At 43.1% G+C, this 144179-nt stretch overlaps 3 protein-coding genes across 12 annotated transcripts; 1 reads left to right on the forward strand and 2 right to left on the reverse strand.

Moving 5' to 3' along the window:
• Window positions 1–9798: 9798 nt before the first annotated feature.
• wdr91 (WD repeat domain 91) lies at window positions 9799–67168 on the reverse strand. Of its 2 annotated transcripts, XM_034120236.1 has the most exons (18): window positions 66970–67167; window positions 51829–51965; window positions 51535–51714; window positions 51241–51448; window positions 50985–51067; window positions 50198–50307; window positions 45310–45481; window positions 31186–31371; window positions 23749–23942; window positions 22305–22359; window positions 22099–22194; window positions 16219–16313; window positions 15628–15769; window positions 11186–11294; window positions 10695–10807; window positions 10481–10588; window positions 10277–10366; window positions 9799–10117 (listed from the first exon to the last, which is right to left on the reverse strand). In XM_034120236.1, the coding sequence occupies exons 2-18, from the start codon at window positions 51949–51951 to the stop codon at window positions 9953–9955; spliced, it is 2229 nt and encodes a 742-aa protein (XP_033976127.1). In that variant the 5' UTR covers window positions 51952–51965; window positions 66970–67167; the 3' UTR covers window positions 9799–9952. The 2 variants fall into 2 exon arrangements, with proteins under 2 accessions (XP_033976127.1, XP_033976128.1); XM_034120237.1 differs by lacking the exon at window positions 31186–31371 and having other exon boundaries at window positions 66970–67168.
• A 445-nt stretch (window positions 67169–67613) lies between these two features.
• LOC117474458 (sperm-associated antigen 16 protein) lies at window positions 67614–84279 on the forward strand. Its single transcript, XM_034120255.1, has 3 exons — window positions 67614–68543; window positions 80332–80436; window positions 83536–84279. Exons 1-3 carry the CDS (start codon window positions 67614–67616, stop codon window positions 84181–84183), a joined length of 1683 nt encoding a protein of 560 aa, XP_033976146.1. The 3' UTR covers window positions 84184–84279.
• Window positions 84280–88851: 4572 nt separating this feature from the next.
• cunh18orf54 (chromosome unknown C18orf54 homolog) lies at window positions 88852–112178 on the reverse strand. Of its 9 annotated transcripts, none has more exons than XM_034120243.1 (16): window positions 111934–112170; window positions 107835–107958; window positions 107262–107415; window positions 107007–107174; window positions 104976–105099; window positions 102834–102897; window positions 102559–102745; window positions 102234–102298; window positions 102054–102177; window positions 97729–97797; window positions 97104–97182; window positions 96962–97016; window positions 95062–95241; window positions 92555–92622; window positions 92065–92120; window positions 88852–89973 (listed from the first exon to the last, which is right to left on the reverse strand). In XM_034120243.1, the coding sequence occupies exons 2-16, from the start codon at window positions 107955–107957 to the stop codon at window positions 89957–89959; spliced, it is 1533 nt and encodes a 510-aa protein (XP_033976134.1). In that variant the 5' UTR covers window position 107958; window positions 111934–112170; the 3' UTR covers window positions 88852–89956. The 9 variants fall into 9 exon arrangements, 8 of the variants coding, with proteins under 8 accessions (XP_033976134.1, XP_033976133.1, XP_033976130.1 ...); XR_004555100.1 differs by having other exon boundaries at window positions 89827–89973; window positions 92065–92148; window positions 111934–112171; XM_034120242.1 differs by lacking the exon at window positions 92555–92622 and having other exon boundaries at window positions 95062–95199; window positions 111934–112160.
• Between the last annotated feature and the right edge of the window lie 32001 nt (window positions 112179–144179).

The following is a 144179-nucleotide window of genomic DNA, read 5'->3' on the forward strand; positions in this document are numbered from 1 at the left end:
GTTCTAAATGTACCTTAGAGGGATATCTTTCAAGTTTTTAATACTCTTATCAACATATGAGTGGACAAATATGCTTTATATGTTTGTTTATTATCATTTGAACAATGACAAATATTCTCATGAATATTAAACACAACAACCTCTGAACATTACAAATATTCGCCTCAATTCAACCTGGAACCTCTCTCATACAATAATACTGTGTGTGTGTGTGTGTGTGTGTGTGTGTGTGTGTGTGTGTGTGTGTGTGTGTGTGTGTGTGTGTGTGTGTGTGTGTGTGTGTGTGGAGACACTGTGATGGATCTTTGGAGCTATGTGCAGCTCAAGGCATATATGCTCGAATGGGAGCTGCCTGGACGCTGCAATCATGTTGCGCGTACTATCCGTGCTGAGTGTGCTGACTTTTCGTACAATGTCCCACTGTCTGGCTACCTGCATAAAGTCAAGTGCTCGGCGCAGTTGTCGGCGAAATGTCATTGAAACAGCTCCTTATATCCGTTAGCGCAGCTAGCTAGCCCCAGATGCTAACAACAACACGTAAGGTGTGCCTCGCTCGCGCGAGTCGCGCCACACATACACACTCCCTCCCGGTCCTCCCGATGGCCAGTCCGGGCCTGCCAGTGAGCGTGGAAGTGTGGTCTGCCACAAGCGGGCAGCAGGAGCGGGGCTGTCAGCATCAGCTTGTCGATGGTATTTTATACTCGATGCACTCTGAAACTACGGCGGCCGAGGACAAAAAATACACATGCGTTAATCGCGTTAAAATAATTAGTGGCGTTAATTTTTTTTATTAACGCGTTAACTTGACAGCCCTAGTTTTTATAGATATCTGTTTATTACAAGCAAAAAGAGTGATTGCCTTAACATGGAAAAAGTTGGGCAAACCTAGTATTGCAGTGATTTAGGGAACTTTCTTTATGTCTGCCCTTAGAAAAAATCACTTACATTCTCAAAGACAAACAAGAACTGTTCCAGAAGGTCTGGGGACGTTTTATACAGTATACCAAGAACAACGACCTATCTCAATTTCTGAACGAACCTGGGGCAGGATAATATGTTATAATATGTTAAAATGTAAATTACTGTGATATCCTCTGCAGAAATACGGTCCTATTGCTGGAAAACTGGATGGTTGCCGATGTATTAGAGTGCCCTTGTTGTATGTATGTATGTACCAATTTAATTTAGTGTTGTTATTTTTCTTTAAAGGGGACCTATCATGCAAAATGCACTTTTGTACGTCTTTTATACATGAATATGTGTCCCCGGTGTTCCAGGGAACTCACCAAGTGTCAGAAAACACAACCCTCTCTATTTTCCTCCATACCCAAATCTCTAAAAAAGGGGCTGCAACGGATCTGATAAAAACTGATCCAGATTTGAACACTGTCCTGACGTCAGGACAGTGGCGCTACGGCTATTGGGCCAACTCCACCAATCAGGAGGAGACAGCCACGGCCATTGCCGTTCGAAAGCGCTGGAGACGCTGTAGTACATATGCCAGGCCTGTAGATGGTGCTGTTCTCACTGAATCAGCCCTTGCAAAAACAGGGGTAAAAAAGTGCAAATTGAGCAAAATGAGGCATGGCTAAAATGCATGATCTGTTTGGTATTTTGAAAAAAAAAAAGTATAAATATGCCTTATATAGGTATGGTCCTACACTATATTATTATAATATAGCATGATAAGACACAAGTTGTTTACTCACAGCCCGAATGCAGCATCGAGATCCGTGGCAAGCTGTGATCCTCTCCGATTAAGTTGTGACAGGACTTCTGTAGCTATTCTCCAGCGAGCAAGGTTTTTATTAAATACCTCCATCCCTCTCATCACAACAAGACTCTACACTGTGCAGAAAAAAAACAACATAAATGAAAATAACCTTGCTGGATAGCTTAGAATGAAACAAACAAACTATCTTCCATGGCTGATACTGATGTCACAGTAAAGGGTAAACCACAGAAAAGTCCAGCATGTATATACTAGGGCTGTCAAGTTAACGCGTTAATAATAATAATAATAATAAATAAATAAAAATTAACGCCACTAATTATTTTAACGCGATTAACGCATGTGTATTTTTTGTCCTCGGCCGCCCCGTAGTTTCAGAGTGCATCGAGTTTAAAATACCATCTACAAGCTGATGCTGACAGCCCCGCTCCTGCCGCCCGCTTGTGGCAGACCACACTTCCACGCTCACCGGCAGGCCCGGACTGGCCATCGGGAGGACCGGGAGGGTGTGTGTATGTGTGGCGCGAGCGAGGCACACCTTACGTGTTATTGTTGTTGTTAGCATCTGGTGCTAGCTAGCTGCGCTAACGGATATAAGGAGCTGTTTCAATGAAAACAGAGGAGCGACATTTCGCCGACAACTGCGCAGAGCACTTGACTTTATGCAGGTAACCAGACAGTGGGACATTGTACGAAAAGTCAGCACACTCAGCACGGATAGTGTGCGCAACATGATTGCAGCGTCCAGGCAGCTCCCGATCGAGCATATAGCCTTGAGCTGCACATAGCTCCAACGATCCATCACAGTGTCTCCACATTCACACACACACACACACACACACACACACACACACACACACACACACACACACACACACACACACACACACACACACACACACACACACACACACACACACACACACACACACACACACACACACACACACACACACACACACACACACACACACACACACACACACACACACACACACACACACACACACACACACAGTATTATTGTATGAGAGAGGTTCCAGGTTGAAATGAGGCGAATATTTGTAATGTTCAGAGGTTGTTGTGTTTAATATTCATGAGAATATTTGTCATTGTTCAAATGATATTAAACAAACATATAAAGCATATTTGTCCACTCATATGTTGATAAGAGTATTAAAAACTTGAAAAATATCCCTCTAAGGTACATTTAGAACAGATACAAAATGTGCGTTTAATTTGCGATTAATCGCGATTAATTTGCGATTAATCGCGATTAAATATTTTAATCGACTGACAGCCCTACTTAAAACATTCAAATGTATCAAGCGTAACAGTGCCAGATTTAGAAATTTCTGTTTAAAGCAGCTTTGCTAGATGTTTATTATGTCAAGAAATGTCCTTAACTTGTGTTATGTTGCAAAACGTGCATTTTTTCAAATCCATATCTTCAGCATGTGAAGAATGCATGTTATCAACGTCTAGCAAAGCTGCTTTAAACAGAAAATGATGATGGCATGGGGTCTGCGAGACAGCGAGACACAGGAACTCAGCCTGAACACGCCTGTGTGTGTGTGTAAATCCATTATGTCACTGTACTCAGGAAGATGGAAATGGAAAATGAGAAATCTCCAACGTGTTCTGGGGCAGCATAGACAGGTCTTCTCTGTGTTAGAGTTTTACTCACTACAGGGTGTACTTTGAGGGTTTGTGACTCTGCAGACCGTTTACATGCAGAAAAACCTTCATAACACACAAGGGGACAGGTAATAACCAGAAAAGCATGTCATGGGCCCTTTAAAAGAGAGAATGTTTTGTGTGCTAAAGTGGACAAAAGATGTACAAAATGTTCATATAATTGAATTAAATCGTAATAATTAACTGAATAAATAATGGCTCTTTTTTTGTTTGTTCATTTTAGTTCATTTTCAATGTCTATTTTCAGCGTGACATTATCTCAATGTTGATTCAAAAACGTTTTGCTATCTGATAATAACATTGTTTCAATGTATAATGCAACGCATAATATAGTTGAATCAATGTTGTTGCAATTCTACATTCTTTCAATGTTGATCATATCGTAATTGAATCACGCTGCGCCCTGCCAACGGAGCCCCGCGCCCCGCCTGAAATTAAAGGTGTTTTTTTTAATCAAAAAAAAAAATATATATAGTACCAAATTGCAACTGAAGTAATCTATCTACGGTCACTTTTCACATTGAACATGTGCTCTTTTATTAAATAAACTAAACGCCTATGTTATTTATCCAATGTATGCGCATGTTTCAGTGTCCACTGCTTTGCGTATTCACATTCTCCCTCCGCTGTTTCTGAAGGGCGGGGCTCCGCTCCCCCCACACACACACACACACACACACACACGAATGCACACACTCACAATCAGAGACAAGAGCGGAGGAAAGGAGAACAACAAAGTGTAAAAAAGTCAAACAAATCTGCATTATTGCCCCGAGCTCTGCTGTCCGGCCCGTTTGTGTCCCCCCCCCAGTTTCAAATTCGTTTATTATTATTTTTTAACCTCAAGCCGTTATCGTCACGGAGGAGAAGGGGAAAAAACGGCCCGAAGCCCCAAACAGTTGAGCCCCTTCTCCGTTGGCACTCTGTCATTTTTTTGACAATTTTTCAAAACTTCATTTTTGATTATTTTAAGATATAATTAACCGTTTTCTTCACTTTTTTTTGCTTTCCACGGGTGGGGGCGCATGGCATGAGCACCCAAATTCGGCCTGGATCATCCAGGATTTGTGGGCTAAGCTCCATAAACTGACTAAATCACCCAGAGAGGTCACCTTTCTAGCCCAAAAATATATAATACAAATACATTTAAATAGTAAAAGGTGCAATTGTGCTCTGCATTACCCGGAATTTGATTTTCATAACCCCATGATAGTGATTAAAAATCATTTTCATGGGAAAAAGTGTTAAAACGCCTGATTAAAGCATATGCAGGACCCCAGTGAGCTCCAGACTATGTGCATTGTGTTGGGGAACCATATAAATGATAGAATAAATGCATTGGAATGCAAAAATAATTATTTAAAATCATTTTAGGGGGACAATTGTGGAGAGGAGCCTGAAAATGACTCTCCAGCACCCCAGATAACTACCAGTTCATCTGGTTTAAATGTGATGGTGATAGTGGCATTAACTAGTACCCAGTACTGGGAGAGAACCAGGTTACAGCACATGTCTTTTCAACTCAGGAATAAGTGCTCAAAACGTGGGTAAAAGTGTGTTAAAAAGTCGGGGAACATGTTTCAAATGACAGCAGACTGCTGCTTGTTGGCAGGCTGATTCAGTTCACTTGTCTCACACACACCCAGGGGGGAAAAGATAACAGATTTAGCCAGGAATAAGTGTCTGAATCATGGGCACATTAGTGTTTAAAGTCGGGGGAACTGTTTTAATTCAGGACCAGGGTGAAGAGATGACACATTGACCCAGGAATAAGTGCTCAAAACATGGGTAAAAGTGTGTTAAAAAGTCGGGGAACATGTTTAAAATGACAGTAGACTGCTGGTTGTTGGCAGGCTGACTCAGTTCACTTGTCTCACACACACACACACCCAGGGGGAAAAGATAACAGATTTACCCAGGAATAGGTGCAGAGAGAAGCCTGAAAATGACTCTCCAGCACCCCGGAGAGCTCCAGGGAGAATTGTGAAATATTGCTACTAATTCATAACTTTTGATAACAAGCTCTGTTCGGTTCAGGCTTTTCTGTACCCCCCCATTTCCACGTACCCCGCATCCAACGGTACCATGGCCGAATCTCTAGGACCTCGGCTTCACTTTTAGCACACACCCAGGGGGAAAAGATAACACTTGTACCCAGGAATAAGTGTTTGAAAGGCGGGGAAAAGTTGTTTGAAATAGTATAATACCTCCAGGGTGCATAACTGCACTTTACAAGCCAGAAATAATGTTTAAATGGTCGGGGAAAGTATTTTTAAATGTCTGGAAGAGAGTTTTAGCCAGTCATTTTGCACGATATCATTTAACATTGACGCTCTTGAGAGCTAAAACCCAGGAATAAGTGTTTGAAAGGCGGGGAAAAGTTGTTTAAAATAGTCTGATACCTCCAGGGTGCATCACCAAAAATGTACAAGCCAGGGAAGGTGCCTGAATCCCGGATACTTTAGGTCTGTCACTTAGGGTAACCGCACCACTCCGATGCTTCCGAGAGCGGACGTCCATTATTTGTAAGGCACCTAATACGGAGAAGGACACACACAGCCTGCCCAGGTGGACGCGCGCAAACAGATGGTGAGCAGGCACCGCGGTTTTGAACTACAGTATTGAATTTGACAGAAAACAACAATGAAACGCCAGCAGAAGAATAGTCTAATGAGTTGGGTGAAAAAAAAGACAGGAGATGTGAGTTGGTTTATTCAGTAAATTAGCTCAGGATAATTGGATGTACTGTCTACACCTGTTGATGTGAGGCTAATGCAGGATTTGCTAGCTTGATGCTACCGGCATTTAGTGGCAGTGACTCAACAAATTGCCTCTTAAAATGTATCGTCAGCAATGTATGACAAGCAGACTGCTTGTTTAATGTTAGACTCACACCAATAGCTCAATATGATCATAACACGATTGCTTTCATATCAGAGATCAGATGAGGTGGAGCTGCCTCCAGCAATAGAGGATGAGGCAGAGAGAAGCAGCAGCACAGGGTTGCAGCAGCCAGCAGGTATGTTATATGCTGTAGTCAGGTGATTTAAATGTATCAATGAAAGGAAGAAGTGTAGGCTACATGATAAGAAGGGAATACAGTTTGAATAAAAGTAATACAGTACAGTGTAACACTGTACTTTATTACTTTTTAATGTACAAATACTTTGTTACTGTACGATAACAATAACTTTGTTACTGTATGATAACAATAACAACTAGAGAATGCAATTCCTGAAGAAATTGCTAGTGGGAATGCTTTATGCTGAAAAGCTGACGCTAAACTGCTATGCTGAAATGTAATGTGTAAGAAGAAAGTGAAGAATTTTGATTGAAATGAGACATGAACACTGGGGGCTTGAATGTGTGATGAGAAGAAAAGAAAGTAAAAAGGCTTGGAAAAGCAGCAGAATATTTGAACTGCAAACTTTTGAACTAACTTGATGGTGAATCATCTGTCGCCATGCCAACGGCATTTGATGACATCCCATAATACGCTTAGATGTGTGGATGGCTGCATCGTTACCAAACCTGTGAAGTTTTGGGCCGTTTGGAGCATTTTCACTGAAGTTATGAGAAAACCGTGTTTCATGGCGAGCATTGTGTTGCCATGGCAACAGTATTTGAAGAAACCCCATAATTGACGTAGAGCTGTTGAGGGCTGGACCGGTGATATACAAGCGAGGTTTGGGGGACGATCGGACCGTGTCCATTGGACTTACAGCAACATCGTGCTTCATGGCGAGTGGTCTGTCGCCATGGCAACGGCATTTAATGACACCCCATAATACGGTTAGATGCGTTGATGGCTGCATCGTTACCAAACCTGTGAAGTTTTGGGCCGTTTGAAGCATTTTCACTGAAGTTATGAGAAAACCGTGTTTCATGGCGAGCATTGTGTTGCCATGGCAACTGCATTTGAAGAAATCTCAAAACTGTCTCGTAGATGTCTTCACGGCTGGACTGTTAGCACACATGTGAATTTTGAGCACTTTTTGAACATTTTCATAGGAGTTAAAGGGACATCGTGTTTTATGGCGAGGGATGCGTTTCCATGGAAACGGCATATGGTGAGATTTCAGATTTGGCGTAGAGCTGTTGAGGCATGGACCGGTGATATACAAGTGAAGATTGGGGGACGATTGGACCGTGTCCATTGGACTTACAGCGACATCGTGTTTCACGGCGAGTGGTCTGTCGCCATGGCAACGGCATTTGATGACACCCCATACTACGCTTAGATGCGTTGATGGCTGCATCGTTACCAAACCTGTGAAGTTTTGGGCCGTTTGGAACATTGTGTGTGAGAGAGAGAGAGAGAGAGAGTGAGTGTGTGTGTCTGTGTGTGGCAGAGAGCGAGAGAGAGAGAGAGAGAATGAAATGAACAGTTAGAACTGACTGCTGTCATGTGAACGTTTTGTGGAAGAACGATAACAGATATCTGTGAAATTTCAAAACGTGAAGCATGTCAAGGAAGTTGAGTATCTGAAGTGTAATTTTTGTGTACTTTCGGGTTAATAATGTTGCCTTTTTGGCAGTTTAACTAAAGGTGTGCGGCTGCTGCTGTGAGGAAATATCTGCCTGAAATTACAATGGGCTTTAATGGAGACATGTTGAACGTTTATGTCACTTCATGCCCTCAAGAGGCATTTTGTTTAATTATTTTTGCTTAATTATTTGTCATTTTTCAAGCTACGAGATTATAAAATGATGTCTCAAGAATGTAGGGTTTGGGAATTATGGCAGTTTTAAAAAAATATATGAAGGCACATTTCAAGAATTCCCACACTCTAGCTGTGACATCACGCACTCTAGTTAATGTTCAAATCTGAAGAAAACCTCTTTAACAAGGTCTGAACAATGTTTAATATCTCTAAAAGTAAGAATCAGATTTAAAAGTTGTGTTCCACGAATAATGTCAGAAAGATGTGTAACATTTTAAAGTTGGAATGAGGTTTCTGAGTGAAAGTATGAATGAACAGTTAGCAGTTGAAGTCGCATGAAGATTTGTTGAAGTCTGAAGAGTATCTCCATTGACTTCCATGTTAAAAATTGGATGAATTATGGGATGTATCTCTGGAATTATGAAAGTTATGAATGATAAAAGTAATAGCCTGCGATTCCCGACCGAGCTGAACGTTTTGATGTTTGAACGGAGTTTCTGCGATGTTGAATGTGGGAGGAGAAGAGGGCCAAAATAAGTGGCCGGAATAATAATAATCATTTTGTCTGTAGCATAACATATAGTTGGAATGCTGTATCAGCATTCCCACTAAATAATCCACAGCTCCTCTCTGCTCCAGAGGATAAAAAAGAAAAATTCAAAAAAATTCAAATGTTCAAGGCAGTAAACCTAGGGGAAACACTGAAGGTTGATTCATTGTTGGGATTGATTGAAAATTCAATGTTCTTTCAATGCTGATCATAGCAAGCACATTCACTGTTCTTTCAATGTCTGACATCAATGTTGATTTCAATCTTCAGCGTGACCATATCTCAATGTTGATTCAATTACTTTTTGCTATCTGGGTAGCCTCTTTGCTAGCTCTTTGCTCCATGCTATGTGCCCTGTAGTTAGTTCACTTCGCTTGCGTTGGTGTTTTCCCCCTTTCTCTGTGTAATGGCAACTTTGTTGTTCCAATGTCCTACTCTTTTATTGCCATTACTTCACAGGAGATGGAGTGATCCAGACGCAGACACAAACAGATGATTTCCGGTCCTTTGGTGCAGTTTAGAAGGATGTTTATTGAGCGTTTACATTACCAGGGTTTAATTATTCAGTCAATGGTTGTGGTATGAGCATCTGCCGGGCTGGTGGAATCGGTATGCTCTTTCCTCCTGTGTTCTCGCTCTTCCAGTCACCTATGACCCCTTTTATACAACCGATGCATCTAAACCCCGCCACCAAGTGTTCAAAAATAGTATTAAAATATAAATTAAATAAACTGACATGCCAACACCACCCATAAAATGGCTCCTACACTCTGCTTGACTTTCCAAGATTTGGCATTGCTGCCTCGATACCAAAAGTTACCTACACCTTTTGGGAACAGTTCTGTAGTTTTGAATCAAGATTTGTCAAGGATTGTAGTGGAGCAGGTTTAAGTGTGGCTCACTCGCTTGCGGTCATACCGGAACGCCATTATATGTATTTTCTATTGTTAATTTGTATATACTCGCCAATTTTTATCATTTGTATCTTATTTTAAATATATATATCTTTAAGTTGTGTAATGCTTGACATCACTGCTCTGCCTGCCTGCCTGTCTGTCTTTTTGTCTGTCTGTCTGTCAATGAGAATAGAAACCCTGACAACATAACACGTATGTCAGGGCAGCGGTCAGAAAGAGCAACAAAGACACCTGCTGTCAGCTGGAACTCTAAGTGAATTTTTTATTTTAATATGACTTAATAAAGGGTTGGTGAGTTTTTCATTGACGTGTGAGATACATTCATCAAACAAGCCAATTAAATCAGTTCATCATAGATTCTGATGACCTTCGACCCCAATCAGGTGGTCGGTCAGGACTTCTGAGCCAGGAGCGTGCTCAGTTTGATCTTCCCGTCCATGGAGGCTGTCAGGCAGGTGCCGCAGTCCACGGCCGAGCACCAATCAACTGTCACCACCGGCGCTTTGTGCCCGCCCAGTGAGAGCACACTCTCCAGAGCTGGCTCCCTATCGGTCAGCTGAAATGAGGATGGGGGGGACATGTTACAAACTTAGAACATAAAACCAAATATAAATTTTGATCCAGCAAGGGGATCATAGAAACCCAGAAAAAGAATACAAAACATATATACACATTTGAAAGAGCATTTCAAGAGGCGATCGCTAAGGGTATTTACTCTGTAGATGAGTCCTCCGCTGCTGGAGCAGGTCAGGATGTGTTGGCCTTCAGAGTCGAAGGCAAACAGCCGACCTCGAGGAACCTGCACCTGAACAATAGGACATTCACACATTCATACATCAACTGGTCATACATTCATTTGATTCAAAGAGATTATAACACATCAATAAATATATGAAGCTGCTGTAGGGTGATGGCTGACCTGTTTGTATCCGCTGTAACCTGACAGGATGAAGGGCCCCGTGGCATCCTGAGCTAACGCCTGCTCCGACTGCTTCACCCCACATCGGTGGATGTTCCACTGGATGAACTGAAAACACATGTTCACTGTGTGCTATAGCAAACATGCTCTGATACATTGAGACATGTCTTTTAAAGTGACTTTAAGAAATACTAGACACCAAGTTAACCTGTACCTTGCCATCTTCTCCGATGCTGAAGACTGTGTTTTCATCGTAGCTGAACTCCACACTGTACACTTCTCCGTCGTGAGCTCTCCAGCTCATCGCACTCTCATACCGCTGCATATCTACAGCAAGGAATCCAGAGACATTTTCTGTATTGCCCGATCAATATTCACACATTTAAGAAGTCTATGAGATTCAAACGTTACAGAAAGTACCCAAAAAAGTAGAACTATGTTTACATCAATTGCTCCTTGATCACCACAAGGGAGGGTGCAGGGCCTTGCAGTAAAAACAGCTAGTAATAGTGGTCAAACAGGAAATAATTTCAACTGTCCAACTCTCCCCAGAGGCCAACTGTGCTGTGTAAAGTACTGACCTGCTTCACAAAGATATTATAACACACAGGACTGATTTAAACTTTTGAAATTGTTGTAAAAAGTGTAAAAAATAAGAAATGATCATGGTTTTTAATGATAGTCAGACAATTGAGTCCGACTGACCGAACAGGCGGATGACTCCGTCAGCGGCTCCGGTCACCAGCAGGTTCCCGTTGTGGTTAAAGGCGGTGCAGTTCACGGCTACTGGGTCAGGTTCTAAAGAGAATTGGAGCTGAGGGACAGAAATATTATACTCAGGCGTGGGCACTGTGCATCATTCTGGTTTAAATATAATCATCAGGGTAAAAAAAAGAAAATGTCCAATACAGTTAAAAAAAATCTAAATAAAATACATTATCAGATTACTGTTCCGTTTATACAAAAAAAAAATGCATTAATAACTAGCAGGATAAGAATGTATCATATTTTAACGAACAATTTATTATGAAGCACATGTGCACATTGAAAGAAGTAACATGAAACGAGAAACCAAGATATTTATCTTGGTTTCTTCTTTTCTAAGGTAAAATTGTTCTGTTGTTTTACAAAAAATTATCTTATTGATATGTATTTTGTCTTGTACTTTCTTGCATTGGATTGATATTAAATAAATCAAAAAGCAATTGGTAGTTATCAGGTTACATTACTGTTATATTGTATTTAGGGATGCACCAATGCTACATTTCTTGGCCGATGCCGATGTTAATTAAAACTATTTGGCCGATGCCGATACCGATGTTTTATGTTTTTTTAATAAGGTTTTCGCGCAAAATGGTTTCAGTTTCAAAGGCTGAGCAAGTTCGTTATTATAACACCATAATACGCTGTTTAGAAAGTACGCAGCGGATCACCTGCAGCTCTGCCCGCTGTGAGGGGACCGGTGAGCGGAGCAAAACATACCTTTAGAGTTAGACCTATCACACTTAGCTATTTTATCTACCTCTGAATCTACCTAAACTAGTTATAAATATATTTATTCTTTACTGTCGGATCACTCATTACTGGATCAGCGAGCTGCATGAGACGGATAGGCCTACGGACGGGCTGTCAGGAGAGGGGAACACTTTTTGCAATCGTGGATCTCTGGGTGAAACTGAAATAGTCCCACACTGCCGACATGTTGTTTTTTGTTTTCTTTAGTTCATGTTTTTTTTATTTATATAAACAAACTACCGGTGCCGCAGGTGTTATGACGGAACGCGGAAAAAAATAACAAAAGCATCGGCGGCTGCCATCGGTGAATGTCACCTCATTTGCCGATGTGCCGATAGCAGTAAATAGGGCGAACATCAAGTTTTAGGTTTTTCTTTGTCCTCACGTTCACTTCTCTCAAGCTCTTTCATTATGGGTTGTTGGACCATTACTAGAAAGGTGCCTCCCTGCAGCCGTTGTCAGCTCCTCTAAGAGACTGTGTTTGTTGTTTGAGAAGATGCTGCTATTTTAGTTAATAAGGATTCTTGTGTTAAACTTTCCTGTCGGCTCCCAGACCGTAGTCGAGGAAAACAGGGGATGACTCTCTGCAGTCTTCCAGGGCCGAAGCAACAAACTTCGGGTTAAATAACCCACTTTTCAATAAGGCAGACAGGCGAGCCGTTGCATTTATTGAGGTCTTTGTTACAGATCTAACTTTGAAGACACTCAACAGACCTATTTTGCTGCTGCTTCGTTCGCTTCAAAACACATACCACCTCACTCTCGCTCGCTCTACCATGTACACACACAAATGCACGCGCCACACCCATCTCTCTCCCTTACGGCCCGTCCACACAGCGGCGTGCGTTGAAGCTTGCTCCATTTTTTGGAATATGAGTTTACTGGCAGGCCGCAAACCACTTCACGGCGTATACTGCCACCCGGAGTCCCCGGAATTGGGGACTGGCTTCAGTAGAAGCTGCTGGGACTCCCAGCAGCTTCTACTGAAGCCTTCCGAGTAAATCGCCAGAACGCCGACACCTCCTCATCTCCACCGCTCCCATGTTTTCTTTTGTGTTGCCATAAGTTAGTCTCTCTGCGTTTGTGCGCTGGGCTAATGCTAATGCTAATAATGCTAATGCGAGGATAATAAAATGGCGGCTTCACAAAACTTTTTGGGAGTTTTACGGGAAGTGGTTTTTCTCCCACGAAAGTCCCTGCTCTCTAGCAGGGACTGAAAAGGGGGTAAAAATGGTTCTGATGAATAATTTAGTTCAGGGGGCTTTTTGGTGTGAACGCAAATATATCTGAGTTCTGATGAACTAATGTGGGAAAAGTACTCCGGTGTGAACGCGCCAATTGTAAATTCAGCCTCATCTTTCATCACAGCACCAGCTGCACACCTTTAGTTAATCTGCTAAAAAAGCCACATTATTGACCCGAAAGTACACAAAAAGCACACTGAGACGCTCCTCACGGTACTGACATGCTGCACACGTTGACATTTTACCGATAGCTGCTACGGTTATTCAACAAAAGTTAGAAATGTAAGAGCAGGGTTCATACACTTTTTCACCAATGATTTTCAATGACTTTTCCATGACTTCTCCATGACCTTTACCTAATTTTCCATGACCAAAAAAATTACTCTTTCTCAGCGGTACCACTGAAAATGGTTTATTTTAACATGGAACAGGAAAATAAGGTCTGCATATGAAACATGTTGTGCCTATCTAAAACAAATCAAATAGTAGGCTTACTAGCTTCTACACGCTAAAGCAACTAAAATCTCTCACCAGCAAAATACCTCGTCAGTTAAATGCCATTTTACGTTTCATTACTATACGATACAGTATTTATTATCATTATAGTATTACTATTTCGGCGATTAGATAAAATATAAATTATATTTGATGCAACTTTAGTTACATTTCCATGACTTTTCCAAAACTTTGGGAAAAATATTGTTTTCCATAACTTTTCCAGGGCCTGGAATTAGCATTTTGAATTTCCATGACTTTTCCAGGTTTTTAATGACCGTAAGAACCCTGTAAGAGGTTTATCTCTCATTCAGATCAATGGAAAGGCTCTCCTTTCCCTGATCACTGCACATCTCCATAGAAACCTTTGATTTCTGGGCACACAGGTGTTATGATTAGGTGCTCAGCACAGAAAAAAAACCCGACAAACAGACTGGAGTTTAATAGATTGTCTCAGCCTATACTGTCTGATGGAAACTCCAAACACACTTCAACATCTTCCACATATTTTATACATTATTGGTGACACATGGTTTTAGTTCAAAAGTTTGCAGTTAAAATATTCTGCTGCTTTTCCAAGCCTTTTTACTTTCCAAATATTCCTGCTTCTTCACTTTCTTCTTACACATTACATTTCAGCATAGCTGTTCAGCCTCAGCTTTTCAGCATAAAGCACTCCCACTCGCAATTTCTTCAGGAATTGCATTCTCTAGTTGTTTTTCTCCCCCTCTCAACCACACACACCTTCAAAATAAAAGCCCAATAGTTTTCCTGGGAAAGCGCTGGAAGAGGGATGTTTTTCAAAATAAAAGCCCTAGAATATCACTGTATCCAAAAAAGAAGCTCAGGATGAGGATTTTTGCTAAATAAAATATAACTAAAAATACAACTAGTACTACTACTACTACTAATACAACTACTAATACTACTACTAATACAACTACTACTATTACTACAACTACTTATGCAACTACTACTACTACTCCTCCAACTACTAATACTAACATTACTACTACTCATACAACAACTACTATAACTACTGCAACTACTTATACTATAGCTACTACTACTTCTACTACTATTACTAGTATAGCTACTACTTCTATTTCAGGACATTGAGGCTATACAATTGGTTGTTTATACCTTTTTTTAAACCTTTTCTTTTAAATATTAAGCTTCTTCACTATTTTTCCTACTCTTCCAGTTTAACATTTCAAGTTTTCAACAAAGTCATTGCAATGCATTTGAGCTGTAACAATTTTGATTCAAATCATTTCACTGTTCTGCATTTCTCCGCTAAGTTCAGCAACACACTTACTTGTTTTTTGTAGCTAAAAGCAGCTACAGAGACCATTCAAATCATCATTAAAAACACACCTGTTCACCCTGGCCTTCGGGCCCTAGCCCTTTCTTGGTCCCCCGGCTTCCTTTATTTTTTGTTTGCCCTTTGATTGTCTGTTTGTTTTGTTTGTCCACCATGTACAGCGACCTTGGGTCCCTTGAAAGGCGCTATATAAATATAATTTATTATTATTATTATTATTATTCAACTAATAACATATTCAGCTTTTCAGCTAAATTCAGCAACAACTGTAAACACAGTTTACAGCATTCACACGCATTTTCTAGTTTTATTTATTGTTCTCATTGTTCATAAGTTTGTGTTATGACTGAAACATTTTTCCAGGTTTTAAATAAAGCACAATAATTACATTTAAGACGGGTTCCCCTTTTTTAAGAAAAGTATCGAAATCGCAATTCTTGACTTGGTATCGGTATCGAAACAAAAATGTTGGTATCGTGACACTAGTCAGCTCTACAGGGCCCTAAAGCCTGGGGCCCCAAGCCCTAGCTTATTAGCTGAAAAACTGTTTCTAATGAGCTGGTTGTTACCTGTTGTTTGACCGTCTTTGTGTCCCAGAGCAGCAGCTGGCCAGGGACAGGGACAGGAAGTCGAGGAGCGGAGTCTCCGCTGAGAGCTGCAGCAGAGCAGACGAAAGACGAGCCGCTGGGACTGCAGGCTAGAGACAGGATGCTGAAGGACAGAGGACACATGCTTTATCACCATCAAACAGTTATATTATTGCTACATGAAAAAATGCAGTGTCTCACTTTTATTTGTTTTGCACAACCACTCCAGAATGATCAGTGCTCTGGTAAAACTTGACATATCAAAGTGGCTAAATGAGACTACTAAAGGTCATCACGCCGAAGAAGAGTTGGCCAGACCATCAAAACTCTGTTTACAATCTACACCTAAGTTTGCAAAATCTACAAAGAAGTAGAGCCCGTTTTTTTGTTTGAATTAAATCCTGCATTATGCTTAGTGCCGAATAATTAAATATAAACACAACTTCAAAAACATGAGACATTTGAATGCTACCAGTGGTTTGTGTGTCTTTGGTCATGGTGTCACAGAAGTGAGATATGATGGTTCCTGAGCTGAATGTCAGTGAACAGGGAACTGATGAAGGGACAGTTTACCGTGGGTGGGTTTCATCAATGTTCATCTCATAAAGATTCTTCTTGGCATCCGTGTCATACAGCCGCACTGTGCCAACTCCACTGCCTAGTAACAACTGAACACACACACACACACACACACACACACACACACACACACACACACACACACACACACACACACACACACACACACACACACACACACACACACACACACACACACACACACACACACACACACACACACACACACACACACACACACACACACACACACACACACACACACACACACACACACACACACACACACACACACACACACACACACACACACACACACACACACACACACACACACACACACACACACACACACACACACACACACGTACGTTACCTTTGACATGCTTTGTGCTGTATTGAATGTGTCAGTCTTTGTTTTTCTTCTTTTTAGTTGTTTGTATTGTGTATATTTAGGAGTGTGTTGCGTGATTAATTAACAGCACTTTAGTGATCAGATTAATTCCTGAGCAGTTTATCTAAGACTGAACCCTGAGGAATGCTGACTGTTCTACATCGTATAGGCTTCGCCCTCTAAGGCTATCGCTATTGGGTAATCCCCTGTGCATGCGCAGCACTGAAAGACTTGTAATCCACGCCCACCTATGACGTGGGCCCCACCTACGGACTCACTTCCGTATAAATAGGAAGTAGGCCCGACAATCTGCTCCCATTTTTCTTCAGCACTCCATTGCAGAAGCACTGTCAGGCACACTAAAAAGCAAAGATTCCTCTTCTAAAAAGCTTTGTTCCAATTATTAAGGTAAGTCAGGGCTGTGTTCGGGATTGCCCTTCATGCCAAACAGGATACATTATGAGTTACGACCGGCACTCAAGGTGTGAATTCTGCCTGGGATTGGAGCATGCAAACGCGGCTCTCACTCCCCAGGTGTCGTGCACTCATTGTGTCCGTCTCCCTCTGGCCCACAGACAGCGGAGAGCGGACGCTCTTGCTGCTGCGGCCGAGGATGATTGGACAGTCCAGGAGTCTTACTCCGTGGACGAAGCCCTTGACTTATTGGATCCGAGTGGCGGACAGCAGTCAGGCGACTCCTTCCCCTCCATTCACGGATCACCATGTGGTTCCCCCATCCTCCCTCTCCTCCGGATGGAGGAGACAGGGCAGGGACCTGGTGTCAGCCCAGGTTCGGCTGCCGGGCTGACACCGGGTCCCGGGTCCCTCTCTCCGCCATCACGGCTCTGCCATCGATAGGCGGTATTCTCCAGGAACTCCTGGAGATCATCGGAAAGGCAGCCGCCTGGAGAGATCTCCCCGTTCCCCCGGTTCAGGAGAGCTCTCCTCGTTCCCCCGGTTCAGGAGAGCTCTCCTCCGGATGACATAAAAAATGCCGGCTGCCTCATAACCGGTCGGTTAATTAGACAGCACGGGTTTTTTCCTCTGTCCCAGATGTGCCTCCTACATAGGCCTGTCACGATAATTAATTTTGTTGGACGATACATTTTTCTGGAAATTATTGCGATAAACTATAATATTGTCGGCACCGTTGTAAGACCATTTTAGACCACTGACATAATGATAATATATAATAATAATTCAAGTACATCCTTTCAAACATAACTTTTTATTGAACATTCAACATTGCAAATGAAATGTGAAATAATATTAAAATATATAAATGATATTTAATAAATAAAACAAATTAATTAAATTATAATAAATTCATTAAATCACACACAACCAAAACAATACATTAAATACTCAGGCTGGAAAACAGAGATCTCTCTCTATCTATATATATATATATATATATATATATATATATATATATATATATATATATAAATAAATAAACACATGAGCACACATTGTCTCACAAGCAAACAGTCAGTGTACAGTCCACGGTCCATACAAAGACCCAGATGCCTCAACAGGCCATATCCAAATCTGTTTTTCAAAGTTCTCGAGCAAGGAACACCAACATGTTTGCATTGTCGGGCAAATCATGCATCTTTGATTGTAAACTGTCGGGAAGGTGGGGGCTCTCCATCTCCAGCTGCCGTGTTTGCTCCCAGCTGGGACAACGGAATGGGTAGGTTGTGTTTCAGCTGTAGTTTAAAATGCGTGGTATTGCCTGCTTTTGTCGCTACCTTTTTCAAACAAATGCGACACACCGCCCGGCTCATTCAAGGCCGTAGGTTCGCCTCGTTGATTTGGCTTGAATCCAAAATACTGCCACACCGGAGAATCGAGATGTGTAGTTAGGTTTTGTAACCAATTCCATTTCACTTTAAATTCCCCGCGAGTAAGTCACACGTTGTCTCCCGCTTGTCGCTATATTATTAATTTGGCTGCTACGCTGCTGCACGTGCACGCGGAGTGTCCTGACCTGGCTGTGTGTCAGCCCCGCCCCTCACAGCGCACGTGGCCGGCAGCCACAGCGCTCCTGGCTAAAATGCTGGTCACATCCTTATGTAAACGGCAATTTATCGAGCTCAGAAAAGTTATCGAGTCCATTTTTATTTATCGTACGATAAGTCAATTTATCGATTATCGCGACAGGCCTACTCCTACACACACCTCCGCTCATTCCTCAGCGGGTTTGAGCGTGAACGTGCCTCAATGTCCGGTTTACGAGCCTTCTCCTAAACGGCGACATGATGAGAGCCGCTGTGCAATACAGCGTGTGGAGGCCCCCTCGCAGCCTTTTCGGTCCGGGCCCCCCTTGGGTTGCTTCACGGGCAACGGCGGCGAGGGCTCTGGCGTGGCTCGTCACCATGACAACCACAGCACATCCAGAGCATGTACACCCGCTATCAGAGTATTACTCAGAGTATTACTCAGAGTGGCGGCGCGTGTGTTCGATGGACAGATGGATGATAATAAGCAGCAACGCTCACCGGTTCAGCCGGCTGCCCCTAAACCTGTCGGTTAGTAGGCAGCATGGCTCGCTGCATAAACCGGCTGTCTTTAAAACCTATTGGTTATTAGGCAGCTCGGATTTTTCCTCTGTCCCAGACGTACGACACACGGTCGTAATGAGCCCACGAGTGCCATTATTACACCTCGTGTGGACAGCACTGCACACACCTCCGCTCATCCCTCAGGGGCGTTGAGCGTGAACGCGCCTCAATGTCTGGTTTACGAGCCTTCTCCTAAACTGCGACATAATGAGAGCCTGTGTGAAATGCAGCGTGTGGAGGGCTCTGGCGTGGTTTGTCATCATGACAACCACAGCACACCCAGAGCATGTACGCCCGCGATATATCAGAGTATTACTCAGATTGGCGGCGCGTGTTCCTCAAGGGGAAGAAAATCAGGGGTTTTTACTCCCGCTATATTCTTGTCCCGAAAGAGACGGGGCGGGGGGAATGAGACCCATCCTCGATCTGTCAGTGTCCAACAAGGAAATGGCATTTTCACATGCAGACAATCAAACAGGTGCTGGAGTGTGTTCACCAGGGAGACTGGTTCATTTCCATAGACCTTAAGGATGCATGCTGTGGCTGGCTCGCTCCAGGGAGGAAGTCGCTTTACAGACGGTACAGCTCGTATCTCATCTATCAAGCCTGGGTTTCATTTATAAACTGAAAGAAGAGCTGTCCTCTTCCCTCCCAGATTGGGAGCAGAGTGGAGTACAACTCGGCCACCATGAGAGCGCGGCTCTCACGGCAGAGAGTGGAGAGCTCAGAGCTCACAGCTCCTCATATCTGTTCAGAAACTTGACAAAAGTTAAACAAGTACAAACCACAGAATGTGTGTGTCATGGAGAATACAGTCGCTGGTTTATTTATGTCTGTAGGCCGTTGTTGTGAGTGTGGACGGAGCATATACAACGTTAGCTTAGCCTAATCGATCCGATCTCCATTCAGAAAACATGCATTTTAAAAGGTTTTTCGCCTGCCGTCTTGTCGGCAGACCGGTATCAGTATGTTGTTACTTCGGCATCATGTTGAAACGTGTATTACAATTAAATCACGGTAAAATATGTTCCTTTTGTTGTAGTTGTAGCCCCCTTGCCAGCGATTCTCTCTGACCATTCAGCAGTCGAGAGTGTTTACGTCACTAGTTTAGCATATTCAGCCCGGTTGTTGGCCCGGTAAGAACCTCGATTTTGGAGGGCCAGAAAATAGGTGAAAAGGTAGCCCTGAGCCGGAACTACCCCTAGTGGAAAAGCAAAAAAAAGCATGCTGCGTGCTACGTGCTGCAGTGGAAAAGTGCCATTAGAGGGGCTTGGCCTCTCTCAAGATGTTGTACGTACCATCCAGGGAGCCAGGGCCGCGTCCACCAGGGCATCTTACACAGCCAAATGGACAGCGTTCCAGCGTTGGTGAATAGGGAAAAGCCTGGACCCCGCTACGTGCCCCCTGCCTCACGTGCTGTCATTCCTCCAGCTGTTGTTTGACAGGAATTTGGCTTATAGCACGGTCAAAACATATGCTGCTGCCATTTCATCTGGCCACGTAGGTTTCTGTGTCAGCACGGTGTTTAGTCACCCTCTGACAAAACGCTTTCTACGAGGAGTACAGAGACTCAGACCTGTGTCACGCACTTTAGCGCCTCAATGGGATTTGGCTTTGGTGTTAAGCCCCATTTGAATCTTTAGATCAGGTTCCCCTGACGTTTTTGTCAGCCAAAGTAGCTCTGCTCTTGGCTCTGACATCAGCTAAAAGGGTGAGTGACTGGTCTGCTCTCTCTCTGTGGCTCCGTCATGTCTCCAGATCCAAGCAGATGGCAGCTCAACTGTTTTGCGCCCTAACCCGGCTTTTATGCCAAAGGTTATCACAAGCTCTTTTAGATCGAGAGTGATACATTTGGATGGCTTCTTTCCTCCTCCTCACACATCAGAGGAAGAAGCCACATCTCATCTCCTCTGCCCCGTGCGCGCGCTGTCCTGCTATATTGCACGCACGGCTGCTTTGCGCCGTTCCCAGCGCCTGTTTGTGCATTACAGAGAGCGCTCAATAGGGCAGCCTCTGTCTGCACAATGCCTGTCACACTGGCTGTGTGAGGCTGTGTCACAGGCGTATGTCTCCTCTGGGTTGGATCCCCTGGAGAACATCAGTGCGCACTCCACCAGAGGAATTTCATCCTCTACGGCTTTGCATGGAGGAATGACAGTGGAAGACATTTGCATTGCTGCATCTTGGTCTTCCCCCTGTTCTCTTATGAGAGGGATGTTCCCTTTTTCCTCTCTGACACACTCTGTACCGAGTGTGTTAGATAAAGTGATGTCGGGCCCTCTCTCCTGCCTGTCGGCACGCAGAGAGCGGCCCTTTTCTTCCCCCCTCTTTTATCCTGTGTGACATTCGTCTCTACTTTTCACAACGACAGGTTTGTACCTTCGTCCCCTCATGGAGAATATTCTTATTTTTTTTTTAAAATGCTATATTTCCAGGGACTGTGATGCACCATTATGCACAGTGTAATGAACATGGGTTATTAATTGAGTAGATGTGTTTTTGTGCTTATGGTAACGGTCGGACCAGTGGGGCGTAAACTACATCCTGCTTCGCCCTTAACCCAATAGCGATAGCCTTAGAGAGCGAAGCCTATACGATGTAGAACTGGGGTTACGTACTGTAACCCAGATTCTATGAGTATAGGCGCAGCCCTCTAAGGTTCGGGCCCCACTTGCTCCGCGAATAGCTGAAGAAAAGCTGTTTGTGTGGGAGCAGATTGTCGAGCCTACTTCCTATTTATACGGAAGTGAGTCCGTAGGTGGGGCCCGCGTCATAGGTGGGCATGGATTACAAGTCTTTCAGTGCTGCGCATGCGCAGGGGATTACCCAATAGCGATAGCCTTAGAGGGCTGCGCCTACACTCATAGAATCTGGGTTACCGTACGTAACCCCAGTCCTCCGCTCTGCTCCTACCAGTCGGTCCGGCTTGGTGGCCCACTCCAGAGACAGCAGAGGAGACTTGGACATGATGGTGGCTTTGGTCTGCATGATGGGGTTGAATGACCACACCTGGGGAAGAGGACAATGAAAACATTATTATGGGCTCAATAAGTTATGAATGGTAATATGTGTTTTTATCTTTGCTGGGTTTGCCAAATCCCAAAAGATAAAAGATTCACCTTTATGACTCCGTCTACATCCAAACTGGCAACCCGGCGACCAGAACAGTCAACCCTGGAAAATAGGAAGAGAAATACATGAAGGAGATATCAACGAACATTTTTGGTACAGTTTTTCTCTTCTATGTAACTTTAAAAGCTTTAAAAGCCAGTGATAGTCTAGTTGCCAACATAGTGAACCCGGAAATGTTGAGTATCCCAAAGTTTTATGTTAGAAATGTATTGTAGGGTCCCCAGCACATATAAAATGCCAGATGCTAACCTGGATATGTTGGGCAATTTGTACAATTAGCATAAGTTGCATGAATTACCATTGTAGCTTATGTTGACAATAGTTAAAGGTAGGGTAGGTAAGTTTGAGAAACCGGCTCGAGATACACTTTTTGTTATATTCCATGGAATGCTCTTAACATCCCGATAGCAATAATATCTTAAGTGCTTTGACAAAAAATCCATAAAAAAATGTCATCTGTGGAAGCCGTAGTACTGTAAAAAGCACGACCAATCATTTTAGCCGGCCCGGCTAAAATAACTGGATGGCCTACCTGCCTGTCAGCCTTCCATCTGTGCACAAGCTTATCTCGTGCCCTCATTGGTCATGTGCGCGTTCATGTGTGTTGGAGGAGGGGCTCTATAAGGAAGTGGCAGATTTTCTCCGGTTGTGTATTTTGAAATTCTAGCGATCTCGAGCCGGTTTCTCAAACTTACCTACCCTACCTTTAAGTTTGGAAAATTGTTGAGTGATTCTTTTTTTTTTTTTTAGGATTCTGAATCCAATTCTGACCTTTCCAGGAACCGAAACGGCAGTTTTAACCAGAAAATGCCAGTATTTGTACTCTCTGTGGACTGATTTTGATACATTTTGGGTCGATTTGGAAGATTTATGGGACTCTGGATCATTTGGATTGGAAAGATTGCCTATTTATTTGAAAAAATAATTGTCCACAGTAGAGATAATCATTTTCATCTTGTGCTCCCTATATCCAATGGTTGCAACACTACTCATGGTAGTCAAAAACAGCCCACAGAGAGTACAAACATGGCCACTTTCTGGTCAAAAGTACAGTTTATGAGCCCAAAAAATGTCAGAAATGGAATCATCATTCTCAATAACCCCCAAAACACCACCAATATTGTACAAATTTGCCAAGTAATTTTGTTTTACTATATTCAGCATAGGCTATATTGCCATTCATTTGAATTAACGCAACTTATGCTAATTGTGCAAATTGCCCAACATATGCAAGTTAGCATCCTGCAGTTTCTATGTGCTGGGGACCGTACTATACATTTCAAATCATAAAACTTTGGGTAGTTAACATTTCTGGGTTCCCTATGCTGGCAACTAGACTATAACCTGCAGTTAAAGCTGAATTTCCTGTTCCTTCTGTTATTCAGACACAGATTGAGATGTGAGATACTGCGAGAGGAGGAGAGGGCCCACCTGCAATGCATGATGGAGGAGTGGTGTTCTCCGTACTCCTCCTGGCTCAGTTTGATGAAAGGCTGCTCCGCTGAGAGACCCCCCCTCTCCCTTCCTGATTGGCAGCCCCTGCTGTCTGAGCAGGACTCGGGGGGGTCACTGGAGGTGTCGGGAGGAGGCTCTACCTCCCCCCCCTCCCCTCTCTTCTCTGCTGTCTGAATGTATAAAAAGGAAGGAGGTGGTCAGTAGTGGCGGATGAAGTACTCAAATCTTGTAATATATATGATATGTTTTATAATTATTGATCATTAAAGGAGAGGTGTCATGGCCATTTCCACTGATCATAATTCCATTGTTGAGGTATACTAAAATAGATTTATATTGTGCAATTTTCCAAACTCACATTGGTTTCTCATACAGCATCTCTGTAAACTACGTGTATTCACTGAATTTCACTCTCTGCCTTTAACGGCTCGTTGTAGCTCCAATAGCTCCAGCCCCCACCCTCCCTGTGAGCACAGTGTGCTCTGATTGGTCGGGACGTTGTGAATCGCGCTGAGCTCCGTGGAGGTGTTTCCTTGTTTAGGATACAAAGCGAAACACAGCCAAACTCATCCTGAACACACACAAACTCACAGCCGAAGTAAAAACAATAAGTGTGGCTTGATATTGAGTAAGAAAAAGGTTGATAAACGCTGTGAGAATGGGTCTGCAGAGAGAATTTCGCCACGATCCCAACTGTCTGTTATCAGCCTGCAGCCAGGGAGGAGAAATCAGCAGAGCTGCCTGTGTGTGAGGAAGTCCGTGGATTGGTCAATTTGGACCAATCAGCGGGGGCTTAACGTAACAGCTCCGCGGACGTAACGTAACGGCTCCACGGATTGGTCCATTTGGTTCCGGGTACCGCATGACCGTATCACGTCATAGCTCTGGGCGTGGCTACTGGGTATCCCTACGTAGCGATACCCAGGAAGTAAACAATGGACAATGACGTATCTCCAACGAGGCGTTTTGGGGAGGTATTTTCTGTGTTAGAGTTTTACTTGCTACAGGGTGTACTTTGAGGGTTTTGACTCTGCACACCGTTTACATGCATAAAAACCTTCATAACACACAAGGGGACGGGTAATAACCGGAAAAGCATGACACCTCTCCTTTAACCTGTTAAGCCCTGAGCCTGTTTTTCAGGTCTCAGGCTCGAAAATGACATTCCCAGAACAAATGACCATATCTTCCCTTCTAAAAGGCTTAAATTAATAATATTTTTTCTCAAAGTAATGATAAACCTGTGAGTTGGATGTAGAAAAGTCAGAATCAATATAGATGTTTTTTATTTTAAAGAAAATTCAGATTTTACATAGTAAAAAACTGTAAATTATAGTGTCCGTCCAAAAATTATGTTTTACTTATAGTGAAAACTACCCTTGGATGATGGGTTAGTAGACTAAAAGCTTTAGTAATCCAAAGTACAACATATAATAAGTACCCTGTATCAAGATTGATGCAAAACAAGTGACATGTGACCTTTTTAGAGAGATTTAGCAAAAAGAAACCACTTCTGGGGTCATTTGGGTGGATTTTCCATATCTCTGGCCCCCCTTGCTCGATTTTGATGGTTGACACCTCTTTCTGACCGTTAGAGCCAATAGAATCGAATGGGGAGTCCCTCACACACACTCATTGTGAAAAGAAAAGGTGGGGGCTTCGCGCATGCAGTTTTGCATCAGAGCGAACCTATCTCTAGCTTTGACATCTGGAAACGGAAAAGCAGTTTTATTGCCTATGGATTATCAGAAATCATTTCAAAGGGACACAGACACATTGGATTAACCTATGGATTAACTTCAGCAGCGTTTCTATCATTTTATTGCCATTGAAGACCACTTTGGAGAGACTACAGAGCCAAGGTAAACATTTTAGCATTACTAGCTACCTAGCGTCACCTGTTTTGATGTCCGTTTTTGCTTATAACGTCACCATTTCATATAATTCAGTGATAATGAGTGTACCCATCGATTCTGTGTCACCTCACGATGTGAAACGATGTCATGGATGTAGAGAAAAGATAAATAAGGTTTTGTGAGTGCTTTTCGGTGCAGTAAGGTGTTAGCATTTTTCGCTCGTTGCTAATTCAGAGGCTCAGTGTTAGCATTGTGGGTTTTCTTTTGAAAAAAAAAAAAAAATGATCAGTTAGATGAGTTTCTTCCCGTTACATGGATATAAAACATTCATAGTTTTATTAAATGAACATGCCCTCAGACACTGTTTCCTGCAAGATGTTGCGGCAGTGCCCCGGTACCGGGGTCTCTCGGGCTTAACAGGTTAAAGTGTTATCAAAGCTGGTAACTATAACTTGAATTTATATAGCGCCTTTCATAACCTCAAGGTCGCTTTACAAAGAAACGTACAAGGACAAGACATAAAACATAAAAACATAAACATAAAACAGGGGGCAGAAATGGAAGTGTAAGTGGGGGGGAGATTGAGTTATTGTTGGAAGGCGATGTTGAACGTATGAGTTTTAAGGGTTGATTTGAAGATGTTGAGAGAAGGGGCGTTGCGGATTTCTGCAGCGAGGGAGTTCCAGAGGGTGGGGGCAGCGACACTGAAGGCACGGTCCCTGAAGGTGCTGAGGCGTGAAGGTGGAATGGAGAGCAGGCCAGAGTCTGAGGATCGAAGGGTGCGGGACGGGATGTATGGGTGGAGGAGATCTGTGAGGTACTGAGGGGAGAGGGCATGGAGGGATTTGTCGGTGAGGAGGAGGAGTTTGTAAGTGATGCGGGACTTGACCGGGAGCCAGTGGAGGTTGAGGAGAGTGGGGGTGATGTGCTGCCAGCGCTTGGTGCGTGTGAGAACCCTGGCAGCTGAGTTCTGGATGTACTGGAGCCTGTCCAGGGTTTTGCTGGGAACCCCGGACAGGAGTCCGTTACAATAGTCCAGGCGTGAGGTAATAAAACAATGTATCAGCTTCTCTGCAACGGACAGTGATGGCCGGAGTCTTGATATATTTCTGAGGTGGAAGAAGGCTGATGTAGAAACGGATTTGATGTGGTTTTTAAATGAGAGGGTTGAATCCAAGACAACACCAAGGTTGCGGACCTGAGGGGATGGGGAGATGATGGAACCGTCGATGTTGAGGAGCAGATCTCCAACCTTCCCGAGCAGTGCCTTGGGGGCCACAACCATGAGCTCAGTTTTATCACTGTTTAGTTTAAGTAGGTTGGTGGTCATCCAGGTTTTAATTTCGTGTAGGCAGTTGATTAGTGACTGAGGGGGAGATGGGCAGAAGGTTTTGTGCTGATGTACAGTTGGGTGTCGTCGGCGTAGGAGTGGAAACAGAGACCATGGCTGCGGATGATATCACCAATCGGAAGGATGTATATTGTGAATATGAATGACTTTGTATACTGCAGGCTAGCTTGTGAATTTACTCCAGGTGTAACTAAAGTCTGATTTAAGACTTGATTATATTTCACATCATTAATCCAAATCTGTAAAGTAACTAAGGGTACAAAATAAATGTAGTTGAAAAGTAAAAGAAGGCTACTCCAAGTATTTCAAAATTGTACTTAAATACAGTACCTGAGTAAATGTACTTAGGTACTTCCCACCTCTGTCCTACTGAGACACAAGCTTTTTATGTATGACCTCATGATAAAGGAAGTTCCTAGTGTTGCTGGAGTGCTTCTCTAAAAAAATTACTGTTTCTCAGCGGTACCACTGACAATTGTTAATTTTAACATGGAACAGGAAAATAAGGTCTGCAAATTAAACATGTTGTGCCTTTCTAAAACAAATCAAATAGTAGGCTTACTAGCTTCTGGCTAAAGCAACTGTAGACTAGAGGGCATGATTGTAAAAGTCTCTCACCAGTAAAATACCTCGACAGTTAAATGCCATTCTACGTTTCATTACTATACGATACAGTATTTATTATCATTATTCATAAATTCATAAACTCAAGTACTATACTTGGGTAAAATGTTGAGATACTTGTACTTTACTTAAGTATTTCAATGTTTTGCTACTTTGTACTTCTACTCCTCTACAATTCAGAGGTAAATGGTATGTAATACCTTTAGTTACTTTATAGATGTGGATGAATGATGTGAAATATAATCAAGTGTTAAATCAGACTGTAGTTCCACCTGGAGTAAATTCACAAGCTACCCTGCAGTATACAAAGTCATTCAAACTAGCTGCGCCTTTACCAGCTTTGATAACACTTTAATGATCAATCATTATAAAACATATCATATATATTATTCTGAAATGGACCAATCTGCACAATGACTACTTTTACTGTAGCTACTTTAAGTATATTTTGATGATAATACTTTTGTACTTTTACTTGAGTAACATTTTGAATGAAGAACTCTTACTGTAACAGAGTATTCCTACACTCTGGTACTTTAAAGTGGACCTATCATGCTATATTTAAATGATATATTGTAGGGCCATACCTATATAAGGTATATTTATACGTTTCTGTTTTCAAAATACCAAACAGATCATGCATTTTAGCCATGCCTCATTTCGCTCTATGTGCTGTTTGCTGTCTACGGGTCTGATTCTGCTGACCACGCCCCCCTGCAGGAGAGGGGAGACGTGCTCTGATCAGCTGCTGGGCTGTCAGAAGAGGGGGAGAAAAAGAGATCTCCGTCCTCCGTGTTTTATTATATAGAGTCGTTATTCATTTGTTTTAAAGCTGAATAAATAACAAAGAAGACCTTTGACCGGCACTTTTCTAATTTTGTCCGGAAGATTTAAACTTTAAACTTGACCGGTGAAAGTAACTGAAACTGAAACTCTGCCGCACGGTCCCCTCGTTCCTTGGAAGAGGCGGAGAGGTGGGTGTTTGTCATCTGCTGGTGGACTAACCGGAGAGAATTACAGTGCTTGCCTCGACGGGGAGGGATTGCATTGCAGCGGGAGCAAACGCTTGCCTCGGGGAGGGAGAAAAAAAGCCACAGCGGAGAATAAACAGAAGGGTAACCATGGTAACTATGGGCGGGAAGTCTTCTTTGCTGCTTTTGTGGCAGACTACAGCGCCACTTACAGGCCTGGCATATGTACTACAGCGTCTCCAGCGCTTTCGAGCGGCAATGGCCGGCCGTGGCCTAACCCCACATTCCCCTGATAGGTGGAGAGTTGGCCCAATAGCCGTAGCGCCACCGTCCTGACGTCAGTAACGTGTTCAAATCTGGATCAGTTTTATCAGATCCGTTGCAGCCCCTTTTTTAGAGATTTGGGTATGGAGGAAAATAGAGAGGGTTGTGTGTGCATTTTGCATGATAGGTCCCCTTTAAAGGGGACCTATCATGCAAAATGCACTTTTGTACGTCTTTTATACATGAATATGTGTCCCCGGTGTTCCAGGGAACTCACCAAGTACCATACCCAAATCTCTAAAAACGGGGCTGCAACGGATCTGATACAGACTGATACAGATTTGAAATTCCTCTGACGTCAGGAACGAGGAGCTCCGCCTATATGGCCAACTCTCCACCTATCAGGGGAATGTGGGGTTGGGCCACGGCCGGCCATTGCCGCTCGATAGCGCTGGATACGCTGTAGTACATATGCCAGGCCTGTAAGTGGCGCTGTAGTCTGCCACAAAAGCAGCGAAGAAGACTTCCCGCACATGGTTGCCATGGTTACCCTTCTGTTTATTCTCCGCTGTGGCTCTTTTTCTCCCTCCCCGAGGCAAGCGTTTGCTCCCGCTGCTGTAATTCAATGCAATCCCTCCCCGTCGAGGCAAGCACTGTAATTCTCTCCGGTTAGTCCACCAGCAGATGACAAACACCCACCTCTCCGCCTCTTCCAAGGAACGAGGGGACCGTGCGGCAGAGTTTCGGTTAGATTTTCTTTCGCCGGTCAACATGTCCGTTAAAATTTAAATCTTCCGGACAAAATTAGAAAAGTGCCGGTCAAAGGTCTTCTTTGTTATTTATTGAGCTTTAAAACAAATGAATAATGACTCTATATAATCATATAAGAATAAAACACGGAGGACGGAGATCTCTTTTTCTCCCCCTCTTCTGACAGCCCAGCAGCTGATCTCAAAGCACACTCCCCTCTCCTGCAGGGGGGCGTGGTCAGCTGCAGCTCACAGAATCAGCCCCCTGCAAAAACAGTGCTGGAAAGAGCAAATAGAGCGAAATGAGGCATGGCTAAAATGCAGGATCTGTTTGGTATTTTGAAAAAAAAACTATATTTATATACTTTATATAGGTATGGCCCTACAATATATTGTTCAAATATAGCATGATAGGTCCACTTTAACTCAAGTACAAGATCTGAGTACTTCTACTTTTACTCTAGTACAATATCTATACTTATACGACCTCTGTTTATAGCCTATGAAAAAAACTATTAGAAAACGAAGGCTAAAGCTAACGTTAGCAGATAGTGACAATGTATGTTAGTTAGCTAGCTCAACGATTCCTTAAAGTGGACCTATCATGCTATATTTGACTAATATAGTGTAGGACCATACCTATATAAGGCATATTTATACTTTTTTTTTTGCAAAATACCAAACAGATCATGCATTTTAGCCATGCCTCATTTTGCTCAATTTGAATTTGTTTAGCTCTGTGTTTGTAAGGGCAGATAAGGGCAGAACAGCACCATCTACAGGCCTGGCATATGTACTACAGCGTCTCCAGCGCTTTCGAACAGCAATGGCCGTGGCTGTCTACTCCTGATTGGTGGAGTTGGCCCAATAGCCGTAGCGCCACTGTCCTGACGTCAGGACAGTGTTCAAATCTGGATCAGTTTTTATCAGATCCGTTGCAGCCCCTTTTTTAGAGATTTGGGTATGGAGGAAAATAGACAGGGTTGTGTTTTCTGACACTTGGTGAGTTCCCTGGAACACCGGGGACAAATATTCATGTATAAAAGATGTACAAAAGTGCATTTTGCATGATAGGTCCCTTTTAAATAATATTGCGACAGAAAAACTTTTCAGTGCACATCACGCTCTGCCGCTCCGACAGGGAGCTCTGCTCTGAACACCTGAACTGTTCCAACAGCTGTCCAGTCCAGTCTGTGCCACAGTAACTCCGCACAGTTACTGTTAACGAACGCACCGTAGGTAATGAACTAGCCAAGGTAACCCGCCCCCACCTTATCACCTGAATCTCCTCCTAGAGCGCCATTGTGTTCTTTTTAACCAAATATCTCGCAGAGGGGCGTGGGGAGTGGCTCCTTATTTTCATCTAAAGTAACAGACAGAGAATCAGCACTTTTGAAACAGGGCTGGAACAGAGGGATTTATGGGATGCTACAATGGGTGATCTGTTTGGTATTTGGTGCCAAACACTTTAGAGACATGTTTTGTTTTGTATATATCTGAGACCTATAATATATTGATTAAAAACAGTATAATAGGGGAGCTTAAATAAAGATTGACTGGACAGGGAAACTGAATTTTGTAAAGACACCACAAGGTACCTGTGCTGGTGGTTTGGAGAAAAGCTCCCGTCTCTCCTTCTCGTGGTCCTGGACCCTCTTGTGTCGGGGATGTGAGGAGGGGTGTGTTGCCTGTTGGGGCTGTGAGCTTGCAGCTTCACTGAGGGAGGCCTGGCTGGAAACTGGCTTTACCTCCTTAGCTTGGAAACCATCCTTTGACTTTGCAGGCTGGAAACATAAACTCATTTTATACAGAGAAGATATCAGGTCAGAATTCCATCAGCCACTCACAATGTTTAAGACCTCCAATATGGCAGCCAGAGACGATAGACAATTCCCATACAGGGTTCTTACACCTTTTCCAAAGTCAAATTCAAGCACTTGTCAAGCATTTTCAAGGTGCATTTTCAAGCATCTTACAGCTGTTGTAAATTACATATTTATATACACATACTTATACTCAAATGATTATTTCCCTACCTCACATTAAATCAGATGTTCTTTATGCTATAAACAACCAAATGTGTGTTTCATGATAGCATTCTACATGAGGATGAAAAATGTTAGAAAAGAAAACTAAGTTTAATATTTCAAAATGAGTGACCCATCTGTACGTAGACTGGGCCTCCCATATAACTCTGGCTGAGCCAATATAAAACAATCAGCCAAATACATTTTCAATACATTATTGATTACTATTTTTGAGGTACTTTTAGGTTGGCAGTAAATATAAGTCAGAGGTAAATGGTGCACTTTTACTCCACTACATGTATTTAATACCTTTAGTTACTTCACAGATGTGGATGAATGATGTGAAATATAATCAAGTGTTAAATCAGACTTTAGTTCCACCTGGAGTAAATTCACAAGCTACCCTGCAGTATACAAAGTCATTCAAACTAGCTGCACCTTTACCAGCTTTGAGAACACTTTCATGATCAATCATTATAAAACATATCATATATATTATTCTGAAATGGACCAATCTGCACAATGACTACTTTTACTGTCGCTACTTTCACTATATTTTGATGATAATACTTTTCTACTTTTACTTGAGGAACATTTTGAATGCAGGACTTTTACTGCAACAGAGTATTCCTACACTCTGGTACTTCTACTTTTACTCAAGTACAAGATCTGAGTACTTCTACTCAAGTACAACATCTGAGTACATCTACTTTCACTACAAGATCTGAGTACTTCTACTTTTACTCAAGTACAATATCTGATCACTTATTCCACCTCTGGTAGTGTGTTAGCCTGAATTGTAGCCACAAAATCACGCAGAGCTGCATAAAAATAGACTCACAATGGTAACAAGTGGAAAATAATATTTACAAATGTGTACAATGATTTGTAGGTAATTTTGACTAGTCAAGACACCATCTTCAAAGGAAGACTGTGTTCATTCTACAATTACATGGGATTAAAGCAAAATGTAGTTTTACTTGTATAATACTTCAAGATTTTATATCAAAGCCTGTTTCTAAAAGTATCAACCATAGCGACGCGGTCAAATCCTCAGTTTATAATTTATAACAACATACTAACAAGCTACGGTCTAATTACGCAACCAAGTAGTATGTTTCGTGCCTGCGTCTTTTTGTCTGGTCGGGTCTTGGAAGACCGGAAGCTGTGGGGTTCATAAAAACATGTTCTTACTCAATATCAAGCCACGATTATTGTTTTTATTTTAAATCGTATAATGTCTGGCTTTTTTTGCCGTCTGTTAGGAAAAGAAATGGGGCTCAGAGCCTCAGAATACTGAAATCTGTATTTATTTTTTTCTTTCCAATTGGTTATTATTTGTGACCCACTCTATCGAAATCAGTCAAAAGTCGCAACGATAGTTACGTATGTAACTACGGTTCTATGAATACTGGATGACCGCCAGAGGCGGTGCTTTAGCACTGGATATCTTCTGTCTCGCGCATGCGTAGGTCGAATATTTATATCAACAAAGTCACGTGTGACCCCGTATGACACCGGAAGATATAAGTTCCGGTGCTGTCAACGGGCTCAGTCCTATGGAATCTTCTCGCAGAAACACGAAATTCCGAGTGACCAAGAACTCTGGCGGTCATCCAGTATTCATAGAACCGTAGTTACATACGTAACTATCGTTCTATTTCATACTTACTGACCGCCAGAGGCGGTGCTTTAGCACTGGATGACCTATATCAACAGAGTCACGAGGAAGTCTGAATACTCACCTATAAGGATGGCCTAGACGGACTCTGCAGGAGGACCACACCCAGCGGGTGAGGGGCGGCAACATTCACCCTGTAATATCTGGCGAATGTGCTCGGATATGCCCATGTGGCCGCAGCACATATGTCCTCCAGGGGCACACCTCTCCAGGTCGCCCATGATGTGGAGACACTTCTGGTAGAGTGGCACTTTACTCTAGGTGGCAAGGGACGGTCATTCGCCTTGTATGCCTGGGCAATGACGTCCACGATCCAGTGGGACAAGCGCTGTTTTGAGAGCGCACAGCCCCTTCTAGGACCACCGTAACACACAAAGAGCTGCTCAGACTGACGCATGTCAGCGGTAGTCTGGACATAAGCTCTAAGGGCCCGCACCGGGCATAGGAGTCTCGACCTCTCTTCCCCCTCTCCTGATGGGGGGTCAAACCGTGCCAGCTGGATAGGCCGATTAAAATGAGAGCGTGCCAGCACCTTAGGGAGGAACGCTGTGTTCGGCCATAAGGTGACACCTGAGCCATCTGAGTTCCACCTCAGACACGAGCTGTTCACAGACAAGGCCTGAAGCTCGCTTACACGTTTTGCTGAGGTGATGGCAAGAGGGAAAGCAGTCTTAGCTGAGAGCCACTTCAGTTCTGCCTGTAACAAAGGTTCAACAGGAGGCAAGCATAGGGCATCCAGCACCAAGGGCAGGTCCCATGTAGGGGCCCTTGGGATATTCGGGGGGCGAAGCCTCAGAGCTCCCCTTTAAAAAGAGGGATACCAGCCTATGGCTCCCCACTGTGCTGTTGTCAGCCCTTGCGTGTTGAGCTGATATAGCAGCCACATACACCCTGACGGTAGCGGGACACCGGCCGTCGTCCAGGAGGGACTGAAGGAACTCAAGGGTCGTAGGTACCGAGCAATATGCTGGGTCCTCATTTCGCCCTTGGCACCAGTCAAAAAACAGTTTCCACCTGTTTTCGTACTGCCTACGAGTAGGTTGTGCCCTAGCATTTGAGAATAGTCTTCCTGACAGACTCTATGCAGTCGCTCAGCAGTGGGTCGGGCCCAGTGGCCAGACCCACAGCTGGAGGTGGCAGGGGTCGGGGTGCCACATCCGACCCTCCAACTGAGACAAGAGGTCCTTCCTGTTGGGGAGACGCCAAGGCGTCCCACAGCAGAGTCTGTGCAGCAGATGGACAGGTCCGCACCTAGCTGGGTTAAACAAGGAAGTTTAACAGGACAGCCTAGCCAGGCAGCTGCTGCTATAATGAAGCAGCGCGTCTATCAGGAGCGGGGGCGAGAACACCGCCCTCACTGGTTGAGTTAATAACGAATGCCAGATGCAGCGTAGGCGGGAGCGGAGTGCGACAACACAGCCTTCACCAGCTACCTGCTGAACGGAAAGAGTAGAGCAACGCTCCTACTCGCCGAACACAAAAGGGATGTAACTACACCCATGTTACCAGCAGAGGGAGCGGGAGCGAGAGCACTGCCTTCACCTAGCTGGAAAAAACAAGAAGTTTTAGCAGGACGGTTTATCCAGTCGGCTGCTGCTAGAATAAAGCATCACGTCTACCAGGAGTGGGGGCGAGAACACTGTTTTCGCTGGTTGAGTGACTGTGTCCAGAGCCACCCCAATGAAGGTTAGGCTCTGAGAGGGGTTCCGACAACTCCTCTCCATGTTCACCTTGAGGCCTAGCCGGGCGACATGAGAGAGAAGGAGAGCCGTGTCCTGGATCGTCTGTAACCGGGATGGTGCACAGATTAACCAGTCGTCCAAGAGAGGGAGAGTCCAAATGGGAGCACCCTGAACTGGAAATGATGATCTCTGAAGGCAAAGCGAAGAAACTGCCTGTGATGAGGCACAATAGGCACATGACAATAAGCGTCCTTCAAGTCGACGGACGTGAACCATTCCCCCCTGGCCACGGTACGAAGAACGTCCGCTGTGCTCAGCACATGGAAAGGTCAAATCCTTAGGAACTTGTTGAGACTCCTCAGATCGAGGATTGGGCGAAGTCCACCGCCTTTCTTCCTTACCAGGAAGTAGGTCGCGTAGAAGCCCGGACTGTGAGATGGGGTCCACAGGCTTGATTGCACCCTTGGCAAGGAGGACTGACAGCTCCTGGTTTAGGGCGATTTATTTTGCCGGGTCGCTTATGGTGGTCATTTTGACCCGGCTGAAGACTGGGGCCAGCGTCGGAACTGAAGCTTGTACCCTTGATTTAAGGAAGCGCTAAGAGCATCCTGCTGCAGGGAAGCTGAGAGGGCGAGCATGAGGTGCCTACACGGCCCATGCGCGCCGCTGCATCGTAAACCTTAGTGAGCAGGTCATCAGTGACCCGACATTGGAGTCGAGGGCACCTGGCCTCCGACCTCAGGGCTTCGTCAGGGGAAACTATGAGGGAAGCAATGGTAGGCTCAACAGCCGGCGTGTGGTCAAGGCCAACTCTTGCCGCATCCTGCATGGCTACCAAGGCTCGGCCATCGGACGTAAGACTGTAAAGAGCCTTAGTGTCCCTCCAGCATGCATGTAACTCCCTCAGATACTCACAAGAGGGAGGAACAGTGCGGGTGGCGGGTGCCGGAGTGCGCCTAAAGAACGCACTGGCAGGCGCTGTTTCGGGAATGGAGAGCCAAGAGGAGTGACCTCATCTGGGCTAGCTCAGTCGTGAGTAGGTCTACCCTGGAGGACAGCCTATCAGGCTTAGTCCTCTTCTTGGGCGGTGCACCCGCAGCCTCTGCGGCCCAACGCCTAGGATGGGTAGGTTGGGCTGGAGTCGACTGTGCGGGGGGAAGGCCACCCTCAGTCAGTAGTTCAACCTCGGCAGCTCTTACCGCACGAGGCATGATGGTGCAATTCATGCACGGGTCCTCCGAAAGGCCCTCCCTCAGATGCTCGAGGCCAAGACAAGAGGGGCAAAGGTCATGGCCATCCTCTGGTTAAAGAGGAGCCATACAGGTGTTAGAGCCGTTAGACCTAGCGATAGCTAGAGCACTCAGCTGCCTGTAAATAACTGGCCAGGAAACAAATATGCCGTGGAGGGGAGTGAGCACAATAGTAGTTAGCTTGAGCGTGAGCACTCTAACTGGAGTGAGAAAAAATGAAGTCAGTTAATGGGTTTATGCCGTGAGAGGAGAGCGGAATACTCTCTCCACTAGCGCCGCAGCGAGTTAGCCTAAGCGAGAGCACTCTGCTAACTGAAGGCTGGAACGGGCATTCAACTGTGTGCAGGGAGAGGGGAGCGGATTCACTCTCTTCACTAGCGCTGTAGCAAGTTAACTTTGAGCGAGAGCACTCAGTTAACTGGAGGATGGAACAGGAACCAACTGTGTGCAGTGAAAAGGGGAGCGAAGACACTCTCTTCACTTGCCCTATAGCAAGTTAGCTTTGAGCGAGAGCACTCAGCTAACTGGAGGATAGAACAGGAACTAATTGTGAGCTGTGAGAGGGGAGTGAAGACACTCTCTTCACTAGCTCTGTAGCAAGTTAGCTTTGAGCGAGAGCACTCCGCTAACTAGAGGATAGTACAGGAATTAATTGTGAGCTGTGAGAGGGGAGTGAAGACACTCTTCACTAGCGCTGTAGCAAGTTAACTTTGAGCGAGAGCACTCAGTTAACTGGAGGATGGAACACTTTATGTGTCGTTGCCACTCTTTGCATATCATGTATATATATATATATATATATATATATATTTTTTTTTTTTTTTTTTTTTTTACCCTGTTTGTAAAAAGTAATTTCCTTAATGTTTTATGTGAGGGAATGGAAAATAGCTCAAAGCTAAATCTGGCACTGTTACGTTTGACACCTTTAAATGTTTTAAGTGTTCATTACAGTGCATTGTCCCTGTCAAATAAACGATTAAATAAAATAACCAATTGTGCGCCGTGAGAGGGGAGCGAAGACACTCCCTCACTAGCACTGTAGCAAGTTAGCTTTGAGCGAGAGTACTCAGCTAACTGGAGGATAGAACAGGAACTAATTGTGAGCTGTGAGAGGGGGGCGGAGACGCTCCCTTCACTAGCACCGTAACAGTTAGCTTGAATGAAACCACTCAGCTTAACTGGACGATAGAATAGGTAAAGAAACAATGTAAGAGGGGGGCGGAGACGCTCCCTTCACTTGCGCCGTAACAGTTAACTTGAACGAAAACACTCAGCTTAACTGGACGATAGAACAGGTAAAGAAACAATTGTATGTAGTGAGAGGGGGGGGCGGAGACGCTCCCTTCACTAACGCCGTAACAGTTAGTTTGAACGAAAACACTCAGCTAACTGGACGATAGAACAGGCAAGGAACCAATGTATGCAGTGAAAGGGGGGGCGGAGACGCTCCCTTCACTAGTGCAGTAGAAAGTTAGCTTTCAGCGGGAGCACTCAGCTAACTGGATGATAGTATAGGTAAAGAACCAAAAGTATGTAGTGAGGAGGAGGGCGGAGACGCTCCCTTCACTAGTGCAGTAGAAAGTTAGCTTTCACCGGGAGCACTCAGCTAACTGGATGATAGTACAGGTAAAGAACCAAAAGTATGTAGTGAGGAGGAGGGCGGAGACGCTCCCTTCACTAGTACAGTAGAAAGTTAGCTTTCACCGGGAGCACTCAGCTAACTGGATGATAGTACAGGTAAAGAACCAAAAGTATGTAGTGAGGAGGAGGGCGGAGACGCTCTCTTCACTAGCGCAGTAGAAAGTTAGCTTTCAGCGGGAGCACTCAGCTAACTGGATGATAGTACAGGTAACAGTAACAAATTAGCGAGAGCCCTCGGTTAATTTGTACACAATTATCTCATTAGTTTGAGAGTATATAGATATAGCACAATCAGCAATAATTGGTAGCGATCTCACCGGCTGTGTGCAGGAGCGTCCGCTCTTTACCGGTCCGGAGCTCCTGGGGTCCGGGCGGTGAACACCGCGGTCCCCTCCCTTGGGAGGACGGACAGCTCGTCGCAGCCTTTGGAGGGCGAGCGTTTTTCCTAGCCCGCAGCTCCGATCAAACGATCGCAAGGCTACAGGTAGCGATGAGCTAGAATCCCAATTTTCAGTAAGCTTAGCTTGGCTTCTACTCATAAGTAGTAACCTACGCAGCGAGAAGATGAAAAAGGACTGAGCCCGTTGACAGCACCGGAACTTATACCTTCTGGTGTCATACGGGGTCACACGTGACTTTGTTGATATAAATATTCGACCTACGCATGCGCGAGACAGAAGATATCCAGTGCTAAAGCACCGCCTCTGGCGGTCAGTAAGTATGAAATAGAACGGCTCATTTAAAAAATAAACGTGGATTTGTGTAAAAAAAAAATAGTTTTTCAGGGTTCGGGTGTTTTGTTTGATTTTAAATAAACAAAGTCTTGGCTTTCAGAACATGAAACTGTTATTGCCAAAATCTCATGATAAAACATTTTTGAAGCTTGTAAAGGGACGAAGAGGCAACTCTCAATTCGCACCCTGCTCTTCTGCAGCGCCGCTCCCCCTCCCTCCGGCTGAAATTATGAAGTAAAGGCGTATAGTAATCATAGATAACATGACAGGGTCCGGGACAGTTTGTTTTCAAATAAACAAAGTATTGGCTTTCAGAATATTAAACTTGTTTCAGCAAATAAATAAATACAACTTTGAAGCTTGTAACGGCATAATTACAAGCGGAAAACGGAGTAATTTAACGTCACAGCAGGCATAACAACAGCCGGTGTTTCTTGTGAGTGTTTCCCCGGTACACAAACACAATACACACAAACGCAAAAATACACAAACACACACACACTTGCGAGCTTCCCCCAGACCAGTAATACAAACGAAAATGTGTCTTCGGGTCAATGCGACTGATTTCGATAGAGCAAGTCACATTTGGTTTAGGCACGAAACATACTACCAGTAGAAATACATTGCTTTTCAAATCGCTCTGTGTCGAATCAATAGATTATATTTCGTGACTACACTATAACACGAAATGCCGTGAGTGGGTTGAATTACAACAGTGAATGCTTCATCCTCTGAACACCACAGGATGGCGACTGTAACGCACATAGGTACGCTCCTCTGAAATGATTGTCCCCTGCAATTATTATTATCCCTCATCGAGTTCGCTATTCAGCTTGCTAACGTTAGCTTAACCCTCCTGTTATATTCGTTTTTTGTAACAGCAATAATATTCGTGGGTCAATTTGACCCACTGCATGTTTAATTATCCAAAAATTGTCAGAAGCCCCAAAATCCATATTTTCTTTTGTACATAGTTTGTACCTTTTATTACTATCAATGAAATGAATATTTAGTGCAATTGTGTTATTCACCTCTCACAGATCATGGTTCCATTAGAATAAGTCACTCGTTTTTCACAAAATATATACATTCAAACACGTTTTTCTATTTTCTTTTTTACATTGGAAAAACCTTGATATAAAATACATTAGTTTTGCATAACATAACATTTTTTAAATTACTTTTAAAATGTTCCAACTTTTTTTCCAATTGGTTGATGTTGATAAATAGAGACGAGACACCTCTTCTGTTCAGGGTCAAATTGACCCGTTCACTTAGAATCAAGCCAAATGAGTCATAACATAAGGATTGGTATTGAAAGTATTTTATTGTAACAGCAATTAAGAACGTGTGTGTGTGTGTGTGTGTGTGTGGGGTAGTGTGTGTGTGTGTGTGTGTGTGGGGTAGTGTGTCCCCTTCTAGCCTCCACTTTCACTTCCAGGTGCGGGGTGTCTGTCTGTCTGTCTGTCTCGCTCTGTCTCGCTCTGTCTCGCTCTGTCTGTCTGTCTGTCTGTCTCTCTCGCTCTGTCTGTCTGTCTGTCTGTCTCTCTGTCTGTCTGTCTCTCTCGCTCTGTCTGTCTGTCTCTCTGTCTGTCTGTCTCTCTCGCGCTGTCTGTCTGTGTGTGTGTGGAAGGTTACGATATATTATATACCGTATATCCCATTTGAGCCCTCTGACCCCTTCTAGCCTCCACTTTCGTGTGTGTGTGTGTGTGTGTGTGTGTGTGTGTGTGTGTGTGTGTGTGTGTGTGTGTGTGTGTGTGTGTGTGTGTGTGTGTGTGTGTGTGTGTGTATTTCTGACCCCTTTTAGCCTCCACTTTCACTGCCGGGTCAGATTGACCCGAATACCATCTCTGTGATATAGACATGTAGGGGGGGGTTCCAAATGCATGACATGAACCATTTTCATTTTTCCTTGTTTATTGCACTAATTAAGGTAAGGAGAAGAAGTTTCATACAAAAAAAATACTTGAAAGTATTTTTCGTAGATTTTCAACCTTTCAAACGGGTCAATTTGACCCTGAATGTAACAGGAGGGTTAAACAAACGTAACATGCAACCTTAGCCTAATCTAAAATGCTCTACCACGGCGTACCTTTCATGTGGCTCATCAGCGCATACTCTCCCATCGTTATTTTTTGCAAACTTTGCAGGAGGCTACTCGTGGGCTTGACCCTCGTCTTAGCCATGGCTTGTATTTGTCTTCTGCTAGCCAACGCTCGTTGAAACTGCAACCTCCTGGCATACTGTCATCTATTACTCTCATCAGAATGCCCAGGTCACACGTAACAAAAACACTTGCAGGTCACGCGCATACATTTACAATTTCAAGCACTTTATCCCAAATTCAAGCACCATTCCCAAAATTCAAGCACTTTTCAAACCTTGAAAACACCTCATACAATTTCAAGCATTTTCAAGGATTTCCAGCACCCGTACGAACCCTGCCCATAGCATGACTGAAACACCTGTGTAACCCATACAGGTCACAAATGCCCCTTTCACACCAACGTGGTTCCAGGGCCGGTTCGGAGCTAGAGCCTGATAAGCACCGGTTTTTCCTGTTCACACCGCAGCGGAGCCGGCTCTTTTCCCCGAAAACCGGTTCTTACCAAGCTCGAAAATATTGTCCGTCTAGAAGCAAGAACCGCATACGTCACAATTAACGTCGGAGGTGGGATTAATCTGATCAACAACAACAAAATGCTGCAAATTCTGTTCAGCAACACACGCAACTAAGAACCAGGATGGATGCCAGTAAATTGGGGCTTTCACACCAACGCGGTTCCAGGGCCGGTTCGGCGCTAGAGCCTGAAAAGCACCGTTTTTTCCTGTTCACACCGCAGCGGAGCCGCCTCTAAGCTCCGGAATCCGGTTTGTTTCAAGCACCAAAGAATTGTCGGTCTAGAAGCAAAAACCGCATACGTCACGCTTACGTCGGAGGGGGGCGAGATTAACCTGAGCTAGCAGTTAAAGGTGAGTACAGCAAATACAAGTTGTAACAAGCAATAGCGCTGAGCAAAGTGACTAGAATGCAACCACACACTTGTAAAAAAAAACACACTTTATAAAGTCAGGCAACACTAACCAGGCTTCGTGTGATTCTGTTTATTTGTACCTTACTTTGACCATCCGTTCGCTGTTATTGATCATTGTGGAGAGCAGGCAGACGTTTTGTTTTGTATTATAGCAGCTATCGGATGGAATCAATACATGGGCTGCACAGGTTGTCATGTCCGACTATCACAAGTAGAATCATAATGAAAAATACGCCGGTAAAATGTGCCTGTAGAAAACGGTTTATGCCACAATAGGATAGCAACAAGTAGTCAAGATAGTCAGTTTAGCTTCGGTTGCTATGCCAACATCACCCATTTTATACCAGAGAAGCGGTCGGTAAATGCCGCTGAAACACATTAATAAACAATGAACCACGGCACTCTGGAGAAAAGTATAAGGTTGGAGAAGTCGTTTTTTAATTTAATCTGGCTTCGTATGATTAAAAGCAACACGATCATCGACCCGACGCAGTCCCCCATTGTTGTTGTAGTGAGCGTCGTAACGCCGTTGGGGAGAAAATCAGCAACGTAAACGGTGACGTCATGACGCAGCAGCGGCAGCACCAGTCGTGCTCTGGGCGGTGTGAACAAAACGGGGGCTGAACCAGAAAAGCTCTAGCATTTCGCCTTTCTTTCATGCTGTGCAAAGAAAAAGCAACCTCTTAATCCAGATATCTTACCATGACTCGCGCATGCATTCACGTGCACGGTTGTGGCATGACCACCAAAACAGAAATATATGGACACAAGATGTGTGCAAATGTATTTCGTTTTCTATCCATGTGGACTTGATTTAAGTGGGGGGGGACCTAACCTCCTCTAGGGGGGTCCCATGCTCCTCCAGGAAGAATTTTTTTTAAATGTTGAAGTTAAAAGCATCAATCTGGTGCACTTTGAGAGCAAAATTAAGAGATCTATGGATACATCTCTCAACACCCATATGAAACAGAACTCTAAGCAGATTTATTTTGCTTTATGGATATTTTACAAATCACTCCCCTTTCAAACTGTATTCTTGTTTATTAATACAGGGTTCCTGCAGGTTTCACCAACTCAAATTTAAGACTTTTTAAGACCTTTTTAAGACCACTTTGAATAGAATTTAAGACCTATTTCACTGCAATAAAGTATGAAGGAAAATTGCTATGAAAGAAGAAATACGTCCCATAATTACTTACAAAGTAAATGTATTCATGTTCAACATAAGAACAATGACTGAACATAACAGCATAACAGTACACAGAACTGTGTTAGCGTGTTAGACAAAAAGTGTGTATGTGTGTGTGTCTCTGTGTGTGCTTGAGTGTGTGTGTGTGTGTGTGTGTGTGTGTGTGTGTGTGTGTGTGTGTGTGTGTGTGTGTGTGTGTGTGTTAGGGCTGTGCAATTAATCGTATTTTAATCGCAATTACGATTTTGGCCTGCCACAATTACGAAAACAACATAATCGAAAAAAACGATTATTTTGCTTTGCTAGGTTGTGACAGTGCACTACAACATATTTGATGTTGGTATTTATTATTTTTGATATTATTTATTTAAATGTATAATTTATTTAATTTATTTTTGTATTGGTTTTTCAGTTGAATTATACGTTCAGGGTAATCAACAGTTAAAAAGATACTGTTCAAATTATTATTTGTTTTAAAGTTCAATAAATGGATGTTTTCAAAGTCAATGAATAATCGTATTTAATAATCATGATATCAATTATTGACCAAAATAATCGTGATTATGATTTTTGTCATAATCGAGCAGCCCTAGTGTGTGTGTGTGTGTGTGTGTGTGTGTGACGTGTGACGTGTGTGTGAGAGAGAGTGACAAGAGCTATATTCAGAGCTCTGCTGCCTTGGCTACAATCTTTCATCGTTGCTGTTGTATGATAGGTGTTTAACTACGGTATTTAGCGTCTACAGCACCTCCGCTTTTACGCCGCCTACACACGGCGGCGTGCGTTGCCGCTTCAACGCTTCTGCCCATTCACTTTGAATGGGGTGACGTCACGCTTCGCCAAACTGCATTGTGGGAGCAAAGCATAGCTTTGTCTGTTTCAAAGTAGAGCAAGTACAAGCGCTGGCCAATCAAACCACGTGTATGTTGGGAGAGCCAGACCGCAGTTAATTTCCTCATATGTCAAAAAAATAATAATCGTGGCGGTAGGGAATCACCCGGTGCTATACGACCAGTCCCTCTTTACCTACCGGGATATAAACCGGAGGAGCCAGGCATGGAGGGAGGTGGCAGAGACAGTGGGTGAAACTGGTAGGTTTTCGCCTGTTTGGGGAGTTTATATCCAGTGTACTTCGTTTGAATGGACAGCTAGCAGGCATAGACAGTATTTAGCCAGCATGGAATGTTGCGTAAAATAGCACCATAGACATTAATGTCATAAATGTTCATCATATAAAGTGTGACATGTAAAACCTTTTATGCAATTGACAGGAGAGATTAATTTGATTGGTTGTTGGTCGCGTTGCTCGCGTAAACTCTCCAAGCTCAAGACACGCCCACTGCCAAGCGTCAACGCACGCCGCCGTGTGTAGGGGCCGTTAGGGTTGACGTAGACCCAAACGTCGCCCGGAGGTCCCCCGGTGTTGTTGCGGGAGCTACTGCACTAGCTAACGCTGCACTAGCTAACGCTACATTAGCAAAACAAACGCTAATTTCTTTTGCAAAAGGTGCAGCGGGCTTCAAACACGTTCCCCTCTACTGGTTTCAACCAAGCACTAAATTCGATGTTTTCCAATCAAATACGGTTGAACTTACACTTCCCCATATTAATTTGTAAGTAGATTCGAAGATACATGAGTTTCTGACTGCCGCTAGCTGAAGCTTGGTTGTCCCCTGTCAGACGAGACATATACCACGTGATGACACGTTAGGCTCGTGTTGTGTTCAAGGACCCTCACTCGCTTGTTTAATTTTTTTGCGGCCTAGATTTCTTGAATTTTTTGCGGGTGTATATAAATTACCTCGAGGGCCATACCAAATGGTCTCGCAGGCCGTATACAGCCCGGGGGCCGGAGGTTCCCCACCCCTGATTTAAAGCCTGGCGAGGAAGGGGGGTGGCCTTGTGGAAAGTGTGATGGACTGAAACGCTTGACAAACACAGATAGAGCTGGAAGTATGAATACTACCAAACAAGTATATGCCCTGTTCAGCTCTCTGTGACAGCGGCTTTTTCAATATTTTAGCTTACTGCTGGAAAAGTATCTTACTATATGCCAATAATTCAGAAATCATGTTATAATAAATGAAAAAAAACTCAGATTTCTCTCGCCAGTATGTCGTGCATTTCCTAATTACAACACTACGCATTTGTTTTATCATTCAAATACAAGTGAATACCAGCATTTTACACTTCTGATTAATTGTCATTAATCACAAATGAATATTGTGATTGACGCAATTAAATGTATTCATTCACTAACACATGTCAGTGATCATTTGCCAATTTTCTCTATTGGTGGGAAATAACCTGTACAACTGCAGTTTTTGCCTCTTCTGCATTGGCTTCACTGTTTGGTCTCAATATCTGAAAACACATAGATTTTCAACAACGCAGATTTACAGTGAGCAGGAATTCAGCTGCAGCGCCTGCTCTGAAAGAAAATAAATGTTTAAACAATGAAACTTCTAAGTCTCTCTTACAGGGGGGTTGGTGGAGGGGTCCTTCCTTCCCACTGCTGCCTGGCTGGGCGAGGAACCGCTGGTCTGAGGCAGTTTCCCCGGGGTGCGCCTGCCCTGCGGCAGGAATGTCGAGAAGAAGTTTCTGGAGGGAGTGATGGCGGTGCTGACCGGGCGCTGGCTCGACACTAAGTCACTAAGGAGGGCGACAAAAAAGAACATAAGTAATACGTCGAAATAATGCCACCCTCACATTGATGCCCTTGAAACATTTAGAAAGTTGTTTTTCTTTTGAAATTGATTTAAGTTCTGCTTTTAATAATATTCATCCATATATCGTCCTCTAAAAAAAATCTATTGCAGGTGAATTTCATTTTTTATCAAGTGGTATTATTCTTTTACATTAAACAGGCCACAACAAGTCAAAGTCAAGTCAGGATTCTGTAATACAGCTGTAGGCAACACGGGGGGGGGGGGGGCAGGCTCAGTTTCCTCAGCTCCAGGTTTGTTGTACGGTCAGATGAGCATACTAGTACATAAATGTACGCAAAACTGCAGAAAGTGTGTTTGTTCCCAGATGAAGAGCGAATCATAGTTCTGTGGCCGTACATGGTCAGGACATCACACACTAAAGATATTCAGGGTTCTCAGTGTTTTTACATAAACGTCAGCGCCTCCATTCAGTTACTGCTGCAAAGACTCAGAGCTTATTGTCATCTTTATATAGAGCAACCTAGAGTCTGTTTCAGGTTTTTTACCCGCTGGTTTTGTAAAGCTAAATGTTAAGTTTGAGGCCCAAATATTCAGAGAGGTTGAGATGGCAGGAAAGATTAGCCCTTACACCCCTAGAAATGTTTAAACCGTCAGCTATTCAGCAGGCCAGCAGGACTCTATGTTAAAAAATTAACGCCACTAATTATTTTAACGTGCGATTAATGCATGTGTATTTGTCCTCGGCCCGCCCCGTAGTTTCAGAGCCCAAAGGCTTGACGTTGTTGTTGTTAGTTGGATGGTGGGAGATTCCAGCGAGAGATATGTATACCAAAAAAGGTGTTTTAAACAGCAAGCCAAGCACACAGCTGATGCTGACAGCCCCCGCTCCTGCCGCTCGCTTGCGGCAGACCACGCTTGAAAGTTTGCCGGGGAGACGCCTGGACAACAACAGCGATAGCTAAATGGGTGGCTACAGCTTAACATTGTGGAGGACGAGGGGCTGCGTTAGATAATTCGGATTGCATCCAACGTGTCGACTGCACATCACAGCGCATTATTTTGACCCACAGTGGGAACTTCAGTCTCATGCGAGTAAAACTCTAACACAGAAAATACCTCCCCAAAACGCCTCGTTGGAGATACGTCACTGCCCATTTGATTCTTCCGGGTACCGCATGATGTCATGCGGTACCCGGAACAAAATGGACCAATCCGGAAGAGCTATGGCCACACCCAGCGGCGCTGGCCGCACCCTCTGCCAGCCTAACATTTACTGTTGGAAGCTCTGGTTCAGTTCACAATCGATCCAGTCATGCCACTGCCAAGGACCTGTTTCCTGAAATGTGAGGAGAAATCTGAGCTGTTTGTCCTACCGACGGAAGAACCACCACGAAGTCAGTGGTTGAAATTTCTTTTTAACACTGTTCCTTCAGAGGTTCGAAGAACGTTACTGTGTGCGCGGCATTTCACAGACGAAAGCTTCCAAAACATTGCCCAGTTTGAGGCCGGATATGCACAGCATTTGAAACTGAAGGACGATGCTATTCCTAGTTTGTTTGGACCGTTTGGAGCAGGGGAAGATTCGGGTACACAACCTGTAAGTTTGCATTGTTATTTGTGTATTTATCAAACAAGACTGTTTAAATGTGTAAACGTGTGTCGGACTGCTAAGCCATTGACACAGTGCTAACTGTGCTAACTAAGTTGCTAGCGTTTCCATATATCAACTCTATCAGCAGATGGCCTTACATACATGTATCTCATAGCAGGAGAATGTCTGCATTCACACACGAAATACTCATAGACAGTATACTCCGGGTGATTTGCCGTACGGTCAGTCGCGAAATGTAATTACATTATAGCTGGCGTAGCGTGTATGCTACCGAGCTAACCAACGGAGCTAGACATGGGTTTGCTCGGAAAAACATTTTTGTTATGCCAGCTACAATGAATGTAGCAGACTACCCGTATAAGATTGCAATTGTAAACACATTCTTGCTAGCCTAATATGAATCACTAGCTTTTGTTCATAGTGGTTTTATTACACTAAACAAGCCATTGACACAGTGCTTACTGGGCTAACGACGTTGCTAGCGTTTAAATATATCAACTACAATGTCAGCAGATGGCCTTACATGTTTGTCATGGCAGGAGAATGTCTGCAGTCACACACGGAATACTCATACAGTATACTCCGGGTGATTTACCGTACGGTCAGTACATTACAGTTGGCTTTCCTCCGAGGTACGCTGATAGCATGTATAGCTAACGAGGCTAGCTATACATGCTAGCGGAAAACAATGTATTCATGCCAGTTACAATGAATGACCGAACGTAGCAGACTACCCGTATAAGATTGCAATTATAAACACGTTATTGCTAGCCTAATATGAACCACTAGCTTTTGTTCATAGTAGTTTTATTACACTACATTATAGTTGCCGTTCCTCCGAGCTACCGTTCATATCCTGTTAGCTACCAAGGTAAACAAGAAAGCTAGGTTAGCATATTAGCTGGCAAGCTTACTGATTAGATAGATGGATTAGATAGATCCACACTCCTACCACAACTACTACTAAAGAATCTAAAACAACTAAGTTTCTCTAATATTTTGTGATTTGCATTTGATTTCGTCTAGCCAGATCAGGAAACTACTGGCGTATCTGGCGGACAACACACACACGGGATGACCCACTCTGATGGCTCGTCCTAAAAAGCCCCGGCAGCCGCTTACAAAGCTGCGATAGGCAAGATGCCGAAAACGCCTATAAGGGGAGGAATGGATGATATACCGTGTATATATGTATATTTACGCATGTTCATTTTGTACATTTCTAAAAATAAAGTTTGATGGAAATACTTAGTAGGCCTATCCTTTCTTTCCTGAATTATTTGCTCCTATAACATATCATTCATATATAGCAAACCATGATTTGATTTCTCATCAAACAGTAGTAGTTTATTACAGGTAAAAATAACTTACTCTTCTATAACAACAGTTGTAGGTACAGTTCGGTTAGTTAGCGTATAAAATATACGGCTGTACCAACGCCATTATAAGACTGTTGTTCCGCTGAGAGCGACCCGAAAAAAGCACTGTTAGACATGGGCGGAGCCTCTCTGGTGCTTGACTAATCAGAACAGAGTGGCCGAGCTGACCAATCGGAGCACACTAGGCTCACAGGGAGGGGGGGGGGGGGGGGGGCAAGAGATCCAACGAGCCGTTTAGTGGAGAGAGTGAATACTGCTGAATACACATGCTTGACAGAGATGCTGTATGCGAAACCAATGTGAGTTTGGAAAATTGCACAGTATAAATCTATTTTAGTATACCTCAACAATGGAATTATGATCAGTGGAAATGGCCATGACATGGGCCCTTTAAATCAATTCTTACAACTCATATTTATCTACTGGTATACCAACACATTTGTATTCTTTTTGTCATTGTGTGTCATTATGTTTTTAAAATGAAAACAAAAGATGGATCGTACTGACAAGAAACAACAATTCATCAGGTGAATTGTTTATTTGGCCACATCAACTGCATCACAGCACACGTAAAACAGCATAAATACTGTATCATTTACAATAAGTTAGTTAAATGTTTTCAAATATATCTTTGATATAAATAAACTGAAAATAATATAGCAGTTATGTCTGCTTAAAGGTGACTGGGATAAAGATAGTGGAGGGACTGAACAATTGGTCTTCTACAACGTCTGTGAAAACAAAACCTTTAGAATTAAATCAGAATTCTTATTCAGCTCACATCTGACTCTGGCATCGCTCACCATGTCAGACTCTCCAGAACCGGTACTAATAGTAAAAGTAAAGAACTTTAGCACTCTTTATTACGCAGAAGCATGTTCTGTTCTAAAATTCAGCAACGGTCTTTTTTTATACACTCAACAACTGAGACTACATAGTGAAACCTTTTAGATGAAATTCCAGTAAAACAAATGCAGTCAGTCCATGCACTGAGGTCAGATTAAACAATGAGTAAGGGCAACCACATGGCAACTTTTCTGAGAGCTAAGCCTTTTTTTGCAGCCGCTCCGAGCGCTTTGGGTTGGAAAATATTTGACTTCAGTAAAGAGCTGGTGAAATCCCTGCTGGAAATGGAGGAGAAGCTTGATTTTGTATTTCAGACAGTAACTGTCCTGACAAAGACCTAAGGTGAAGTGTTTTTCTTTAATATGTACAACATGTACGACTGTTGGACACTTATCTCCGTATGCTGGCTGCCGAAGCTCATTCAGACAGAGCATTCTGAGAGCAAAACCCTTCCGGATGATGTTCATGGTGCAAACACACATGTATAGAAGCACAAATCGATAGTTAAAAGCGAAGGGGCAGAGCTATTCTGTCACGTTGTCATAGAGATGTTAAATAAGAGCCCTGCCAGAGAAATGGGCTCTGTGGACACAGGGCCTGAAGTGCTTCCACCAGAAACATGTCATGTGACTGCCCTCTGCTTGATAGAAACAAAAGCACACAAAGCAAAATCAGGGAGGAAAATCGCAAAAGTGCAACGGTAAGAAAGAAATAAGATGGCTGCCTTCTGAAACAAAACATAAGGGGGGAGACCTGCCAAGTATCGCTTCTAGGTGCAATAAAGAACTTTGAACGTGAACAGAGTGACAGATGGCAGCCATCTTAGAGAGTCTTCAGTAATACAGTGGAGTTAAAGTCTCACAGCTCAGTGTCCCCAAGGCGGTCCATGTTCTGGACGTACAGCGGCAGCTTGTGGTGGACCGTCTCCTCGCCCTCCCTCTGCTCCCGGCATTCCGTCTGCAGAGCAAATAGCTGGAACACACACCACACACACAGTCAGCCTCAGGACAATCACACAACACCATCAGAGTTACAAAATAAGAACTCCCCAAATAGGCATTTTACTGTTATTATACTGAAACACACACACATGTTGTATGTGTGTTGCTTTAACATCATTATGAGCCTTGTAATGTAAACCTGATGGGGCCGCACTGTAGCAGGAAGTAACACGTCTGTGTGTTTGTGTGGACCAAAATAGCGTTGCAACTGTGAAAGATGGATGCATGTAACTTTTAGGTAGGAAGTTGAGATCAAAATAAAGGTCAAGTTTGAAGATAAACTGTAGGAGCCAATTAACACTGTGACTATAAAGGTAGGAACCTATGTTTGTGGTTAGAGGTTCCGCCGGAAGTCCATACCGTTTTTGACCACACATACACGATTACAAACATTTGCTAAAGGTATTGTGTGAACCGTTAATATCGTGTATGGTGAATGAGAAAACAAAGCAAGTTAAATGGAAACCAGTGAAAAGGAAATAAATGGACTGTATCGAACTGGAAACTTTGTTTCAGACTTTTATTCACTTAGCAAAATGTGTGTGCTTCAATTATGCCAACATAGCGGATCCTCAGAGGTTTAAAGCGTTGGCTTAGCCTCTACATAAACATTTTCAAAAGTAGTTTTTTTAAATCATGTATTCTCACCATCTGGCGGAGCTGTTCGTTCTCTTCAGTCAGACTCGTGGTCTTCTGGACTTCAGAGTCAAAGCTGAGGAGGACGGGCTGGGGTGAGAGCAGTTAAGAACCAGCAGTTCCAGTTTAAACAGACAGACAGACAGACAGACAGACAGACAGAGTTCAAAGAGAGACACCAGAATTCACTTTTCATCTAATGGAGCAACACACTGGACATTAAACTGCTCATGTGAAACATGGCAGCTTCGATTGAGCTAAAGGATATGCATACACTGGAAGAGGACAGACAGGAAGTTGTGCAGTGAAACCAGGAAGGTGTCAGCCCACTGGCGGGAGAAGTACGGAGAGAAGGCAGGGTTCTGCTCGGGGGTGCCAATAAACGGCAGGATGAACCAATCGCGCCACTCGGTCTGAGTCTGCAGCTCCAGCGCCTGCTTCTGGAAAAACTCCTGAGTCTTCTCCAGGTTTCCTTTCTGGTTGGAGGAAAGGACGGAGTCACGTTCTTTATCTTTATGCGTTAGAACAGAACTGTGTTCTGGGTCTCTATACAGGCTGTTACCTGGATGGTGTTAATGACGTAGAATCTGTACAGGCTGGTTCTCAGTTTGTTCACTGTGGATCTGTACACATCCTCCAGTCTGCAGAACAGACGTCTGTCCAGGTACTGCCAGTACTCCCTCAGACCACACAGGTCAAAGCTCTGCACAAACTGCTGCAGCTGCTCGATGATCTTATCCACCTGAAACAGAACATGTTTCATGAAGACAAACCTAGAAAATAACCCACTCACATTGAGAACAGTTGCACATTACTCAGTCAAACATAAATCCCTCCATATCTCCGTCAGTGGTACCCTGAAGCCTTTCTCCTTGTCGCTCTTCATCTCGGTGTCCATGTGTTTGAGGGTGCTGGTGAAGCCCCGGTAGATCAGATACTCCCGGACATGTTCGTCTGTCCTCTCCACTGCAGAGCCCATGCTGACCTCTGACCCTGCAGGACAACATGTAGTACAGCGAACAGTTCAGCTATTAGATGATCTTCCTGGTCAGTCAACAGCAGTAAGAATGGCTCGGTTGTGATCCCATACTTAAATGTCACCCTCTCAATATCTGTACAAATACAACAGTATTTGAATATCTTAATTTGTTTGTACATTTTCAAATGTCTGAGTTGTTTTGCGGGTGATAGAGGTGTGATATATGTGGTATGGAGTAATCAGGTGTTTTATTTTGCTTTGTAATAAGAAATATAGTACAAATATGAATGTATATTGACCTTTGGACGGTATAATAGACGTATGCAGCTGTTAGGCTGAAGGCAACATGATGTTTAGAAGAATAAGACTACCATGTCCAATCTGATCCAATGTTGGGATATTTGGAAGGGTTCTTTTATTTGATTATTAATCCCATTCAGATTTCTTCATTTAGAACATGTAGGCTGTTAGCACTTCGTTATCAGTGGATCAGTGACACTATGATGGTGGTTTCCACATGTTTTGGTCATTTGAAAGATTTAAATATTTTCTGAGAATATGTTTACATTAAGCTAAATGTTTTATTACTATCTGATAATAGAAAAGGAGTTGGATACTCCAGTTAAACTGCTACTGATTCAGATACAGCACCTCGAGTACACATCTGACAACAGGCTCTGTGTTCACTAGGGGTGTAACGGTATACGTATTCGTACCGAAAATATTCGGTATGGGCCCTTCGGGTCGGTACACGTGTGTACCGAAGTGTACCGAACGAATATAACGTTAAACGTAAAAAATGTAGAACGTGAAAAACTTTTTGGAAGTAATATCAGGTGCTGCGTCGCAGCGTTCAGTGTAATTTGCTCCCATTGGGTTCAACGCGTCATAGACCGATCAAGTCATTTCATTGGACGAGAGGCATACTATGAGAGCTGGTCACAGGGATGCGTTCAAATGTAGTCAGTAATTTGAGGAAATGGCGAACGCAGATACAGTTGAGCTTGAAAATCCTCCAGCATCATTCAAGTCTCCGGTTTGGGAACATTTTGGTTTCGCAGTTACGTACAAGGATGACGGACAAAGACAGGTGGACCGAACCAAAGCTGTATGTCGGCATTGTTCAACTAACATTGGTTACGCGGCTGGCAACACACATCAAACTTGCACACTCATTTCAAAAGGCATCACCCGAACGTGAATATCACCGGTAACAAAAGAAAAATGACTGAAGTGCAAACCCAACTCCCACTAGCATTTAAGCCTCCACCACTCAAAAGTTCAGTGCCATGTTAGCAGAGCGTTACCTGGCTGTATCATGGATGTATAATAAGAACTGTATCTGCTACCTCTGTCCCTAGCGAGAGGGTGTTCGCCACAGCAGGAGACATTGTTAGTGCCAGCAGATCTGCCCTTTCGGAAAGCAATGTGGACAAGTTAATTGTTCTTTAAAAAAACATGAAAATACAATGACAAGCAAGCAAGTCCTAGTGTCAAGCTGGCTGCTTAGGTGAGTACTAGTACAGTACAGTTCAAGTACAGATTATTTCAGTTCATCGAAATGCTGCACCTTAATGTTTATTTTATTACATTTTGTATTTATTTAAGTGAATATTCACAGTTTAATAATAATTAAAAACCCAAAACAAATATTTTATGTTTTGGGAGTACTAGTACAGTACAGTGCAAATACAGATTATTATTATTTCAGTTAAGGCGAGTACGGCAAATAAAAGTTGTAACAAGCAGTAGTGCTGAGCAAAGTGACTAGAACGCAACCACACACTTGTAAAAAAAAAACACGCTTTATAAAGTCAGGCAACACTAACCAGGCTTCGTGTGATTCTGTTTATTTGTACCTTACTTTGACCATCCGTTCGCTGTTATTGATCATTGTGGAGAGCAGGAAGACGTTTTGTTTGTTATTATAGCAGCTATCGGATGGAATCAATACATGGGCTGCACAGGTTGTCATGTCCGACTATCACAAGTAGAATCATAATGAAAAATACGCCGGTAAAATGTGCCTGTAGAAAACGGCTTATGCCACAATAGGATAGCAACAAGTAGTCAAGTTATAGTCAGTTTAACTTCGGTTGCTATGCTAACATCACCCATTTTATATCAGAGACACTTTCATAACAGCGTTGTGATGCCAAACAGCGTCAATTCAGACTCACACATATTCACTTATGGGGAATTGGGGATATGTATCAGCTGCTTGTGTGACAGTCAGACAGTGAATACTTTAGAGCCGTGTGAGCTAACCCGGAGCTAACGGGAGAATAAACTCCCGTGGAAGAGCAGCCAGCACTGCAGTGGTCGCTAAATGCCGCTGAAACACATTAATAAACAATGAACCACGGCACTCTGGAGAAAAGTATAAGGTTGGAGAAGTCGTTATTTAATTTAATCTGGCTTCGTATGATTAAAAGCAACACGATCATCGACCCGACGCAGTCCCCGGCCCGTTGCTGTTGTGAGCTCCGTTGGGGAGAAAATCAGCGACGTAAACTGTGACGTCATGAGTCATGACGCAGCAGCGGCAGCACCAGTCGGGCTCTGAGCGGTGTGAACAGAGCGGGAGCTGAACCGAAGAACCGGTTCTGAACCAGAAAAGCTCTAGCACGGAGCTAGAACGGGAAAAGCCTTGATGTGAAAGGGGTATAATACACTGATATATACGGAGCCCCTAAAGCAGGGGTGTCAAACTCAAGGCCCGGGGGCCAAATCCGGCCCTCGACTTCATTGTATGTCGCCCGCAAGAGCTTGCAAAGAATATAATATAATTATTATGAGGTTACATGCCGCTTTACAGAAGCACGTTGCCCATAAACTACATGTCCCACAATGCATCTCATGGTACCACTTTACAATAAGACTACCCTTATAAAAGGGTTTACGAATAGTTTGTAATTAATTAAGTTGTGAACATTTTATAAATCATTAATAAGCTTTTATAAGACATGAGATAAACAGGGCAATTGTGACCGGTTGCTTGCCAAATAGTGAGCCCACATTTATCTGTACTGCTAAGTCTTATATTGGCTACTAAGCTTACTTCGTCTTCTTCATCAGCCAGCATCCTTGGTATCTGTTGCTCACTGAGTTGATTCTTGCTAAGTAGCCAATATAAGGCTTAGTCATCTTGCCAAATAGAGAGCCTGTGTTGATGTATGAAAACTATGTTAGAACTGGTTTATAAATGGTTCTTAATGATTAATAAAGTGTTTACAACCTAATTCATAACCTAATTATAAACCCTTTATGAATCCTTTATAAAGGGTAGTCTTATTGTAAAGTGGTACCCATCTCATTTTGTGACATTCTTACTGAAGAGACTTGCAATTATTTGCCCTAGACTTCTGCTTTTCAGACGTAGTTAATTATGAAGTTATTACCCTATCCCATAATAATCCAATGCAGAGGCAATAATGTAATATAATTAGGGCTGTCAGTCGATTAAAATATTTAATCGCGATTAATCGCATGATTGTCCATAGTTAATCGCGATTAATCGCAAATTAATCGCACATTTTTTATCTGTTCTAAATGTACCTTAGAGGGATATTTTTCAAGTTTTTAATACTCTTATCAACATATGAGTGGACAAATATGCTTTATATGTTTGTTTATTATCATTTGAACAATGACAAATATTCTCATGAATATTAAACACAACAACCTCTGAACATTACAAATATTCGCCTCAATTCAACCTGGAACCTCTCTCATACAATAATACTGTGTGTGTGTGTGTGTGTGTGTGTGTGTGTGTGTGTGTGTGTGTGTGTGTGTGTGTGTGTGTGTGTGTGTGTGTGTGTGTGTGTGTGTGTGTGTGTGTGATGGATCGATCGTTGGAGCTATGTGCCGCTCAAGGCATATATGCTCGAACGTGTGCTACCTGGACGCTGCAATCATGTTGCGCGTACTATCCGTGCTGAGTGCGCTGACTGGCTACCTGCATAAAGTCAAGTGCTCGGCGCAGTTGTCGGCGAAATGTCATTGAAACAGCTCCAGATCCGTTAGCGCAGCTAGCTAGCACCAGATGCTAACAACAACAACACGTAAGGTGTGCCTCGCTCGCGCGAGTCGAGCCACACATACACACTCCCTCCCGGTCCTCCCGATGGCCAGTCCGGGCCTGCTGGTGAGCGTGGAAGTGTGGTCTGCCACAAGCGGGCGGCAGGAGCGGGGCTGTCAGCATCAGCTTGTAGATGGTATTTTAAACTCGATGCGCTCTGAAACTACGGGGCGGCCGAGGACAAAAAATACACATGCGTTAATCGCGTTAAAATAATTAGTGGCGTTAGCGCGTTATTAACGCGTTAACTTGACAGCCCTAAATATAATACATTATATTATATATATTAAATATTTATATATGTATTTATATATAGTCTTAATACTAGTTGAACATAACATATTGATAGTTGTATGTGTTTTTATATGTTTCTAGTTATTGTGCTTTTTATCTTGTTCTTAATTATTGTTTTATTATTTTACTCCTATTGTGTTATTTTATATTTGTTCCCTGTACAGCGCTTTGGTCACTGAGGTTGTTTTAAATGTGCAATATAAATAAATAAAGATTGAGATTGAAATGTACAACCGGCCCTTTGAGTGCAACCATAATGCTAACCCCTAGATTCCACCGGGTCCGTCTGCGTCGCGTTACGGCCGCGTTACGGCTGCGCCGCCAAGATCGCGGCCACTCAAGTCAATGGGTGCTATTCCACCAGACGTGCCGCATTACGGCTCAGAAGCGTCCCAGAAGCGTCTCGGCGCTGGGCTCGGCTCAAAATAGGATGCAAGTCTATTTTCGACGCGAGGCGTTGCAGAGGCGCCGGGCAGGAAGTGGACCCGTCAGAGAATCCAGTCAATCCCAAAAATAAACTAATTTTGCAGACCCTATCCCTCCGTAGTCTTTCAAGTAGGAGGAGAAATGCCAGCGTTCTCCTCCGGTTTACAGGCACTGTGTAAATTATATATATATATATATAGAATAATTATGATGATGAATGCATTTTTTTACCACTAAAATACAGCAACATATCTTTGATTCATGTCGTTTATAACTGGAATATTACAGTTATTATTAACTTTGTCTGTACAACGTAGCCTGTCCAGGAAATATGCCCAAATCAACAAAAACTGCGAGCCGGCACGCAAGACGCTCCGCTTCTGAAATGCTCCTGAAACGTGCCCGGTAGGGCATGATATCTCGGGCTAGTATCTCATGCTCACGAGAAACTAACCCGTTATCCCGACTTTTTTTTTGTTGAGAAAGTTACCGGTGCGCCAAGTAGGAAGTGGAGCACACAGGAGATAACCATTTCATTGGAGACTGTTATGTTTATGTGGGGAAATTACAGTGCATACATTATTTGAGATATATTTCGAACTCAGACTTCATTTTAAGGACATTTCGGCCAGGGCTGTAGAGCTATTTGTTTAAGCACCGGATTGGCAAAACAGGAGATTCTGTAAGCCAGTCTGCTTTGATCTATGAATTAATGTCCGTGACTCTCAGAGTAGGCTATCTGCTGCCCGCAGCTGTTTTAAAAGGGAAACAAATGGCGCATTTCCATTGCAGGGCCTCGCTCGGCTTAGTACGGTATAGTTAGGCCTTGTTAGGACTGGCTCACTTTATGCTGCGATTCCATTACAGTTTAGTAGCTGGGGCAGTAACTATAGTAACGCAGTGTAGGCGGAGCCGTGATGTCATCTTCAATGCGAACCACAGAAAAACAACATCAGCCGTTAGCTGTTAGCACTCAAGCTCACAGCTCCTCATATCTGTTCAGAAACTAGACAAAAGTTAAACAAGTACAAATCACATACTGTCTGTGTCATGGTGAATACAGTCGCTGCTTTATTTATGTCTGTATAGGCCGTTGTTGTGAATGTGGACGGTCGGAGCATATACTGTGTTAGCTTAGCCGATCTCCATTTAGAAAACACGCATTTTAAAAGGTTTTTCGCCTGCCGTCAGTCTGCAGACTTGTCAAAGCATTAATTCATGGTTTTTACTAACCGGTATCAGTATGTTGTTACTTCGGCATCATTTTGAAACGTGTATTACAATTAAATCACGGTCAAATATGTTCATTTTGTTGTAGTTGTAGCCCCCTTGCCAGCGATTCTCTCTCTAGTTTAGCATACTCAGCCCGACTCAGCCTGGTTATTGGCCCGCTAAGAACCTCGATTTTATGGGGCCAGAAAAACTGTGAAATAGCACCCGCTAGCCGGTACTACGCCAAGTGGAAACGCAACCAAAAACGGGCCGCGCACGGCACGGCACGGCACGCTTAAACTGCGCTGTAGTGGAAATGTGCCAAAACACTCAGAACACACACACACACACAGAGCCAGTGGCGGACTGGCCATCGGGACATTCGGGACGAAAAAAAATTATATCTATAGCCCCTAAACTAACAAACACACATCTTTCTTAAATAACACACTTGCTCTGCAATACGGGACTATGGATGGAAACTAGCTCAAAGCTCAAATCCGGCTCATTTACATTTAAAAGCATTATTTTGTTTAAAATGTTCATTAATGTGCACTGTCCCGGTTCAAATAAACGATTAAATGAAAAAATAATATCTTCAGTTTTTTTATATTTCTGTTAGGAAAGGACAGGCCTGCTTCACCATTTTCTCTTTATGAGCTTCACAACACCTGTGCCTTGTACCGCAGAGTTTGCAACATCACAAATAAATGGTGCCAATCTTCAGTCAGATGTGAATGTGTAATTTAACATTTTCAGTAAGAATAACAGACAAAAGGAGTGCAAATACAAATACAATTTATTGAAATGTGAACTAAAAGTTATCAAGGATGAACCATCACATCAATTCCTTTAAATAAAAACGAAATAATATACATAAGTTACACTAAATGTTAACCTGTTAATTGATTAAGTAAACACATTTTGTCAAATAAAGTGACAGACTAGGCCTGTGCAGGTGGTAACAGCTATGCCCAGCATGGGCTAAATTCTGTAGGTGCAGCTGGTGCAGGTCCTTCTCCCTCAGGCCTGGTCCTCCTCGCAAGGAAAGACCCTCAGTCCTCTCCGGCCAAACCAACAGACTGGACGATCATAAAGCTGAGGTTTCCCCCAAAGTCTCTAATCATCCATTCTGTCAATATGAGAGGGGAAAAAATAGTGTAATAGATGCTTTGGACAATAAGACATATAAAGTTTAAGGTGGGGTAGGTAATTTCGGAGAAACCAGCTCGAGATCGCTAGAATTTGAAAATACACAACCGGAGAAAATCTGCCACTTCCTTACAGAGCCCCTCCCCCAACACACACGAACGTGCACATGACCAATGAGGGCACGAGATAAGTTTGTGCACAGATGGAAGGCTGACAGGCAGGTAGGCCATCCAGTTATTTTAGCCGGGCCGGCTAAAATGATTGGTCGTACTTTTTACAGTACTACGGCTTCCACAGATGACATTTTTTTATGGATTTTTTGTCAAAGCACTTAAGATATTCATTGCTATTGGGATGTTAAGAGCATTCCATGGAATATAACAAGAAGTGTATCTCGAGCCGGTTTCTCAAACTTACCTACCCCACCTTTAACTGTTGAGTTGCTCAGTTTTTTTAGATTGACAATGCTATTACTGTATTACTAATATCTCACATCTGAGAGTTTAATAAAAATTTAAAAAAAGAAGAAGAGGCACCCTAAAATAAAGATTGGTCCTTCAATAAATTGTGTTGATTTTGTCTTTTGAATTGTTTGTCTAAAGTCAAGTAGCTAGAACTGTTACTTATAGTTTGAATGATACAGCCTGGTTATAATGTTTGGAGGAGGCATCACAGGTAAGAGCACCAGTTGTTGTGTTCCATCCACAACAAATGCACACAGATGGATGTGTGTATATTTATTTATTTATCTACTATTTCTTGAATCATTATTGTCAGTCCAAAACAAGAGATTTTGTTTTAGTAACATGTTTTTAAAATCTTATCTCTTTTCCACTACACTATTTTAGTTTTTACATCACTACATTTATCTAACAGCTTTAACATTGTAAAGGTGTCACTTCGGACTTATGACAGCATGTCCTACTATTTTGAAAGTTTGAACAAACCAGACGTTCATCTATTAATGTAGAAAATAATCAGCACATTAAACCATTATGAAAGTAATCATTAGTTAGCTCATTGTTCAAAATGAGCTCCAACTACAACAGTTAAGTCAACTCTTGCATGGGTAATAATAATAATTAAAACTGCGGTCACAGGAGTGTGCGCAGTGATGAGCGGGCCCTTGCGTCCGTGTTTATTCACTAATCACATCTCCCCTGGATGTTAGGCTATTTATTTGTTTAATACAACTGCTTTCATTGTGACGCGATGTTTACAGTGAGAACAGCTGCTGAGGTCAGTGCAGAAAGCAGAACAGTGTGTATAATATATATCGCTCAATAATATATGTAACGGGCCTACATTTCACACTTTATTTGTAGGCTTTAGGAGATATCTACAAATAAACAGTAGGGTTAGGGTTAGGGTTATGGAGTTTATAGGTGTCTGTTGTAATGAATATGCCGCCAGCAAAGGGCGTCGTTGGACAAACAGTAGGTGAGTGAGTGAGTGAGTGAGTGAGTGAGTGAGTGAGTGTGTGTGTGTGTGTGTGTGTCTGTTTGTGTGTATGTGTGAGAGTTGATGTGCCGGGCAGACAGGCGGGTCTCAGTAGCTTAAAGGGCCCATGTCATGGCCATTTCCACTGATCATAATTCCATTGTTGAGGTATACTAGAATAGATTTATACTGTGCATTTTTCCAAACTCACATTGGTTTCTCATACAGCATCTCTGTAAACTACGTGTATTCACTGAATTTCACTCTGCCTTTAACGGCTCGTTGTAGCTCCAATAGCTCCAGCCCCCACCCTCCCTGTGAGCACAGTGTGCTCTGATTGGTCGGGACGTTGTGAATCGCGCTGAGCTCCGTGGAGGTGTTGTTTCCTTGTTAGCGATACACAGCCAAACTCATCCTGAGCACACACAAAGTCACAGCCGAAGTAAAAACAATAAGTGTGGCTTGATATTGAGTAAGAAAAAGTTTGATAAACGCTGTGAGAATGGGTCTGCAGAGAGAATTTTGCCGCGATCCCAACTGTCTGTTATCAGCCTGCAGCCAGGGAGGAGAAATCAGCTGAGCTGCCTTCTCCCTGAACACAGACGTGTGTGTGAGGAAGTCCGTGGATTGGTCAATTTGGACCAATCAGCGGGGGCTTAACGTAACGGCTCCACGGACGTAACGTAACGGCTCCACGGATTGGTCCATTTCGTTCCGGGTACGGCTTGACATCATGCCGTACCCGGAACGAAATGGAAGAATCAAATGGACAATGACGTATCTCCAACGAGGCGTTTTGGGGAGGTATTTTCTGTGTTAGAGTTTTACTCGCTACAGGGTGTACTTTGAGGGTTTGTGACTCTGCACACCGTTTACATGCATGAAAACCTTCATAACACACAAGGGGACGGGTAATAACCGGAAAAGCATGACATGGGCCCTTTAAAGTGGACCAATCATGCTATATTATAATAAGATAGTGTGGGACCATACCTATATAAAAGGCATATTTATACTTTTTTTTTTTCAAAATACCAAACAGATCATGCATTTTAGCCATACCTCATTTCGCTCAATTTGGACTTTTTTACCCCTGTTTTTGCAAGGGCTGATTCTGTGAGAACAGCACCATCTACAGGCCTGGCATATGTACTACAGCGTCTCCAGCGCTTTCGAACTGCAATGGCCGTGGCTGTCTCCTCCTGATTGGTGGAGTTGGCCCAATAGCCGTAGCGCCACTGTCCTGACGTCAGGACAGTGTTCAAATCTGGATCAGTTTTTATCAGATCCGTTGCAGCCCCTTTTTTAGAGATTTGGGTATGGAGGAAAATAGAGAGGGTTGTGTTTTCTGACACTTGGTGAGTTCCCTGGAACACCGGGGACACATATTCATGTATAAAAGACGTACAAAAGTGCATTTTGCATGATAGGTCCCCTTTAAGGTAGTATCTGACATATAAATGGTCAAAAATGGTACATTCTCCGTTAGCTTAAGAGCTCCATGTTCAAGCGATCAACTATTCCTTCGCAATGTAGCATCACATTGGATATGCGCTTAAGTTGCCCTAGATTGGAATTTTTCCGATCATTTCCCTATGACGAATTAGCAAATATGTGCTTAAAATGCATGAAAAACGCACATTTTTCAAAATGGCCAGCTTTCTAATGAAAAGCAATTTGAAATATGTGTGCAATCATAATAGCAATGTGTATACAGCGTTTCGTGAATATCGGAAAAACTATATGCGAGAAGTTTGGAGCAATTTCCGACATGTAAATCGTCAAAAATGGTGTATTCGCTGTTAGCTTACGACCTCCACGAGTGATTTTTCAAAAATGAGCTCCGCAATTAAGTATCATATTGGATAGGGGCTGAACTTGTCTTGGATTAGAATTTTTCCGATCATTCCCCTAGGAGGAGTTCGCAAGAATGTGCTTAAAATGCATGAAAAACGCACATTTTTCAAAATGGCCGACTTCCTGGGGGGCGGGGCTAATGGAAGCTATTTACAAATATGTCCGCAATTCCATGAGGAATGTCTGTGCCAAAATTCGTTAAGTTCTGAGAAACTATATGTGACTACCACACAATAGGGGGCACTAGTGAGCAGTTTTTTTGAAAAATTACGTTTCTTTTTTACATTCTCGAAAAGGTCGTGGGCTCTGACGTGTGTCCCAAGTTTTGCGTCCGAAGCTCATTTTATGCTATCGCAATTAAAAAAAAATGTATAGGCCACGCCCACATTCTGAATTTGTTGCCACACTTTAAATCCGAGTTCGTAGTCACCCCCAGAGTATGTGTAAAAAAAATAATAATAATTCGTCCATCCGTTCTTGAGTTATAAATTGGAGGTGTTTTTGGCACCCCCTATAGTCCAAAATGAAAATGCTTTAGTGTGCCTATTCCCTAAGACAGACTGAACCTATCCACCAAAATCTGTGATATATGGATACATTATTGATGAGTTATGAGCATTTCTTTCTAAGCCCCGCCTTTTTGCGAGTACGTTTTGATTGACAGCGGCAATATTTATCGTCCTAACATGCTCATTTTCTACGGTAATGTGTCTGACCCGCCACCGATGCTGTATACGAAGTTTGGTGTTGAAAAACTGAAATTTAAGTGAATATTTAACTGTTTTGAACATTATGCTAATTTAAATTTAAAATAATGTAGGCGGAGCTTAGGGTTCCAAGAGGATTATTTGTAGAGCAGGTCCACCCGGATATGTGTGCAAAATGTCAGGTCATTCAGAGTTACGGTGCGACTTTGTAAATGTATTCCGAAATGGGATTTTGATAGGTGGCGCTAGTGAGCAGGTTGACAGACTCCAGAATATTGTAGTTTTCACCAGTCCTGGCGTCCGTGCAAAATTATACAACTTTGTAAGCGTCCTAAAGGCCTCAAAAACAGGAAACGCCAGCAGAAAAATAATAATAGGAATACGTAGGAAAACAATAGGTTCCTCGCACTTCGTGCTAGGACGCCGTTGGGTCCTAGCGCTCCGTGCTCGGGCCCTAATAAAAAAACAAATGATATAATATAATAGTATAACTTGTGTCTACTTTAAATACTTTAACAACACTTTCCTGATTATACTAGCATACTTTTACTAAAGTAACATTAACATGTTTAAATGCAGGGCTTTTGTAAGAGAGTATTTGTATAGTGTAGCATGGTCTACTTTTACTGAAGTAAATTATCTGAAAACTACATTAACCACGATTACTTCTAACAACTTATGGATGTTCTTACACCCCCTTTAACCAAGTCAATTTGACTTAACTAACCGAAGTGAGACGTTATGTATCGTAACGTTACTTTGAAAACCGTCAGGCGGGATCATCGCCACGGATGAGCATACAGCCTCTGTGAGCGAGCGAGACAGAGGGAGAGAGAGCGAGCGAGAGAGCTAGGGAGGGAGGGAGAGAGAGAGAGAGAGAGAGCGAGCGAGAGAGCTAGGGAGGGAGGGAGAGAGAGAGAGAGAGCTAGGGAGAGCACACCTTTATCTATTTAATATAGATAAAGTAAGAAATCATTCCAATGTGTATAGGACAGTAAAAAAAACAAAAAACTGTTTGAAAGGGGAGTGATTAGTAAAATAAGCATAAATAAAAAGAAAGAATGCTAACTAGCTAACAAAAGATAAGAATAAACAAGTTTAAATGATTTGTTATTGGTTGTGATCATATTCTAAAGATGTTTGGATTATTGAAAAGTATACAGCTCTCTTTCATCTGAGTGTTGAGAGCTGTTTCCATCAATTCATGTTGTGCTCAAAGTGCACCAGATTGATGCATTTCACTTCAACATTTAAAAACAATCTTCCCGGGGGTGCATGCCCCTAGAGGAGGTGAGGACCCCCCTAGAGGAGGTGAGGACCCCCCTAGAGGAGGTGTGGACCCCCTAGAGGAGGTGAGGTCCACCCCCAAATAAAGCAGGTTAAAATAATTAAATTGCATACATGTTCTTTTAGTAAACACTGAAAGTGGGTCCCACAGACCCAAACAGCACACAAAGGTTAAAGGTCAGCATATCATAATGTTAAAATGTGCTAAATATATACACTGCAAAAGAGTAAAAGTAGCCCCCGACTTGTTTTATTTTTTTAAAGTAGCCCTCACCCTAAAAAAGGTTGGTGACCCCTGTCCTACACTATATTATTATAATATAGCATGATAGGGCCACTTTAAATTAATGATAACTACGGAGCTTACTGACAGAAAGGCACAAGGCTATATCACTCATTTAGCTAGCTAATGTAAGATTCAAATGCTGTCGAGCCCTCACTGCTTGTAAAATAAACAGCACAAACTGACTACTTACCCCGCTGTTCTCCGTCATCTTTCTCCTGGGTTGTTTTGATCACATGACTGACAAAGCCGTGCTCTGATAGGCCAGAAGTCGGTTCGATTGCATTCAGGCTCGATTGCTTATCCTGTCTGGGTAGCCCGGATGATGCTCCCTCGAAATTGTTGACATCGAATTTTAAGCACCGAATTTGACCATTCTAATTTGTTTTAACTTTAATTTTTGGGATCTGAATTTGACCATTCGAATTTTTTTAACTTTAATTTTTAGAACTGAATTTGTGAACACTGAAACAAATACATAGAAATTCAGCTTTTGAAATTGCGTATCAAGATATCTCAGATTTTTATTTCACATCGGTAAATTCGGAGCAAAGAAATTCAGATACATGATTTTCAAATTCGGTGTCTGATCAAATTCAAATCATTCTGGCCGTTTCTCAATCGCGAGGATATTGGCTTCCAAGCCAATATTTCAAGGATGCTACGTCATCGAGTGCCGCCGAAGGACTGTTCCAATCTCCAGCATACTTGGAATTCCACCGAGGCCTTGTCCTTGGTTTGAGGGAAATTTCGAGGCTGCACATGGGTAGACTTCGCGTCCTTAAAATCCCCACAATGCTTTGCGCATGGACCAATTTCCCCAAATCTGTGGCGGAAGATGTAAGGCGGGGCCTCTCATATGACGCACACCTGCACACTTGCTAGCCTGTTCCACTCTTCGTTTTCCGAATGCCAGGAAGTATTCTTGCCTTGCTTCTGAAGCAAGATGCTCGGCTGTGCTACCAAGCCAGCATCCTCGCGATTGAGAAACGGCCTCTGTCTCTTGTTTGCTTCCATAAAACGTCACAGATTACCCATCATGCCTGGCTATCAGAGCAGAAGAACCCGTATGAGCGCTCACAGAGCATGCGCAAAAGTTTGTTGTTGTTTAGTGTCAGTTTTACGTTGCCACTTCCATTCACATTTTTCATCATTGTTCCACAATGTTTATCATCATTAAATGAATATCTATATATTTCATACTATACTTGCACTGCTTACCGTTTTCATACTTCATATATCTTAGCATATTCATACACACTGTTAATACTGTTCATAGCCTACTGCTCATAGGCTACTGTGTAGATCTAGTGTATTCATACCCCTCACTGTTTATGCATCATTCAATTCATTCTATATTTTATTCTGTAGATTGTGTACATTACTTTTCACTTTACTGCTTGTTGCACTCCTGGTTAGAAGCTAAACTGCATTTTGTTGTCTCAGTACCTGTAATCTGTGCAATAACAATAACGTTGAATCTAATCTTGAGCAGGAACAAATGTATTTACTTAGTACATATCTGACATTAAAGGTGGTTTGAGAAACCGGCTCGAGATACACTTTTTGTTATATTCCATGGAATGCTCTTAACATCCCGATAGCAATGAATATCTTAAGTGCTTTGACAAAAAATCCATAAAAAAATGTCATCTGTGGAAGCCGTAGTACTGTAAAAAGCACGACCAATCATTTTAGCCGGCCCGGCTAAAATAACTGGATGGCCTACCTGCCTGTCAGCCTTCCATCTGTGCACAAACTTATCTCGTGCTCTCATTGGTCATGTGCGCGTTCGTGTGTGTTGGAGGAGGGGCTCTGTAAGGAAGTGGCAGATTTTTTCCGGCTGTGTATTTTCAAATTCTAGCACACTCGAGCTGGTTTCTCCAAAATTACCTACCCCACCTTTAACGATTAAACACATTTGTGCATTCTTTATAAATGCAAACCGAGTCAAGCCGACTCCGAGCTGTCCGACTACAGGCGAGCTTTTTGAGACCTCCCCCGGCTGCAATCAGCTATTCTCGTCTACTTTCGAGGCGAGCCGCAGCTCATCTCAAACAAGCCGTTCTGATTATACATCCATGAAACAAGCCTATATTAGTAACGTCGCTAAAAACAGATTTAACCAAACGGAAGTGATCACTCAGAGGAGCAAAGAACGGTTTAAATATAGGCTACTCTGACCAATCTGAATAACACTTAACATATCTGTTGAAACTACTTTTACATAGCATTTATTCAAGAAAGGCCTTAAATAATGTGTTAATGGGTCGTACCTCGGTTAATCCAGATATCTTCTTGGGAGGGGGGGGGGGCTTCTTCCTGGAGAGAACAGCGCGTGCGCCCTGATTCAGGAACGTGACTTCAGGAACACAGAAGCAGCTTTACTGTATAAAGACTAAAGTTACAGGAGAGCGCGTGCTGCTCTTACATCTAATGTAACCAGATGTGAAGTATGTTCACTCTCTTCCTGTTGTGGTTCCCCAGCGGTCATGTGACCAAGTCATGTGACACACAGTTTAGGGTGGCGCAGTGCCCTCAGGCGGCGACATGTGCAAATATCTTTATCTGCTTTGGTTTGGGTTTGCATGCTGAGTGTGTGAATCCCGAATGTCATTAAATATTATATATATATTTAAAACTTTGCTAATAAAACTCAGAAAATCCTGTGAGAGAAAACTGCCGCATAATTAACGCATAATCATGATTACTTACTTGAAATATACTTGCAATTAACAGAGCATAACAATAGAAAGTACATTAATACAATTAATATAATATATACTTAACAACTTTAACTTTAATATAAAACAAAGCAGTTGTAGCAGAGTTTCTATGGTTACAAAGTGGACAACAACACTCACATGTTCTGCATAGTTACTATGGCAACAGGTAAACAAGAAGTTCAGAGACAGAGGAAATGTCTGTGAGAAGAACAGAAAGAGCACCAGAGGTTTTTTCAGAGGAGGCGATGAGGAGTGCTGAGGAGGAGGCCTTTGAAGAGATGCTGATGGAGGCCGCCCCCCCCACTGCTGTGAGCAGAAACCTTAGACCATCTAAACAACAAATCGTCCCCAAAATCCCAGAGGCAGTGGACGACTTCCTGAGAAATGTCCTCCAGAGAGCGGGCCTGGGCCGGACTATGATCAGCTTCGAGGAGGAGTGGTACGGCTCAGCGCAGAAACTCATGACCCAGACCCTGAGGAGGGCAGGAGTCCTCCTCGTGCCTGATGCGCTTACACACAGGCAGCTGATCCAGGCTCAGCTGGACAATGTGCACAGAGACACAGACCTGCTCAGACAGGAAGTGCTGCATGCAGGGGAGCGCCTGCTGAGGACGCAAAGGGAGAGGGATTTCTACCGGCTGCAGTACCAACGTGTCGCCGAACACAAAAGCAGGCTGATGGAGGACCTCCACCAGCTGAAGAAACACCTGCAGTCCTACAGGCCGGCACTGAGGCGGCTCGAGGACACCATTCAGGAGGCTCTCAGGAAGAAAATGCTCCTCAGTTTAAAGAAAGACAGAGTTCAAAACTCCAAAGCACTGAATCAGGACACCGAGGCCCCACACTCAGAGGACACCAGGGCCCCACACTCAGAGGACACCAGGGCCCCACACTCAGAGGACACCAGGGCCCCACACTCAGAGGACACCAGGGTTCCCACCTGCAGCAGGGGGCCGGAAACTGAACATGAAACCATGGAAACCCCTCTCAGCCTGTCCTACTCCATCAGAGCCCACAAGCTTCCTATCAGCTGCATCCACCTCCATCCACGAAAACTTATCGTCGCCTCCGCCAGTGATGACCGCAGCTGGAGGCTATGGCTGCTTCAAGCCCACGGAGAGAAGGTAAGAGAAGGTGTTAATAATAGTAATAGTATATATAAAGCTTTGTATACTATAGCACGTTTCATACCCCTGGTGCAGCTCAAAGTGCTTTCACAACCTCTACACATCACAAACTAAAACAGAGAAGAAGAAATTCCCTTCAGGTCAGACGTTAAAACCTTTTTGCACACATGCAGCATAACAGCATAATATAACAATTCAAGGGACACAAGGGGGTAAAGTAGGTATGATAATAACAATATCATACAACAAAATGAATAATGATCGCTCTCAAAGACAAAAATGAATAAATAAAAGAATGAAACCTATAAAATAAATGAGTAGATAAAACAGAAATATGCTGGGTAGCTTATATCTCTGTCATCAGCCATATGTTCTCCCATCATAACAATGCAACAATCAAACCAAAATGTAGCAACTTGATGAGAGTTCTCTGCTGCTGTATGCCACTGTAGCAATGAGACATGAGATGGGACTAGAAAACTAGATTATTGTTGTGAGGTTAACAAGATTGTATCTGACAGGCTAAGCCTGGCAGGGGTGGCAAACTCATTTCAGTTAAGGGGCCACATACTGCCCACTTTGATCTCAAGTGGGCCGGACCAGTAAAATCATAGCATAATAACCCACAGGCCCTATAACGACAATATTTCTGTTTAAGTGCAAATAAGTAGGCTACAAGTACATTCAGAAAATGTCCACATGTAATGAGACGCAAAACGTTATGAACAAACTGAAATGTATTAAGACAAACAAGTGCAATTTCAAGTGCTACACACATGTTCTTTTCAGCAGATCACAGTTTCCACCTGAACTGACTCACCACAAAATACAAATAAAAACGTGGGAGCTATTAAGTGAGGAGTTTGAGTTACCTCCCTTGCCTTGAAAAAAAAAAAAGTTGGGGCAGTGCAGCCACAGTGTTACATCAAACCAAACTATTTTTTGCCTAATGAAGCTGCTGATTGACATACAATGTTCAGTGACATAATAATACAAAATGTTCAAATATTTCAGTAGGTTCTTATTTTCACAGAACTGAGGCCACAGAACAGTAGGTCAACTCACTGATTAATTTGCTCCTGAAACTTGACATATTTTAGCCCTCTCAAAGGCATCAATATCAGGCTTAAAATCCTGACTAGCAGCCAATTTAATTATTTCATTCAGGCACTTGTGTGTGAGTCTTGAGCGCAGCTTTGTTTTAGTAATGTACATTACAGAGAAAACCTGTTCACAAAGGAAGGTGGTCCCAAACATGCTCAAAACTTTTGCTGCCAGGGCTGTCAATGTGGGGTATCCTGGCAACAGATACCGATAAAATGTGCCCAAGTCCGACGAGGCAAATTTGTACTTTAAATCCTGATCACAAGTCGATTATCTCAAGTTGTATGTCGACGGGCAAATCCGCAGCCTTAACTGCAAATGGCGAGCGAAAAACTGCAAACTCTGTCTCAAGCTCACCAAAGACCTGAAACCGCCGCTCAAACTCCCGCAGCAATTCCGTAATTGTGTCTTTGTACCGACTCATGTCAGCATAACTCCGGTCATATGCACATTTCTTAGATGAGGGAAATGAGCAGGGTCACCACTTGACAGCTGTGTCTCCCACAAAGCCAGCTTCAACTTAAATGTGCGTATGCTGTCATAATATTCTGTGACAACTTTTTTGCGACCTTGCAGTGTTTTGTTCAGATCATTCCCCAAGGGTCAGTCCTTGGGCCACTGCTCTTTTTAATTTACATGTTGCCCCTGGGACAAATACTGAGGAGCCATAACATCAGCTTCCACACATATGCTGATGACACACAGATTTATTTCCAAACTGCCACGGATAAACATCTGGCACTTTCAAATGTCTCAAGATGCCTGGAACACATACACCACTGGATGAGCAACAACTCCCTCCAACTAAATAGCAGCAAATCAGAGGCCATTCTGATTGGAACACCACATCAAACACAACAAACTGATATCCCTCATATCAGCATCAATGGCCACTCCATTCCCCTCTCCCCACTTGTAACGAGCCTAGGTGTGAAACTGGACTCATCCCTTTCATTCCAAGCACACATAAAGACGGTCTGCCAAGCCTCATACTACCACCTAAGAAACATCTCCAAAATGCGACACTCCCTCACCAAACCGGATGCAGAAAAACTGGTCCATGCCTTCATCACCTCCCGCATTGATTACTGCAATTCTCTGCTTGCAGGCATTCCAGCAAAAACCACTCAGAGACTACAATATATACAAAACTGTGCCGCCCGGATACTCACAAAAACACGCAAATCAGAGCACATCACCCCCATCCTTCACTCACTCCACTGGCTCCCTGTAACACACCGGATCAACTACAAAGTGCTCATAATGGTCTTCAACGCCATCAACCACACTGGCCCCACCTACCTACAGGAACTGCTAACCAGAAAACAGTCACATACCTCACGCACACTCAGGTCAGACAGCTCCAATCTCCTGGCTGTCCCGCGGACAAAACTGGTCACCATGGGAAACCGTGCTTTCTCCTCCCTGGGTCCACGTCTGTGGAATCAGCTTCCAGAGAACATACGGACCTCAGCATCACTCTCAGTTTTTAGGAAATGCCTCAAGACCCACCTGTTCCACACCGCATTTTACTGACTGTCCTTTACTTTATTTATTTTTAAATTAAATTTCTATGCTCTTAACCTTTTATTTGTATATTGCCATATTTTATCCAATATGCTCCTTCAGATAACTTTTTACTTATTGTTCCTTATAGCTTTGTGAAGCACCTTGAGATGACGTTGTTTTTAAAGTGTGCTACAGTATATAAATCAAATGTATTATTATTATTCAAGTGCTCTGAAATATCCACCATAAATGCAAGGTCCTGCAGCCATTCTGGGTTTTTTAATTCATGCACTGGCTTACCCTTTTTCTCCATGAACTGTCCAATTTCCTCTCGTAGATCAGAAAAACGCTTCACCTTGGCTCAACCACCTTACTTCAGTGTGATATGGTAGGCTACAGGTGATGTCTTTATCACTGAGGAGGCTGTCGAACTGACGGTGATTCAGCCCTCTGGCTCGGATGAAATTAATAGTTTGGACAACCACTTTCATGACGTGATCCATTTTTAACGACTTGCAACACAATGCCTCCTGGTGCAAAATACAGTGGAATGTCCAAAAACGATCTCCTCCACTTGCTCCCTGAATTTCGTCGCAACACCTGCTTTTTTCCCGATCATTGATGGTGCGCCGTCTGTAGCCAGACTGACAGCACGGGTCCAGTCCACTCAGACCCTGTCCAGTGCTTCAACGAGAGCGCTAAAAATGTCATCCTCTTTAGTGGTGTCTGTCATAGGAACCAACTCAAGGAACTCTTCGGTGACCGTCAAAGTCTCATCAACACCACGAATGAATATGGCCAGTTGAGCAACATCTGTAATGTCAGTGCTCTCATCGATTGCAACTGAAAATGCTACGAATGACTTGACTTTTGTTTTTTTCTGGCTATCCAAATCTGCTGAAAGATCGGCAATCCTATCCTTCACTGTATTCCTTGTTAAACTAATATTGGCAAAAGCCTGTCGCTTCTCAAGGAACACGATTTCTGCAGCCTTCAGCATGCATGTTTTCACGAACTCACCCTCACAGTATGGCTTTGAGGCTGATGCTATTTCGTTAGCGATGAGATAGCTGGCTTTCAATGCTGCGTCACTTATATCTCGGCTCCGGGTAAAACGGCCTGCTGTTTCTTTAGACCTGATAGCAGGTCATTTATCTTCTCTTTTCTCTGTTGTATATAATATATCTGCATTATTTTATCCCACTTTATGCTTTGCTCTTGCTGCTTGTTTTACACTGATTGTATGTCTTAATTCTTACTGATGTAAAGCACTTTGAACTGCAATCCCCTGTATGAAAGGTGTTATACAAATAAAGTTATTATTATTATTCAGATGGATGTCTCTGCCCCTCTGTTCATTCTCCCATTATCCTCCTCAATCTGCCTAGAAGTATTTTAATGTTGTAGCTGTTACTATAACCAATACTAATGCTAGGGCTGCAACTGACAGTTATGTAGGCACATTGTTATTGTTTCTTATCGCTGTGTGATTAAAAGAATAAACACAAATAGCAGGATAGGCAATGCAAAACTTTATTTCGTACCTTCATACACACATAACACAACATTAGAATGAGCTTTTATCAACGCCTACATGATGATAACCTGTCAACATGACAGGAAAATCCACATGACATTAATACAAAGCGGGCAGAACCCAAATCTGCATTCAAAGAATACACTTTACCAAAGCTTGAGGAAAATATCACAACGCCCCATGAGCTTCTCGCTGTAATATCCATGATTTCACCCATTTAGTGCGGTTTCTCCTAATTCTTCGCTTCTGCCTCAAGCAACATGTCCAGGGCCCCACCCACATCAAAGGCCACACGCTGGATCTGGTGTGCTCTACCGGCTCTCCGCCCCCCGACCTACAGCGCCTCGACCTGGCTGTATCTGACCATCACGCCATCCTCTTCACTGTTCCGGTCTCCCTGCCCAGGCAGCATCCTAAACGCTCCATTATGTTTAGGAACATCAAGACTGTGAGTGCACCGGCCCTATCCGACCTGATAGCTACCCACATGGCCTCGGGTCCCTCCGACTCCACCGTGGACGGCCTGGTAGCCCACTACAACACTGCCCTATCCCTCAGTCTCAACTCTCTCGCCCCCATTAAAACCCGAACTGTTTCCTTCACCACCAAACTCCGCCGTTTGAAGGCCTCTGGTCGCCAGCTGGAGAGGCTCTCTAAAAAAAACTGGCCTCACGATCCACCTCCTGGCCTTTCGTGACCATGTCATAACGTATAAGGAAGCTCTCTCCCACGCCAAGACTCACTACTACTCCCGTCTCATCGGTGCCCAGCAAAGCAACCCCAGAACACTGTTCTCCACCATCAACCGCCTACTCCGCCCCCCTGACGCCCCCCTGACGCCCCCCAGCCCTCAGGGGCTCCCGATCTGTGCTCCAAATTCCTCAACTTCTTCCAGGCGAAAGTCGAGGCCCTCCCCCCCTGCCTGCACCTCAGCCACCTGGTAACGCACCCCAAGCGCCGCGCCTCTCCCACTCCAACCTCTCCTCCTTCTCCCCTGTGGATGCTCTCCAAGTGGCCAAACTGGTCAGCTCGGCCAAGACCTCCACCTGCTCCCTGGACCCCATGCCCACAGCCCTGGTCAAGGACTGCCTACCCACCCTCTGTCCCTACATGGTGGTCATCATCAACGCTTCTCTGGCTCCTGGTATAGTCCCCACCAGCTTCAAAATGGCCTCAGTCACCCCCATACTAAAAAAAAACGGCCTGGACCCCGACGACCTCCAGAACCACCGGCCGATCTCCAACCTTCCCTTCCTAAGCAAAACTCTAGAAAGAGTGGTCGTCGGCCAACTCCATCTGTACATGTCCAACCATGAGCTCTATGAGCCCTTCCAATCCGGCTTCAGACAGCAACACAGCACTGAGACTGCCCTCATCAAGATCACTAACAATCTCCTCATTGCTGCTGACTCTGGCCGCCTCAGCATCCTCATCCTCCTGGACCTCTCTGCAGCGTTTGACACCATCAAAACTGTATCTCAGCACCACTCCATCCTCCCAACTCCCCCCTCAGTCCCTGCATGACATCAAAACATGGATGTCTTCCAACTACCTTAAGCTGAACAGCAATAAAACGGAGCTCATGGTTGTGGCACCCAAGGCCCTGCTCCAGAAGGTTGGTGACTTCATCCTCGAGGTCGACGGCTGCTCCATCTCCCCATCTCCTGAAGCCCGCAACCTGGGTGTCATCCTTGACTCCACCCTTTCCTTCCACTCCCACGTCAAATCTGTGACCAAATCGGCCTTTTTCCACCTGAGGAACATTGCCAGACTCCGAGAGTGACCGTCACTCTCGGAGTCGGTGGCCGAAACCCTCGTGCATGCATTTGTCACCACCCGCTTGGACTACTGCAATGGTGTCCTGTTCGGGGTTCCCAACAAAACCCTGGACAGGCTCCAGTATGTCCAAAACTGTGCTGCTAGGGTACTCACACACACAAAGCCGTGGAAGCACATCACTCCCACCCTCATCCACCTACACTGGTTGCCGGTCAAGTCCCGTATATCTTACAAAGTACTCCTCCTCACCTACAAGTCCCTCCATGCCCTTGCCCCCCAGTACCTATCGGACATCCTTCACCCACATGCCCCACCCCGGAACCTGCGGTCCTCAGACCCTGGCCTGCTTACCACGCCCCGCACCAAACTGCGAACCTTCGGGGACAGAGCCTACAGTGTAGCAGCCCCCACCCTCTGGAACGCTCTCCCTGCGGAGATTCGCAACATCCCCACACTCGACGCCTTCAAAAGGGCCCTCAAGTCCCATCTGTTTGCCAAGGCTTTCGGCCCCTAATCGATCTGTTGTTTTGTCTGTCTGACTTTTGTTTTGTTATGTTTGTTTTTGCCCTATTACTGTACAGCGACCTTGGGTCCCTTGAAAGGCGCTATATAAATGCAAGCTATTATTATTATTATTATTGAGCATAGACTGTATATATAAGCAGGGGTGCACATAACTGGTACGCAGGTACGCATGCGCGGCACAAATCTGAATTGCGTAACGTCACTTGTGTCACTACGCGCCTTTGCGTACCTCAAAACATCAAAACAAAACACATATTTCGTCTACACGTGTTTCTTGTCAACACTCAATGGAGTAAACTACTAGGCATGTCAAAAAACCCAAAGACATTAAGCAGCTACGTTGCCGTTTCGCTCCCTGCAAAAAATCTTTCTATGACTGATTGAACTGGAGCTGGGTGAGCCGCGCAGGACATAACCGACGGACCTGTGAAGCTTTCCAGGAGGCAGAGGCTTAGATCACTGGACGACAGAGTTGGTCGCCGTGTGCACAGACAGGGTTAACGTCGGTATAAACAACAGAATTGTGCCAAAAGTCCGCCAACTGGCTGCGGTGGGAGACTCCCCTGTGCACATTCTGTGCCCCGCGCACACACTGGAGAACTGCGCAAAATCATCTGATCACAACGTTCACACTCTGTGGTCAAGCTGCTGCAGTTTTATTTACACCAAAGTGGAGTGAAACACACAGCTGCAAACTTACTCAGGGTGTTATGGAAGAGTTTGAAATCAGACAGAGGTGGAAGAAGTACTCAGATCTTGTGTAGGAATACTCTGTTACAGTAAAAGTCCTGCATTCAAAATGTTACTCAAGTAAAATTAGAAAAGTATTATCAAAATATAGTGAAAGTAGAGACAGTAAAAGTAGTCATTGTGCAGATTGGTCCATTTCAGAATAATATATATGATATGTTTTATAATGATTGATCATGAAAGTGTTCTCAAAGCTGGTAAAGGAGCAGCTAGTTTGAATGACTTTGTATACTGCAGGGTAGCTTGTGAATTTACTCCAGGTGGAACTAAAGTCTGATTTAACACTTGATTAGATTTCACATCATTCATCCACATCTGTAAAGTAACTAAAGGTATTAAATACATGTAGTGGAGTAAAAGTAGAAGTACAAAGTAGCATAAAATAGAAATACTCAAGTCAACTACAAGTATCTCAAAATTGTACTTGAGTAAATAAGTGTGCTTTGTTACTTCCCACATTTGAAATCAGATATGACTTCAAGTCATGTGATCATTTCTTAGTATTTGATCCTTCAACTTGGCCTCAGGAAATGCAAGGACTTCACAGTTTTGGCAACAAGTTTTGGAGAAAGCAAATCGGAGGCTTAAAAAGAGACAGGGAGGTGCATCTTCATCATCTTCATCATCTAGCATGCAAGAAGTGTAAATTGAGGACAGTGAAGGAGACACTGAGGAGGACCACGCTTCGTGTGGGGTGAGTACCAAACGCTGTCTCTTGGTACTCATCTGAGTAACTCACTAAAAAAGTTATGTGCACCCCTGTATATAAGCTCTTGAGAGACTGTTTCTTGAGAATGTCTTGCACAAGCAACACTCCAATGGCTGATAGCTCCGCACGAAACATGTTTTCGATGGACGAGAGTGAAAATGGCACACGCTATTTGTTGTTTGTTTATATCACAGTCTGTTCTTCTTCTCTGTCTTCCGGTTGTTGCCTATTTTGAATGACGAACACACACTGCCGCCGCCTGCTGGTAAGGAGTTATTGCCACTCACGCATGCGCAGTTCGTACGTGCTCGGCTGAAGTCTTTGCGGTGTGTTCCAGTGCAACACATGGCCAAGACGCAGGAGAACACGGCGACGCAACAGTCGGCGTCGGCGAGTTCTCTGGTGACTGCCTGGTGTGTCAGGGCCTTAGGCTTCAAGAGAATGAGACAGATAATATAGATCGCAGGTTGAATTACATGAAATTACAAGACATGAGTAAAGGTAAAATAATACAATGGAAAAAAGAGAAGTGAGAAGATGGGACAATATAAATATTGCACGATTAGATCAGATACAATATGACATACTAAGTTATGAGAAAAGACAATCGATTGTTTGATAGAGAATGATTGTGTGATAAAGGATGAAATGAGACAAAAGAGCTAAAGATAAAGATGAAATGATGCATGAGGAGGTGGGAGGACACACTGGAGATTCTGAATAAGATCCAGTGAGTTAACCTTATATGAGAGGGGGGACAGAAATGTAACAAGGTTAGATTCACAAAGGTCAGGCAGATAAAGTCCCTGAGCGGACCACTTACTGTATGGCGCATTTCCACTACAGCGCGGTTTAAGCGTGCCGTGCCCGGAAGTTTTTGGTTGTGTTTCCACTAGGCGTAGTTCCGGGTACTTTTTCACAGTTTTTCTGGCTCTCCAAAATCGAGGTTCTTTCCGGGCCAACAAGGCTGAGTATGCTAAACTAGTGAGAGAATCGCTGGCAACTACAACAAAATGAACATATTTAACCGTGATTTAATTGTAATACACGTTTCAAAATGATGCCGAAGTAACAACATACTGATACCGGTGAGTAAAAACCATGAATTAATGCTTTGTCAAGTCTGCAGACAGACGGCAGGCGAAAAACCTTTTAAAATGCGTGTTTTCTAAATGGAGATTGGCTAAGCTAACGCAGTATATGCTCCGACCGTCCACACTCACAACAACGGCCTATACAGACATAAATAAACCAGTGACTGTATTCGCCATGACACAGACAGTCTGTGGTTTGTACTTGTTTAACTTTTGTCTAGTTTCTGAACAGATATGAGGAGCTGTGAGCTTGAGTGCTAACAGCTAACGGCTGATGTTGGTTTTGTGTTTCGCATTGAAGATGACGTCACGGCTCCGCCTACACTGCGTTACTATAGTTACTACCCCAGTTCCTAAACTGTTATGGAAACGCATAAAGTGAGCCTGGCCTACCAAGGCCTAACTATACCGTACTAAGCCGTGCGAGGCCCTGCAGTGGAAATGTGGCATTAGTGTGGACTGGTACTTTCAGGAAACCAGTTCCCCTACTGGTACTGGGTCCCTTCGACCAAGGTACTGTATATACATATATAGCTACCCACCAGCGACGTGCAGTCAGTGGAGGCAGAGCCTCACCTGTCATACTCCAATGTAACGGAAAAACAACTAAAGAAAAACGAAATAGTAATAATAATAAAATGTCTCCACTGATCTGTGTTGTAAGTGTGATTTATGTATGATTCCAATCGCTTTTTAGAGTCAAAATCAGCAAATTTGCCGAGCTCCGCTACGGGAGCGATGACAAGTGAGGCAGGGGCGTGCTCTGCCTCTCGTAAGCCCACAGTAACTTGCTGGAGCGCGGGCACTAATGTAGCGCGGGCACTTATTTTGTGAGCGCGCTCAAGCCATTTACCGTGGGCTGAGTTGAGGCACAGATGAGATCTGCCTCACCTCAGAATGCGTCACCCCACAGAAACTGGCTGGAAAGCGGGCCCTAAGCGCATGCCTGTTCCCATCTCACTGTAGGTCACCAATGTAATGTATGTAGATCCCTTTATTACATTTATCCTCGCCATCCATAGTCTCTAAATAACTTATTTCACGTATATATGATATTTAGGCTCGCTGCTAGGGTGACCAGGTCCCAACAAACCAAATGTGGGACAAGGAGTATGTTTGTGTGGGACAATGTGGGACACCCTCTCAACACCCCCCCCCCCCCCCCCCCCACCCCCCCGTTGAAAATGTACTAGCGGTGATTATTTGCGGTACCGAGGTGGGCCGGTCGAAAGTCCCGGGCTGATTTGTAGTCCCAGTCCGCCGCTGCCCACGGGTAAATGTCTTCCCAGTCTTTGTTGTATGTGCATCTTCTTCTTTTCTTAGCTGTAGTTTCAGTTTCCTCCATTTTCCATAACCTGCTGCGTCGCCTGCGTTATTGACTTTCATTGTTGTTGTTTGGCAGGGCCGCGGCGGTGTGTGTGTGAGTGAGTTACTCTCATTGGTTAACACTTGACCAGCACCCGCCGTGTCTTACAGTTTGATTGACAGCAAACACAGCTCCGTGATGATAGCCTTCCCTGCTTTCTCAACAGCCATTGGATAAATCTGATTTTAGAAAAGCGTTTTAGCCAATCAAAATGAAATATGCGGGACATCGTCTCAATTTGCGGGACGCACCAAAAGTCGTGAAAATGCTGTGCAGTCCCGCGCAAAGCGGGACATCTGGTCACCCTACTCGCTGCTCTCAACGGCAATGAAAATGCACCAGGGGAGGCAGCCATAACCTCTGCCGCACTGAAGGGGGCGCACGTGAGCCCACAGGTTCTTGTTGCTACTGTTATTCTACACAGAGACGGTAGACGTAACAACAAACTAGACTTTTGAAACTACAGGAAGATAAGGAGGACTTTTACAAAAAAGTAATAGAGATTGTTGTCCAGAAGGATAGCATGGACTTCATCTTCAAGTCAAGGTAAGACCACATTTGTAATGAAAATGGGATCTTACTAAGAAAGAACAATCCAATATTTAGATTTTGAGTATCCTTTTGTTGAACGGTCTGTTTAAAATGAATCGAAGCATCAGACTAAAAAAGCTTTTGAAAATAACCGAATATTTCGATTAAGGTCAAAATATAATATTTGTAAATCTGACTCAGTGCCTCACCAGCCATGAACCTCACCGCACGTCACTGCTACCCACTGCCCCTAACAATATGTCGGGTTAAAACAGAGTCTACATTCAGTGGGTGTTTCTCAATCGCGAGTAAAGCTGCTTCAGAGCCACTATTTCAAGCATACTACGTCATCGAGTGCCGCCGAAGTACTGTTCCAATCTCCAGCATACTTGGAAATCTACCTAGCCCGGCGTACTCCGTTTGGAGAAATATCGAGGCTGTACCTGAGTAGATTCCGCGGTCTTAAAATCCCCACAATGCTTTGCGCACGGACCAATTTCCCCAAATCTGTGGCAGAAGATGTAAGAGGCGGGGCCTCTCATATGACGCACAGCTGCACACTTGCTAGCGTGTTCCACACTTTGTTTTCCGAATGCCAGGAGGTATTCTTGACTCGCTTCTGAAGCAAGATGCTCGGCAGACATGTGCTACCAAGCAAGCGTACTCGCGATTGAGAAACACCCAGTGTGTGTGTGGTGCTGTGTGTGTGAGGATTAGAAGTCCTCCAATCCCATTTCCTTACATGAAACGAATGGATGGGACAGTGTGAGGCTAAATCAGACCAGAACAAACATCATGTTATAAAAGAGTTGAACAGACGAGACAAGTCAATGGAGTCACTGTGATTGGCTAAAAGTAATGTCATGTGACGTGTGTTGCAGGTGGGTCAGATGGTGCTGACAGGTGAGGGTCACTCTGATTGGTTGTCTGGCTGCAGCTTCCACCCAGATGGAGGGAAATTAGCAACAACGAGTGGAGACAGCACGGTGAGTTCCTCTCCGTCCCGTGCCGTCCCACAGCAGGACGCAGACCTCGTAGAGTCGTACAGATGCAGCGCATCATTGTGGGCGGTTCCACCTTAGCGGGGCCCAGGCCCGGTTCTACAGGGATGCATTATCATGCATTGCACCCCCAATAGAATTGTATGCACCCTCTATTGAAAAAAGAGATGGGAGTGAAAAATATTACAAATATAATAATAATAATAATTTCATTGAAAACAAAACAAATTGTAATTGTAATTAAATGACATTGTCTGCTGCATTCATTTTGTCCACTAACACGGTAAGTCACGTTGTTATGTCAGATGCCTGTACAGCAGTGCAGTGACACTGCATCTGTGGATAATCATGGATATACAAAATGGTTAAAACAACCATCACTACTCGCCAGCAACACTGCATCTACTGCAGACAATAGCAACCAGGTGCAACCAAAGTCTGATTTAAGAGTCGATCATATTTCACATCAATAATCCAAATCTGTAAAGTTACTAAAGGCATTAAATAAATGTAGTGGAGTTAAAGTACACCTTTTACCTCCGAATTGTAGTGTACATAGTAGCATAACATTGAAATACTTAAGTAAAGTACAATTACCTCATAATTGTACTTAAGTACAGTAAATCTACTTAGTTACTTTACACCACTGCCTCAGCAGGTGCAGGTGGGGCCCCTGACTCTGGTGTTTCTAACCCCTAACTCTGGTGTTTCTAACCCCTAACTCTAGTGTTTCTAACCCCTAACTCTAGTGTTTCTAACCCCTAACTCTAGTGTTTCTAACCCCTAACTCTAGTGTTTCTAACCCCTAACTCTAGTGTTTCTAACCGCTAACTCTGCAGGTGTTTCTAACCCCTAACTCTGGTGTTTCTAACCCCTAACTCTGGTGTTTCTAACCCCTAACTCTGGTGTTTCTAACCCCTAACTCTGCAGGTGTTTCTAACCCCTAACTCTGCAGGTGTTTCTAACCCCTAACTCTGGTGTTTCTAACCCCTAACTCTGGTGTTTCTAACCCCTAACTCTGGTGTTTCTAACCCCTAACTCTGCAGGTGTTTCTAACCCCTAACTCTAATGTTTCTAACCCCTAACTCTGGTGTTTCTAACCCCTAACTCTAGTGTTTCTAACCCCTAACTCTAGTGTTTCTAACCCCTAACTCTGGTGTTTCTAACCCCTAACTCTGGTGTTTCTAACCCCTAACTCTAGTGTTTCTAACCCCTAACTCTGGTGTTTCTAACCCCTAACTCTGGTGTTTCTAACCCCTAACTCTGGTGTTTCTAACCCCTAACTCTGGTGTTTCTAACCCCTAACTCTAGTGTTTCTAACCCCTAACTCTGGTGTTTCTAACCCCTAACTCTGGTGTTTCTAACCCCTAACTCTAGTGTTTCTAACCCCTAACTCTAGTGTTTCTAACCCCTAACTCTGGTGTTTCTAACCCCTAACTCTGGTGTTTCTAACCCCTAACTCTGGTGTTTCTAACCCCTAACTCTAGTGTTTCTAACCCCTAACTCTAGTGTTTCTAACCCCTAACTCTAGTGTTTCTAACCCCTAACTCTAGTGTTTCTAACCGCTAACTCTGCAGGTGTTTCTAACCCCTAACTCTGGTGTTTCTAACCCCTAACTCTGGTGTTTCTAACCCCTAACTCTGGTGTTTCTAACCCCTAACTCTGCAGGTGTTTCTAACCCCTAACTCTGGTGTTTCTAACCCCTAACTCTGGTGTTTCTAACCCCTAACTCTGGTGTTTCTAACCCCTAACTCTGGTGTTTCTAACCCCTAACTCTGCAGGTGTTTCTAACCCCTAACTCTGGTGTTTCTAACCCCTAACTCTGGTGTTTCTAACCCCTAACTCTGGTGTTTCTAACCCCTAACTCTGGTGTTTCTAACCCCTAACTCTGGTGTTTCTAACCCCTAACTCTAGTGTTTCTAACCCCTAACTCTAGTGTTTCTAACCCCTAACTCTGGTGTTTCTAACCCCTAACTCTGGTGTTTCTAACCCCTAACTCTGGTGTTTCTAACCCCTAACTCTAGTGTTTCTAACCCCTAACTCTAGTGTTTCTAACCCCTAACTCTAGTGTTTCTAACCGCTAACTCTGCAGGTGTTTCTAACCCCTAACTCTGGTGTTTCTAACCCCTAACTCTGGTGTTTCTAACCCCTAACTCTGGTGTTTCTAACCCCTAACTCTGGTGTTTCTAACCCCTAACTCTGCAGGTGTTTCTAACCCCTAACTCTGCAGGTGTTTCTAACCCCTAACTCTGGTGTTTCTAACCCCTAACTCTGGTGTTTCTAACCCCTAACTCTGGTGTTTCTAACCCCTAACTCTGGTGTTTCTAACCCCTAACTCTAGTGTTTCTAACCACTAACTCTGGTGTTTCTAACCCCTAACTCTGGTGTTTCTAACCCCTAACTCTAGTGTTTCTAACCCCTAACTCTAGTGTTTCTAACCCCTAACTCTGGTGTTTCTAACCCCTAACTCTGGTGTTTCTAACCCCTAACTCTGGTGTTTCTAACCCCTAACTCTAGTGTTTCTAACCCCTAACTCTAGTGTTTCTAACCCCTAACTCTAGTGTTTCTAACCCCTAACTCTAGTGTTTCTAACCGCTAACTCTGCAGGTGTTTCTAACCCCTAACTCTGGTGTTTCTAACCCCTAACTCTGGTGTTTCTAACCCCTAACTCTGGTGTTTCTAACCCCTAACTCTGGTGTTTCTAACCCCTAACTCTGCAGGTGTTTCTAACCCCTAACTCTGCAGGTGTTTCTAACCCCTAACTCTGGTGTTTCTAACCCCTAACTCTGGTGTTTCTAACCCCTAACTCTGGTGTTTCTAACCCCTAACTCTGCAGGTGTTTCTAACCCCTAACTCTGCAGGTGTTTCTAACCCCTAACTCTGCAGGTGTTTCTAACCCCTAACTCTAGTGTTTCTAACCCCTAACTCTGGTGTTTCTAACCCCTAACTCTGGTGTTTCTAACCCCTAACTCTAGTGTTTCTAACCCCTAACTCTAGTGTTTCTAACCCCTAACTCTGGTGTTTCTAACCCCTAACTCTGCAGGTGTTTCTAACCCCTAACTCTGCAGGTGTTTCTTCCTGCAGGTGCGGCTTTGGGACTTCTCTCGTGGCGGCGGCTGTGTGTTGACGCTGAGCCACAGCCGGCCCACTTGGGGTTGCTGCTTCCACTCCTGTGGTCACTTCCTGGCTTCCTGCTATGCTGACAGGACGGCCCGGCTGTGGGACCTGAGCAGCCAGCGCTGCACCCTCACCCTGCGCCGCCACACCGCCTCCGTCAACAGTGTCTGCTTCCTGCCCTTCTCCGACCTCCTTCTCACCTGCTCAGCCGACAAAACCCTGGCCCTGTGGGATGCCAGGCTGGGGGTCTGCACTGCTATCTTCCAGGGACACCAGCACCCCTGCAACCACTCCACCTGCAGCATGGCGGGTCACACCGTGGCATCCTGCGACTCCTGTGGCATCATCAACCTGTGGGACATCAGGAAGCCTGCGGTGTCCATGGCCACAGTGGATGCCGGGCCCCGGGCTGCCAACCAGGTGGCGTTCAGCCCGTCAGGGAGGACGCTGGCTGTGGCCTGCTCCGATGGACTGGTCAGGGTCGTGGAGGTGGACTCTCTGGTGTCCAGCAGCCTGCCGGGACACATGGACAGTGTGCAGAGCGTGGCCTTCGACCACAGGGGGGGGACTGTGCTGTCAGCAGGGAGTGATGGACTGATCAATGTCTGGGCCTGAACCAAGAACTGAACCCTGCTGAGGAAGCTTCAGAGGATCTCAGATTTGGCTGTCAGCAAGGCTCTTCAAATATTTCAGTTCTGAAAAAGTCCTTTTATACTAGTAGATAGAATACCTGAGTCCAGTCTTTTTTTCTTTTTGTTGTAACTTTAAGAAATAAACGTTTTCCTGCAGTCCTTTACGTTGAAGCTGTGTTTTTCTACATAAAATACATTATATAAAACTCAAAATAAAAAATAGGAACTGGTCAAAGAATAAGATTACGAATCTTTTTTTAATCTTTTGCTACCGGATAGTTTTGGATGAACAGAGAAACAAACATGTTTTGATCAATATCCCAAAAAGTTTTGAGATTTGATACCCAGCCACCATTTCTAATGTATGTAACAAGCTTTAGAATAAAATATGTTCACATACTGTATGTACGAGGAAAACAAGGATCACAGGGTTAAATGACTACAGACCCGTCGCCTTGACTTCTGTGGTTATGAAGTCCTTCGCGAGTTCTTTCCCCTCTGCTCTTCTCCCTGTACACCAACAGCTGGACCTCCAGTCACCAGTCTGTCAAGTTCCTGAAGTTCAGACAACACCCTCATCGGACTGATCTCTGGTGGGAACGAGTCTGCCTACAGGGGGGTGGGGGGTCGACCATCTGGTGACCTGGTGCAGGGACAACCACCTGTGGAGATGGTTGTGGACTTCAGAAGAACGCAGCCCCACCGCCCCCATCACTCTGTGTGACTCCCCAGTCACTACTGTGGAGTCTTTCTGCTTCCTGGGCACCATCATCGCCCAGGACCTCAAATGGGAGCAGAACACCGGCTCCCTCATCAAAAAAGCCCAGCAAAGGATGTTCTTCCTGAGGCAGCTGAAGAAATTCCACCTGCCAAAGACGATGATGGTGAACTTCTACACCTCCATCATGGAGTCCATCCTCACCTCCTCCATCACCATCTGGTACGCCGCAGCCACAGCCAAGGATAAGGGCAGGCTGCAGCGTGTCATCCACTCAGCAGAGAAGGTGATCGGCTGCAATCTGCCATCCCTCCATCACCTGCAGGACCCTGAGGCGGGCAGGAAAGATAGTGGCCGACCCCTCCCACCCTGGACACAAACTGTTCAACCCACTCCCCTCTGGCAGGAGGCTGTGCTCCATCAGGACCAAAACCTCTCGCCACCTGAACAGTTTCTTCCCCTCCGCTTCCGGCCTCATCAACAAGGCCCGGCTCCCCCACTGACACTGACTTTTATCCACCCCATAATAACATTATGCATTACATTAATGCACATCATGTGAACAACATCTTGTTCTTTTTAAAAATGCTTAATACTGCACATGTTGCACATTTCTCCTCCACACTACCTCTTTTAAATCAGCACAGCTCTCCACTCTAAATACAGTATATAGTAATGTTCATATGTAAATATTGTTAACTTGTTAAAAAGTCTTAACATTTTTTTTTTATGTAGCTGTTATAACAGTCCTTATTTTATTTTATTTAGTTTTGATGCGTTTTCTTCTTTCTGTGTCTTTGTATGCTGCACATATACCAAAGCGGATTCCTAGTAGGTATCCTACTTGGTAATAAAAACCTTTTCTGATTCTGATGTCTGTTGTATCCAGATTTTTTTGTAAATCTTTAAAAAAAAATGAAGATCTTTTTGGCACAATAGAGTGGTGCAGGGATGGCGTATTTAGCCGGAAGTAAGCTGCGCATGGGTTCCCTCGACAAAAAAGCAATGAGATTTCTCCATAGGATTTTGGAAAATAGCTCGAAATAAGGTCTGTGGAAAACGAACCTGTTTGATAAATGCACGTTTTGTTCAGCAGGTGTTGAGATCTCCATAGTATGTTGAATACTTAAAACGAAAGTTAATTATAATCAAGTATAATCAATTATATTCTTGTATAACCCACAATGAAAATGCATCATATTTTATGATTTTCTATATTTACAGTATAAACAAAGTGGTTTGGTTTGGTGTGTAAGGCCTATAATGGTTTATGGGTGTCACTGATAAAGAGAGGAGGCAGTTTCTTCCCTCTCCCCTCACAGCAGTACGCAGGGAGGGGGGCTCCTGACTTAGTGAAAAATAACTGAGGCCCCAAAAAGGTGGTTATGTCATAGCCGAGAATAATATTTTGCAAGTCCTGCACACTAGAGGTCATGAACTTTTTACACAAACATGGGAAGGTGTGTCTTATGCCATAGCCATAGAATATGTCTGGTCATGTCCAGTTCTGTAAATCAGAGGCCATGCCCAGTTTCCACAAATATGGGTATGGAGGAGGTGTCTTTAGGTTTTTCTATCCTGTTTTCGAGCATAAAGACACTGGCTGATGGGGAGGAACTTCCTTTTTGGAGAGAGTGAGAGAGAAGGGGGGGGTCGACTGGTATACTCTCTCCCGGTAAAGCTCTCTCCCCGGAGAGCTGGGTTTTTGCTCTCGGTAAGGTTCTCTCAAACTTGGTAAATATCTCTCGAATTTCTTTGTTGAAAGTGGAGTGAATTTCTGGGTTGAATGAGTGGAATGAATTGTAGTGTGTTTGTGAGTATTAGTAACCGCCACCTGTGAGGATCTTCCTCCGAATACATGCGGGATATAGGTATGTGTTTGTGAATGTTAGTCCCCGCCATCTGTGTCGGATATAGGAGTGTGTTTGTGAGTATTAGTAACCGCCACCTGTGAGGATCTTCCTCCGAATTCATGCGGATAGGTATGTGTTTGTGAATGTTAGTACCCGCCATCTGTGTCGGAAAAAAGGTATGGAATTGATGTGAATTGATTTGGTGAATGAAAGTTTGAATGTGCTTTTTATTATCACCGGTCTTTTATGAGGAAATGCCTCTAAATTCTATCGGGAGATTTTAAATGTCACAACTGAATTGGGCAGTTGAAGTTACAAATTATGGTAATAAATGTAAAACTGTGAATTAAAGTTTCATATTAGAACATGATCACAGCATGATAGGTTTAGTATGATTATAATGTTGTTAACGAGAGACGGTAAAAACCCTGTATAAGTTTGGACCTATTTTTCTTCAAATAAACTGATCCCACCTTTTGGATTGGGACAACTTAAAAGACATCTGCGCTCTCCTCTCCTGCTTGAAAGGTAAGATTGCACACTGCCACACTCACACTTATGTAGGGCCACACCTCATTTACTGATATCAAAATCCTTCGGGATCGCTTAAACAGAGTTAGGGGGTCGTCTAAATTGAAACAGCAGGTAATTGAACCTGGTTCTTCAGGGAGTTAATAGAGGTGAGATCTTGCTGACGTTGGTGGATCTGAGCCAAGCAGTAAACTTACATAGACTCAATAACTTCGGTTAGGTTAATTAGTAGGTCTGAGTAATTTGCCGGAATAAATTATCAGTCCTCCCGACTCTTAGACAGGATAATCTCCACATGTCTACCCTACTTTTATAATTTTCGAATCATAAATCTAATCGCCAGAAGCAAAATGCTAACGTTATGCTATAAACGAACTACAGTCGAGTACAGCAGGGCTGTCACGACTTCAACGACACGCCAACTTTAGATCCATATTCAAAAATACAGATTCTAAATGGTACAACTTGAAGCGTTTGTTTTAACAGTTTGCAAGAGCGCAGGTACTTGCTTTCAAGCAGAACAGGGGCAAACAAACTTAGCGGGAGTGTTTACGTGTTCGGCAAAATGACGTACACCGTCCTCGACAACTTCTGTAGTCCTATTCAGCCACTTGTTACTCTTCAAAAAGTAGGGGTCACTGCTGATGTATTTAATGCCGTAGAACAAAACGTGATCTGTCTCTTAAATTTGTGTCAACCACAGACCTTATTTCCAGCTATGTTCCAAAATTCTATGGAGAAATCCCATTGACTCTGAGACGAGGGAACCGGTAGTGGTAAAATGCTAACTCACTTCCGGGATTTAGGACTCGTCACTGCACCACTCTATAATGTGCTAATTAAAAATAGAAGTGTGTGTGAACATGGACACAACACCACCACAAATAACTTAAAGGGGCATACAGATTGTATGTGGATTGTTGCAGATGACATCACCGATTCTCTGACAGACAATTAAAGTCTGCACAGCTCTCCACATTACATTATAGTATTTGTTATATTTGTACTGTACACATTTTCTTTATTTTTCATTTGTTATAATATTTTTTATTATTTATTACCTTTTGCTCCTTTTTTACAACGTATTCCTCTTACTGTGTTTATGTGCAACAAAGCTAATTCCTCATATGTATAAACCTTCTTGGCATTAAACCCTGATTCAGTTTTACACCCCCTCTGCTCAAACAGTTATAATATTTCCCCGTTTCAGTTTTGTATCCGTTTCACTTGTTATGTCCTGGGTGCTGTATCTGGGCCATGGGTAGGTGTGTATAGAGCGGTGCAGGAATGAATACAAATATTTAAAAAAAAATGTCTTCTTACACCTGTGTTGAACTAAGAGCTTTCCCAAATAATCAAAGTGTAAAGTTCCAAAGGTCTGATCATATAGATCACCACATTCTTCTTGTTGGGGTTTAGACTTTGGAGTTGAGCATGGCCTCTTCATCAGCATCATATTGTAACTAATGTGTGTTACCATTCATATTGTCAGCAATTGGATGTCCACATTTAGAATGGAGTAATGTTAACAAGTAAAAACATGGAAAAGTTGGCATTTAGACATTTTAATGATAGCATGTTAATATGACTACAGTGACAGTTGACATGTTCACTTGTTAACGTTCATATTTTAAAATGCTCCAGTTAGCATGCTCACATCCATGGTAAACATGCTGATGTATAGCAAAATAAAAAAATATAAAATGAATGGGTTCTGACACATTTCCAAGCTTAGGTTTAGTTTTAGCAGTTTTACTTGACAGAATGCTAACATGTTAATGCATTAATGTATCCAACTAGCAATGTGACACTGCCACCCGGACAGCATCGCTGATAGCTTGGCTATTTATAGAAAGAGTTATCATTGAAGAAAATGTCAGTGCAGTAACAAACAACATTATGTCCTTTATTCATATTGGCTATTTCTGATCTCAATATGACACTTTTAGCACATCTGTTTGGTCATTTCTTCCTTCAGAGAGGGATTGTCTTTAACATCACTGAGACGCTGCAGAACCAGCACAAAACTGGAAGCGGAGGTCTAGCTCCATCAAAAGTAAAACAATCCACCATCCAACAGCTCTTTCCATCTGATATCCCTTTTATTGTATTAGAGCTTTAGGAACCATCATTTCCTGTAACCCCGGTCAAATGTCAAACAAGAGGACTTACAAAACGTTTATTTGGTCTATATTTTTTTGTCCTTTTTCAAGTTTCAAACTTCCACAACTGTGAGCTGTATCCAATGTTTTAAAGCTTTTTTTTTAACACTTTAAACAACTTGAACATATTTAAAAAAATAATTTGATTTAGTCTCTGGCCGAGTAATTTTTTTAGAGGATTGCACCTTTTCATCCAACACACAACTCCAGAACGGAAGTAACCTAAGACCATGTGATGTTGCTGCTGGAGGTGACAGCCAACAGTCCCAGAGGACAGAGAGGACTCTGAGGTCCACATTGCCTGAGGGTTGAGGGCCACACTAACCGAAGGCCCTCGCTCTGGAAGAGGACTTCAGCTTCAGGAGGGTTTCAGCTGGGTGCAGGAGAGTCCGTCAGCAGAGGAAGAGGAGTAACGTCCTTCATCTTCATCCTTCTGCCCTCTTTCCTCTTTGGGTTTCTCTTTGGGTTCTTCCACCAGCACTTTCAGACGGCTCAGGTGATGCATAGCTCTGAGGTTTGAAAATATTCTTCAAAAACATTGCTCTCAACTTACAACTGTGTTGGTGCGAGTTAATGCAAACATTTGAACATGTACATTTGAGGGCTTCACAAGGGCACAGTGCAGCATATGGAGAGTATGCACACAAACACAGAGTTATGGTGTGGTTCATCTGCCGGGAAATTCTACAGATGGCCAGTCCGCCCCTGAAAATGGTCTATGCACACGTTATTATTAATCATAATAAATAAAAAATGGATAGAATTTTTTTCACATATTTTTATTTTGTAATCATCTCGTGACCCCCACTCGGGGTCTCCCCTACTTTTGGAACCCCTGGGCTAGAGGTTGAGCAGCTCTATAATGTTAATCATGTTCATCATCCTATTTTACAGGGTTCATACACTTTTTCACCAATGATTTTCCATGACTTCTCCATGACCTTTACCTAATTTTCCATGACCAAAAAAATTACTCTTTCTCAGCGCTACCACTGAAAATGGTTTATTTTAACATGGAACAGGAAAATAAGGTCTGCATATGAAACATGTTGTGCCTATCTAAAACAAATCAAATAGTAGGCTTAGCTACACGCTGAAGCAACTCAAATCTCTCACCAGCAAAATACCTCGTCAGTTAAATGCCATTTTACGTTTCATTACTATACGATAGGGGTGTAACGGTTCACAAACATTTCGGTTCGGTACGTACCTCGGTTTTTAGGTCACGGTTCGGTACGTTTTCGGTACAGCAGAAAAAATAATCACAAAACATAAAATATATATATTTTTTTATTATTATTAAACTGTGAATAATGTATTCACTCAAATAAATACAAAATATAATAAAATAAACATTAAGGTGCAGCATTTCGATGAACTGAAATAATCTGTATTTGAACTGTACTGTACTAGTATCTAAGCAGCCAGTTTGACATGACTTGCTTGTCATTGTATTTTCATGTTTTTTTAAAGAAAAATTAACTTGTCCACACTGCTTGCCGAAAGGGCAGATCTGCTGGCACTAACAATGTCTCCTGCTGTGGAGAACACCCTCTCACTAGGGACAGAGGTAGCAGATACAGCCAGGTAGCGCTTTGCTAACATGGCAACATAAGGATATTTGGCGTTTGTAATAGCTTTGGCTCGGTCTGAACTTTTTGCGAGTGGTGGAGGCTTAAATGCTAGTGGGAGTTGGGTTTGCACTTCAGTCATTTTTCTTTTGGTACCGGTGATATTCACGTTCGGGTGATGCCTTTTCAAATGAGTGTGCAAGTTTGATGTGTTGCCAGCCGCGTAACCAATTTTAGTTGAACAATGCCGACAAACAGCTTTGGTTCGGTCCATCTGTCTTTGTCCGTCATCCTTGTACGTAACTGCGAAACCAAAATGTTCCCAAACCGGAGACTTCAATGATGCTGGAGGATTTTCGAGCTCAACTTTACCTGCGTTCGCCATTTCGACAGTTCCTCAAATTACTGACTAAATTTGAACGCATCCCTGTAACCAGCTCTCATAGTATGCCTCTCGTCCAATGAAATGACTTGGTCGCTCTATGACGCGTTGAACCCAATGTGAGCAAATTACTCTGAACGCTGCGACGCAGCACCTGAGATTACTTCCAAAAGGTTGTTCACGTTCTCAATCTTTTACGTTTAACGTTATATTCGTTCGGTAAACTTCTGTAAACTTCGGTACACACGTGTACCGAACCGAAGGGCCCGTACCGAATCATTTCGGTACGGGTACGTATACCGTTACACCCCTACTATACGATACAGTATTTATTATCATTATAGTATTACTATTTTGGCGATTAGATAAAATATAAATTATATTTGATGCCACTTTAGTTACATTTCCATGACTTTTCCAAAACTTTGGGAAAAATATTGTTTTCCATAACTTTTCCAGGGCCTGGAATTAGCATTTTGAATTTCCATGACTTTTCCAGGTTTTTAATGATTGTAAGAACCCTGATTTTAGCAGTGCAGCTAAAACAACATTTTAGATATTGAGATGTTTCCCAGGATAAGTGACAACAGCAACAGTACATGTGAACGGGAAACCCTGATGGGCAGAATGTGTTCAGAGCCAATTACCTCTGGAGTGAAGGTCCACCAGGAAAAGTCTCCAGATCTGCCCCACCTTCAGATCTCTGCAACACACACACAACTCCATGTCACCTGGAAAACATTCCCCAGATATAAAAACAGATATAAAAACTAAAGAAAAATACTCTTCCATATTGGGTGGTGTTTTATGATTGGTGTCTGAAAACTGTAGCGGATGAATTGAGGAAATAAGCTGCTCTATGTTCTGATGGTGGCAGCCTGGTGAGCTGGTATCAATGAGGTTCTGAGCAGTTGGTGGTTTTAATCAAGCGCTGCAGAACCCAGTATGGGTCTGCATCCACAATTATTCAGTCAAATGGGGCTCAGACTGGGTCCTGTTCTACACCCACAGGTCTGTTTATTGGTTAATGGACTACATTTATAAGGAGATTATCTCTCAGTAGCTTGGTCAGAGCACTGATGCCCTCGATTTTTTATTTTAAATCTAGACTGCAACAAAATATAACAGGCTCCTCACAGTTTTTCCTGACTCCTGACTGTTTTTCCTGGCCGTCCTTGAACACAACATGGGCGGAACATGGCAGTCTAAATAGATGAATGGATCACAAATGTTGTTAGGTGACATAGTTAACCAAGAAATGATGAGAATATGAGTCAAGTCATGTCAAAAAACTTTAGATCAAACGAAACTGTCTGAGATTTATAAAAAAAATATATATATATATATATATATATTTAGATGAAGAAAGTTGCATGTGGTCCATTTTGTTGTTCAGATGTATTAGCACTTATCTTTAACTAGATGATAAATAATTTGGGAAACAAACAGAATAAACTCAGGAGTGATTCCCCTGAGTTTAATGTGTTATCTGTCTTCACTTTAGCAGAGGTTATAAGTTCAACAATTAGAATGGCCCTTGAAGGATGTTGTAAAAATGTAAATAGCCCTTGATAGGAAAAAGGTTCCTGACCCCTGTTCTAATGATTCTAAAGCACAAAGTGCAGTTGCAGTTATCTTAATTAGGCTCGATGCAACAAAACTGCAAAGCTAAATCTAAACAAGTTGCTTGTGTCACCATGACAGCAAGTGGACATTGAAGCGGTTTCAATCTGCAAACGAGAGGAAAAGCAGAAAACCTGGATGTATAATACTATTTCTCTGGGCAAAGAAGATGGGTTACAAAGGAATAAGATAAGGCTACTAACATTGCACTTTGTCAGACACAAACTTCTGTTCTGACCGCTTTTATTCCTAACTTGTTAGCAATCAGCTGTTAAATAGGTGCTTAGTTTGATTCTCTGAAGAACATTTCCAGAGAGCACGGATTGATGTACCTCCTCTGTAAAAGTTAACATGAACTTGGCGGGTGAATTTGGCCTTCTTAAGTCTCCTCCTATAGACGTCTCAGGTATTTTTCTCTCCACGAGTTAGCTTTGTTCCTCACAGCACAGCTGAATGTTGACAGGAGAGCCCTGGGGGGGGACTTTTGTAAGGAATAGATGAGGTAAACCCTATTTAGCATCACACAGTGTTTCCCCTATATACAAATATGCGCGCCGCTGCTAGGGGGCGCCAGCCAGGTACCCAAAAATAAATAACAAATAAACTTTTTTTTAAAAATTCAAATAATAATAAGTTGCGACCCTTTTTCATTTTTGATTGTTTGTTATGTGAATTTGTAGTATTTGTGTTACTGTATGTTCAATAAAGGTGTATTTTTGCTAAATCTTGAGACATTGCCACTGTATGTACTAGACAGGGCCGATTTTTGGCATAGGAGACATAGGCGGTCGCCTAGGGCGCCAGATCTGGGGGGCGCTGCGCTGGTAGCTCTGGGAGGGGAAAAAACATTTTTGACCGTTGGCGCTCATCCTAATTTTTGGCCTTGATGTAACAACATTCATAATTAAGTAAATGAAACACCCTTTTCACCCCGGTTACACTTTTCATTTGCCCTGTACGATGGGCAATCACGAGTGATGAAAGTGGGAGCGAGAGAGAGAGAGGGCGCACCGGTACCAGCGCTGTTGTTATTAGAATCTGGTGCTAGCTGCGCTAACGGATATAAGAAGTAGATATTTCTACAACCAGGGTGGAGGAGAGCTCTCCTGTCAGACTGAGAGGCTCAGTGAGGTAAAGGACTCTCTGAGGGTTTAGATAGTTCATTTTAGTCTAAGTTATCTCAGTGGGTCTCAAAGGTTTTGACCACAAATTATGTAAACAAATATTTCCAAGGCACTCCTTTATAATTATTAGGATAAATAAAAACAGGTTTGAAATCATTCCAATGTATACTATAGGACAGTAAACCAAAAATATTGTTTAAAGTTGGAGAGATACAAAAATATGTATGAATAAATAAATGTTAACTAGGTAAAATAAGATATGAATGAACAACAAAAATAAAAAAGTTACATTTATTTGTTATTGGCTATGGTAGGTTATTGGTTATGTTCATATACTTATTTGATTATTAAAATGTAAACCGATCTTTTTCATATGGGTGTTTTAGAGTTGTACCCCCTAGATCAGGTCTCTAGTAATTGTGTGCTCAAAGTGCACCAGATTGAAGCATTTTACTTTAAAAAATGACCCCCGGACCCCCCTAGAGGATGTGACGTCCACCCCCCAATTCAAACATGTTCATACAATACTGAATACATTTGAAGCCATTTTGACGTATATTACCTATGTCAATACGTTTCTGTTTTTGTAGTGTCTTTGTCTTTTGTAGAGATTTTTCATTTATTCTTTATATATAAAATCTCGCCTAGGGCAGCAAATTGGCTAGAACCGGCCCTGGTACTAGGCCTCAAGAGCCTTTCTTGTGCTGGCTGACACATAGAAACAAATTGGCGGGGTGCACTTCGCACGTGCACACACTAAAACATTTCACGCGCTCCGCGCTCACATTATGCTGGGCCCACGTGCCTTAGCACCGCTGCTATGACTCCATCCTAGGGGAAACACTGTCACAAGCTATATTATTTCACATGAGCATTGGAAGCACGCTGTGATGTTACCTGCTTCAGTGGAGCCTCCTCTGTGTGCAGCCTGTCAGCAGGTGTTGCAGCAGCTGGAGCCTGTGGTTGTCTCTGAAGCTCCGCCTCCACCGCCTGCAGTCTGAACAGCATCTGTTTCAGAGCCTCCACTGGACCTGGCTGCTTAAACACGCCGGTTCCATGGAGTCCGGAGCACGGCCCCTGGGGAGGCATCAGACATGAGTGGGGCACTTGGGGATATGTCAGAGGGTCATTTGAGCCTCACTTTAACTGCATGGTTTGGCTTCACTTTTGATTTAGCTCTGTTCTCTGTGCTGCTGGACGACTTTCCTGGACTATTGATGAAAGGTCTTCTTTGTTATTTATTGAGCTTTAAAACAAATGAATAACGACTCTATATAATAATATAAGAATAATACACGGAGGACGGAGCCTCTCTTTTCCTCCCCCTCTCCTGACAGCCCGTAAGTATCCGTGGTCTCATGCAGCAGCTGATCCAGTGATGAGTGACCCGACAGTAAAAATAAACATATTTATAACTAGTTTAGGTAGTTTGAGAGGTCATTAAAATAGCTAAGGGTGATGATCTAACTTGAAGTGTGTGTTTTGTTCCGCTCATCGCTCCATCACAGCGGGCGGAGCTGCAGGTTGTCATGCAGAGCTGCAGGTTATCATGCAGAGCTGCGTGTCTCCTCTCCTGTCCGATTAGACTTCACTCGTGTTTATGTCCATATCGATCAAATCTAGCTGGAAGCTCCTGCTGGGTGCACTGTCCTGCGAGATACCGGGACCTGGCTCGAAACACTGGGGCTATTGCATCATCGTTATCAGGAAATGATCGTTATAGGGCACAGAACCGTTTGGCCCCCCAGAGCATTTCGTCCGCAGATCTACCCACCGTTATCGTTATCTGCGTTTCCCTGTCGGCCTCGTGTGGCCGAACCGTCTATATGATAGAGAACTGTAGCGGATACGACCGTTATCGTCCTCGTGTGGCTGCAGCCTAATCTGACGGGAGAGAGATCAGCTGCTGCTGACGAGTCGACACGCAGCTCTGTATGATCACCTGCAGCGGTTAGCGGAGCGAAACACACACTTCAGGTTAGAATATCACACGTAGCTATTTTAATGACCTCTCAAACTACCTAAACTAGTTATAGATATGTTTATTTTTACTGTCGGGTCACTCATTACTGGATCTGCGAGCTGCATGATACTGACGGGCTGTCCGTTTATTATTCCCGTGTTATTATATGTTACTGTACACTTTTGAATAATGTAGTTAATCTACTATAATTAGTTTGTTTAATATCGAATCATATCAATTTGTTTTAAAGCTCAATAAATAACAAAGACCACCTTTGACTGGCACATTTTGTCTGGAAGATTTCAACTTTAACGGACATGTTCACCGGCAAAAAAAAGGTATAACGGAAACTCTGAAGTGGTGGTGTAGAGACAAATTGAATTAAGTTTTGGGGAGGCTAGGTTTGGTTCTTCCTTGTGACTCGCTCCCAATGAGCAGTCCTTACTGAAGGTTGTGTTCCATACAACTTAATAAAGATAAACAAGCATTTACAGCAAGACTACAAAAGGTATCGGAACCAAATCACCCTCTTTGTTCAACCCTCTCAAGCCCGGCACACCACAGGTGGACTAAATACCTTGATGTGAAAATTGCAGGAAGAGACTCATTACAATGGTGTGTGGTGTACACAAGTAATGATACAAATATAAATAATCCACAATGGCTAAACAAGCATGTTGGCTCTCACAAGTGGCATTAAGGCCTATTCCAGCAAAGGGACAACAACATATTGGGACAACAACATGTATTTGGACGCTGCTCAGGATTAGAGTCACAGGTTTGACATCACAGAGAGAGCAGCGGTGTCTGTCTGCATGTGAAGTTAACACCTACCTGAGCCCCTCTGTCAGTCCCAGCCTCTGTGACACCCCCCACTGTCACAGAGTCCCTGCAGGTGACATCACAGAGCACTAAGTAAGTTTGGTTATATGAAATGATCGCAACTAAGATTTTAGGGAGAGTAAATCAGTCCTACCTGATGGGTGGACAACAGTGAGAGGAAGAAAGCAGCTCCTCAGTGTTCGCTGGACTGACAGCTCCATCAGCTCCACCTACTGCTGGAACAACAGATACAATCAGATCAAGGTAGCACTGTGTGGGAAAAATATGTCCATGCAGTGATGCTGTTCTGACAAAGATTTCAGTAGCCCACAGAGAAGTCTTCCTGCTGTTTGACAGTGCTGTGATGTTTGCATTCTTTCATTCACTGTTATTAAGTCAAATGGGAAGTTTTGTATAGGAAATGGCTAGGACTTATCTCTGATAGGATTATCGAGCACTAAGAATACACAAGCAGCTCAAACGGTCAAATCCTTTAGCCATCTCCATGTGGTCTGTCCAGAGCGGTTTGAGGAGTTGCAGTCCGATGAGGAAGCTACGTGAAGAGCAGTGCAACCCCTGACTGTAGAGGTAAATCCTGTTCTGAGCCAGTACACTCTATTCTTCTGATTTAGTTTGCTTGCTAACCTTCCTTGTGCTCTCTTTTTGTATAAAGTATACCATTTACTAAATGTAATAAAAACGCAAAAATAAACATCTGAACAAAGCTTAAATAATAAAGCCACCTGAGGTCAGCTAAAGCTCTGAGGTTTTTACTGGACCTGCAGGATTGTGAGTCAGACAGCTCAGCACCTGATCGGCTTTCTGGATCAGAGACTCCAGCCTGTTGTCTGAGGGAGGGAGAAGCCAAAGAGACAGAACATCAGTGTTGCCGTGTAGAACACATACAGTTGAGGCCTAAATTATTAGCCCCCCAGGAGTTATGGAACATTTTCCTAAAATTCTTCCCAATGTTTCCAGTATTGATAAAACTTGATATAATCAAACATTCACCAGTGCTATTTAGTAGCTTTTGGTACTTTTTGGGAAAATAAAATACGTTTTTAGGCTTGCTTTATATCAAATATAGTGAAAAATGGGTTGGTCAAAAATATTAGCCCCTATGTGAATTTTTGCTTTCAAAACACACCTAATCAATCAATCAGTTTTCAAACACACCTAATCAACCAATCAGCATAAAAGAAACAGGCACTCTGATACCTTATTGAGAGGGACTATACTACTACTACTCACCATGCCAAAGTCAAAGGAAATCAGTCTTGAGCTCAGAAAGAAGATAGTGGAGGCTCATGATAAGGGGGAAGGCTATACTGCTATTTCCAAGCGCTTCACAGTGTCTAGAACTGCTGTACGTTGCATCATTGCGAAGTACAAGGAGACTATTTCTGTAAGAAACAAACCTGGGCGTGGTCGAAAGCGCAAGATTTCAAGAACTCTTGAGAGGAAAATAGTCAGAGATGTCAGCAAGAATCCCCGGACATCTGCCAAGATGATTGTTGCTGACCAGGCCTCTTCTGGAGTTGATGTTTCAAGGAACACAGTTACGATACGATACGATACGATATACTTTATTGTCCCCGTAAGGAAATTTGCTCTGGACTCCGTCCTGCAGTGCATCCATGTACATATACAAACATAGTGGACATTAAGAGACATACACATATCATCAGTCATACACCGTTTGAACAAACACAATACACACACGTACATACTGACAATGGCGACCTATTGCACAACCCTCATGGCCAACATTAAAAAAAGTACATTTCATTACATTTGACTACATATCATTTCATGTGAATGTTAAGAAGCTTAATGGACATAGGTAGGAATGAGTGCTTATAGCGGTTCAGCCTGCTCCTGGGAACCCTGAATCTTCTACCAGAAGGTAGGAGCTGGAATTCTGGGTGGAGTATGTGGGTGGGATCAGACACCATTTGTTTTGCCTGTCTGATAATCGACTGCTCGTATATGTTTTGGAGAGATGGGTGTTTTTTAACCCCCATAATCTTCATAGCAGTCTGTACCAGGCGAGCGATCTGTGACTTTGACTGCACTGTCAAGTTACCATACCAGTAGGGATGGGTACCGAGCCCCGGTATTAAACGGGCCCCGGGGCTGAATTATTACAGACCGTGGTACCGTTAAGCTCCAACGTTATCGGTCTTTTTATCGGTACTGGAGACATCTAAAAAATATGTCATGTGTGTTATTGCTACACAAACATTATATTGCAGTTTTAGCGTCGCCAACTCCGTTTCTAATACGCAAAAAGACTGCAAAATGCGTCATTTTTTGTATTTTCGATCTCTCCAATCCAGACGAGAGATCTCTCTCCCCCGTCTGTGTGCGAGGGGGCGGGGCGGTTTACACACACGCAGCTGCTACATGCAGCAACACACACACACACGGAGGAGATGGCGGAGAGAACGCGTTCCGAGGTGTGGTTAAACTTTACCCGTCTCGCTCGTTGCCTAAAGTGCAATAAGAGTTTAGCATGTCATGGGCGGTAACACGAGCAATTTGTCTAAACATTTAGCAAAAGTGCTCCACATTCAGACGGAGGAATGCACCGGGTTTGACTGTCTTTCTCGTAGCTCTGTTGCCCCATCCACGAGTAACGTTTCCACGTCAGGTGTTATGTATGCCAGCAGCAACACACGGAGCTAACTCAATGATACAAACATGGGTTGATGATTAGAGGTAACTGAGTTATTTAGTTTGTTAAAGTTTCAGCCATTCTGTTCACAGTTCTGTCATCACATTATTTAATACCATTTGTTAAAACGTTGTTGTTTCTTTTGATGTGAAATATTATGTATTTAATTTAAATAAAAAGCAATGTTAGTTTTGTTAACAATTTGTTTATTTTCATTTTTCATTTAATCGTTTATTTGAATAGGGACAATGCACATTAATGAACACTTTAGACAAATAATGCTTCAAGTGTAAATGCCGGATTTTAGCTTTGAGCTAATTTCCATTCGTAGTCCCTGACATACAACATATAGTTCGTTTACCTCATTTTTCTCTCCAAAAGAACCGATAAGAGTACCGTTAAAAGACCGGACCGATAAGCGGTATCGATAAAAGTAGTAGTACCGTTAAAACCTTAACGATACCCATCCCTACATACCAGGCAGTGATACCATACCTCATGATGCTCTCCAACACTGCATGATAGAACAGTAACATGAACTTCTGGTCGACGCAGAAAGTACAACCGCTGCTGAAGTCTAGAGCACAGACCTTGAACATGCGCCTTCCAGCTGAGTGTATTATCTAGATGGACACCAAGATACTTATAGGAGCTGACCTGAGTTATGGGTTCATTGTGGATAACCACCGGCCTAAGGTCACCCACTGCCTTTGGGTCCCACACCATCTCCTCAGTGGTGAGGGCTCTTCATTGTGGTGGGCTTCAGGGCCATCGTCCCAGAAGAACCCCTTTACTCAAAGAGTGGCACATCAGAGCCAGACTGAGGTTTGCCCGTGAACATTTGAAAGGTAAATATGCGTTTTGGAAGTCTGTGCTTTGGTCTGATGAGACTAAACTGGAACTGTTTGGGCACATGGATGTTGCTCATGTTTGGCGAAGAAAGGGAGAGGCCTCCAACCCTAAGAACACATCATGCTGTGGGGCTGTTTTGCAGCCTCAGGCACAGGGAGCCTTGTTCGGGTGCAAGGCATCATGAACAATAAAAATGATGTTGACATTTTGAGGGATAATATGAAAAAATCTGCTCTTGGTCTTCGCTTAGGTCGTCGCTGGGTCTTCCAACAAGACAATGACCCAAAGCACACATCAAACTGGGTCCAACAGTTCCTAAAGGACACCAAAACCAAGGAGCTGGAGTGGCCCGCACATAGCCCAGATCTGAATCCTATTGAGAATCTGTCGGGTGCTCAAAGTGAATGTCCATGCTCGGAAACCACGCAATTTGGACCAGCTGGAACAATCTGCAATGGAAGAATGGGCCAAAATCCCTCAAGAGACCTGTGCCAACCTAGTAAATAACTACTCTAATGGCTCGTTTCCACTACAGCGCGGAGCACGGTTTAAGAGGGCTGTGACGTCAGCGGCCCGTCTTTGGTTGCGTTTCCACTTGGCCTAGTACCGGCCGGCGGGTCCTAATTCACAGTTTTTCTGGCCTCATAAAATCGCGGGTCTAGGGCCAGAGACAACGAGGCTGAGTCGGGCTGAGTATGCTAAACTAGAGAGAGAATCGCTGGCAAGGGGGCTACAACTACAACAAGATGGACATATTTGACCGTGATTTAATTGTAATACACGTTTCAAAATGATGCCGAAGTAACAACATACTGATACCGGTTAGTAAAAACCATGAATTAATGCTTTGACAAGTCTGCAGACAGACGGCAGGCGAAAAACCTTTTAAAATGCGTGTTTTCTAAATGGAGATTGGCTAAGCTAACGCAGTATATGCTCCGACCGTCCACACTCACAACAACGGCCTATACAGACATAAATAAAGCAGCGACTGTATTCACCATGACACAGGCAGTCTGTGGTTTGTACTTGTTTAACTTCTGTCTGGTTTCTGAACATATATGAGGAGCTGTGAGCTCTGAGTGCTAACAGCTAACGGCTGTGTTGTTTTTCTGGGGTTTCTCTGAAGATCACGTCACGGCTCCGCCTACACTGCGTTACTATAGATACTACCCCAGTTCCTAAACTGTAATGGAAATGCGCCATAAAGTGAGCCAGTCCTAACGAGGCCCAGCCATACCGAGCGGGGCTGAGCGAGGCCGTGTAGTGGAAACGCGCCATAAGAGGTTGTTGTCAGTTGTGGCTCAGAAAGGGTACACTATTGACTATTAAGGGCCTGGGGGCTAATATTTTTGACCAACCCATTTTTCACTATATTTGATATAAAGCAAGCCTAAAAACTTATTTTATGTACCAAAAGCTACTAAATAGCACTGGTGAATGTTTGATTATATCAAGTTTTATCAATGCTGGAAACATTGGGAAGAATATTAGGAAAATGTTCCATAACTCCTGGGGGACTTATAATTGTGGCCTCAACTGTATGTAGTCTTCTGTCAGTCGTTTGTCTTTTACCTCTGAACATAGTTTCCACAATGCCCGATCTGTTGTTCTCTGCAGCGAGTAGAGAGATGTGTTCAGCTAACTGAAGCCTCAGATCTCTCAGAGTCTGCCGACTGTCAACCTGCACACACACAAGCTGCTGACTTTATACATTGTTATTTTTAATGATATGTTCCAAAAGAGTTGTCTTGCCTGTGAAAGGGTCTGATCCTCATGGTCCAGCTCTGCTACCCAGGAAGGAGCGCCACCTCTGGGATCTACAGGTTACACACACACACATGTTCTAAAATAGTTTGGGCCTCTGTCAGTCACGGTCCCTTAGAATCGTCCTAACTTTTCACCCCCTTACGGCGCACCTGCACACACACGTTATGTTTCAGCAAATGGATGGGTGCATACAAGCACACAAGGGCCATAGATACTACAGATTTTTGAACTTTAATTAAAAAAAGAATATGTTGGTTTTCTATTCTATTCGGTGCATCCATATTTTTTATCAAAGTTCAAGGGGGCGTACCTTGCTCATCCCACAAATCTGACTCTGAGGGTGGGGGCCGCTCGCTGACATCACAGCGCTGGATCCAGGCTGGGTACTTCTGGTCCGGCACACTGCTGATCCCAGAACAGTCCATGTCGGTCTTGTTGGAGGTAAACCAGCGGGGGAGGTGCAGACACACAGAGGGGTCTGCTCTCTGTGCACACTGCTGAGACACAAAGAGGAAACCATGACAACACTACAGTCCTGTTAAGAGGCAGAGCCCAGAACACACATTGCAATGTGATGATAGTCACCCTGTGGGGGGAGACCATGTCAACGTCTGGATTCATCATGACTGCCCCCGGTCTGCCTCTGCACCTGGAGAGAAGGACAAATAAATTAAAAAGTAAAATGTGATTGTAACATTGATTTATGTTATTTAGTAATTAAACATTTGTTTTCTAGCTTATTGTAATTATTTTAGCTAGTTAAGGTATATTCATAATGCTTTTATTTTGAAGCCAGTTTTGGGACACTGGACTTGTTAAAGATGATAGAAAGGCAATGGTAACTCAAATAACAACCGTGTAGTGGCTTTTAACTTTATCCATACTTAAGCTACTGAGGGATGGGAACGGGAGAACTAAGTTCGGACGCGTGTTCCAGATGACAAAACAATGTCCATACGAGTGTATATCTTTCAATCCATCGATCCTTTTATTTTGTTGTCCATATAGCCTTTGTTACCATTCAGATACCAATATATGCACGCCAGTCACGCTGAATACAAACAGGTTTAACACACACAGCTCATATTGACACAGCTTCTGCCGACACGGTCGAAAACTGTTTGCTTCTGTTCCAAAACACCTGCACCTGATCACCTAGTGATTACATTTATACACACACACAAGTGAATACTCCATCTTGTGTAGAAAGTTGGAACGGTTACAACCAAGGTATGCAGAAGACCATCTCTGAACACAACACAGGGAACCTTGAAGCAGACGGGCTACAGCAGCAGAAGACCCCACAGGGTGCCCCTCCTGTCGGATAAGAACAGGAAACTGAGGCTCCTATTCGCACTGGCTCACCAAAACTGGACAACAGAAAATTGTAAAAATGTTGCCTGATCTGAAGAGTCTCAATTTCTGCTGCGGCATTCGGACAATGGGTTCAGAAGTTGTGGTAAACCACATGAAAGCATGGATCCATCCTGCCTTGTATCAACGGTTCAGGCTGGGGGTGGTGGTGTAATGGTGTGGGGGATATTTTCTTGCCGTACTTTGGACCCCTTGTTACCATTTGAGCATCGTTTAAACACCAAAGCCTACCTGAGTATTGTTGCTGACCATGTCCATCCCTTTATGGCCACAGTGTATCCATCTTCTGATGCTACTACCAGCAGGAAAACGCGCCGTGTTTCAAAGCTCAAATCATCTCAAACTGGTTTCTTGAACATGACGATGAGTTCACTGCACTCAATTGGCCTCCACAGTCACCAGATCTAAATCCTATAGAGCACCTTTGGGATGTGGTGGACCGAGAGGTTCACATCATGGATGTGCAGCCGACAAATCTGCAGCAACGATGTTATCGTGTCAATATGGACCAAAATCTCTGAGGGATGTTTCCAGCACCTTGTTGAGTCTATGCCCTGAAGATTTAAAGCCGTTCTGAAGGCAGAAGGGGGTCCAACCGGGTACTAGCCAGGTGTACCAAATAAAGTGGACGGTGAGTGTATATTGGAGACAGGTGGAGGTTGGATTAGCACACCAGCACCAGCATTTTTTTTTCTTACAATGGAGAGCAAAGGTCAAAGGAGAAGTCATTGTTCTGTTGGATTTTGGATTGTTGGAACCAAGGATAAATAAACTGCACCAAAGATATTCTTGCTTGGAAAATTATTATAAGTTATAATAAAAGTTATTTGAATATAATACCTAACGGAAAAAACCTCCTCCACCTGTCTCTGGATTGATGTGTGTTCACCCATGCACCAGTAAAAGCCCCAAATCTTGTGGTGAGGAATAAGAGACTGACTACATTTAATTCATAATTCATAACGGGAGGCAGTGATGCTGAGCTGTAGGTAGTACATTGAATTTGTTGAAATCATGTGAGGCTTAGTAAAACACAAAGCACTGTTTTGTAAACCAATCAAACATTTCCTGAAGAAAAAAGGCACCAAAAGAAGCCATCAGAACATAAACAACTCAAAGTGAAAGCCACCAGCTATACATGGGCTGCTGGTGTAGCTCGTAGCAAAAACACATTATACCACCCAACACTGTGGAGAATTGCAGTCCTTTTTGGTCAATTTTTGTAATTTGTAATTTGTTTTTGGGGAAAGTGGGCCTTAAAAAAGGTTGAGAACCCCTGACCTCCTAATAGGAGAGAACGGAGATCTTTTAGAAAAAATCATAGTGAGACAGATAAGTGGCAGGAGCACTGACCTGGAGCTTCTGGTTGGATGGGGGTGGTGGGACTTCATTTGGGGGGCAGGGTGGCTGCTGCTGAGTCTGTCCCGGTTCCTGTGTGCTGCTCTGGGCTGGGGGGCTCCGCACTGTGACAGGAGACCTGGATCAGCAGAGGAGACAAAATGTTAGTTATTGATTTATCCATCGATTATTAGTTCCATCAACCCATTTATCCTGTAACCACTAGGGGTGTAACGGTTCACAGAATTCACGGTTCGGTACGTACTGCGGTTTGCGGGTCACGATTCGGTACGGGTTCGGCACAACAAGAAAAAGCAAAAAAAAAAGTCCCAAATGCATAATTCTAATAATTATGCATTTGTAATGATAATTTGTTGTTATTTATTTTTTAACAGTAGTGCAAGTTTCAGTATAAAAATAAGGAACTCTAACATTTTGAATAATTAACTGTAATACACAGTTAAAAACAAACCACAAACAGTACCACACACACGAAGATGGCCATATTATATATAATGGCTGATGTCAAACAAAAAGGTTTCATCAAGCTGTAAAACTAAAAAGAATGTCTTGAAAATATTACAAAATAAATAAGAAAGTGTTTCAAGGGCGCATAGCCGTTGAAATATATATGCCAATAGCTTCCGTTATTTATTTTGGTCTCTCGGCTTTCATGTCTATTGGCTTCTTAAAAACAGCGGGGATAAGCTGTTGAACTGCTGTTGTCTTTTGCCGGGCTCCGGTGATTAGGCGCTTTCACACCGGAGTACTTTTCCCTTTTAGTTCCGATAGTTCCTGGGATTTTGCGTTCACACCAAAAAGAGAACTTAGTTCATGAGAACTGTTCCCCCCTTTTCAGTCCCTGCTAGAGAGCAGGTACTTTCCTGGGGAGAAAAAAGTTCCAATTTCTGATTGGCTGGGCGAATTGCAAACCACGCCCCGTTAAACTCTGAAATGTGTTGTGAAGCCGCCATTGTATTTGCTGGCATTAGCATTATTAGCATTAGCATAGCGCACCAACGGAGAGAGACTAACTTATGGCAACAAAACAAAAAAAAACATGGGAGCGGTGGAGTGATGAGGAGGTGTCGGCGTTCTGGCGATTTACTCAGAAGGCTTCAGTAGAAGCTGCTGGGATTCCCAGCAGCTTCTGTTGACGCCAGTCCCCAACTACGGGGACTTCCGGCCGGGGACTTCGGGTGGCAGTATACGCCGTGAAGTTGTTTGCGGCCTGCCAGTAAACCCAAAGCAGAAGAAGAAGAAGTGACGTCAGCGGCTCCATTTGAGTAATCTTCCCTCAGGGACTTATTCCGGTGTGAACGCGAAATGCTCTTTAGTTCCATGGGGGAACTAAGTGCTGGGAACTAAGTACGGCAAAGTACTTGGTGTGAAAGCGGCTATTGGCAAATCTGGGTGATGCCTTCTGATATGATTTAGCATGTTTGGCGTGTGTTACCATTAGCATACCGCACCGCTGTCGAACAACACCAACACACCGTCCTCGTCTGATCCACCACTCGCACTCCATCGTTATTGTAGTCCACAGGGAACAGAAAATGTTCCCACACAGCTGATTTAAACGAAGCAGGTGGGTCTTCTAGCTCCTGTGTGTTATCTGAAATCGCCATACTAACTTCTCTTCTTGTATTTTGTTCGTTTTGTTGTGTTTTCTTCTTCTTCTTCATTTGTTGTTCAAGGGCGGCTGGCAAACAGCTTTTAGGCGCAATACCACCCCCTGGATTATATATAGTGTAATGGATACTGCCCTCAGTAACAGACTTTTTTCCCACTCACTGCATGTGCCGAACCGTGACGTCCGAACCGTGACGGTTTGGGACAAATATGGATACCGTTACACCCCTAGTCACCACACAATTTCTGAAACACAGGCAAATGCCATCATCCCAACATGATGCATTCAGAAACATAAGATGGAGGAGGAGGAAGGAGTGATGCATTAAATGACCTCAGATGAAGTCAGAGGTGAGGGGAAAGCTTTGATTCTCAGAGGAAGTCAGGGGGAGTTTGAGTGATGCGTTTAATGACCTTGGAGGAAGGCGGAGGTGTGCGTGACAGGCATCGAGCCGTCATAAGGAATAGATAGCAGCTCGTCTGTAGTCATAGAGAGTCTATCTCTGTTGCCACGGTGATGGAGGGAGCTAACGGGGAGGTTCAGGAAGTCCAGCTCTCTGTCGGTCAAATGTTCCCTGAGAACTATGACGGAGAAACAAAAGAAGACAATCACATAAAGATAAACTATCATAAAACAAGCGTATTAACTTAAAGAATGTGGTGACCCACCATCTGTGTTTCTGAGCGTGCTCGCTCTGGGTCCCCTCGGCGTGGAGGGCAGACTGTGAGGCAGAACCAGCCCCCCCGTAACAAACTGGCTGCTCCGACTCCGCTCAAAGTCTGAGATGTAGGCGTCCAACGCCGCAGAGGCCGAGGTGTAGTTCTGCAATCCATATATCCATGATTCAATCATTAAGCATGAGAGATTAATTTTTAGTAAGCACAGCCCCATAAACATCTTCTGGGCAAACAGCTTGTCTTTTTGTATTTTTCCTAAGAACAGAAAGAATGCTGGAGTTATTTTACCGGAAGCAGCTGTAAGACTTTTTAATTTGAACCACTCATAATAACCTTCTCTGATCTTTAGAATGATCTTTAACTAAAACTCAGAGCATAACTTCGACCGACACGTTCTGATTGAGCTCTGAGAACCTCAGTGCCATGCTGGTGTACAGAAAAATACCTCATAGTCAGGTCTGGTATAAATGGCTGCCCACTTTGGCTCGGTTATGATAACAAGACAGGAAATAAAGACAGGCAGATATCCTTCACTGTAGACAGCTGACCCCAGTAGAAGCAGACCTTATCTCTGTATCTGAAGGTGGAGTTGTGTTCAGGAGCCAGCAGGCTGCTCCTCAGGTGACTGGAGCTGGACAGCAGGGACGTCACCGTGGATTCAGGAGAGAGGAGGTGACCGGACTCCATGCTGAGGAAACACAAGAACATGGGTTTGTTTGACATCTAAGTCCATGGGTGACTGTTTATATACTTTTTTCCACAAGCAGTGTTTAGAGATAAAACAGATACACCTAACCAATATGCAGGTAAATTGGTAAAGATCTTTCCATTTGCTGTGTATTAGGTTTTGTGGCCTATCTATAGGTCTTCAGGGCACACCTTTTGCATTTCTACTCTAAGTAGCCAAGAATAAAAATACATGAAACAAATAAATATATTAATATTAATAAAATGGATGTTGTGTTTCTCGTTATTGAAGAAAATTGTTAAGCCAATAATATGGGCATAGATATGTCTCATAATTATTTGTGTGAACATAAAAATTATTTGTGTGTAAATATGTGATTTGGAAATGTAAAACACAATCCACAAATGCATTTAAAAGATTTGCAAACTCACAAATAAATTTGCAAATGTAAAACGGATCTGCAAATACGCTAAATATGTTCACAAATTAAAAAAAGATCTGTGAATATCTCTTTAACATTTACAACTTTCGATCAGGCATTTGTGAATCCATTTTGTATTTGTCGACCAAAAATGCGCTTGTGGATCTCAACTCTCTGCTCGTGGATCTCAAATTTCTGCTTGTGGATCGTCTTTTTACACACACGGAATTTTGAGACAAACTTTCCTCTGGTCTCAGCTCAAATCTACTCGTGTAACTCGGTTATTTTCGGAAACCACGTGATGGCCTGCTGATGACGACATTTCCGCATGATTTCAAAGTAAGAGCATGATGGCTTGTTTAATGCTCTGTTTTTTTATTATAATGAACAGCGAAACGTTAGATGCATTCTTTATCACCATCATCATCATCATGTTATGGTGATACAGTTAGTTTGTGTTAGTTTATTGGTTCAATACAGCATATATCGAGCACTTTCGTAGGCATTGATGTTGAACTACAGGCTACGCCACTTCGGGTCCCGGGGGAGCAGCTGGCAGCGAAGCAGCCCAGAGATAATTATTTCCTCATTGTTTTTTGTGTATTCAGTCAAAGTTACAAAGCACTTCACATTTTATTAATCGGCCTAATTTTACCTTACCAGTGCAGTAATAAAGTAATCTGTAGAAAAGCACCGTATTTAGGTCAGCCTTCATAGTAAGGCTACATTAAATGTTATAATATTCATCGTGTCCTTTCTACTGTATATGCATATATTCCTGTCTATTGCTTTCATTTGTGTTTCATGTTATTATGTTTATACTTGTTTCCACACATTTCACAATTTGGGATGAATGAAGTATCTATCTATGATATCTATCTATCTATCTGTCTATCCATCTATGATATCCATCTGTCTGTCTGTCTATATCTATCTATCTGTCTATCATATCTGTCTATCATATCCATCTATTTATCTGTCTGTCTGTCTGTATCTGTCTATCTATCTATGATATCCATCTGTCTGTCTGTCTGTCTATATCTATCCATCTATGATATCTGTCTGTGTGTCTGTCTGTCTGTCTGTATCTATCTATATATATCTATATCTATCTATCTGCACCTGCAGAGTACAGGACTTTATACATTGTACATATTATATCAATCCTATAATATTTGTTTCTAACATATAATTTGAAAGTGCTTAAAACAAATGTGGGATATTCATTTGATAAAAGTAATTGACAAAGAAATTCACGATTGTCATATTTTATTATGTAGGATACAGAACTGGACTGTAGTCAAGTAAACTTACTTACACATTCTAAATACGTGTTCTTTGCGTCAGTGTTTCGATGTTATATTTTATAACCATATAAATTATTCAAACAATTAAAATACATGCCCTACCGTTGATTGTGCACACTTTTGCCTGAAATGAATCTGCCACTGCCAGGCCCACGCACAGTCAATATAAATATAAGTAATTATATTCTTTCATCTGATTTAACCAAATGCTGATAGGTTATAGCTACTGAGTGTTCTAGTTTTACTCATGCAATAATGCATAACACAAAAACACTGCAGCCAGTAGATGGCGGTAGTACCCTCGGGGCTTAGAACGCTGCGTCGTTTTCATACAGTGATCGATTTGGGTCACTGAAATAATAAGTAAAGTAAGTTTACTTGACTACAGTCCAGTCCTGTATCCTACATAATAAAATATCACAATCATGAATGTCTTTCTTTTTATGAAATCAGTATCCCACATTTGTTTTAAACACTTGCAAATGATATATGCTAGAAACCAATATTATAGGATTGATATAATATTTACAATGTAAAGTCCTGTACTCTGCAGGTGCTGGTAAAGAGCAATACAATGACAACCTTTCCAAACAAAACAACTGGTAGGTAGGCAGGCAGATAGGTAGGTACACAGACAGACAGACAGACAGATAGATGGATAGATAGATAGATATAGACAGACAGACAGACAGACAGTAGAAAGGACACGATGAATATTATAACATTTAATGTAGCCTTACTATGAAGGCTGACCTAAATACGGTGCTTTTCTACAGATTACTTTATTACTGCACTGGTAAGGTAAAATTAGGCCGATTAATAAAATGTGAAGTGCTTTGTAACTTTGACTGAATACACAAAAAACAATGAAGAAAGAGTTTCCTCTGGGCTGCTTCGCTTCCAGCTGCTCCCCCGGGACCCGAAGTGGCGTAGCCTGTACTTCAACATCAATGCCTACGAAAGTGCTCGATATATGCTGTATTGAACCAATAAACTAACACAAACTAACTGTATCACCATAACATGATGATGATGATGGTGATAAAGAATGCATCTAACGTTTCGCTGTTCATTATAATAAAAAAACAGAGCATTAAACAAGCCATCATGCTCTTACTTTGAAATCATGCGGAAATGTCGTCATCAGCAGGCCATCACGTGGTTTCCGAAAATAACCGAGTTACACGAGTAGATTTGAGCTGAGACCAGAGGAAAGTTTGTCTCAAAATTCCGTGTGTGTAAAAAGACGATCCACAAGCAGAAATTTGAGATCCACGAGCAGAGAGTTGAGATCCACAAGCGCATTTTTGGTCGACAAATACAAAATGGATTCACAAATGCCTGATCGAAAGTTGTAAATGTTAAAGAGATATTCACAGATCTTTTTTTAATTTGTGAACATATTTAGCGTATTTGCAGATCCGTTTTACATTTGCAAATTTATTTGTGAGTTTGCAAATCTTTTAAATGCATTTGTGGATTGTGTTTTACATTTCCAAATCACATATTTACACACAAATAATTGTTATGTTCACACAAATAATTATGAGACATATCTATGCCCATACAATAACATCAAAATATACTTTTAGTATCAAAAGTCAAAGTAATGGTATGCATTCATAACTCCAATGTTGGACTTGGTAAAGGGGGGGTTATTAGAATCATTTTATACACACACTGGCTGGCTTAACCTATAATTAAATATGTTGTATTGTAATCTAAATCTGCAAAGTAACTAGTCACTACATCCTCCAAAATGAGTATAAGTAGCAACATGTGAAAATACTCAAGTAAAGCACAAGTAACTCAATTTGTTTACTGCAGTACTTGAGTAAATGTACTTAGTTACATTCCATCACTGTTCATGTGGGTGTTACAGCTGTATTCAGACACACAGTGGAACTAGCTAACCTGGAGCCCGAGGAGACGGGCTGCTGTGGGGCTGTTAGCTGTGGCTTCAGTGTTACAAACTGACAGACGTTAGTTTGCTAACGTGGCCCTTAACCTTGCTAACAGCTAACGTTAGTTGGCAAAGAACAAACAGAAATCAAAGCAAATAATACCGGACAGATCTAACGGTAAACGTTCAACACATTTTTTACGCAACGGTAAGTTGGTAAGTTTAGGCTATATAGCAGTTATAAGACCTCCACAACTGTCCTGCACCGACTAACATGTCACTTTAGACACATCTCCGAGTAAGTAAGCTCACTGAATTCTTAACGACGAAATGACCGCGCTTACATTTACTCCAGTGTTTCCTGTTCAGTAAAGGTCCATACCATCCCTCAGTGATCTCTGTTCTCCACACTCACGGCTCGCGGGTCGGGCTGTTAGCTCTGGAATGTTCTTTCTTCCTCTGACAGCCTGAAGGCCGGGGCATACCGCCGCCTGCTGCACAGGAGGGTGGACACAGGGTCCGTGACTCCGTGTACGTTTTGTTAGTTAGATTTTTCGTTTTAACCAACAAACGAAAATACCAGCCTGTTTTCGTTTTAAATCAAAAACGAAATTGAATTTCATTCAATTGTCCGTTTTGTATTAAAGAATGAAGAAAAGCAGTCCGGTGGACCGGAAGTTAAAGAACATCTTTCAAAATAAAAGACAGGAGGATATAATAGGCTTGTTTGAGACGAGCTGCGGCTCGCCTCGAAAGTAGACGAGAATAGCCGATCGCAGCCGGGGGAGGTCTCAAAAAACTCGCCTGAAGTCGGACAGCTCGGAGTCGGCTTCTTCTTCTTCTTCTTCTTCTTCTTCTTCTTCTTCTCTCAGTTTTTTGGCGGATTTCAAACAACTTTAAGGTGCATACCGCCACCTCCTGAGTCGGCTTGACTCGGTTTGCATTTATAAATGAACACGGCATCTATTGCACGTCTGTCCGTCCTGGGAGAGGGATCCCTCCTCTGTTGCTCTCCCTGAGGTTTCTCCCATTTCCCCTTTAAACTGTGGGTTTTTCTCTGGAAGTTTTTGCTTGTATGATGTGAAACGTAAGGACAGAGGGTGTCGTATTGTCATACTGATATTCTGTACAAACTGTGAAGTCCACTGAGACAAATGTAACATTTGTGATATTGGGCTATATAAATAAACATTGATTGATTGATTGATAAAGAATGGACAAATGTGTTTAATCGTTAATGTCAGATATGTACTAAGTAAATACATTTGTTCCTGCTCAAGATTAGATTCAACTTTATTGTTATTGCACAGATTACAGGTACTGAGACAACGAAATGCAGTTTAGCTTCTAACCAGGAGTGCATAAAGCAGTAAAGTGAAAAGTAATGTACACAATCTACAGAATAAAATATAGAATGAATTGAATGATGAATAAACAGTGAGGGGTATGAATACACTATACACAGTAGCCTAGCCTAGTATTAACAGTGTGTTGTATGAATATGCTAAGATATATAAAGTATGACAACGGTAAGCAGTGCAAGTATAGTATACAAATATATAGATATTAATTTAATGATGATAAACATTGTGGAACAATGATGAAAAATGTGAATGGAAGTGGCGACGTAAAACTGACACAAAACAACAACACACTTTTGCCGAGCCAATGGAGAGTTTCATCACCAGCACGGGGTAAAACCCACCAATGAGCGCTCAGCTCGAGATACCAGCAAGTCGTTTCCCATCAAGCATTTCGCTTCCGCAACCCGTGGACAGAAACTGCGCCGCCTCGCCGCGCCTCGCTCTCAAGTCTGCGGGCGTCTTTGTCCCGCGAGATTTCAACGTCTCATGTAGGCGAGCCTCCAGAGCAAGTCGGACAAAATTACTAACCATCATGCAACGCACTAGCAAGACGTTGATCGCAATTGCGCAGGTCTGCGCAGGTCTCGCTTGTCTCAAACAAGCCTAGTGGCTGTCACTACCATGGATGTATAATAAGAACTGGATACAGCGTGGGAGGCGGGGCCTCATTCATTCCTATGAGAGTTGCTCATTCGCGCATGATGATAAAATGGCCCAACTTTTGAGAGAGCGAAACGTCACAGATTACCCGGCATGCCTGAGAAGTACCCGTATGTACATATATATACATATATGTATATATGTATATATATTGATATATATGTATGTATATGTATATATACATACATATACATATATATACGGTGCAATAATTCTTTCATGCTAAATGAAATTTTATATTGACCTCCAGAACCACCGGCCGATCTCCAACCTTCCCTTCCTAAGCAAAACTCTGGAAAGAGTGGTCGCCGGCCAACTCCATCTGTACGTGTCCAACCATGAGCTCTTCCAATCCGGCTTCAGACAGCAACACAGCACTGAGACTGCCCTCATCAAGATCACCAACGATCTCCTCATTGCTGCTGACTCTGGCCGCCTCAGCATCCTCATCCTCCTGGACCTCTCTGCAGCGTTTGACACCATCTCTCACAACATCCTACTCACCCGCCTCTCAGACCTCCTAGGTGTCACTGGCACAGCGCTGTCCTGGTTCACATCCTACCTCCATAACAGGAAACAGTTTGTCTCCATCAGTGGCTCAAACTCACCCCCGGCCTCAGTCCACCACGGTGTACCCCAGGGCTCTGTGCTTGGCCCCCTCCTGTTCACCATTTACATGCTCCCCCTCGGCCAGATCATCCGACATCATGGACTCAATTTCCACTGTTACGCTGATGATACCCAACTGTAGCTCAGCACCACTCCATCCTCCCAGCTCCCCCCTCAGTCCCTCATCAACTGCCTGCATGACATCAAAACATGGATGTCTTCCAACTACCTTAAGCTGAACAGCAATAAAACAGAGCTCATGGTTGTGGCACCCAAGGCCCTGCTCCAGAAGGTTGGTGACTTCATCCTCGAGGTCGACGGCTGCTCCATCTCCCCATCTCCTGAAGCCCGCAACCTGGGTGTCATCCTTGACTCCACCCTTTCCTTCCATTCCCACGTCAAATCTGTGACCAAATCGGCCTTTTTCCACCTGAGGAACATTGCCAGACTCCGACCGTCACTCTCGGAGTCGGTTGCCGAAACCCTCGTGCATGCATTTGTCACCACCCGCTTGGACTACTGCAATGGTGTCCTGTTCGGGGTTCCCAAAAAAACCCTGGACAGGCTCCAGTATGTCCAAAACTGTGCTGCTAGGGTACTCACACACACAAAGCCGTGGCAGCACATCACTCCCACCCTCATCCACCTACACTGGTTGCCGGTCAAGTCCCGTATATCGTACAAAGTACTCCTCCTTACCTACAAGTCCCTCCATGCCCTTGCCCCCCAGTACCTATCGGACATCCTTCACCCACATGCCCCACCCCGGAACCTGCGGTCCTCAGACTCTGGCCTGCTTACCACCCCCCGCACCAAACTGCGAACCTTCAGGGACAGAGCCTACAGTGTGGCAGCCCCCACCCTCTGGAACGCTCTCCCTGCGGAGATTCGCAACATCCCCACACTCAACGCCTTCAAAAGGGCCCTCAAGTCCCATCTGTTTGCCAAGGCTTTCGGCCCCTAATCGATCTGTTGTTTTGTCTGTCTGACTTTTGTTTTGTTATGTTTGTTTTTGCTATATTACTTGTAAAGCGACCTTGGGTCCCTTGAAAGGCGCTATATAAATGCAAGCTATTATTATTATTATTATTATATATATACATATGTATATGTATATATGTATATATATATGTATATATATATACAGTGCAATAAGCTTCTTAGTGCAATAAGAAGCTACAGGGACGTTAATCTACGTCGGTAATATTAACTTTATTTAATACAACATTTACGGTACAAGATTTAATCATACAGCCCATGTAGTATAATATTTTACAAATGATGAATTACAGCAAACATGTGCAATATATCCATTATTACAGCTCCGTGGGCTGGCAGTAAGGCGATATGGGTCCGTTCTTATTGTGCATCCATGGGTAAAGATAAACGCATGTAGTGCTGAACACGTAACATGAACGTGCCGGGCGGCGCGGTCCCGTGGGTTAGATGCGCGTTCATAATGCAGAGGGAAATAACTCACAGAATAACGTTATTAGCACATTTTTACAACTTGAGGAACGAATGTTTTTAATAAGGGCTATACAAGTGTTCATACTTGTCACGATCTTATGAAGGACCCAAATGCAGCACTCGAGAAACCAAGGAGTATTGGTAATGTACTTTATTGGTAATACTACCAGAGCAGAGGAATACCAGCAGAACAGTATCAGCCGGATGATGTGCAGGCCGACGAACCAGAGGACAGCGGGCAGAAGGTGAGTCAGGGCCGGGCAGAGGGTCAGGGAGCAGGCGAGGCGGTCAACGTAGGTACAGGCAGGGTCAGACAGCAGGCAAGGCAGGATAGTCCAGGGACAGGCAGGATCAGGGAACAGGCAGAGCAGGCAGGTCAGGGACAGGCAGGGTCGGAACCGGGTGGGCAATCTGGTGACAAACGCGTGAAAGACTAGCATGAAGACAAAGTACGATCTGGCAATGGGGGTGTGTCTGGTGAGGGTTTAAATACTGGCAGTAAAGCTAATGGGTGCAGAAGAGAAAGAGAGTGAGCAAAAACGTGGGTGTGGTTAACAGGTGAGACAGGTGAATGGAAAAGTACTGGTGAATGATGGAGCAGAACTGTGACAGAACCCCCCCCTTAATGGACGGCTCCTGACGTCCCTAAACACTAATCTACAGAGGAGGGTGGGAGGTGGGGTTAGTACTCATCTGAAAAAGTTCTTTCGGCCTCCTTCTCCTGCCCCCTGTGGGAATCGGCGTCCTCATCAGAAGCAGGCCCCTCACTGTCCTCCTCGGAAGAGCTGACAGTATGTGGAGAGACTCTCCTAGTGTCTCTGCCCGTCGATGTGATGGCCTTAGAAGGTTGCTCGGGATTGCGCTGATGGAACTCTCTGATGAGCCGGGGGTCCAACACATGACGAGCTGGAACCCAAGACCTCTCCTCAGGGCCGTAACCCTCCCAGTCTACCAGGTACTGGACTCCTCTCCCTCTGCGACGGGAACGAAGCAGTCGATGGAAAGTGTACGTAGGTCCGCCGTCAATCATCCGGGGGGGTGGTGGAGGAGGGACCGCAGGAACCAGTGCACTCTCTCGGACAGGTTTGATCCTGGAAACATGAAAGGTGGGATGGACCCGCAGAGTCCGAGGCAGTCTTAGCCTTACTGCTGCGGGATTGATTATCCTTATAATCTCAAATGGTCCAATGAACCTCGGTGCAAGCTTTTTCGACTCCACCCGTAAAGGAATATCCTGGGTGGACAGCCATACCTTTTGGCCCACCTGGTAGACGGGTGCCTTGGAACGTCGGCGGTTGGCAGAGGAGGCGTACCGGTTGGCCGAACGAACAAGAGTTATCCGGGCTTGATTCCAGGTCTGGCGACAGCGGCGAATGAAAGCCTGAACGGACGGACAGGTAACCTCCCTCTTCAGGGCCGGAAACAGAGGGGGTTGGAACCCGTATGCACACTGAAATGGGGACAGCTTGGTGGCCGAACTGATCAAAGTGTTGTGGGCGTACTCGACCCAGAGCAGTTGTTTGGCCCAGGCCGCTGGGTGCTTGGAGACTATACAACGTAAAGCCGTCTCCATCTCCTGGTTCTTCCTTTCGGTCTGACCGTTGGACTGAGGATGGAAACCGGAAGACAGACTGACCGTGGCCCCAATGAGCGTGCAGAATTCCCTCCAGAACACCGAGGTAAATTGGGGACCACGATCGGAAACCACATCGGTAGGTAGCCCATGGAGCCGGAACACATGGAGCAGGACCAGCTCCGCCGTCTCTTTAGCTGAGGGGAGCTTGGGTATCGGCACAAAATGAGCCATCTTACTGAACCGGTCTACCACCGTCAAAATGGCAGTGTGCCCGTTGGACGGTGGCAGACCAGTAACAAAGTCCAGAGAAATGTGGGACCAGGGGCGATGAGGGATAGGCAGAGGTTGTAGGAGACCAGCAGGAGCTTGGTGAGAAGACTTGTGTTGATTGCACACCGGGCAGGCATTAACAAATTCCCTGGTGTCCTCCTTAAGTGTTGCCCACCAGAACCTTTGCTGGACTACCTCTCGGGTACGTTGGATACCAGGATGGCAGGTGAGTCTGGAGTTGTGGGCCCACTGGATAACATCAGACCTCAACATCTGCGGAACGAACAGGCGGTTCGGAGGACAGTCACTGGGTCCCGGCTGGTCATCCAGGGCGGCCTTGACCCTCTCCTCCACTTTCCAGGTAAGGGCGGCGACGAGCTGAGGAGTCGGAAGGATGGTGTCTGAGCCTCTGGGAATGTTACCTCCCTCCCCAAACTGACGAGACAGAGCGTCAGCCTTAATGTTCCGAGAACCAGGGCGGTAGGAGAGGGAGAAATTGAACCGAGTGAAAAATAGGGCCCATCTAGCCTGTCGGGAATTCAGTCTGCGGGCCGACCGGATGTATTCCAAATTCTTGTGGTCGGTCCACACCAGGAAAGGTTGACTGGTCCCCTCGAGCCAGTGACGCCACTCCTCCAGAGCCAACTTCACTGCTAGCAGCTCCCGGTTTCCAACATCATAGTTTCTTTCCGCTGGTGTCAAACGCCTCGAAAAGAAAGCACAGGGATGGAGTTTTTGGCTGTCTGTTGCTCGCTGAGACAGGATGGCCCCCACCCCCATATCAGAAGCATCCACCTCCAAAACAAATTGTCTTTCAGGATCGGGTACTCGGAGGATGGGGGCGGAGGTAAACCTGGCCTTAAGGTTCTGGAACGCCTCCTCAGCCGAGGAGGACCACTGGAACATAACCTTAGAGGAGGTCAGGGCTGTGAGTGGAACGGCCAAGGTGCTGTATCCACGAATGAACCTCCGGTAGAAGTTGGCGAACCCGAGGAACTGTTGTAGCCGCTTCCGGGAGTCTGGAACCGGCCAGGAAGTGACTGCATCGACCTTGGAGGGATCCATCTCAATGCTCCCCTGTCCCACGATGTATCCCAGAAAAGAGACAGAGGATGTGTGAAACTCACACTTCTCCGTTTTAACAAACAGTGAGTTCTCCAGCAACCTCTTGAGAACCGCCTGGACGTGGTGCACGTGTTCCTTCAGAGTCTTGGAAAATATCAGGATGTCATCCAAGTAAATAAATACGTGTCGGTCCAACATGTCACGGAGCACGTCATTTACCAACGCCTGGAATACTGCAGGGGCGTTGGTAAGTCCAAAAGGCATCACCAGATACTCGTAGTGCCCCGAGGCAGTGTTGAAGGCGGTCTTCCACTCATCCCCCTCGCGAATACGTACCAAGTGGTATGCGTTACGCAAGTCCAGCTTGGTGAATATGGTTGCTCCCTGCAGCAACTCGAATGCAGAGGAGATAAGAGGCAGTGGGTATCGATTTTTTACAGTAATGTCATTAAGACCCCGAAAGTCGATACAGGGCCTTAGGGTCTTGTCCTTCTTCTCCACAAAGAAGAACCCCGCTCCAGCGGGTGATGAGGAAGGGCGAATAATCCCAGCCGCCAGAGAGTTATTGATGTACGTCTCCATGGAAACTCTTTCCGGAGCAGACAGGGAGTACAATCGACCCCTGGGAGGGCTGGTACCGGGATGTAGGTCGATGGCACAGTCGTAAGGCCGGTGTGGTGGTAGGGAAGTAGCCCTCGTCTTGCTGAATACTTCCTTAAAGTCCAGATATTCCGGTGGAACCCCTGTAACATCCGGAACTTGGCTGGGGTTCACCGAACGCTGAGGCGCGGCAGCCTGTTTCAGACAGATCTGATGACAAGAGGGGCTCCACCCCAAAATGGCTCCCGTCTCCCAGTCAATGTTAGGGTTGTGGCGGCGGAGCCATGGGTAACCCAGGATAAGCGGGATATGTGGAGACCGGAGAACATGAAACTGAATAGTTTCGTGATGGTTCCCGGACAGGAGCATGTGAACAGGTACAGTCTGATGAGTCACTGTCCCCAGCAGGTGACCGTCTAAGGCGCTGGCTGGAACTGGGCGAGATAAGGGAACCCGGTCTATTCCCAACTGCAGCATAAGCTCTTCGTCCATAATACTCGCGTCCGAACCAGAGTCAATAAAAACTGCAAGAGCCTGAGAGCTATCCGGTAATAGCAACCTGGCGTGGCTCAATGGTCTCTGAGCGGGAACAAATCCAGGGGTTTGGCTCACCAGTATGTTCCCCATTACTTAGAGAGATTATTGTTATTACAACGTGACTTCAATATTATTTAACAACTCTTTTTATTGGGTTCTTTTATTTGGGGTTAAGTACATTGTCAGAATAAGTGAGAAATGGATTTAACTTCTGTTAGACAGCTATCATACTGAATAAATATTTACTCTGAATGTATGCAAAAATGTATGGCATATCTAACTAACAGAAGTTAAATCCATGTCTCACTTATTCTGACAATGTACTTGTTAGAAATTAAAATCAATGTTAAACAGCATAATTCAGTCTAAAACATATTGTCAGTTTAAAGCTGTTTTATTGTGGAAAAGCCCGGAAGTTCTCAGGAAATCAATGCCAAGCTTTTATTCTGAAAAATCCTTTATCCGGTTAGCTTGTGACTAATGTTGCGTTTTCTGAATGTAAAGTGAAAATGACTTGGAGTGTTACACACAAACGTACGGACTTTAACACTACATCGATAGACGTTAAGATATTATTACTGCTGAATATTAAATGAAGGTCTAGTCGATCGTAGTGTTTACAGATACGTGAGAAGCTATGACGTCAGAGGGAATTTCCGTAAAATAAGAACTGTGCCGGAGCGGAACCACTAGGACTTCTAAACTAAGTATTACAGCTGTTTATAAGGTATTAAATAGAAAGTCATGACAGAGATAATGAGGAGAAAATGCTTAAGGAAGTAGGCAGAGAATATCAATGTCGAAATCATCTGTGCTCTCGCGATATCGAACCGGCAAATGAGTAGGGGGCCACCCACTATTTGCACAGCGGGGGACAACGAGACGTGGATAAAAAGGCAGGACGAAAGATAACGCGCTCTCTTCCCTTCGCTGCAGCCTCCCTCAAGACAACACCGGCTTTGTCTCTCCATTCACCATGCTTGTTCTTTAACCACGTTACTTAATTAAACTACCCATTTGAACCTTTTCAGAGACTCCATTAGTCTCGTTATTTTAAGTTTCTTTCCTGGGAGCGAGAAGATCACAAATTATCAACATTTGGCTGACCCAGACATGTGATATCAACACTGGGAGAGAAATCGCTAGTTTCGACGGAGATTCCGCCAACCAAAAGACACACAAAGGGCCCATATGCGAACGGTAAGGAGAAGCCAGTTATATCAAATTCTTCAATAGCTTATATAGAACCATTTAGATTTGTGTGTTTTGCGGCGAGCAGGACATCCTGAGAACAGCTGTTAATTTAATGTTAAATATAAATTTAAACCAAACCACGTGGCGTTGTTTTAGAGCAAGCAGGGTGAGTCTATTTTCCTTTCTTTGATTCATTAACCAACTGCATGTTTTTTAAACCAACTGCATGATTATAATGTGTGTGTTTTCCAAGCCGGATATATTAATGTGCTTTTAAGCCGGTATTTATATAATCTTTTAAAAAAAAAAATAATAATAAAAAAAATAAAAATAAAATAAAATTAATAAAAAATAAATAAACCAATCCCAGATATTGAAGTTAAGTTCGGATGACATAGGATATTTGTTATCAGGAGCGAAGGTACTATTCAGTAGATTAGTGATTCATCTTTGATACATTTAAGGACTATATCCAAACTACTTATTATATTGTGTTTGACGACTTATAGATGGACTCTTGTCGTTTTGTATATTCTCAAGACAGATGGTATCTTCTTGACAGAGAAATAGATGGTATCTTTTCTCGTTATTAGCAAGTTAAAGATGGAATCTTCTTGTTAAAGAGAGTTGATGGCATCGTCTCGTTTTTAGTCTCAAGATCAGATGGAATCGTCTTGTTTCATTGTCCCAAATAAGTGAGATGGTCTCTTGTTTAATTGGTGATAAGAGTCTGTGGAAGTCTGAAGTATACTCTTTAATCATTGCGTGTGCATTACGGAAAGAAATGCGGCATTCGTGCGTTAGATAGACGATATTCTCCTAATAGTGTTTGACTGGCTTCCCATTTGGTCGCATAATAGCGTGAGAGTTGCTCAGACGACCATAGGCTAAATAGTTTTGATGGTCTCTAACTATTTTGTATTAACTTGTTTAAATTGTATAGCATATTGAGAGCGTCGTGCTGTTATACTGCTCTGAAGTTTAGCCTGGAATGAGGTCTCCTTGTTGAGATCAACACCTCCAGGATTTCAACGCATCAGAGACAGCCATTCTTCTTGCAAAAAACTCTTTGTTCTGCAGGTCAGCATTTGAAATCAGTTGCCATCTTGTTTTGACCTCATGTTGACAAACAATGACATGGCAGTCGCCATTCTGTGAAATGTAAATTCAGAGGACCAGTTGTTGTCTTTTTGAAATCCATTCAGTTTCACTCACATGAGGCTAATTCAATATTCATGACCTCCATAGTGTGTAGAAAAAAATCATTCTTCTTGAGTCAAAGTTGGAATTAGATATTCCATTTTGCTGAATCAGGTTATCTATACCGTTGGAGTTTGGTTTTTGAAGAAAAAGATTATTGTATTTTCTAAAAAGCTCAAATCTGATTTTTGAAATATTAGTCCTTGCAAAGGAGTTTTACCTGCTTATGCTTATACTGTGCAATGTGGTGTGGCTGGGATATGCTTTGTTGATTAATCCTAAAAATTGTGTGTGCTGATGGCTGTTTTTATGCTTTGTCCATTAATCCTAAACATTGTGATTGCAAGTGTATTCGCTGGTTTAAGTTTGACTGTTTAATCATAAAGTCAATTTCTTTCCCATATCAAAGGTAGTTATTAAGAAAATAAGCTTCTTGTTAAAAAGAAGTCCGTTTTTAGAAGAGCTAAAAAAGGGTGGAAAAAAGCTGAAAAATTACAACAGCACACTCTGCTGGTTGTACAGAATTGTTGCACAAGAAATAGGGGTAAAAGGACAAACGTATAAATACAACACCAATTGATTATAATTATGCTAAGGTTTACTTTCAAGTATTATAGATGAACACGTACTTCATCACACATAGATAGAATCACAGGTGGTTCCTGATATTAAGATAAGAAACCTTACATAAGTCTTTCAACCTAGACTGTAGAATACCTAAACACCACACAATTGAAGTAAAAACATAGTTTATGACATTAGCATAATTTCATGCACTTTGGAATACACTATACACAGTAAAGCTAGATTTTTACGAGATTTCTATTTGCATATTTCAAAGCCAAGCCACTGTACAAGGTTTAAAAAAAAAAAATTAAAAATTAAAAACTTTTTTGCATATTTTTATTTTACTTTATTAATCTTTAAAAAAAAAAAAAAAAAAAAACAGGTATTGAAGTTAAGTTCGGATGACATAGGATATTTTCTATCAGGAGCGAAGGTACTATTCAGAAGATTAGTGATTCATCTTGGATACATTTAATAACTATATCCAACTACTTAAGCAATATGTCGCCAAAATACACTAAGTTAGGAGCACCCGCAGAGCCAGGGTCAACTGCAGACATCAAGGCAAAGGTACATGTCAGATCAGATGCCACAACACATGCATCAGACAGACAAAACAACTGGAAACAGATACAGGAATTGTTTGATCAATGGCAGACGAGAGGATTGATTCCAGCAGATGATCAACCTGGCCCAACAAAAGCCCATAGAAAAGCTGTAGTTGCTTATGAGAATGAGAGATACTTAGACCAGCAAGAAGCAGGGATCCACACCAGACACCCCTTTTGGTATGGACCTGAAAAAAGCGCTATGAACAAAGCTGAAAAAAGAAAAACGACAGTTACAAGTCTGCTGCTCCATCTGAAATATGCCAGCCAGGGATTGACAAACAGCATACATGTGTTAGAAGCGGCAGATCGGCCAGTGAAGGAAGACATAGCAGAAAAAACTAAAGACGCTCAAGTTATCCAAACTCCAAAGCTGTATCTAAGCCTGGCCGAAGTCCCTCCTCCCTTTCCAAGTGTTGCATTTATAGAAGTATTGCAGTTCAATGGAGTCTCCACGGACAAAAGTGTCAAAGAATTGGAGTATGAAGTAAGAGTGCTAACCAGTAAATCCAAACAGCTGATGGAAGAGAAAAGACGATTAGAAGAAATCACAGAAGAAAGACGACGAGAAAGAGAAACACAAAACACAGAGCGGGAAGCGCTACAGATAAGACTTTTGAAGATACAGGTAGCTGTGAAAGACATTGAGGCTTGTAGGAAGAAGACAAGGAGAAGGGAGGAGAAGCTTTCAGAGATAGCCATAGAACCAGAGAAGGCAGGGCGAACACCTCCAACAGTTCAAACTCAGGAAGAACCAGAGAATCAAATGCAGAACCAACAAAGCGGAGGAGGAAGTTTCAGAGGAAGACGTTTCCAGAATGGTGGCTGCTACACATGTGGTCAGACGTCACATTGGTCCAATGAATGTCCCACACAACTCCGTCAACAGCAAGCACCTGTGTATCTTCCTACCCAAGTACAGCCACAAGCACCACAGTATCTTCAACAGCAAGCACCTGTGTATCTTCCTACCCAAGTACAGCCGCAAACACAGGTATACCCTCCCATACAACGAAGGGGCAGAGGAGGAGGACGTTTTCAATCAACAGCAAGAGGTTCCCAAAGTGAAGGATGCTTCAAATGTGGTCAGCTGACACATTGGTCCAGAGAGTGTCCGCAGAACATTGCACCAAACAACGGCCCTCCACAAAGTTACCCAAGGGGAGGTTTCCATGACTATAACAGAGGCAGGGGGTCTCAGGGATGGCAAAGAGGAATAGTATTTCCAAACATGAATGTGTTGAATGTTATTTAATAATAGTGAGTAGCATATTGCATTTAAATATAAATCATCCACAGATTAGTATAAGAAGATTAAAACATAGTAGAAAATTTAGCAGACTATTTTTGTAATTATGAGAAGGAAAGAGATTACGAGTGATGTTGTTCCCCCACACAGAAAACTATTGTGCCCACACAGCTAGTGAGGTCAAGAAAATGGGTTTACGCCCAAAAGATGAAGATGAAAGCCTAGTCCTCGCCCAAGACGGAGGGTCCTTACCAAGTCCTCCTGTTTAAATTGACTGCAGTTCAAGGGGCAGTACAGGCTACACCTGATGTGCAGCTGCTAAGACCAAAAAACAGAAACTCGATTCTGCTGTGGTGAAGTCTGGCTACAAAGGGAGGTGTTTCAATAAGATCGCTTGTCTCAAACCAGTGAAGAAGTCAACAAGAACCCAGCAGAACTAGAGAGTGACTGTTAGCGGGAGAACAGTGACAGAGTGACAGAAACTGGCACAACATTTACCAGCCACCATAGATAGACCCCGTCAGAAGACCGGGGCTGTGTTTAAAGGGGAACTTCATTTATTAAGTTGAGGTATATATGGAGTCAGATTACATTCTCTCATAAACACATTTTTATAATAGGTCTGAAGTTTCTGATTTAAGGCATGAGCTGCCAACTAAATAACATAACACTGAGCTTGGATGAAGAAGTTGTAGGGTTTTTTTTTTTTTACAACAGTTTCAAGAATCAGTCTTCATTTATTTATGTTCAAGTGAATTTGTTGATTTATAAAGTAGTGCATAAAGCAATATCTATTTTTAAGTGAGGGACATCAGCCCTTCATGTTCTTCTGCGTGCAACCCTCTGTGAGAGTAGTTCGTATTTCCCACTAGTTTAAAGACATATTATTCTGTCATGATTTGTTTGTTTAACAGTGTCAGCCAATCTCTAATACTAGAGCTATTAAGACGTATTAGCAACACCAGTGTGGTTTTTTCGCAGCAACACTGATACATAGTACCATGACAAAAGCCATTATTGAACCAACAAGAAGTAAACTATATTTTTGTACTAATGACAGATTTTTAGTCAAGGTGCATTTATACCATTGGAAGACGATACATCACACAACATCTTTGTACGCCTTGTGGGTACACAGAGGATTTATATGTGTTTGCTACGACGTTATGGGTTTTCCATGTCCTATTCATAATAGAGTAATCATTGCGATATTAATTGAGCATGTTATGCTCAAAGGAGGGAAGGTCATGATTAGTCAGATAATGGATTTCGGTAACGTTGTAGTTGATAAATACTAACATGCTGTCAACAATAGGTCGCATAACAACAAAAGGTATACCAAAGCTTGGGCCTCCTCCAAGGAGGGAGTGGTCCAGTTTTAGATATTAGACAAATAGAAGTGGATGAATATGTCAGAGCTTTGAGTAATATTTTCCAAGTTTTTGTCTACACAGGCTAGGAAAGACTGCACAGATACCAGACGAGACATCAGAAGAGACTCCTGTTCGGCCAGGTGATTGGGTAAGGGTGAAAGTTCCCAAAACACAGTGGGCTGATCCCCGGTGGTCGGAACCGTGACAAGTTGTAAAGAACTTCCCACGCGCTCCGGTTTAAAGGTAAAGAAAAAGGAGCAAATTGACACCACCTCACACATTGTCACCCTTCACTGGCAACTTCCAGAGAAGTTATTGGAAGCTAGGACTGATTTGGCAGAGCTGGAACAAAAACAATAAATAGAAATACGATTAAGATCAACAGCTCAAGAGACGAATTGTCTTTAGATTTTTATAGATTGTACACTAAAGTGAAAACCTATTTTGTTTTTTCACCTGAAAAAGAGTCCAACGTTTTGTTTCCATTTTCGTATACGTTATTTTTGTACTCATTTACATTTTATAACTGACACAACCATGGATAAAATGTCAAGAACAAAGCCAAAGCAATTATGGGGTCCCCTAGGGATAAGAGTCAGAATAGCATTGTTGATTGTGCTCATTACACTTGGCACCTTTCTGGTTGGATGGGGAGTACGATATCATGAAAGACATGGATCCATTAGTTCACTCGTAGAAAATGCCCACATCACTAACAAAACACCAGCTGTGTTTCAGAGACTTTCACTTATCCCCAGAGCCAAAAGATCAGTTGAGCAACAAGAGGAGGAGTTAGAAATACTCGTTCCCAAAGATGAGGAGGTTACAATCAAGATCATTCACCCCCCCTATATGCAGTTCTTGTATCAAATGATGAGATGGGTTTAAGTGATCGGAATATTTAAGTGATGGGAATTTACAATTTAGGGGAATCTCCAAATACACTGGATCCATGTTTTAGTCTGTACCAGAAACACCCCCGTTAAGACTATGGACAACCGACTGGTGACCTGAGCAAAATTATTGAAAAGTTATTACAGTATAAACAGGGTACTAACCCACGAGGACAACTGTATGTACAAACTCTATGAACAAAATTCCCCAACAGATTGTGGCGACTGCACAGATGTATCCAGTCACAAAAGTTACTATTGTTCTAAGTAATAGTGAGATTTAACATATTGGAGAATATATGGAGACGTCCTTTTATAGTGTGTGAAACATGTGGTGCTTGAAACATGTAAGTATTTCAATTTATAGAAGAAAATGGTTTCCTGAAAGAGTTATTTGGAGTAGATGTGTTACAGTGGGAGAAAAAACAATGTTTAGAGATATAGTACATTTATTAGTAGACATTAATTGTGTTTAGATGGCATTTAACATTTAAAACAGATAGTATGATTAGAAGATAGAGTGGAGAAGGTTAGATTTACTTTACCTCAGTGTGTTAGAATTTCTATAGGTAATGCGTCCCGAGACCTGGACTCTCTCTCTCTCTCTGCCTGTCAGACTGCTACGACCCCTATCAGACAAAAGACCTCACTACAGGAGACTCCTCCTCCTCCTCCATCGAACAGACAGAGAACCAGAGCTGAACCAACAACGACAAGACTGCATCCAGAACCTTCTCCACCTGCGGCATCCAGAACCAGAACAGCATGCTGACATAAAGAGGCATACTCTCATCAGTCCCTAACCCAGGACATGAAGTTCCAAGCTGAGCCACGAGATTTGGCACAAGAGCAGAGTGTGGGACATGAAAGCAGAATACGCCCTCCATACAACAGCGAAGAGACTGTAAAGAAGGAGATGAAATGCAAAGCAGTTGGGCCACTGAAAAGAGTACCAGCGAAAGGATTTAAGAGCTGATGGACTGAGGAGAAGACGGAACCAGAGGAGTTGGCATGGTCTAACAGAATGTGAGGGGGTCGTGGCTTGAGACAACAAGAGGAGGAGAAAAGGAAAACGGGAGTGAGTGAGTTTATACATAAACACACTTATTCACAAACAAACTTGAATTGACTTGATAAATACGTAAAGACAAAAAGATTTATTAGCCATGAATTAATAAATTGGTAAATTAAAATAGTAATAAAGAGGAAACTGTTAAAGTAAAATGAGGAAATAATCCTAAAACACACTGAGGGTACTGTGAGATAAAGGGGTAGACATGATGGAAATATTCACCACACTTTACACTTTAAGCAGTGAGTGTTGTGGAACGTAGGAGTAGAACATATTTTTCAATCTTTCCATCATGTAAACGAAATATTCCCTAAAAGATTTTATTCATGGGTGAATTTGGTAGAGATCTAATGTGTTACAATATTGATCTACAGCTAAAGGGATAGTTTTAGTGACCACTCTATAAGAACAGACAAATCTGTGTTAGTTGGACAATGTTAAAGGGAGAGCTAATACCAAGCCAAATATAGTATCCCAATCTAAAGTATTGTTTTCGCCATTGTAGCATAGTTATTACCATAGGAGAACTGTTAAGGTGGAAATAACATTTGTTTGTCCAAGATGTAGAGTTTTAAAGGACACTGGGCAAAGAGCGATTGCAAATTTAATTTTGGAAAAAGCAATATAATTGGGAGTAATACATGCGGGGCCTTGGATCACTCATTGCAATGATGCATATTTTTGACAACCCATATCGTTTAGAGAGAAGGGGTCACTCAACCCACCCAGCAGTTGTTTTAAATCTTACTTGTAGCTTCACAGGGAGCGCACGGCACCAAATTATGAGTTTAAAAGACAAGCGCCACCACCTCCTGATGGTCATCCATTTAATCAGGGATGACCTGAAATTTAGAGATGTTATTTAAAGTAGAAACATATCCGCCATAAGTGAAAATTCCTAAATTGAACTACAAACCATGGATGAAATAACTACTGTTTTTAAAATCCTTGATAGAGGAGGGAGTAACTGTTACATGCTCGGACACCCAAGGTTCCACACACTGTTAAAGGGGTTAGCATAGTTCTTTAAACAGACTAGAATTGAAGATAAATTAGTGAAATGAGTTATTGATATTCCACCGGTTTTCACACCATTTAAGGAACTTTATCACTGCATTAGAACGGACCACCAAAAGGTACTGAAGTAGGAACCATAAGTGATGAAATTCTCCAATTGTTGTAACTGACCAAAATCTTCTCCCAGAAATGACTGTCTGAAATGCCGTATCCCAGAGTAGATGTTTGATGGTATCATGGAACTAAACCCTTGTATGCAGTCTTGCTACAGGATTAGACTGGGACCTGTGCACTTGTACAGCCAGTGATGTTTTATATGCAGTACCAATGACAGTGGGGCAGTTAATTAACATGGCGAAACGCCCCAAAACCAGTAGGGCTAAGAGACCAGTCAAAGGAGGGAGTTTAGGCTCGACAGTGTACAAGGATAGCATAGGGGTGCCCAGGGGAGTGCTAGATGTTGGAGTTGCATTCCATGTACCCGCACCCTAACGTACCGATTGATCACCACGGCCTTTTCTAGAGAACATATTACTTTCATACTTTAAAAAGTATGAAAGGGGGGAGGGTACATTTCTCATAAGGGAACAGTTTCAATTGCTAGCAGAACAAGACGACTCAACCCATATACAGATATTGATGAAAATGAAGACAGTGTGTAAATGATGTTAAATGATATGGATGATAAATGATGAGATTGTTCAAAGAATGTCCAAATCATGTGATATTTCAAATGATGAAATATATTTCAAATGATGAAATCATTAGAATGAAGAACCAGCTACAAAGTGGTATTACTTTGCACTATTCAAAAAAGGTTTCTAACTTTTATGTTTTATACTGTTATTAGTGATGTGATTTTTTAAATAGTATGTTTTTATACTTTGTAAAACAAGTGCCTTAACACTGAATGTGGTATGGGAACGGTTTCTGTGAAAGGAGGGAGTAAGAAATGTTCTAATACCACAAGTTGCTGCTATTTTAAAAAGTGATATTGAATGTTAAAACTAAAAGTTATGCACAAGGGAAAACTTTTACACCAGAAGACCAACCAATGTATTGTTTGTATTTTTGATGACGGTTATTTGAACCATTCCATTTTGATAGTATGTTTTTGATATGAGTTATGTACTATGCAAAGTTCAGATGAAGAACTCATTGATTTCAGTATTGTGTTCACACCTTAAAAGGTGTGAAAGGAGGGATTGTTAGAAATTAAAATTCAATGTTTTATGGCATGATTTAGTCTAAAACATACCGTCAGTTTAAAAGCAGTCAGATGAAGAACTTATTACTTTTAGTATTGTGTTCACACCTTAAATGGTGTGAAAGGAGGGATTGTTAGAAATTAAAATCAATGTTAAACAGCATAATTCAGTCTAAAACATATTGTCAGTTTAAAGCTGTTTTATTGTGGAAAAGCCCGGAAGTTCTCAGGAAATCAATGCCAAGCTTTTATTCTGAAAAATCCTTTATCCGGTTAGCTTGTGACTAATGTTGCGTTTTCTGAATGTAAAGTGAAAATGACTTGGAGTGTTACACACAAACGTACGGACTTTAACACTACATCGATAGACGTTAAGATATTATTACTGCTGAATATTAAATGAAGGTCTAGTCGATCGTAGTGTTTACAGATACGTGAGAAGCTATGACGTCAGAGGGAATTTCCGTAAAATAAGAACTGTGCCGGAGCGGAACCACTAGGACTTCTAAACTAAGTATTACAGCTGTTTATAAGGTATTAAATAGAAAGTCATGACAGAGATAATGAGGAGAAAATGCTTAAGGAAGTAGGCAGAGAATATCAATGTCGAAATCATCTGTGCTCTCGCGATATCGAACCGGCAAATGAGTAGGGGGCCACCCACTATTTGCACAGCGGGGGACAACGAGACGTGGATAAAAAGGCAGGACGAAAGATAACGCGCTCTCTTCCCTTCGCTGCAGCCTCCCTCAAGACAACACCGGCTTTGTCTCTCCATTCACCATGCTTGTTCTTTAACCACGTTACTTAATTAAACTACCCATTTGAACCTTTTCAGAGACTCCATTAGTCTCGTTATTTTAAGTTTCTTTCCTGGGAGCGAGAAGATCACAAATTATCAACATACTTAACCCCAAATAAAAGAACCCAATAAAAAGAGTTGTTAAATAATAGTGAAGTCACGTTGTAATAACAATAACTCATCTCTATCAGTTCTTTTTCTGCTTTGCCAAAAGTCACTGTGTCAAGTGTCCTATTAGAGTTGCCGTATGTAGTTGTCCAATATGGCGGACCATCTCGCACATGCGCAGTACAGATCGGGCAGGTGGACCGATCGGGTAGTGACAATTGTCATCGAGAGGCGAAGTCCCTCCCTTTCCGGTGGACCTCCATTGGAACCTTATTTCGGAAAAGTTATGCATTGAAGTCAATGGAGAGAGAAAGATTATCTTTCGATCCCGTTTGAATTGTGCCACGAATTACACATATGATGTTTGTCAATTTAAAAGATAATTTTACAAGTCAAAAAATAAAAATGTGTCGTAAAACTGTGAAGTAACACTTTTTTTTGTGTGAACCGCTCAATGACCTACATCTCCCGTCTCGCACCACACACCAAGACGGCCGTCACGTTGGCACATTTCACTTCTTTCTTTCAGAATGAGGCGAAAAGTATTAAAAGAGGTGAAAATCACTACAAGTCTGGGCATGTTGAGAGCTGTACATACACAAAAGGGGAGTTAGTCGGTTCGTAATTAGCCAGCATGCAGGACCGGGATTCTGGGATTTGTAGTCTTTCTAGTTGCGTCTTTTTCAAAGTCTTATATTTCAACAGTTTTACGACAAACTGTGACTTTTTTGACATGGAAATTATTATTTAAGATTGACAAACATCATATGTATAATTCGTGGCACAATTCAAAGGGATCGAAAGATAATCTTTCTCTCCCCATTGACTTTAATGCATAATTTTTCCGAAATAAGGTCCCATGGGGTAGATGGGCGGGACTTCGCCTCTCTCTGCTGTAAAAGTTCAATCCTGGAACCCAGAAGTTTGACGAGGATACGTTTATTTGGGGTCCGTCCGAATCCGTGTATCTACCCTCCAATTGTTTTTCATTATTAACCCTTTGGAGTCCTGGGCTAATTTGGCCGTTTTCGCATACTTTTGATTTGTCTTACTAAACCCCATTAAGAAATGTTTGGCATGTCAATGTTTGGTATCTTTTTTTTAAGGACAACCTCACCTATATAACCTGATAGTTATTTTTTTCATTTTGGACCCAAAATCACAAAAAAATGTAAAAACAGATTTTGAAAATGATATTATTTTTTATATAGGTAACACAAACATGCACAACGAAACCATTTGAAAGCTGGAAATATATACATGGGATGTCACTATGATAATGTGAAAGTTTGATTGAGGTAGCATGAACCTATATACACATTTTATGAGCAAATAACAGGTGTATCCATAAGCCGCGTTCACACCAAGTACTTTCCTGTACTTAGTTCCGGCACTAAGAGCCCCGGCGCTTTTAACCCCAGGGCACTTAGTACAGATCGTGTTCACACCGGAGTACTTTTCCCTGAGGGAAGATTACGCAAATGAGCCGCTGACATCACTTCTTCTTCTTCTGCTTTGGCTTTACTGGCAGGCCACAAACCACTTCACGGCGAGTACAGTAGGTGGCGGTATGCACCTTAAAGTTGTTTGCAATCCGCTACAAAACAAGACAAGAAGAAGAAGAAAAACTTCCCGCGTATACTGTCTGTTGTTTACCTTCCGACCTCAGACATGGAGATGGAGTCGACTGAAGTTGTGCTGTTTGTGCTCATGTTATACAGCTTTGTAACTTCGTTAATGCGGCCTGAGCCAGAGCCTGAGCCTATTAGGCGTCCGACCCAAATCCGGAGCCGCCACACGTCGAATGCTATAATCGCAAAGTTTCTTCAGCATCAAAGGCAGTTTAAAAGCCTTAGGAAAAGGATTGGCCGACGGAAAGCACACATGACTGCCATGTTTCACCGTAGGATGGCTGATGACGATGAGCGTTTTCACGCCCTAAGAACAGCAATGGTAAGTTCAGTAAATTATTAATACTATCTAATGTAGGATTTGTGGAGTTATGTAGAGCTAATTTGCGCCTTTGTATGTGTTCCAGATATGCAAATACTACGGGACGCGTCGTGTCCCGCGCTCTCTCTGGGTGAACAATAGAACCTCGGCCTGGTGGGAGAACGTGGTGCCAACTGTTGTAGCAAAACACCTAGATGGTGGCTGAGAGCCCCCCCCTCCGCTACGCGCCGTTCGTTAGATGAGGCTGATCTCTATTTAATAAAGAAAGGAATTGAAAACACCGGAATTAAAAGTTATAACAATTATCTGAGTTTACTGGTAGGAAACAAAACACGTATACAAGTTTTACAGAGTACTCCGGACTTCAGGTTTGTGATGCGATGCGGATACAGGTATCGGGACCAACCACTCAGCAAACAAGAAGCATTTTACATACAAAAACAACAGTATTCATATTCATATTTTGGGGCGGAGATGTGTTGACTTCTTCCTTCCCATTTTACTCCGAAGCGAATTAGAGAGTCCGTGGGGAGGAGCTGTGTGAGCTGCTCACTCCCCCAGGTGTTTTTACTGGTTGGATTCACTTCTGGTCGGGTCCAATACAGCGAATCAGAGTTCTGACCAGAACGTGAGATTCTGAAGTTCAACAGGGGCAAAGTCAATCTTATCTCTGCCCCGATATCCACTCCCTTACTTTCCCATGGAATCTTTCACATAAACTATTCCTTCTCAGACAATTAAACATTGTGCACAGATATAATGATGCCCAGAAAGAACCTTGAAAAGAATATGTGTGTGTGTGCTTAGTGGAAGGAGGTGTATGTGTGTAACAGGATCTCTAGGTCAGTGAGTTGTAAGTGAGAAGACAATATCTATATATGTGATTACTTAAAACAGTTCAAACAATACATGTTCACTAAAATACAATTCAAAATAATACATGTTTACTTCAATACAGTTTAGAATCATATCTGTTTACTTCACAACGTACACCGATGTGCAGTGGATCCAAGATTTCCGAATGTCCAAGCACTCTTTCCAATACCTCTGTAGTCGCCTGGAAGCAACGTTAGGGAGAAGCGACACCAACTTCCGGGAGTGTGTCCCTGTGGCTAAAAAAATCGCCATAGCACTGTGGAAACTTGCGACCAACTCTGAGTACAGGACCATCTCTCATTTGTTTGGAGTCGGCAGATCTACAGTGTGTTACTGTGTGCACGAGTTCTGCTCCTCTGTTGTGAGCATACTCCTTTGTGAGTTCATGCCATGGCCGAACGCTGAGAAGTTAGAGGAGATGGCGTTATTTTTTGAGCGCAGATGGGGTATGCCACAGTGTGTAGGTGCAGTAGATGGATCACACATCCCCATTCTGAGACCAGAGGAATACCACAACGAGTATTTCAACCGCAAAGGCTGGCACTCGCTCGTCCTGCAGGGTGTTGTGGATGGTAGAGGCCTCTTTTGGAATGTTTTTGTTGGCTTACCAGGTAGCATGCATGATAGCAGAGTGTTTGGCATGTCATCACTGTGTAGTTTTGTGGATAAGGGTGGTCTACTTCCTCATGTAACAAAGAATATTGGTGGACATGATGTGGGTTACTATATCCTTGGTGACTCAGCCTACACCCTGCAAAGATGGCTGATGAAACCTTTCCAAGGAAGGCTCACACCCGAGCAACTTGTGTACAATCACAAAACAAGCCGAGCACGAGTGGTGGTGGAGAACGCTTTTGGCAGACTGAAGGGCAGGTGGCGGTGCTTGATGAAAAGAAACGACTGCAAGATGGACAAGATCAAAATCCAGGTGGCAGCATGTTGCGTATTACATAACCTTTGTGAAAGTAATGATGATGAGTACAGGGACGAATGGACTGCCTTACCGGCGACCCAGCTTGATGGGCCAGCGCCAGCCATTGCCGAGGCTGGGGGGCAAGACACACGCACAGCCCTTATGAGGCATCTGAACAGCGTGTAAATTGTACATTGTAAACAATAAATGTAAACATTGACAATAAAGCTGATCATTTGTACAGTGCTTTTGTTTCTCTTTCATTTTGCAGTCAAGAGAGGCAACATTACAATAGTGTAATAGTAGCCAAAACTAACATACATGTTAGTAACTAAAGTGTCAGTTGTACATGTCAGTAAACATTGTCAATATAAAATAAAGTGTCAGTTGTACTATATAATAACAGTAATAACAATATAAAATAAGGATCTGTTTAATTGCCATGTCGGTTTTCTTTATTGCACTCTCAAGACATAACATGAAATAGAACAATTTTTATGTCGTAACTCTTCTATTATACGGCTCTGCTGTCAACAAATCTTGAAAACGGAGACGAGGGGAATGTAGAAATCGGTAAATAACTTCAGAAATGTATTGATAATTGTTCTGCTTTTTAATGTAAACTTGAATTCATAGTAAACTAGCTGCTTTTGAGCACTTTACTTTTTACATGGGCCATTTTGAACGTGACGTGACTGTATTCAAACTAAGTCACCATCTACCCCTAGTTTCATTTGGTGCATCAAAGTCTTTATTTTGCCCTATGATGATACTAACCTAGCATTCACAACCCTAGTTTTTTTATGGTTTCATTTTGGAAATAAAAACATAAAAAATGGAAACATACATGTTATTTTTGGCCCATAGTGGACTCCATGTTGTGTTGTGTGAAATGGGGGGGAATTAAAAGTTTAGGTCAAATATTTAAAATGATATAAATTATCATATTTGTGTATGTGCCGCTGCCATTCCTCCACAAGGTTGCAACATTGATGATAAATAAATGACAAATAAAGCTTTGCCAGTTTATAACCGATGAAACATGATGGTATCAGAATAATCACTTACATGTGATGTATAGGATGCTACACAGGTCACAAAAGATAAAGTGTCAGGAGAAATAAGCAATATACAGGATCTGTTTAATCGCCATGTCGGTTTTCTTTATTGCACTCTCAAGACATAACATGAAATAGAACAATTTTTAATGTAAATAAAGTGTCAGTTGGACATGTCAGTAAACATTATATATAAAATAAAGTGATAACAGTAATAACAATATAAAATAAAACGGTCCCAGGTGTGAGGATAGTCTCAGCAGCATACACACCTTAGTGCAAAGTTGTGTGTCGTGTGTCAGTATTTACAAAAACTATACCAAATAAACTAAACTTAACTCAACTATGCCTAAACTAGGCATAGGCTCAGCAGCAGACATTAACAGTGGCCACTAAAGGGAGGAAGACCTGTTGGCTGTCACTAGCTGGGAAAGCACTTCCAGAAACCCAGTGTTAAATGCAGCTTGTTGCTCATCCTGCCGCTCCTGGCGCAGCTCCTGGCGCCGCTCGCGCTGCGCCGACGCTTCCTCATGGCGCAGCGCCCACACTTCATCCTGGTGCCGCTGGCGCTCCATCTGCTGCTGGAACAGTTCTGCCTGGCGCTCCATCGAGGTGAGCATTTTGGCCTCCGTTTCCTGGGCCTGGGTGAACTGCACCACCTGATCTCCGCGCAGTGACTCATTCACCACGGCACGCCGGTCCTCCAACGCCTGGACGGTCTCGAAGAAAAGTGCATCCTGTGTCCGCTTTCCTAAGAGGGGAAAATAAGCAAGATACAAGATCAACAACCAGAGACAATACATCATGTATTTTTTAGCTGCCTGGATTATAACAGACAAAGACTCATTCTGATAACTGCACTGGAACAACTCAACATCAAGGACATGGATTTCAAGTCAATATATGAAAGTAAATCAAGAAATGAAGCAACCAAGCTGATCTTCAAATTCTTCAAAAGCACTGGTCTGAGGACAAGGATTTAATAAATCAACAGTAGGTGGCGATATATGCTCCAAGTGGAAGCGATTTCTTACCGGAAGTCATGTGACCTCTAGCCCGGATGTTTACAATGTTTGTGAGAGAGTAAAAAGGCGCGAACATTTGTAAATGCCGGTCTAGGCGAATACGTTTTCACGCTGTTTCATAATTGTACCAAGAAGGAAATAAACATGATTGTGAACATCAGTTCCATGCGTAACGTTCTTTCAAGACCAAGTTACAGTGTGTGTACTTTTGCGTTTGGTTGCCGGTAAGGGAGACGAGCAAGCGTTCTGATCTTCAACGCCAAGCTCGCTTGTTTCCAATCCCGTGAGTTGCAGATTTTCCTCGCCTGAAACACACGATTAGTGCCATGAGTTAGTGAAGCAAATTACAGAAACACTGCACAGTTATTCACTAGTCAAAACGTTTTCATAGCGGCCGAGAATATCTAGCTAGCTAGATGTTATTAGCCAGCTCGGGGCCAGTGTTAGCTAGTTCAGCCTAGCATGGCTAGCTTGATCTACTGAGCAAATACAAGTACATCTGAGACCATTATTGTGCAGATTAAAACCCCAGTGCATGTAGTTGCTTTTACCTTCGTCGTGGTCGCCCTCCAAATCCGCCGTTGGAGCGACCTCCGATGGCATACTGCCCGAATCAAGGCTCGATGCTGTCCCTGTGAATGATGGTCTGTGGCCTAGCAAAACATCCAAGCGGTCGAACCATTTAGTGGTCCTCCGGTCGTTACCACTTTTATTGTTCCAGTCTTTAGTTTTTTTGTAGTCCTGACGGAGTTTCTTTATTTTCAGCCGGCATGCCATGGCGCTGTGCATGATTCCCATCTCAAGCAACAAGTTAGAACAACGATCGAACATCTTCGAATTGGGTACTGGCTTCAGCAGCATTCCCTGCGTCGCGTCCTCGGCGTAGATGTCCAGAAGCGCTGATACCTCCTCATCACTCCATCGCTCCGATTTCCTGATGTTTGCCATAACTTAACTGCGTTAAAAAACAAACTACTCTCTCCGTCTACTCTCTGTCTGTGCGCTGAGGTTTTGTAGCGAGGAAATACAATGGCGGCTCTACAAAACATTTTCACAGTTGTACGGAGCTTGGTTTGCAATTCGCCCAGCCAATCAGCACTGGGGCACTTTTCACCCACAGGAAAGTACGATCTCTCAGCGGGCGCTAAAAATGGGGGTAAAAGTTCCCGAGATTAAGTACGATTTTTGGTGTGAACGCGACATAAGGGGTACTAACGGAACTAAACGCGAAAAAGTACGGTGAAAAGTACTCCGGTGTGAACGCGGCTATTGGCGTTTTTTCCTCATTTCTCAAGTTCTGTCAACAGTGACACAGTAGGCACAACAAAACATTTAAAAGCTTAAATAATGTACATTGGATTTCATTCTGATAAGGCAAAAGTGTTATTATAAATATAATACAAATATATATATATACACATTATGTACAAAAATCTGTTTTTTCTGTCTTTATCTGTGCCACGCTTCAAAGCAGTTTCTGTCAACAGAGGGCAACATCACAGGCTCCTCCTCCTCCATGTCAAAAAACAAGCTTATAGCTTGACTCACGTTCAGAGTTCTCTTCATCATAGTTGAATCTTCAAAACTCTATATCTATCTAACTATATCTAAATTCTCAATGTTTGTCTGTCACTTTACTTCAATCGCCGTCTCTCTTCGTCTCCCGCCGTCTCTCTTCGTCTCCCGCCGTCTCTCTTCGTCTCCCGCCGCCTGTCTTCGTATATCTTCATCTCTCTCCATTTCCTGCCGTCCCTCTTCGTCTCGTTACGTATCACTCCGTTTACATGATTACCTCACCCCCTCCCTGGTAAATACATCCTGTTGAGCAGGATCTACAGTTTCCAGTATTTTCCGTTTCGTAAAATGATCAAATACGGCGAAGATATTAAAATATGTGCTTCCATTTTTCATACTTTTGAAATATCTTTGTATTAACTTTATGTCATCGTATCTCCGTGTTTACTGGGTCTTTTTGCATGAAACAAAGACTGGCATATAGTTTCAAGCCAGTACTTTCGACGGAAACACACACACACATACATCCTGTTGAGCAGGATCTACAGTTTCCAGTATTTTCCGTTTCGTAAAATGATAAAATACGGCGAAGATATTAAAATATGTGCTTCCATTTTTCATACTTTTGAAATATATTTGTATTCACTTTATGTCATCGTATCTCCGTGTTTACTGGGTCTTTTTGCATGAAACAAAGACTGGCATATAGTTTCAAGCCAGTACTTTCGACAGAAACACACGGCAATGTTGTCTGGACTGTTGTTTTTATGCGGCACCGGCTTGAACAGGTCATGTGATCTGATCACGCCGGCGTGACGGTCGACTCCAAAGGGTTAAACAAGTAAACGGAAGAGCGTCTGAGAGATGTTTTTTCTTTTTACCTTACTAAATGGTCAAATGGTCATTGGAGCGAGGGGCGGAATCCGTGTATCTACGGTCCATTTGTTTTTCTTTATTAAACAAGTAAACGGAAGAGCGTCTGCAAGGCGTTTTTGCTTTTTACCTTACTAAATGGTCAAATGGTCCTTGGGGCGAGGGGCGGGGCGAAACTCACGGAAGTGATTTCAAAACAAAAGCACTCGTTTGCTAAAATCACACTTTGAATCACTACAGCATGGGTCGGCTATAGGCGGCCCGCGGGCCATTGGTGGCCCGCCAGCAATAATATTTGGCCCGGAAAATTATTTGGAGAATAAAAATAAAATATTATTTTGAAATTTTTTTATTTTATTTATTTTTTACAATATCGGACCGACAGTCACACATATAGGCTATAATGTCAGAATAGAGAATCTACCTACACCTGAAGAATGCTTATTGTACTTTTATCCATGTTGAGAGTGAATGACACACAGCACAGGCACAATCTGGCAGCGGGGTGCACTGACGCTGATAGTGGATCAATAAGTAGGTGGACAGCGCGTGGTGCTGAAATAGCCAACATGCGGTTTGTGGTTTGAAAAAAATAACACCAGCTCATTAAATCATTCAAACGTAATGTTTACTTATATGTGAACAGTAATAAAGTTCAGTCAAAACATTGACAACAAAATCGGAGAAGCCGCTTGATCATGGAGGGCGAGGGGTGGCGGTGCATATGCTGCCACCCCAGTTGGCAGCTTTGTTTTGAAAGAAAAGTTTTGGCTCATCGGAAATTTATGAGAATATCCCTAAAGTGCGAGTGCAAGTGAATGCAGCACAAGACGCGAGCCTTGTAACCCTTCCCCCGGCCCTGGCCCGAGCGTGGAAATGTGATTGTCATTTGAACGGGACGGCGCAAAAAGTACACTTCAGATGCTCAAGTTCCTTGACATGCTTCACGCTTTGAAATTTCACCGATATCTGTTACGGTTCTTCAACAAAACGTTCACATGTAACAGGTTTATCTCTCATTCAGAACAATGAAAATACTTTCCTCTCACTAATCACCATGGAAACCTTTGATCTCTGGACACGATGTTAGCTCAAATATAAACAACTGTGTCATGGAACACGATGATGTCATAACTCCAATTGACATAATTAGAGCAGCAGACTAATGACGTGGTCACTGAAGTTTAACAGACTGTCTCAGCCTATTCTTTTCCGTCTGATGGAGACTTCATACTGACTTCAACATGTTCCACATATTTTAGACATTATTGGTGACGTATGCTTTTAGTTCTAAATGTTTCAGTTCAAATATTCTGCTGCTTTTTCATGCATTTAGACTTTTATTTTCTTGTTCTTATTTCACATTCAAGTCCCCTCTATTCATGAACCCTTTAAAGTACTCAGCCACACCACTTATATACCACGTGCGACTGTTGCTATGTCAGTTAATCTTTCAAATACAAGCTTGTTTGATTCAAGCTCTTGAAGTCAATATGTCAAGGTATTTATCCCTAACATTTTATCAGCTAACTAATGACACACACTCAGAGGATCTTTATAAACGTTTTAAGTATTGCACATCTTTAAACATGACTCTTATAAATCACTTTTAAAACCAGCGATGCACGACAGTGTCAGCTTTTCTAAAATAGAAACTTCAATGTTCACATCTTTCTAAATGATTCTACTTTTCAATGACCTACAAATAATCTTAATAATAATCCCATTTTCAATCTTCCAACTGTTCATATTCTTTGGTAAATTAAAGGTGGGGTAGGTAATTTTGGAGAAACCAGCTCGAGTGCGCTAGAATTTGAAAATACACAGCCGGAAAAGATCTGCCATTTCCTTACAGAGCCCCTCCTCCAACACACACGAACGCGCACATGACCAACAATGAGGGCACAAGATAAGTATGTGCACGAGATGGAAGGCTGACAGGCAGGTAGGCCATCCAGTTATTTTAGCCGGGCCGGCTAAAATGATTGGTCGTGCTTTTTACAGTACTACGGCTTCCACAGATTACATTTTTTTATGGATTTTTTGTCAAAGCACTTAAGATATTCATTGCTATCGGGATGTTAAGAGCATTCCATGGAATATAACAAAAAGTGTATCTCGAGCCAGTTTCTCAAACTTACCTACCCCACCTTTAACAAACCTGTTACAAATGTGTTGTTCAACAAATTTGAGCCTTTGCCACATTTATTTGATCACCATGGAAACCTTTGATCTCTGGACACGTCGTTAGCTCAAATATAAACACCTGTGTCATGGAACACGATGATGTCATAACTCCAACTGACATGCTCAGAGCAGCAGACTTCAGATAATGGTTAATGGTCCTGCCCTCAACAGCTCTACGTCAATTATGGGGTGTCATCATATGCAGTTTCCATGGAAACGCATCCCTCGCCATAAAACACGATGTCGCTGTAGCTCCAATGGACACGGTCCGGTCGTCCCACAATCTTCACCTGTATATCACCTCTCCATGCCTCAACAGCTCTACGTCAAATCTGACATCTCACCATATGCCGTTTCCATGGAAACGCATCCCTCGCCATAAAACACGATGTTGTCTTAACGCCTATGAAAAGGGTCAAAACAGCACCACACTTCAGATAATGGTTAACGGTCCAGCCCTCAACAGCTCTACGTCAATTATGGGGTTTCATCATATGCCGTTTCCATGGAAACGCATCCCTCGCCATAAAAGACGATGTCGCTATAACTCCTATGAAAATGTTTAAAAAGTGTTCAAACTTCACATGTGTGCTAACAGTCCAGCCGTGAAGACATCTACGGGACAGTTTTGAGATTTCTTCAAATGCCGTTGCCATGGCAACACAATGCTCGCCATAAAACACGGTTTTCTCATAACTTCAGTGAAAATGCTCCAAATGGCCCAAAACTTCACAGGTTTGGTAACGATGCAGCCATCTAAGCGTATTATGGGATGTCATCAAATGCCGTTGGCATGGCGACAGATCATTCGCCATCAAGTTAGTTTAAAAGTTTGCAGTTCAAATATTCTGCTGCTTTTCCAAGCCTTTTTACTTTATTTTCTTCTCTCATCACACATTCAAGCCCCCAGTGTTCATTTATCATTTCAATCTAAATTCTTCACTTTCTTCTTACACATTACATTTCAGCATAGCAGTTTAGCGTCAGCTTTTCAGCATAAAGCATTCCCACTAGCAATTTCTTCAGGAATTGCATTCTCTAGTTAGAGTGATACTGTTTGACTCAGTATAATCACTCACGAATTTAACTACACCAACAAGTACTTTTTCAGGTATTCTCTGTCAAATTCCCCTCCTTAGTACAAGAATGCATCTTAAATAAAAATGTGTCATTAGACTTATATTGTTGGACAGAGTATTTTAAGAGGATATCGTAGACATGATATCAGCACTACTTCCAGTCAGTACTCCAGCAGCAGCTTTTACCCCTTTGGAAATCTTTAGAGAATATGCTGCATAGCTGTCTATCCTTCAGCAAAGTGACACACCCTGTCACTCTTATGGTGATGCTCTCTTAACCTTTAACAGCCAGCGCCACCATTTGGTAGAGCACATTTTGTGTCTTGATATCTTGTTGGAAAAAAAAAAAAAAAGTGTAACTCCATCTGATTCAGTCAGCTCTACCATTTGGTTGACATGTTATGCACAATACAACCTCTAGATCAGTGGTTCTCAACTGGTGGGTCGCGACCCAAAAGTGGGTCGCGGACCCGTTTCGAGTGGGTCGCGGATGTGTGAGTGAAGAAAAAAAAGTTGAAAAAAAAAATTTGAATCTTTTTTTTTTTTTTTTGGGGGGGAAAAACTCAAACTTTTATTTTGAAGGCCCGATTTTCTTCTCAGAGTGTACAAGAATGCGTAGTTTATGTTAGTATTTCTAAAAATCTCCTGGGGGAGAATCCCCCAGACCCCCCTGCTGGGGTTGGGTTTCAGCATGTGTGCCTTTTTATATAGTTCAGCTTTGATTCCATCATCTCATTAAACCTTTTTTAAAAGCATACTTTAGTTCTGTGAAGGGATATAAGGGATATATGCACTGTACTTCACTTTTATTAATATTGTATGCTCAAAAGCGTATATATTACAGCACGATATTTTGTTGAATAGATTTGAGTGCTTCAAAATGTTGGGTCGCGATGTATTGACCAAGTAAAAAGTGGGTCCCGAGGCCTGACCAGTTGAGAACCACTGCTCTAGATGTCACTGTGGTTCGAACAGAATGCCCTTCAGCTAGCTTCCACTGATAAAGTTGGCATGCTAAAAATCACTCCTGAAGAAATCACTCTTTTTGGTCAAAGTAAGGTAACCATATCGTTTTTTAAATATTTTAGTGTCAGAGCACTTACTGAACAGAATTATATAACTTGATGCACAACACATTTTTGTAAGAAGGGTGTAATTATTTTTTGGAAAATATGCTCAACCAACTGGTCGAATTGGCCTTCATATTGTAAACTAGCAATATGACTTTTTCAGAGAAGTTTTCCAATAAAATATGGTAAATAAATGGCTAGATTCATGGTAATATTACTAAATCTAGTACTGCCTTATGAGTCAGAGTGAAAGAGCGATAATAATTTATATAGCACCTTTCATGCATGAAATGCAGCCCAAAGCTGCACACAGATGAGCAAGTGAGGCCAACACAGGATATAGACATTTGCTGTTAGGCCAGTGGTTTCCTGTTAGGCCAATGCAGTGTGTGTGTGTGTGTGTGTGTGTGTGTGTGTGTGTGTGTGTGTGTGTGTGTGTGTGTGTGTGTGTGTGTGTGTGTGTGTGTGTGTGTGTGTGTGTGTGTGTGTGTGTGTGTGTGTGTGTGTGTGTGTGTGTGTGTGTGTGTGTGTGTGTGTGTCCGTCAGCTGACGCCCAGGGAACGCAGGTACAGCACCTTTAACCGAGAGCTCCTTGGACTC

The sequence above is a fragment of the Trematomus bernacchii genome, unplaced genomic scaffold (assembly GCF_902827165.1).
Source record: "Trematomus bernacchii unplaced genomic scaffold, fTreBer1.1, whole genome shotgun sequence".
Classification (NCBI taxonomy): Eukaryota; Metazoa; Chordata; class Actinopteri; order Perciformes; family Nototheniidae; genus Trematomus; species Trematomus bernacchii.

What these genes read in the sequence shown, in the direction of transcription:
- wdr91 (XM_034120236.1), bottom strand. Translation starts at nt 51,951, where the DNA reads ATGGGCTCTGCAGTGGAGAGGACAGACGAACATGTCCGGGAGTATCTG. An exon ending in ACAAGGAGAAAGGCTTCAGG is followed by an intron (nt 51,715 to 51,828) that starts GTACCACTGACG and finishes GTTCTGTTTCAG; the next exon opens with GTGGATAAGATCATCGAGCA. An exon ending in CGGAGTCATCCGCCTGTTCG is followed by an intron (nt 10,808 to 11,185) that starts GTCAGTCGGACT and finishes TCCTTGCTGTAG; the next exon opens with ATATGCAGCGGTATGAGAGT.
- LOC117474458 (XM_034120255.1), top strand. Translation starts at nt 67,614, where the DNA reads ATGTCTGTGAGAAGAACAGAAAGAGCACCAGAGGTTTTTTCAGAGGAG. An exon ending in TTCAAGCCCACGGAGAGAAG is followed by an intron (nt 68,544 to 80,331) that starts GTAAGAGAAGGT and finishes CGTGTGTTGCAG; the next exon opens with GTGGGTCAGATGGTGCTGAC. An exon ending in CAACGAGTGGAGACAGCACG is followed by an intron (nt 80,437 to 83,535) that starts GTGAGTTCCTCT and finishes TTCTTCCTGCAG; the next exon opens with GTGCGGCTTTGGGACTTCTC.
- cunh18orf54 (XM_034120239.1), bottom strand. Translation starts at nt 107,957, where the DNA reads ATGGAGTCCGGTCACCTCCTCTCTCCTGAATCCACGGTGACGTCCCTG. An exon ending in ACATGGTCTCCCCCCACAGG is followed by an intron (nt 102,746 to 102,833) that starts GTGACTATCATC and finishes TTTGTGTCTCAG; the next exon opens with CAGTGTGCACAGAGAGCAGA. An exon ending in TCTGACTCACAATCCTGCAG is followed by an intron (nt 97,183 to 97,728) that starts GTCCAGTAAAAA and finishes TTGTTCCAGCAG; the next exon opens with TAGGTGGAGCTGATGGAGCT.